The 144,179-nt window shown below is 45.2% G+C and overlaps 1 protein-coding gene and 1 long non-coding RNA gene across 6 annotated transcripts; both read left to right on the top strand.

The window, feature by feature from the left end:
- The first annotated feature begins 34,295 nt into the window (after positions 1-34,295).
- Positions 34,296-118,821, top strand: LOC144141111 (uncharacterized). Of its 5 annotated transcripts, none has more exons than XR_013316433.1 (6): positions 34,296-34,956; positions 37,373-37,510; positions 40,870-40,999; positions 101,932-114,702; positions 118,071-118,235; positions 118,440-118,821. It is a non-coding gene; the product is annotated as an uncharacterized LOC144141111 (long non-coding RNA). The 5 variants fall into 5 exon arrangements; XR_013316436.1 differs by lacking the exon at positions 34,296-34,956 and having other exon boundaries at positions 36,923-37,510; positions 101,932-112,965; positions 114,589-114,702; XR_013316432.1 differs by lacking the exon at positions 34,296-34,956 and having other exon boundaries at positions 36,970-37,510.
- A 16,161-nt stretch (positions 118,822-134,982) lies between these two features.
- On the top strand, positions 134,983-135,546 carry LOC144143182 (uncharacterized). The gene has a single exon (XM_077674981.1). The coding sequence runs from the start codon at positions 134,983-134,985 to the stop codon at positions 135,544-135,546; it is 564 nt and encodes a 187-aa protein (XP_077531107.1).
- Positions 135,547-144,179: the final 8,633 nt, after the last annotated feature.

The following is a 144,179-nucleotide window of genomic DNA, read 5'->3' on the forward strand; positions in this document are numbered from 1 at the left end:
ACTGATAAAGAGTGAAGACGCAGAAATGCCGACAGCAAGCGTTTCGTGTGTGAAAGAAAGAACCTAAGGAGGCAAAAAGCATCACGGGTGCCCCATGAAATACAGTGTTTAAAAAACGGAAATTCGATATTCTAATGCAGTTAGAGAGGGATAGTACAGGTAAATTCCCAATGTCGGATACGAATTGGACATACAGGTGCGTGGGATTTGACATGGGTGGTGACGAAAGCGCTCACCTATTGAAAAAGAAGCATGAGCATACAATCAAAAATTACTGACCGTTAGAGGGAACCAAAGCCTGAGTTGGACGATATACACGTCCACTGTAGCGGCCCTATGACGTACAATACTACCGTCCACAATGTGCCTGCGCGAATCATCACAAAATTCAGCGAGAGCCCTCTCTCGACATGTTCTGTAGGGAAGCCTTTCTCACAGACGGATGCCAAAGTTCGGGCAACGTCTACAACAGAGTGCAGTTTCTGTCCGCCTTCAAAACAGCGACCGCAAGTCATTTCGAAAGATTACGGGAATCATTGCTCCACCATTCAGGGGAAACAAAAAAAAAACACATTTTCCCGAAAAAAAATAGGCGAACAATACCAAATAAATGTTGCATCTGTTAGCGCTCTGTATATCTTTTCCTATGTCAGGCTCAGATAGTTCCTCCAGACATTACGGTAATTGGTTAAGAGTGCTTGTAATCGCAAGTACGTTGCGCTTTTGTGATAGTATTGTTTTCATTTTGGTGTTGTGACTACGATGCTCAGTTGTCATAACTCTTCAATGGTGTTTCTCGACCGTAAACTGAAAAGGGTAGCATGTGACGGCAGACTACACATCATTACAAGGAAATGCTTCGCATCGTTCAGAAAACTCCGAAGGAGTCTGCGTGACTCGTTGCACTGTAATTCCAAATAATGATAAAACAAGTACGTTAAGCTCGTATCATTTTGAGAAAGCTAAACACGATTTTTCGCCACTGCTTCCCTTCAACCCCACACCCATCCAAACACAGAAGCCACGTTCATTATCCCCTGTAATTGAAGAATAAAAAACCTGTGTTGCGTCTATATAACCAAACAAAGTCATCCTGCCCCACCAAACCACTCTTGCCCATAACTAAATGCACTTGTCCTGATATTCTCACAAGCTGAAAAGAACGACAGGCTTCCCCATCCAATGCATCAACCCTCTCTTAATCTGGGTAAACCCAGGAAGCGCTTCGGTGGTCACCGGACAGGATAGGAAGACGTGCACGAGAGTATTGTTCTGCACAGGTCAACCAATCCATGGAAGGAATTCCCGTCTTCCCTTGATTACCTATGAAATGGCAGATCCCCACCCGAAATAATCAAAAACTCGCTTCGACTACGCAGTATATCAATAAAATCGCGAAAACCCACGCAAAAGCATTTTAGTCAGTGAAATGGCAGACTCTTCCACTCGTAACTGCTAACAATTTTTCGAATGAATCTTTGATTGATTGATGGTACTACACAAAGAGTAATAACATTAGGTCATCTAGAAACTGAAGACTTAAACAGAAGAAGAGGGTTTCGACACCACCTTGTAAGAATCTGAGGCTGCCCTTGTAACCCAGCTCTACAAACTGTCCTCAACTCTAGCCCACAATGTGGCATTAAAACTGCACAGTTTATCAGCAAACGAATTCGATTTATCGAGTTCACCTAGCTGCAAGAACTTGAGTATTTCGCTGAAAATAAGTAGAAAACTTTATTCTTACTATCGGTGAGTACGATATGAAAATCTTGGAAATTTTCAACAATGCCGCCAATTTTCATTGAAAGAGCGATTACACCTGGTTCACGAAATCTGCTCCGCCGTAGGCCGCAAGTTCATATAAATCATTCGGGAACGTGGAATACAGTCAAACGCTTGTATAACGAAGCGTGCGGGACCGTGGTAATTCTTCGTTATACGCGTAACTTCGCTATATGCGTCGCGCACTAAATTGACACCCCATAAAGCAGATAAGCATATATAAGAAGCAGAAGTTTATTCAAACTTAGAAGAAGATGAAGGTTACAAAACAAAATTATACAGACGAGGGTGCCCTTCATCGTAAGTAGCGCTAGAGACGGGACACAGAAGATGAGACACACACGACGGCGCTATAGTCCGGCGCTATATAGGGTGCCATAGTCCAGACTGCACCAGGACCCTCGGTTAAATATTACATAGAAGAATAAAACACAGCGAAAGCCGCTAGAATCATATTATAGAGTGGCATATTATAGAGCTATATGCATTGCAGAGTAGTAATATAAATTATAAAAAATATTGACAATATAGCAATACAAAATAAGTAGTATATTTAGGGCGGACTCAAAGGGGGAGAAAAAAAATCGCGCCAATCCACCCCGTGAATGTGGTTGGAAAGCAAAGCTGTAAACGGCACCCATAATGATTACCCATGCGACGTTACTTAAATTCACTCACATCGCTCTACAAATAGCAAAACCAGAGAGAAGTGAAATGCACTTAACCACACCATTTATTACTTGAAAGAGATATTCTTGTTAAGTTTAAATCAATGCATGAAACATGAACGGTGTTTGGTTGAGTTGTATTGGTGTATCACAAGCGTGGAAACTTTTTTTATTAAATTAAAGTAAGCTCCAACCCGGTGTTAGACGATCTGTCTTCTCTGTGTCTGCGCGGCGGACGGAGGCGACGAGATTTGCGGCAGAGAAGGAGGAGAAGGAAGAAATACTTCTGTTCAGATTTCTGAACAGCCCAGAGTGGAGCCCTGGGGAGTGATTCCTTCTTCTGTGGGGCCCATATGCAGTACGCGCGGCCTGTGTTCTGTCCACCCGCTGAAGCTTGGTAGGTAGAGAGGGCCTGGACATCAGCATTTCCCATTGCTCTTGTTGGGTAGTTGACGGAAAGAGAGGAGGGTGCTCAGGGCTAAAGTCGCACACCCCGATTACGGGGTGGAGTGTTCCTACTTCTGAGCAAAATTTACATTCAGCGTCATAGCGATTCGGTAACATTAAGTGAAGACGCGTAGGCTGCGGGAAGGAGCCCGGATTGTAAGAGGCGTAGGGTAGTTTGTTGTTCTCTGGAAAGGTCAGGGTAAGGCGAAGGTACGGTCTGTCTCAGAAGGCGCTAATGCTGGGTTATCTCCCTGAACGTTACAAGCGGGTGACTGTCTTCGTGCAGCTCCATAGCACGGGAGGTAAATCGCAGGCTTGTTGGGTGGGCGTATTTGTTGCCCTCCATTGAAGCATGAGGGGGTGTCGAGTCGAGCTGAATGGAACCGTTTGGGGGTGGTTTTTAGCACGCGCAGTGCAGGTCAGGACACGCAACCCTACTGGTAATTCCAGTAGGCTTGCTGGGAATCTATGACTACTTTCCGAACCCCTGGTTGAGTGAGAGCCAAGGTGATGGCTGCCTCTTCTGCTCTCGTCATTTCTTGGGTCCTAAGCGAGGTACACGTAAGGAGGTTGGTTCTGGAGGTAGCCACGATGATAGCGTATTGCTGCCTTTGATGTTTGGAGGCGTCTGTGTAGATAACTGCGTGACCCCCACCGGGGGTGGTGTTTAGAGCTTGAGCCCGTGCTTTTCGGTGACCCTCGTCATGTGATGGGTTCATATTTCTAAGCAAAGGGAACATCGTTAGTTTTAGTCGCCAAGAGTCCGGGTGTACGTCAAGCGTAGTGACATTCTGGGCTGTCCAGCCAATTTGGTGAAGCAAGCGGTTACCCATCACAGTTCTGAGTCGGACCTTCTGGTTAGAAAGATGGCCTTCTATCAGCTCTTCCACCGTGTTGTGGAGCCCCGTGGTAAGCAGCCTCTGTGTGGACGCACGCATGAGAAGACCGATGGCCTGCTCAACCGCCTTTCTAATTATTATGTAAAGCATCTTTATGTCTTCCTTGTCGAGAAGAAGGCAGGGGGTTGACGTAAGTAACTCTCGAGAGGACAAAAGCTTCAATTATTCGAAAGGTACCGAATTTCTTTAGGCCTCGCTTCTTGGTGGCAACTCGCCTGATCATGTGTATGATTTGAATAATGCTGTTTTTGAGGCGTCACTCGTCGTTAGCCTCGAGTTATAGGCCCAGAATCTTGATGCTGGGGCTTGGAGTGACGGCCTGGGCATCAAGGAGTAGTTGAATGTATTCCTTGGTTTGGCATGAGGGTGGACCACAAGGAGCTGTGATTGTTTACGTGAACACTGGAGGCCACAGGCTTTAGCACATTCGCGTACTAGAAGTGAGATGTCATGCATTGGTGTGAGCTAACTCTTAGCACATGAACAAGGTGTGCACAGGGCCGCTAGACGGGCGAGAGTGGTCGCGTGACGCTTTCACGTGGCATTCAGCAAAAACGCAGGGGGTAAACCCGTAGATGTGCTTGGTGAGTACACCACCTGTCTTCCCAGTCTTCGCGTGGGCTCGTAGCTAAATCGGTAAGACAACGGGCTTTTGCTTTGTTAGTCTAATAGTTCCGGGTTCGATTCCCGGCGGTGCCAGTAAATTCTTTTATTTGTTCGCTGGAGTTTTCTGGTGACACCAACGGTCGCGAAAGAACCCTTGGGGGGTAGAGGTAAAAAGCTTTGCTTTAAAAGTCAACAATTTTCTTCTGCACAGTAGTATGACGTACTGAATGCGCAACCACCACCGACCTGATGCTATCGAGGTTCACGGCATGCTGCGGCGCGAGGTCAGGGAGTGACGAGATATATATCTGTAGCGCGTCAAATGGCGCTATCGCTTCGCGGGTAGTCATAACGCTTGGCTCCTCTGCAAGCTCTTCATCGCTACTCGCCGGGTCATTAGTTCCGTCCCATTTCTCTATGATGGCCTCCACGATGTCGTCAGTTGTAAGGTCAGAGCAAATTAGGACCTGGTCGTAAACCGAGACGTAATCGTCGGCCGTCACAACCAATGCGGCGTCGCAACACGCACTGTACGTCTTTATGGACTCCTGCAGCTCCGTGGCCGAAATGGGTGACTCACGATCGTCGGCACATGTATCGGCTGTGTCGTCAGCTTCAGTGAAGGCAGCACTGCGTCAACAATTGCGCACAACGTCGGCGGGCACCTTCCACCATGCGCCGGTAACCATTTCAATGGCCTGGCGGACGTTTATCCTAGTTGGCACTTCAATGTTGTGTTGAAGGTTGAGCAGAATTCGCTGCAGCATCATCGTGCGGTAGCGGGCTTTAACGGGCCGTATGATCACTTGGTCCAATGGCTGCAGCACCGACGCGCAATTCGGCGGCAGAAAAATCACTTCCACGTGATTTAGCACCAGGATCTTGTTGTGTGCGGCGCAGTTGTCGATGAGAAGAGCAATCTTGCGATTCTCAAGGCGCATTGTTTTCTCAAGTTGCAAAAGCCAGGTTTGGAAAAAGTCCGCGGCAATTCAGACCTTTTTGTTCGCAACATGAAGGCTACGCACGCCCTTAAAGCATCGTGGCTTTGCCCACCTCCAAATAACTAGCGGCTTCAGCTTTTCAGCGCATTGCAACTGAGCAGCAAAGTCAGACGTTGCTTGGACTTTTTTCCCCCTTTGCAGCGATCTGTTTTCTCGCACAGGGTCTTCTGAGGTAGCAACTCATAAAAGAGAGCAGTTTCGTCGGCATTAAATGTGTCTTCCGTCCTGTACTCGTGCAGCACTCTCAGCAGTTCGGACTCACGCCGATTGTCGGCGTGATCGTGCGGTGCGTCGGCCTCTTCGCCAGCCACAGTCTTGAAAACAATGTCATGTCGTTGTTTAAAGCTTCTCAGCCAGCCGCTCGTCGCTTTGAAGTCCGCTTCATCCACGCCGAGGGCGAAGGCAAACTGTTTGGCCTTCTGACACAGCAACGGCCTGCTGACAGGAATCTTCCTTGCACGTACATCGGCAAACCACGTGTAGACGGCGGCGTCAACATCCTGAAATGTGGCTGCACGGACCCGCTTCCTTGACGGGTCCGTTTTATGTTGTGCCACTTGCTCCTGTATCTTTTCTTTGTCCTTAAGGAACGTCTACAAGGTCGCTGCGCTGATACCGTACTCCTCGGCTACGTCCTTTTTTTTTCCGGCCGCTCTGCACGGCACTGATGATCTTCATCTTCTCATCGAGGCTGAATTGTCGTCGCTTTTTACTCCCTGCACCTTCACCTGCACTCATCGCGATTTCAAGACGCTGCAACATGAACACGGCGCAATCAAACAACCACGCTACAGACCAGATCAGGAAGACTCGCTTCTCTGCGCAATCAGGCAGTGCGCGCATGCGCACACTTAGATTATTCTTCTTACGCCGTTTTTCTGCTGCCGCCACCCCAAGACTAGCCCGAAAACTCTTCTCCAAATCGTGTTTGCCCTTTGTCTCTTCCTTCTCGCAACGGCCCTGTCATTCTAAAAAAATCTCAAATACACGTTTCATCCCAAATTTGCACACCGATCGCCCTTTTCCTTCTTTCTTCTCGCTAAAAACTGCAAGTGCTCCGGGAACAGCAGAACAACCAGTCAGGACTTGGGACCACGCCGACGTACCGTGCCTGTTTTTCTCATTTTATTTATTACACTGCAGACCCTGCTGCGATGACGAAACTCGGTCCAGACTGCTTTTCCGCCGTCAGGAAAACAGTGAAGGGAGCGGAAGAAAAGGAAGGCCACCCAACCTGGTAGTTAAGACGCGACATGGAAATTGTCGATGTCTTCCGCGCTCCTATTTTGTCTATTCGGCGTCTGTCGACAGAAGAAAGGCCGAAGGTACTGCTGGTTCACCTCCAGGCCAACGCCTTAAAAAGAGCGAGTAACCGCAGTCGGGCCACGCCGCCATACTGTGCAGGCGTTTCCGCCCCCGCAGTGACTGTGTTCTTCGCCCCGAGGGCCAAAGGCGCAATTAGGCGAACCGTCCCCTCTCTGGCTGCGTAAAAGGAAACATGCGGGCTTCCCGGGGAGGAGTTTTGTGGGAGGAAACACTAACCCTCGCTTACGCGCGCTGCCTGGAAAATATTTCGGAAGGAGGGGGAAAGGGGGGGGTCGAACTCCCTCCTCCCGCTGGCTACATCCCTGAGCAGCAGTGCAGGGGAATTATCGCCCTTTTTATTTTTGTAGTTCTTTAAAAGATAGCCCGGGGCGACCTTGGTCGGGCCGTTTGCATCAACGTTTATGTTGGTTTGCATTAGCGAGTGCCATCGGCGGCAGCAGCGGGCAGCGGCGACGCAGCCCCTAACCCGATTGCTCGGATTCGGTTCGCTGCTGGGCGTTACCACGGGTGCGGCTAGCCGTATTCGTTATCAAACAACAATTCAGCGATTGGGAACGCATGATTTTCTTCGTTAAACAGGCAAATTCGCTGTAGTGGTATTCGCTGTAGTGGCGTTCACAATACATAGGAAACACCAGAATCTGGCCAGGCCATATGGCATGCTCCGTTGTACAGGCCATTTCGTAGTAGAAGCGTTCGTTGTATTGGCGTTTGACTGTAGCCTATCTAGCTGCTTACTACACGTTTACTACACGCCTTCACAATCAATATACCCCCTGAGAACTAGTCAAAGCTGCAGTCCATCATGCGCCCACCATCCCTTAGTTTCGGAGATGCCGTCGCCCTTCGCAGCGCACGCTGCTTTCGCAAAGAATGCACCAGGGGCGCCCATTTCTTCGCTGTACCTCATAATAATGCCATTGCGCCATACGCTTTTGAGTGATATAGCAACTTGAACGAGGCCTGGCAACAGCAGCTGCGTATATACCAACTCCGACGTCACTTTTTCACACAACGTCGCTCACATCGACTGAGAATGCCTCAAAGTGAGCAACAGAATTTCCCACGTTATTACGAGTATCCCCTCCCTTAGAAGAAGGAAAAAACATGCATTAGGAAAACCACCATTGCTGATCACACCGCTGCCGGCGAGGACCTCATCACAGACCTACGACCACTAAAGTCCTGGAAATCTGGACCCAGCAGATCCTGAAGTCTAACAACATTCCAAAATCATTCACGTTTCAATAGATAGCTCACTCATTCACTCGTTCGCACTCAATCTATAAAACTGCCGTAGAGGTGTCCTGCGCTGGTGGCAGTGTCAAAGACACAACCGTACACTAAAAACCTTTTCTGCACTATCCAAGAAACCTCTCAGCAGTCCCTTGCCTTCCATATTAAAGATTTGACCAACTTCTGCAGACATCTACGTAAACGACGGACCTGACAGTTTTTGCTTCGTATTAGGCGTCGGACCAAAGGAGACAACAACTACCCATAAGATGCGACAGCACAGCTAGAAATTTTGCCGATTCATCAGAACAGCTGATAGAACATTCCGCGGCAACGAAATTTACTCTTCAGCAACCAGCATCCTCAGCCTACCACACGCATTGCCCACAATGTTGTTTACCACCTTAATGTGTAACCAAGTTTTTCCCAAAGAATTTCAGCAATTCTTGCAAATATCACTGGAAACGTAACACCACGACGTGTTCGTATAACTATGAAAAAGCTACGGAACTCAACATGTTTACCATTGCAGTCATCCTCAGCCCCTCTCACCACTACCGGACCCATAGAACGCTGCCCTCAGAAGAAGGGCACCATGATCTCACTTGTTCTCAAAGCACACAAGCCAGTCATTTTAACGATATGCGCTCAATATGTCTGCCCTCCAAAGAATGAAGAACGCCGTGTCTGTTTGCGTTCTCTGGCGTAGGTATTTTTTGTCCCCCTCTTTGTTGCTATAAATTGTACGAACTCACCAACCCTCACCGAGCAACACGCTCAAAATCCGCACGCCCACTACGTACATGCATCGGAATACCAACGAGAAGGCTTTGCGGTAGTGGTCGTTGCGGCGGCTGCCGGCACCAAGACAACGGCAGCGAGCGTGCGGCGCAGAGATGCCACAGACGCCGAGGAGGTGGCCATCGCTCTGGCGATCTCCGAGGCCGAGTGTCGCACCGTGCTCAGCGACTCGAGGAACGCCGTCCACAACGTTGCCAGGGGGCGAGTGTGCGCACCGGCGGCCACCATCATCGGCAAGCTCAAGCTCCAAGACCGTGGCAGCACCATCCGTATGAAGTGGTTCCCGGCTCACGCGAGTGAGTGTGCATTCTCACTGAACCACGAGGCGGCCCATTCGGCGGCGCGGGCGTTTACCCTCCGCTCCCCCGAGAGTAACCGTTCTGTGTGGTGGTTTGAAACCAAAGACCGAATGAGCAGCAATAGCGAAGTTACCATGTGCTATCACCTAGCTAGACGGACAATGCCGCCTCTCCCCCCGGCACTCAGTCTGGAGGAGGCCGCCATCTTAAGGCAGATACAGACCAGGTCACACCCCGTCCCGGCAGTGCTACACGTACTTCACCCAGAATTCTATCCGAGTGGTATATACAGAGTTTGTGCAGTGGGTTTGGCTTATCAATGGTGCATCATGTGGGACTGTGCCAGGTTCCCGACCGAGGCTACCTCCAGGACATACCCGCCCGAACTTCAAAGTGCAGTGCCGTCTAAAGACGAGGACACTCAACTATGTGCCGTCCAGCAGGCCCAGGGTGCGCTCGAAAAGCACAAGCCTCACGACCCGCCACAAACGGGCCGAACTGGTGTATTGCAGAGTATCGCATAACCCCGGGTCGACGCCTGGCCAACGTCACAACGCGTCAAACCGCCGGTTGACGGCATCAATAAAGTTATTCCTACCTACCTACCTACTTACCTACCAAACCATAGCTTCATTCAACTTCTTTTCGTTGAACGATTCATGAACAGCTAGAAAATATTCGCCTAAGTAATTGCTTAAAATACTTGAGCATCTTACACCAGTGTACTTTTGAATTTTGGTGTAGCGTATCGCTGAAGATGCATGTATACAGGATACACAACACATTATCGACCAGGTGAACAAAACTTCTTCCCGCATCACTTTCACTCTGAAGGTTTAGAAAATATTCCGCCATGTAACTCAGGTAGTCGTTCTTCAAGGACTCCAAGGCACCAAATATAGCTCATAAACATACAACTACAGTAGAAGTTTCCTGAACAACCGCTGTGGAAGCCTTCAGCAGGAACACCGTCAAATTTTTCGCGTCTCACGCCTGCTTCTTGAACTACTTGGTCATCTTGCCTCTCCTCAGAACCGGTTTTCTAGGCCTCCTTGCTCAACCTGCTACTAACCCTGACAACCTGAGGAGCACCCGGCGTTTTATTTTCTATCACATTACCAAGGAAACAAACAAGATGCGCTTCAAAACGCCGTCGACATGACCACAACCTAAATACACTCTAGAGACCTCCAGCCGACTAGAGACATCAACCCTTTTTATTCCACGAGCCAAGAATTAAGGAGTTACACTCCATTTTGACATCCGACAATGCCGAACCAATCATGGCCTTATACCCATAGTAACCTGCTTTGGTGTTCTGTGCCTGCACCTGCATGAATCTAACGGCGGAGCCTACCAAACTGCAATGTAAGGGAACACAACTGACCCGGTTCGTACTCAGGATGACCAACCAATACCTAAGCCTAAAAAATAGACGTCCAAGACATTGTACAAGTATATTTTCAGCGGCATCACTTTCGGCACCACAAAGTCATATTTCAAGCACAATAAGGAAACGAGATTGAACTGATAATTTGACCAGTCACTAAGGAAGCCTTTGTACTTCCGACATAAACAACCTCGCAAATCCTCCTTCAATTATAGGTGGAAAATTCCTAATACATTTTAAAGGACAGGGATTGCGGCAGGTTGGGGTTGCATTACCTTCCGTTGCATCACCTTCCGTGATTGCACACATTTGCAGGTGGCAAAAATAAGAGCTCACAACACATCATCGAGTCCATTGACATAACCAAGAAAGCAATCGGCTCTGCCAGGCCAGCACAAATACTGGTGACAAAAGGAGGCGACGTCATTCGTAGACGGCTTCGACAATCGGAGAGGAAATAATCTCACATGCCGCCATGTTTAAAATCCGTAAGCATAAATTAAAATGCAAACGTGCCAGGATGGGCGGGAGAGCATGCCGGAGATGTGACCGGTGGGGGTTTCTGGTATTTTGTTAGAAAAATTACTACCAGCAGAACGAAAAAAATTACACGATTTATTTTTATTTTTGTAAGAACAGAGCAGGAATTGCACGGTTTCGTCCAGACTACTAGGAACCTGCACCGATAGTCAGTTGGAAAATCTGACGTGGCTGACATCAAGCTTTTAAGGAAGACCTGCGACTACTCTCGAGCATAACAACGTTCGCTGCTGCGACACTTCGCCAAAAGAATGCGACTGATGGTTGTATCGAACATGGATGACCGGAACTGGGTGCAGGTTTTTACTATGATGAACTCCTTCTCGCATTAAGCGTTTCTGTGGTACCGACCAGTCCAACGTTCTCCCAAAGCGGACTATGACTTTGAACTGTTCAGTGATAAGGATGTCAAGTGTACTAGGATTGAATTGGTTTGTTCGGTAGCTCCGGCGCAATGGGGCCAGACTGAGGAAAAGGATTGACCAAGCACGGCTGCGTATTCGGGAGATCTTATATGTCTTTCTGACAATTACAAAAACCCGGCAGGTATGCAAATATATCACTAATATCAACATATGCTTTGGGCGTATATCTTTTACCTTTCGATATGTGAAAACTTAGCGCCATCCTTTTATACGTAATGTATAATAATGCGAATGTACTAGTCCATTCTATTCTTCTGAACCTTGACCGCGGAAGATCCTCCTGGCCGATCTGGCCGATGAACTGGCCGACGAAGAGTGCACGAAATGGCAGACTCCTCAAAAGATGTAAAACATGTAAGCTAATGTCTGCATTGGCCCCACACCCCTAAAGCAATATCTAGAAACAATTGATATAACTGAGTAGAAAGAAAACTTCTTAATGTGTGCCAAGGATCGTCTGGGATGACAGAAAAGCACTGATCCCATAGACCTTGAACCCAACTGCTATTATTTACTAAAGGCAAATCCAACGAAAGGGCTGTATCTTGAATTTATAAACGTGCTCAGACACTTGTCTTCAGTATTACTGTAGAAACGTGAGCACAGTAATTACATAAGAACCAATTTGGTGAGTAAAAAGCATGTTCTCGCTAATAAAGTACATGTATTGGCAGCAACGGGGGTAGTTCATGCACTGACATGGCGAAAAAGGTAGGTAATCAGTCAAAAAGCAAATGATGGTTATAATGAAACGGCAAATCCGCACTTATTGATACCTACCCTTTAGTCCTTAGATTATTACGGTGCACAGGTGGAGTGCGCTGCGTTTAACGCCGCCAATTGTTATACCAACCTTTTTGTGCGGCGCATTCAGCCAGACGCCCTGAACCGTCTAGAATAACCTTACCTTCCAAACATAACAGCGCATACAATACCATGATATCCGTTCTACAATTCCACTCCCATGCCTACGCACTCCGTACATCTACGGAGGGCTCATATTTCCTATTTGTCTTATTCATTTACCCTAATTGCCCTTAAGGGCCTTACATAGGGGTCGCAGTGAAAAAGAAAAAAAAATATGGCAACATCAAACACAGCAACAACCATATAAATGCGAATACAGACACATTCATGTCCAAATGCATAGTAAAAAAAAGGTAGACAAAAAGGCGCACAACAGTTATCCAATTCCTAAAAAGAGAGGGTTAAAAAATAACCCAGTTTCAAAATTACACAAACATCGAACATTGAACCAATCTAAGGGGTTCAAAAATCACAAAAACACTGAAAAACGATTTATACATTGGGAAATAACTGCAACTCTTTGCTAAATGAGTCGTGGTTAATGAGTGTGACGATGTTACCTGGGTGCTGATTCCAGTGACGAATAGCAAGTAAGAGTGGCGAGAAGAAAAATAGGTTGGTACGCGTGAATATTGGTTGAACTTTGAATGCATGATTTAAACGGGAAAAAACGCGGCCAGCGGGTATGTGCGAGGCAGCGGAAGAAGACTGACTGTGGTATAGCCAATGAAAAACCGATAAAAGACTATGAAGCCCGCGTTGTTTTAGAGATGGTAAGTTCAGGGATTGTTTCATTTCTGTTATATTTGATGTTCGTGAGTAGTTCCTGAGAATGAATTCGGCAGCTTTATTTTGGAGTGCCTCAAGTGTATTTACGAGATACGACTGATGGGGGTTCCAGATTAGCGCTGCATATTCAAGCTTTGATCGAACTAGTGATTGGTAGGCCAGAAGCTTTGTGGATGTGTTCGCAGAAGCTTAGAAAGGGAGTCCTCTCCCTGAAACGTCAGTAAACTTATTTTTATTTTCTACGTCTTTCTCGTTTGTCTCTGTCTCTACTAACCTTATTTCTTTGGTGCTCTGTGTGAGGTTTTATCTTTTGAGACTATATATATATATATATATATATATATATATATATATATATATATATATATAAATATATATATATATATATATATATATATATATATATATATATATATATATATATATATATATATATATATATATATATATATATATATATATATATATATATATATATATATTTTTATATTTATATATATATATATTTATATATATATATATATATATATATAAAAATGAGATAGGACCCAAGACTGAGCCCTGTGGAACACTGGAAGTTACTTGAGCTAAAGAGGAGGAATGGTCATTATTGTTTACTGATGGAAGCGATGGGTTAGGAAGTTTCTAATCCACCGGTTAACCTTACTGTTGATATTAGAGCAGTAAGTTGTTCCATTAGGCGGATCTGAGTGACCTTGTCGAAGGCCTTGGCGAAATCTATGAATATAGCATCTATTTGTGCGGACGAATATACTGCATTATGGAGATCAGTCAATATTTCGGATAACTGAATTTTACAAGAACGGCCTCTCAAAAAACCATGTTATTAGAAAAAAAGAAGCTGTGTTATGTTAGGTAGCTCATTACGGCAGATGATATTATGTGTTCTAGAAGTTTGCAAACTACGCTGGTTACGGAAATCGGTCTGTAATTGAGAGGCACAGATGGGTCATGTACACAAAATATACATAAAATATCAAATATACATAAAAAGTGTTTACATAAAATGAATAGTGGCAAGTTGGTGCTTTGCCCCTGTATTTGTCCTTTTTAGTCGTAGCAATTAGCGAATTAAGAATGACATAAAATACACTCCTCGATCAAGAAATCTAAATAGACCCATGAAAGCTAGCTACCACCACCTGGCACGATTCAAACACAGTGAGCTGTCCTATCTATCCACCAGCTGAAATCCTGCAATGAATCAAGCTGCTAAGTGCAACTTATAATTTGCAGGATAGCTCAAAACACGAAACCAACAAAAAACAAAGACCGACACACAGCAGAAGTCGATGCCTTCCATGCTAAATTCCACTGAAGACACTGATCACGTTCTCCCAAATAAGGCTGCCTTCTTTACCACAAAGCCTATGCGCTCTCTGTCGTTGACCTACGGAGCAACAACCCGACCATTCCTTGTCTCTACGCACATAGGTTCTCACAAACAGCCGCGGGGCCTGATGTATGCAGGCAGTAGCAACCGGCACAAAATACCTTAGAGTTATCACCGACTCCTGAAGAACGCGCTGTCATATTTTTTGAAGCCGCATACCGCAACTGGCATTCTACAGCGCCAAGACGATTAACCACTTTCAGTGATGTACTCCTGAAGTGCACCAGGGAAACAGTTTTTGAAGAGCAACTATGTCGCTCACTGTGCTGTCGGCGCACTCATATCATGACCATTCTTTCAAGAGGACATGAACCAGGACTGGGGCTTCAATGAACCCCAGGTAACCGCGACACGTTGCAGTAGCATTTTTCACCAAGAATTAGAATAAAGTTCCAATTACACATACTGTTATTTAACATATACACCCGCCTGTACCTAAGCGAGGGTATCTGCATAGGACCGTTCATTGTGCCTCTTCTCTAGTGATGTGGTGCTTTACATATTTAGCAGGCACTCGCAGGGGGACTTTTGCAACGCCACTGGTTGCAAGGTCTTTTAGGAGTTTCCCGTTTTTTACATGTTATTTTGGTTAGATAATAAAGGAGTAATAAAACCTGCTGAAGCAGTCATTACTGCTATCTGTCAGTTCTCGATGCATGCTACTCGACTGGAGAATCGACCTTGTCTTATTCGAGACGAATACATGTGGTTGGAGTCTAGACTATGTAAGAAAAAAACATCTCATCCATCAGTTTCGATCCCACTGAGCAATGAAGAGGGGAGTGCCTACGGGTAGCTTTCACATATGAAGTAGCTTTCACGGGTATGTTTCATCTATACATAGAGAGCACCGTGTAGCCTGGGAAATATAGAACATAGTATGGCCTAGTGAACGTGTGTCAACAAGCTAGACTTTCTACGTTACTGATGAGTAATATAGAGAGGCGTAATTCACAGAGCGGTATAACTGCGCCTGTAGCGTAGAAACATAAAATAGAAGGCAATAATACGTTTTGATTTTACCCTCTGTAGGAGCGAAACAACGGAGTAGCCTGCACGCGATTCACGCGCCATTTCACTTTCTAGCTTAGATAACAAGAAATGACTAGTCGATTTACGGCTACCCCCTATTTTAAAGCATTTACCGAAAAATTCGCAGTTTTAACTTTCGCCGTTAAACAGCGTGACTAAGACTTTCCATGTTGGTAGTTCAAAGTTCAATTCAGAGATAGAAGCCGGACCTTTTTATATTGTGCTGTCTTAAAATCTGGAACAATATCTACCTGCATATGATCTTACACTCCGCAATTATGACAATAATGCACACTTTAAAAAGGGGCTGTTGCACAGGAAGATTTTTATAAACATCGTGGTTGATGCGTTCTTTCACGCACAAACAGCGGCGTGTTTTGCCACATTCATATGTTAAGGGCAATGAAAGTGCGCAGGAACTTTATTCAAAGAAATGTTACATTGTACAGCGTAAAAAGGACCATCGATATGTACAAATTGGCAATAAAACACTATTATCGAGGCCGTGGAAATGCATCCTTGTTCAGTAAGTGCAAAATGGAGACAGAATGGCAAGGTTCACGATATTCGTCCTAGTACGTCTGTCTTGAGCATGAACTTGTTTCAATGATACATTATAAATATAAACGCAGTCATACCAAAAGAAAAAGAACACCGAATTTCAATATGCTTGACTGTCTTGCGGAAAAAATATTTTTTGGTCTCAAGGAAACATTCTGTGGGGTTTTTTCTATCCGTTTACCCAAATGGCCATAGTCAAGTAAACAAGAAGACATCTGCGTCACTCATTGTTGTTCCCCCATTGCTGGTTTGAGTTTATACTCCAACCACCGGAGTGCGTCCTTTCAGCAAATACAGTGTAATAAATTGATGCGACATTGCACCCGTAAAGGAGCAATCTTTTCTTTATGATAATTTGTATTCAGGAAGTTTTCTAATCTTTAATACCCCACAGAAAAAAATAAGCATACAGATTTCGGTGTCAAACGTTCCCAACAAAATGTGAACAGCTGGTGAATTACCGGCATAATTTTTTATTATTCTTAATTACTGGGTTAAATATTTTGAGATTGTTCCCTTTTCCCGGTAGGCACATTCGTAGTAACATTGTTCAGAAATTTTCATGATCTTTGGTTGTGGAAAGTATTCCTCGATAAACCACATTTATGCTAGACTCGTTGTATAACATAAACTAATGTCTTTTCTACCAGTTGTAATTTTTATATTAGCTTCGTTAACATCGTTACTAAGATGCTCCTTTTCATACAGATTATTTCAGTTGGGAAGGATTCGTACAAGGTTTTTGTCATAAATGTTTCGTCGTCTTGAATCTCGCAAAAGAGTCATTGTTTTATTTTTACTTTCCTGCCATATATTCGGCTTACGTTAAAACACGTTACTTTTTATACAGGAGGAAATGTTCAGTTATCGAGAATTAGCGTGAATGCATTGAGCTAATGCAATGGAGATTATTTTTGCTTTTCTTCCGAGGCCTATTCTTGAAGGAGTTAGATTCCTTTAGCAAGTCGTCTTGAAGAGCCTTTTCTGCAACTAATTACCGCGAACCACAGACCAGACAATCAAGTCATTGGCGATGAAATTTATGATGTATATCTGTCTAGATAGTGTGTTTTCAAGAACAACGTTACTGAGCTCTCGCATTGTTTTGCGTAGACAAGGTTATATTAGCGGCATTGCGCACTTTTACGTTTCAGTAGTAAAAACATTATATAAGGTGTTTGTTGTTTACACCGTGTTTTTTAGGCGTAAATTATTCAGACAAATAAAACTCGGCAGTTACAAAAGTTGCCTGCATGGCGAAGCTTCAGCAAGAAACCGGCAGACAGGCATTTCTTGACGTACAGTGAGATTTCATGAATTTGATTGAATGACTTGGAATGTTCTTCTAGCAGTTGGAAATGTCATTTACAAACAAGTGTTGTTGTGTTGAGTTTATTCTCCTCCTTAGAAAGGACAGTTTATCGGTTAGAACTAAGGCATGAGCTTCGCCGATATAATACTTTAGCTGCTGCAGGATATAGGAGCCTCGTAAATGGAGGATCCTCGGTTGGCGTTTCATAGGGCACAAAAAGAGGGACGGAGAAGTATGTCGAGGATACTGGGTAATTGGCGACGAAATTTCGTTTAATGCAGGGAGAATATAATTGTGTATTTGCCGAGTGCATTGCAATTCACATGGCATAGTAGGTAAAAATGAAAAGATACCCACAATATTAACAACTAGCGGTAGTACCAGGCGATGCTCTATAGGGCCACAACAGTAATAACACCAATTGGCATCACACCTGTTCAGTTCATTCTTCGCATAATTAGGTACTTCACCTTGAAGTTGCATACAAGTAAGAACTCCCGCGCACTGTCAAGAGAAGGGGTCTTACACGAAGTGTGTGGTACTGGACAAAGCTGGAAGTCGTGTTTACTTGGGACTCTCGCAACACAAAGTGTATCTAGATAGTGCGCTCAAACGACTTCTTACCCACGGGTAGTATTATCTCAGTAAAGAGGAAGTCGGAGTTTTACGATAAATTATGGTTCTGGTACAGGATGACGCATGGTCACACAAACTCGCAACAGATGGCGTGGGCTATGCTAACACGGGAATATATAACTTCTTTCCACGTACAAAGAGTTAAAGGTTTCGCTCGCGTCCCTAAACACGTGTAAAGACAAAATCCTGAAATAGGCTCTGGACAACTATCTGGGCAGCATTTGCAAGAAAAAACAAATTGGGTATGCTAACGAGCTGTTTAGTGATTGTGTAATTTGTTAATACACATAATTTTCTCATCAACATGACTGCCACTATTATGTAAAAATATTCTAAACCATTGCTTAGATACCCGTGTAAGTTACCTGTATCGACCAAAATCTCCTAAACACCTGGAATGTCCCGGTGGTAAAATTAACACATGGAAAACATTTTTAAGGCTCATCGCTGGCTCCCGCGTGTAATGTTTAAAATTTTGCCCGATATTTAGCTACTACGCTATAACTACAATTTTCTTGTGAAAATGGAAGTGTTTTGAATGAAAAGTTTGGATAGGCGTTGATATCATCACACCTTTTGAGGTCGTCATGCCTGCAGGGCAGAATTCCTAATATTGGTTTTGTGTATTTGTATTTCTACCGGTTATTAGGGAAAGCCAGTTGGAGAAATCAATCAGTCAAACGTTCATTGGAGGATCTTTAAGAACAGCCATTTTGTCCTGATTATGCCGAATCAACCAAACAGTGTTCGTTAGGGAAAACCGTAAAACAAATGTTTAGATATTTGTAAGGGCTGCACATATCAGTAAAACGAACTTGTATATTTTGAAGCGTAAGAAAAATAGACGAGTTCACAAAAACACACTGTCCTCGTTTTCTTTGCCAATATACGAGTACAGTTTCAGGACATTCCAGCTTAGCCGTTACGCCATGACACGAATGTACTTCCGAATTTTTTAGTCCCCAGGTGCAGCAGATGGGCAGGGCGTTGACGAATCAGTGAAACAGTCAGTGACGCAAGCGATTCTTTTTATAAATATAGATAGAGACACGCGTGTATCCTCAAGGAGGGCATCCGCATTGGACCGCTTGTTGTGCCTTTTGCAAGCGATGTGGTGCTTTCTCTCAAAATCACGCCGACTTTTGCAGTGCTACGGTTTGCAATGTCTTCCAGATTTTACGAATTACCAGTTGCGGTTTAAATGAGCGATGAAGGCAAAATGCACATTTCGTTCATTTAAAAGACTGCCTCGTTAGAATCATGCTGACACCAGTTTGAATGTAAACTTTGCTCAAATAAGCTGTAAAATTAGGAAAAAACCACGCCATCTCCACGAAGTGAATGATGATGAGCGGGGCAATGCTGCAACATTCGCCGCCCACACATCATATAAATACTCGACACGTTCTTATAGGGGTGATTGTATGTACACTTATACACACGATGTTTATTATTTACATATCTATGCAATTATATACACTTATATACACACGAGATGTAATCAGTTACATATCGATGCCGCGGTGTTGGACCGGAGCATGTGCTGTACATGGCCATGAAAGTAATGCGGCACAGCGTTTCCGAGACGACTATGACGTTCCCACCAACGTGACCACGAATGCATTCACGTGGCAGGATTTCGAAACGGGAGGACGAGCGTTCTGGGACAGCGTGCTGTGTCAAGACATGGCCTTCATGAGGGGCATACCCAACATGGTTGCGTACTGGCAAGCCCGACCTTACAGCTGTGGCCGAACGAGCGATCGAAGAAGTCGCGCTTGAAGAGCACGTCGGCACCACCAACCTCAGGTCACGACCACTTTCGGTGCTTGACCGCTGCTTCCCGCGCCCGCTCCGATTCTGTAGCGGAGCAGCGGAAACGGAGGAGTACAGGTGTGTGCCATGCCGCCTTTAGCGGCGGCGCGCCATCTAGCGGGTGACCTATGAACTATTGCACAGCTGCGCCTCTAGCGGTCGCCTGGAGAACTTGCGGACACGGCGACGGCGCAACAAAGGACTTGCCCCGAGCAAGAGGAGCTTCGCCCCCAAAAACCGAATGGGCATGCGATCCGCTAGCTCATTTCCCGCAACAGAATCTCATGATGCCACACCAGCCAGCTGTGCGATTGGGGGAGGCCGGAAGAAGCAAATGAAAATTACGCAGAACTTATAAGCTTGCCGAACGAGCTATTCACGCTTAAATTATGGCACATTCATTTTATATCAATGAGAATGGTAGGACAAACAGTGGAGGTTGCGAAAGCACACTTATACATTGATTTACCTATGCGTACTGCTGTTGGTACTGCACGGACTATGCTTCGTTTAGATGCACAGCACTGCGGGGCTTTGGGGTTTTCTCCGACGACACTCGCCGATGGATGCAAGCCACGATGTCTTACGTGATAATATTTGTCTATCGTGCCCCCATTTGACGAAACGAATATTTTCTCCACGAACAAAAACCAGCCAGGTTTAAATACGGCCGAAAACAAACCAAAGGCAGAAAACGGCTTCCGGGGTGTTGCGGCACCACCTAGCTTAAAATAACAGTAAGCAAGTCTCTGCTCCACACCAAGTATAGTGGAAGGACCTGCTCTTATGATGTCATTGCAAACGTAGTTCCAACAGACGTTTTAGCGTGAGAATGAATATAATAACTTAAATTGAATAATTTCCAAGTGAATTAAGCATCGTTTCTGCCGGAAAAGTGCTGGGGGTACTAAAAAAAACAGAATCTTTCGAATAAAACAAATGTGATTTGTCTTCATGACTCCTTTAAAGCTGCACAATATAGAGTACGAAAAACGCGCGGAAGCAATAATTGCTGTGTTTTCACTTCTCGGTGGATTCTAATTGAATGGGAAATCGGTATTGTCTTATATGTGGCCTGCGACAAGTGTTTGGAGCGTGGGCAATGTAAGGAAGTGGCATTTCATTCTTCAGTTCGGATCACACAAAATAATAGGTAGGAGAGATCCTACGGGTAGCATTTACATATAACGTGGCTTTAATAGATACATATAGAGACCAGTATTGGCTGTTGAATAATATTGTGAGGCTGGTTCACGGATCAGGACCGCAATATAAAAAAAACAAGAAAATAGGTTGTTTTGAGTTTACCCTCGATACGAGTGAAATCATGGCGTCGCCCGCGTGCCATTTACGTGCCCTTTCACTTTCGAGCTTAGATACGAACAAATGACTATTGGAGTCATGGCTACACCCTATTTTAGAGCATTTAAAGAAAAATGCGCAGTTTCAACACCGGTCGGGAAACAATGTGACTAAGGCATTCCGTGTTGGTAGTGCGAAGTTCACTTCAGAGATAGAAGTGTGACCTTTAAATTTTGTTTTGGGAATAAAACGTGGAGCAATATTTATCTCTATATGACCTTACACTCTGCGCCTATGAGAATGATGTGTACTTCAAAAAGGGCTGTTGCGCAGCAAGATATGATATAAACATGGTTGTTGATGCGCCTTTTTACGCACAAACAACGACGTGTTTTGCCGCATCCCTAAGTTCAGGACAATGAAAGTGCACACAAACTTTATTCAGAGAAAATGTTACAAAGTACAGAGTAAAAAGGGTCTCTGAAATTAATATCGAGGCGGTGGCCCTTCAACCTTGTATAGTAAGTGAAAAATGTAGACCGGAGGGAGAGGGGAGAATTACCCTTATATTACGTGTGCCGTGGGCATGAACTTGTAGTTTCAATTATAAATTTCCAAATACATTCAGTCATACACCAAAGAACAAGACCACTGCCTTCCTATATACACTTACGTTTTTGCGGAAATTGTTATATTTTGTTCTCCAGGGTATATTCCCCCGTGTGTTTTCTAACACTTTACTCAATATGCCAGAGATAAGTAAACAAGGAGGCATGTGTATCACTCACTGCTGTTCACTGAATGCTGATTTGGAATTACACTGCAATCTACTGGAGTGCGTCAGTCTGGGAAATTCAGTACAACCTATTGATCCGAAGTGGCATCCGCAATTAAGCAATGTTTTCTCTACGATACGCTGTGTTGCAGAGATTTTGTAATTTTTTTACACTCACCGAAAAAAATTCTGTATAGAAGTTTTAGGCGGCAAAAGTTCTCCAAACAATGTGTGCAGCTGTCAAAATACCGGCACAATTTTTGAATCGTACTTCACTGATGAGTTGAATGTTTTTAGATCGTCCTTTCAGGCCGTTGTCACATTTGTAAATACGTTGTTGATGGCGGGTTGGAAATGAAGGTCACAGCAATTTTAATTTTTTTTGTGGAAAAAAGCATTCCTGAGTAAGCCATATTTATTGTTGAGTCGCCGAATTACGTAAAAAAACTGCTTTCTACGAGTTTCGTTTTGTATATTAGCGTATTAACGAAAACATATGTGCTTCGAAAACCTGATTCAAAAGACGGTTCTGTGCGTACAAGCACTTTGAGTAGGAAATTTCTTTGTTATAATTTTTGGTCATAGAAGTTTAGTCGTATTGAAACGTCGCAAAAACGTCGTTTTGTTTTCACTTTGCTGCTTTAATTTCAGTTACTGTTAAATTTCGTCAATCTTTACTCTAAGACCATGTTCAGTTCTCACATCCGGCGGTGTCAATGCATTGAGCTAACACAATGCACAGTGGTATTGCTTTCTATTGAAGGTTTATTTTTAAAGGAGTGATATCCCCTATCAAGTAGTCTTGAAGAGGATTTGGTCTCATTATTTACCTCAGATCACTCACCTCACAATCTGGGCATTAGTGCTGAAATTCATGCTGTATATTTTTTAGGTATTGTGTTTTTAGGAAAGACATTCATTAGTTTCTTTTATTACATGGCTCTCGCATTGTTTCGCGGTGACTAGCTTATTTCGGCGCGATAAGGCACTTTAAGGTTTTAAGAGCAAAACCTAGAGAGAAGATGTGATAAGTTAGAGAAAATCGGCGTTGCGTGCGACGGAAAAGCTTTTGACGAAGAGGAAATGTGTTATAACTATGCCCCGACAGACATGGAAAATCGCATTTTTTTATATGTGCCACAAGTGGACCGGCTGTAGAGTCGGCAGAATAGCCTGAAGATCAGAAGTGACGGGACAAGGGGAAGAAGTGGGATCGTGACTGGCTTACGTAGCATAGTCGATCCGAAGGAGCACGGTTCTGAGCGCTGCCCGCAAGATGCGGTAGCCGTGGTCTGCCGAGGCCACCGTTGAGGACACCTGGAAACCGAACAAGGTTGAAGTGCCAACGATATCTATCTGCGGCACGACCGCCGCGCATTGAACCCTTGGCTTCGTCTGATGACCCGGTGTACCTGGTGCAGAGCTGCCATACGTCGCCGACAACCAGGACTGTATCAGCGTCGACTCCATCAAGTGCGACACAGCACGTGAGACGTTTCGTTGATTATCGGTTCCATTTGAACTAAATTAGGACGTGTCATATTTTTCATTTTCACAACCGTTTTGTGTTTAGGATGAATTTGGTTATGGTATTTTTGTTTCTCTGTAACGCCATAATCAGCACCTAGCACCTTCTCGATAAATGTCCGTCTACTTCTTGTACGCCCGTCTCAAGCGTCTGTCTTGTTTCTGCACCACGAGTATCGAAGTATAGCGATGACTCATGCCATCACATTCAGTATTTCGTGTTTTCACCTTGTTTCTTGGCGCCTAAGTTGTTGAGGCAGACGAAGCCTGTTTGCAAAGGGAAGCTTCAGCAAGCAAACGAACAGCTTGTCAGTATGAACCAAGACACAAGCTCCTCCGATAGAATACATCGGATGATGCAGGAAATGGAAATATCCTAACTGCAGGATCCTCGGTTGGATTTTAACAGGACACAAAAAATACACAGACAGGTATGTCGAGGATAAGGGGTAATTGCGGAAAAAATTTCATTTTCTACAGGCAGAATATATATTTCTCTTTGTTGAGTAAATTGCAACTTACATAGCATGATAGATACAAATGAAAATATATTATCAACTAGCGGCACTACCAGGCGATGCCCGGATCAGCAACTACACTAATGACACTCAGTTGCGTAACTCTTGTTTAGGTATTTTTTCTCGTAATTAGGTAATTTATCATGAAGTTGAACACGATTAGGAACTCCCGTGCATTGTCAAGACGGGTTCCTACTGCGGGCGTGTGATAATAAAAATGCTGAAATTTGTTTTATTGGAACTGTCCCGAAACAAATTATAACAAGATCCTGCGCTCAGACTGCTTACCCAATAGGAAGTGTTCGCTCAGTTGGTGTGAAGTGTACGCTTCAGTCACACTTTCATAATAAATTACGGGCTGGTACGAAGAGCCGCGTGGTTGCAGAAACTCCCTGCACATAGCGGGGGCTATGCGAAGGAGGGAAAATTGACTGATTTCCACGCCCAGAAAGGTGTAAGTTAAAAGCTCCCGCTCGCATCTTTAAACCTGTGTTAAGACAAAATCCTAATATTGGTTTCTGGACACCTGTGTGGACACGATGTTGAAGCAAAAACTAATTGGATATAGGAACGGACTGTTTAGTATTGTAAAACACATAATTTCCTCAAAAGTTTGTTTATTCCTATTAGGTGAGCGTTATAAAAAACCTTCTAAACAACTGTTCAGCTACCTGTATACGTTATCTATATGAACGAGAACCACCTAAATATTTGGACTGGCCTGCGATAAAAAATAAAGATATGAACCACAATTCCAGGGCACCTCACCCACTCCAGTGTGTTATGTTAAAATGTTGACCAATATTGAGCGCCTACGCAATAATAAGAATGCGCTCTTAAAATTTGAAGCCGTTTGAATGAAGAGTTTGTCTAGGCGTTGAATCGCCTGAAAAACTTTTAGAGCTCTTCAGGCGGGCAGGTTAAAATCCTTAAAATTTGTTTTGTGTATTCGCAATAGTACAATTCATTAGAATAAATCAATAACAAAAGCCAATCAGTTGAACATTTATTGCACAATCTTTGAGAACACCGATTTTGTTCCTAAAGGCAGAATCGGCACAACAGTATTGGTTAAGGCGAAACCAGAAAAGTACTTTTCAGATGTCCGTAGGGCCTACAAATAACAGTAAAAAAAAAAGCACTTGCGTATGTGAACGGCGGGGCAACATAATGACGAATTTACGAAAACACAATCTCCCCTTTTTCCTTGTTTAGGAGTACAATATCTAAATATACCGCCATTGTGAGTCCCTACGCCATGACACGAAATTAGTGCCGAAATTTGAAGTCGCTAGGTGTACCAGTTTTGGCTGGCCATGAATGAATCGTCATCAGTTAAGCGGTTCTTTTTAAATGTAGCGATAAAACCAGCATGCGGCGCTATATGTGTTTAAGTCAGTACGATAACCAGTTTTTCTTTAGTAAGGCAGCTTTTCTTTTTTCGAGCTGTCGGGACAAGAATGTTGCTCTGACGCAATGAAAACTCTTTTTGTACCTCAGAAACCACTGGTATGTCAGGCTGGGCATAAAAATATTTATTTTTACTGGTGATACGTCGTTGATACTGAGATTAGGCTTGCTGACGTTTTCTGCATAAATGTTGGAAACGATGCTCGCGTTTATTCGCACATCTGCTAAACCAGGCCTCATACTTGCTTGCTGACTTGCTGACCGACTCCAACAAGGACTGCGAATGCACACGGTCCTGCCGAAATCACGGTGGTGAACTCTGCTCACAACCGGGCCGGGCAGTATATCTACCGCACTGAGTCTGAAAAGGCCGTACTACCGAGCCAACCAAACTAAAGCAGCTTCAAAAAACGACGCTCAAAGTGAGGAGCCTCAACCTCATTATAACGAGGAGAGCGCACAACTACTCCTCTCTGCAAACAATGACTGCACTACAGAAAGATACCTCATCCTGGAAGGAATTCTGTCTGGGTGAACCATGTGCCAATACACGAGGCAGTTGTCTCTCCAGGTAGCTACCGCGCAAGCTTACTGACCCGAGTGTGAACTCATGCATGTATGCGCTATAGCGATGTGCTACAAACGTATCCGCTATATATGCACGTATGCACTTAAACGTACGCGCTGTAATAGCTACTCAAGGTATGCATACGGAGAACTTTTGCGTCACCTGGTAAGTACTAGGTAAAGCAAAACTTCTCCGTTTGAAGACCTTCAGTACTTATTATAGCGCATACGTGTCATCACTCTTCAATCATCATTTTTTACCGGAAACCATTATTATGGTGGCAAATAAAATTTGGTAATTCGAAGAATTTTTTTTGTCAAATGTGGCGTATCTGACCAACCATCTGTGAAGCCAACGACGAAACAGTAGAAGAAAAGAATCTGGATGAATGTGATAGCTAATCCTCTTAGCTGCCATGGAAAGCGCGCAATCAATCAAGAAATTGGTAGCTCAGTTTGACAAAAGTGCCTGAAGATTGAATTTCTGCTTAGGAGGCCATCTGACAAAGATATATACCTAATTGTTTAAATGACCTTACACAGCGTAAATCTAGCCAAAAATTGACATCGTGTGATTCAGAAACTATCTTAAGATTGAATTTTAGTTGACGAGGTTATGTACAATATGACGCCCTCAATTTGACACTGCGAGAACCATTTCTGTCTTGATTCCAAGTCTGCATGTTCAGATGCGCACAATAACAGCTTTGTTCGGTCGCGTGTGCAGCTTCTTGCAATTAAACAAATATTAAAAATACCTTCGGAAACATGCACAATATACGTCTGATGTCGGGGTTACGGAATATCTAAAACATTACCAGAAAGACATTTTTGCAGGGGAACTCTATTCTTTGATTGTTTCTTGCACATAATGTATCTGCGTACACAAGTATGCTAAGCGGAGATATAAAATATGTCTTCTTTGAGAAAGATGCCACAACGTTCTAGCACGATCACTGCAGTGGAAGCGTATAGAATCAATTAGAGACCAAAAAACCTTCAACCCAGAAAAAAGTCCAAAAGGAATTACAAACATTCTCTGTGAATACCAATTCCGCGAAAACCTGTATGGTCTGAGAGACCATTGAGATGAAAATCGGAATATTATCAACTCATGAGTGTATGAGATACCGAGCTGAGCGGTGTAGCGCCCATAAACAAGGAAGTAGACGGCAAGAGAAAGCACAGGCGGATGCGGTTGTACAAGGGGTAGCCGATGAGTCTCGAGTGAGTGTCTCTTGTAGCGGAGTACAGTGAAGCCTAGTTAATTGGAACATTAATAATTCGAATTTATAAATATTTCGAACCCCAAGATTTGGGTAGGCCAGGTTTCCTTAGATGCCTATGTCATGAAAAGCCCGTTAATTCGAACTACGCGCCACCGTGCCGGCAGCTCTGGGTGGGGCGCGCGGCCAGAGAAACGGCACCGCAGCCTACAAAGGACACTTCGTCACCTCAAGAAAGGATAAAAAAACAGAGATGAAGTAAATCAGGTAAAAACAGTCTAGAAATCCCTTAGCGGACGTTTTGGAAGGAGTTTCTTTGCGGACCATGTTGATGCAATAACGATTTCAGAGTGTTGGGCGCGCTGACAGATGGGATCATTTCTGGAGCGGCCGTGTGGAGTAATGACTGGATGGAATACTATCCGTCTCTTCTTCAGGTTTCGAGTACCCGAGAAGGTGTCCTTCCGCTACATGGGGTCGTTAGAGAAAAAAGTTAAGGCTTTATCTTCAAGCAAAAATGCAGGTTCAATCATAGCCTATTTTAAGCACTAACCTACGCACATGCTCTACTGCTCCCCAGTGGCTTTGTGCAGCTTCGTGTGTCTCACTTTTGCTAGTTTGAATTTGTATTATTTCGAATAGATGTGGCGTACCATTCGATTTCATATAAACAAAATTTTACAGCAGTAAGCGCACGGCACTACAGAATGCCGAAGTTGCTTTCTCGGTGAGATTTCCACAAAGAATGGGAATACAAGCGTTCCTGGGCACTTCCTTTGAGTTGACATGAAAGAATTTAAATAACCACGACATTTTCTGTATTTATTAGAAGGATATTTAGGGGTCCGACTCAGAAGATTTCGCCGCTTTTATTGTTGTGGAGTCGCTATTTTGTAGTGGCGTTTGTCAGAAAAAAAAAGGTCGAGCTTTTGTGTGAAAACAACTACACAGGTTGTTTTTTTAAGTTTACCAAAAACATTTTTTTTGAAAATGGCAAAAACAAAAACGCCGGTATGTTTAAGTGAGCTGAGGAAGTTTTGGGCATGTTCCTGAAAGATGATGGTTGGATTGCTTTGATCAAATTTTTTACGTGTAATCACAGGAGGTCTGACTGAGATCGAGGGGGGAACTGAAGGCCGCGAAAAAGGGTTTGTCTTTTTCATTTAAATAAGAGTATAAACGATAATAAAATACTTTTGCTGACGCAAGAAATTTGAGATTTGAATCCTCCACACTGTAATAACAACGTCTGCACCAGGTAATTGAAACCGTTCAAAGTAATGCGTTCTGCGAGTTTGTACTCGGGGCTGCCACATGATGACCCTTTGCCTCTCAGCTATTACTGCGCGAGTTGGGTGGTACTGGTGAGGTTAACGTTGTACAAAACTATTCTTAATTTTACGCAAAAATGGTGTCCTTACACGAGTTTATATTTCAATGCAGCATCATTTGTTCCTACCCTTCCATATTACTGCTACTTCCGATGTTTTATACCTTTTCAAATCAAAGGGAAGCAGGAGGTGGAAAAAAATTTTAGGAAGAGTGTCAAAAGACTTTAAACAACCATAAGGTAATGGAGCGATAAAACAGTTCAAAAATAATATCCCAGAATATCTTAGCTAACTTTTGAAGGTGTCGTTCGAAGACAAAATCTAGTCTAAAGACTGCCATCTTAAGAATGTCAAAAATACCTGAAGATTGAATTTATTTCTTAGCAGGGTAGAGAGGATTTGAAAATTTTGAATACGTTATTTTTACAGAAAAGCATAAACGTCTTTTGCTTGCCTCAATCTCCGCTGTTTCAGATTCACTCTTAATGTTTCGCTTACAGTTATGTGTCTTTCGTGGTGATTCATTTCTGGCTTTAGGGTTTTCGGAAACGTCCCATTACACGTTGTGTTTTCACGTCATACAACGTCTTAGAAAACACCTAGCACAACTTTCTGGAGCAGAATGCTCTTTCCATATTTAAGTTTGGACATGAGGTGTCTATGCACACAACAGGAGGGTAAAATGACACAGCCAATATATTGTCGTTGATCAAGTGGGACAACATTTAATGCAATCGTGCCAAGTTAGCAATACCAAAGCAATTGCAAATATGTTGGCGTGTTCAAATTTTGAAGAAACTTGCACGGTTTGAAGTACACTTCAAGCTGAACTCAGCGCCCAAGTAGAAAAGACCTTATCAATAGTAGAGAATTCAGAATATGGAAGAACGCTAGGCAGTAGCAACGGAAAGACAAGCTTAGTAACGGTGTATTGAAGTCAAAGTTTTAAAGTATTACATGCCTATTTTTTGGGAGGTTTGTATTAGAGCATTCGTTACGTATGAAAGCTCTGGAAAGACTCGGCTTGCCATAAGTTCTTGCTGTCGTCATTGTTAAAGCTAATGTTCCTCCCAAAAACATAAAGTAAACAGGCCGCGTCATTTCACCACTAGGTGTAAGTGCAATTTTTGGTGCGAGTTAACGGAGTAAAAATTCGGGAAAACAAGTATTTGTGGTTTTCTGAGCACCAATGTGGCATTCAGGGAACGGTTTATAAAATAGTGTACTAAATTAAAGATTACTTCCGACCAAATGTCTGTTCACAGTAGGAAAGAAACAAAGTTGTAACATCATGCTGGTTTTAAGGCGGCTTCAGAAGATTTGTGACAGTGACCAGGTAAACAACATGAAGAGTCCTTTTTTAGAGAAACGAGGTTATCGGCTCCAGATCTGAAAGACAGATAGCCGAATCGTAGTCACAATGATGGTTCACCTTTTTGAATTTTTGATATCTATTGAGATCTTAGAAATGAGTACTTTCAGTACCTTTCATAACGCATAAAACAATTACCTCGGCCGTGGTACCACTTCAAGAAAGGAGTGTTACATAGGTCTTAGCTGCATAATAGACAGCCTTTGACAGGATTTGGGATCACCTTTAAATAAAGAAAGTTATATACTGGTGTAGCCAATAGAGCGGCCAATGAAATGGGGTTGGGGTGGTTAGAGCAGTTTCTGTGGAATCTTTTGTAGCAAAAAAAACGTAAATATTCAAATTGAATTCCTGTGGGGGAGCAGTAGGATGGACATGAAGCTTGGAGAAAAGTCGGAAAACGCTTAGCTTCCACATTGTCCGCAAACATTTCCACAGCTACATTTCCGGACTGATCATTTTAATACACTTGCAAAAACCGAGAAAGGCGCTGACATTGGGCAAGTTTGGTTTGATGCATTTTTAGGCGGGTGACTCAGAAAAGTTCACATTGTTTAAAGTTTCGAAGACAATTACCTTTATATTCAATGTCTAACATTCAAACGTTCCTATTTGACATTAGGAGACAACTACGCAGTTTTTTCACATTTAAAAAAATGCTTTGAAAATGACACACTAAATAAATGCCGATGTTCAAGATTTCTGCTGGTACACAAGAAAGGTAGGGATAGTTCGTCAAGGATTGTAGTTTTGTTGAGTAGGTTGGTTCATGTATTCTGTCGGCTTCCCCAATGTTCCTGGGAAGTATGACATCAGGTTCGTAGCAATCAGGGTTTGGGCATGTAATTGTCTCGGGTGAAAGCCAGAGGATGGGGGAATATAGAAACCACGCTAATACTTTGTTGCACGGTTGATCGTTGTTGATGCCAGCCAAATGCAACATTTGTCTGCTGTGCCTCCGCTACAGGCCTTCCCGGCTTCATGTGATATATTGTCAACCTCTGCTGCTCGAAACGTGGGCTGGTGGTTGGTTAAGGCTGAGCCATTACGGGGCATGTTCGCCCTCTGCTTCTGCAAACACGTCCGGGTAACACCGACATAATCATCTAACAGCTGTGGTGCTTCGATGGATGCCCTTGTCTTCGCCACCTGAAGTTTGACAAATTTACCGGTCAAATTCCTATGCCACCTTCTTGCTTTTTGCGCATGCGCTCGCACAAGTGTTTAGCATTTTTGCTTGCATAGGAACAGACGGTGAATGGCCGCAGCGCTCGGTGCAATTCAAGGCATGTCTCAAGGATAATAAATACACATAGCCTGTCTGTGCACGGCCGTGAATAACGAATCAAGACGTCAAATTGAAAGTTTAGAGTTCACGTCTGAATTGTCAGTTTAGTGTTTGCGTAGAAATGTTGCACTTTTAAATCTCCAACGGAACGTCTTTCCGAGTGTGCCGTAAAGGTTAACACACGTGGTATGATAAATTGGTTTACAAAGGTCACCGTGACGCATCCGAGTATAGGTAAACAATAAGCTTTGTTCGCCCTACTACGCATAAAAGGAGGACACTTTTTTGCGTAGATACAAGTTTCGGGGTCAAGCACGGCGTAGAAACTCAGTTTGGTGAACATATAGGATAAAGGCGTTCAAGCGCTTGTGGATATGAAGATAAACATCAAGAGAAAAGCAAAGTGGTGGATGCCCACAAAAAATGCGGAAGCATTGTTTTGTATCTAGAAAACAACGACAAAACCACTAACAAAAGTGCAGCGTAAAAACTAAAGCGTTTAAATGCACTTGAATATTTCGGAAATTGTTTCGACCAGAAGTGCAGCGCACAAAATGTGCATTTTTATTTTACTCCAGAAAAATAATAATAGGAAACCTAAACACGCTAGCCCTTCAGCAGTGTTCTCCATAACCCTTTGAGTGAATGCTCGAGAATGTTGTTTATGAATGCGGCTGTAGTATTAAGGCCGTTACACCTGCGGAGTAGGCAGTGTTAGAAAAAAAGCCACGGCAAAATTAACTTTGAGTTATTGGATGTCACAGGTGTAGACAGATCATGGTAGAAGATAGCCGAGGCGTGAAAATTGCATCCACCAGCTAAGGTTTTCGCGTGCCCTAGAAGTAATAGGCTTATATAACTATCACTATTGCGTTTCCAGGATATTCGTTCGGTTGTTTATTCTATATGACGGTTCTTTGTGTAGCGTACCCAAGCGCTCTTGGATGGGCTAACACACTTCCATGTTTTAATAGTAACTACGCCGTATAAAGTATTTGTTGTTTAGACATGGCTACTGGCCAGAATGATATAACCTAGTTCGGCGGCTACAACACCTCAGTGCATAGGTAATGCACTTCTCTGGGTTAGTTGGTGTATCACTCTTTGGTTGGTACAGCGCAGATTCAGGCGCATGCCGTGAATGCGTGGACACTATGGCCAAGTAGTTAGGCACACCCGTAATTGCCTTTTTCAAAGATCTAGCCAGGCCCTTGTAACCGGACAGGCGTGAAGGAATCGGGACACTAAGACACTACGCAGTCCACGTCTGTAATTCACGGTGTATGTGCTTTGAAATGTTGTTTTTTTATTTTTGCGTCACAACTCGCTCCCCCACCACTTAAGTGGTTTTCTTTTGCGTGGAGCCACAGAACGCACTCCTGAGAATAAACTGTGGACGCTTTGCGCCTTCCGGTTCACGCAATGTTTTATCGTCTCCGTCCATGTTTTAGATCTTTAACTAAGAAAATAATCGTACTAGGAAACAGTAAACAGCCACAAATGTAGACAGCGGTAAACAAAGATAAACAAATATAAACAGCGACAAAAACTTTTCGTTCTGTCTGCGAGGAAGACCGGTACAGGATGCGCGTCTGCAGAAAATCTGCATTAGTTCGCCATTGTTGGCACTGACCACAAAGGAAATCGGTTTTTCGGAGAGGCAGAGCAGGTTGTGTCCGGGGGAGCGGTGATAGCCACGCTGTGTGGTATTGGGGGGCACTGTGATGTGGATTTGTGATATGAGCAAGTGTGACAAGTGCGATACTATTTTACGTTTTTTTGTTTGTGTTCGCTGCTGTTTCCCCCTTTCCATGTTTTGTGTACATAGAGCCTTTTGTCTTGTTTCTGTTTGAAAAACTGAGCTGAAGTTTTAGCGTGTGTTTCGTCGCCTCTTCTACATTTGTCTCTGTGTACTGTTCGCTATAGTACGATAATTTTCTTAGTAACCAACTCGCCCAACTTACCGTCTTAGTAGTTTATACCTTTAGAAGTGGAAGTGTTCGAGCCTAAGATTATTTGGGTAAGGGCCCAGCCACATGCCGCGTTCTCACGCGTTTTCATGCGTCAACGTCACCGCACGTCGACAGGCGTGTTCGCGCGTCGACAAAAATGAATGGCGATGCGAGCTGACGCACGAGCAGCGCCAATGTCTACGTTCGCCAGATGTCGGCATCGATGAAGCGCGAGAAAGCGTCGAAAAGCGTGCGGCAGCTGCCTGGTTTCCTGTTCTAGTGGTTTGAGGTCAATCCTTTCAGCTGAAAAAAATCAATTTCCTTTTAACTTGCGATAATGGGTTGCATTGAGAGAAATTTTAAGCTACATCGATTCGAAAGCGCTCATTCATTTGTGGCTTGTTCGGCTTTCATCGCAGAGATCGGTAATTTGCGATAGCGTTTTGTGAGTTAAATAGGGGAGCTCTGGCTCCATCACCTGTAGTATTAGCATGAAGGGTGCTTTTCTGAAAGAACGGGGCGTTATGAGGATGCATTAGCAACTCCAGAATGCTACAGGTGGATTCCATTCTATTAGTGGCTACTGTTGCCTAAGTAGGGGTGACCCGGGATGTGCGATAGCTTTTCTTGACTCAAATAAGGCAGCTGTGGCCAATCCCTAGTAGTACTAGTTTAATTGTTCTCGGCTCCAAGACCGGAGCGCACGAAACAAGCGGTACCGCTGCTCAAATCTTTCAAATACGAACAAAACAAAACACACCCGTCAATATTCGTTTGCAGCCTCGGTTAGCGTACAGAATACTTGGCCCCCACTTCGCCTTTTGGCGTGGCTGAGCGGTAGGGCGCTTGAGTGATGTGCTTTTGTTTTGAAATTTCATGGTTAAAATCTTGCAAACCCTCGCTGATTGTTTGGTGGCGATGGTTTGATTAGCTTCGCTTTACATGGTAAGCAAAGGGCGCCAGGGTATGCCTAATGACATGGCATGGTTAACAGAATGGCATGGTTAATACAATCGTGTCCAGAAACGCACGCCGACGCTGGGGCTGGTGCCTGACTTCACCGATTTCATGCGGTCAGTCGCCCTCTCCTGCGTGACCGCGCTTTGCCGCCGAAGCACGCCGATACTCGCGCGACGCGTGATTTCGCGTCAATGTGGTTAGGGCTTAAGCTTGTTGGAGCAAGCGTAGGACGGGCGCTTTTTATAGTCATTGGGATGAAAACCATGAATTTCAATAAGGGTTGTTATTGTCCTGATAATGTTATTCACAGATAAAAGTCGGTGTGTTGAGTGTGTTGTCTTTCTCAAAAAAAGGTGCGTTTCGAGTTAAAAGAAGGTGACAAATTTTGTAGGTAAAATACTTCCGCTGATGCGGAAAATTTGAAGCCCGGAAAGGAAGACATTTTGGTTGCATGTTCATCGGGAACAAAAACAGACAAGTACAAGCAAAACAAGATCAGCTCTAATAACGCACTACATTTTATTTATTGCAGTGTGAACACGTACGAAGGAAGAGACACACTTGAAAATATGCGAAGAATATAAGGCAAACAGATCAGCACTTTTTCCTGTTTGTATTTCACTCAGTACCACAAGCAGTTCTTTTAAAACGCCGCTTCCGTTACTTTGAAGGCTATAGCTTCAAGGAACTAGAGATGAAGCATCCCGAATCTGCTCTTGTGCCTCAGCCGAATCCACAGTGTCGCCGCGACAAAAGGTTTACTACTTTTTGCGTGATAAAGTATTGGTGTCATAGCTGGGGCAGGGAAGACTTTGAAGAGTTAAACGTCTAAACCACATGCACTTTTGTACTTAAGGGAAGAGAGCATTGACATGCCTTTGCTTTCCAGCCCCCGAACAGCTCCAAGAAGGACAACGAATGCACGTGGTCCCTTTGACTGTAAGCGTCAACGCTGTACTGAATTATAAGCTTGATAGGCCATTGACCGCGCTTTCTATAAACAGACTACCGTCGAAGAACTCCAACACTTTTCAACGTAACAAAGAGCAAAGTCTTTTTTGGGACAGTGCGAGAAAAGACGCAGACAAGGCACAAACAAGACTTCGCTTTACCTCATTAGCGTCCTCTTTAGCGCTGCAAAATAATAAATCACCAACACACACAGGCGTACACCTTCCAAAACAACAGTGCTCACGAAAGCAGCCGCACCGCGTTTACATTGTCTGCAGCAGATATAGAAAACCGCCTTCACGGATGGAGTCTGTGAGGTTAAACGGTCAGCCACCACACGTGTAAGTGGTATCTTCGCGTTACTGCTGATACGAGTGAGTGTAAACTTAAGCAAAAGGTGATTCAATATCATGGAAAAATCGTTATATTGCACACCTGTTGTGTTTGTATCGCAGCGTAATTTGTTGTTACTCTTCAATCTTGTTATCTATTTGCAAGGCCTAAACGCATAATCCCTCAAAAAAAAACAAAGGGCAAAATAAATGCCTTTTCGACGGGTTTCGGTGCTTCTGAGCGATTACGTGGATTGATAGGGATGAAACACTGCGAAAAATCATCTCGGAAAGATTTGAAGCTACACATTTTAAATAAACGTAGGAACGCACACCTAAACACTGAGCTCCTCAGGTTTACATACATATATCAAAATTGAACTTTGTGGTTAAAATGTTTTGGGTGATTGAAGACCTTATACGTGAGATAATATTAGAAAAAAACGCAGTGACCATTTGCATCAATCGCAACAGTTCTTACCGACTAAGCTTGTCTGTTTCTTCACACGTACATGTCGCTTGTGATTATTACGTTGTGGCTGAAAATATTTACGGCTACAACTACACCCACACCATATGGTGTATGTAAATGTTTCAGAATGTCTTATAAAAAAATCAACTCACAATTCTGCTGAAGAACGCTCTGGTTTAAATATTTTTTCGCTCAACATGCGCTGCCTATGGACACATAAGGACGCTGAACAGGTACTGGAAAGGTGCTCTTTTGGATAAAGATAGCCAAATATTTCTGAGAAACTAATACGTGCAAAGAAAAACGTATGAATCTTCAAAGGATCGAAAAATAAAAATTGAGAACAATGCCTAAATCAATTACAAACATTTGAAATTTTAAATCAGTCGAAGTACGACAAAGCGCTAAACGGTAGAAAAGTAACGATAATACGAGAAAATGTGCTTACAATTCCGACTTTTAGAGGGTTAAGATGACCATTTATTTTTGAGAGTGCTCAGAACACCTGGCTGATGTCTTCAAACATCCGTAGGAAGAAAGCTCCGAATAAATCGTTTCCCCTGGTTCAAAATAACGCCAATTTAAAAACATAATTAACTAGCCTGCATCAACCCAAACAAAGAAGTGAGTTTTAATATTGTTTTGGGAAGGAGAAATTAAGAAAATTCACTACTAGCATTTTTTATAGCGCCAAACCCACACTCCAAGAATAACTCGTACACTAGTCAAACCAATTTGGAACCTGTATTACATCAACGCTCTGTTCAAACCATGGTAATTAAGAGCTGGTAATATCCCACTAGCTAATAAAGCAACATCAGGGAACCATGTTCAAGGGCATGTCGACAACCTGCAATTTATTTTTCGTAGGACAACAAGACTGGTAACCCCGTCGTAGTAATACCTGGAAGTGTTGCTTTTTAGAGTTTTCATGCGAATCATTTCGAAACAAAGAAATAATTTTCTTCAGCTAAAATTTATTAGGTGTAAAAGGTAATCACAGTTGCCCAGATAGCTACTGTGTCAAACAAGTGATAAAAGGTTTTGCGCTGCATGATGCGGTTAAGTACAGTGGTTTTTCATACTAACCTACTGGCCTTTTAGGTACTGCGTAGCCTAGGTAGTGCGCATTTAAAAAGAGGTTACTGCAACAAACAGGAGTTGCGGCAGCCGTTATGGAATGGAAAGCGGTGGTGTAAAGATTGAGTGCCCATTGTGAGCCGTACGACGGACGGGAACGTTGGATGTAGCTCTTACAATGCTTAGTCCTATGATATCTACAAAATATTAACAATGCTAACGCTTCCGGACAACTTCTTTCACTTTACTTGAATGCCCCCAGAAGGGCTGAAGAGACATTTTACTTGTTTAGTTATATGTATGTCCAGGAGGGTGACTCAGAAATGCTCATTTTGTTTACAGTCGGGAAGGCGATATCTTGTGCTATTATGTGTACCACATTTAAAGGATATATGTGAGCGTAAATACAACTGCGCAGTTTATTCTATTAGCAATTAGGTCCTGCAAGTGACACATCGTACACCCGTGTTTCAAATGGCCTATGTAAAGTTTAAACTTATGACCTTTTATGTCACAACAGATGAAGCAGATTATGGGATAGTCGTCAGCATTCATCAAGTACTACTCATGGCTTTCGAACGAAAATGATGTCTCTTCGTCGCATCTCCAACAAAAGAATTTATGGATGACGCCTCTGGCATTATGGGCAGCAATCCAGGTAAGCTTGAGTGAAAACTGCTTAATGGCTTTATTGCCTATGTTGCAGCCCAGAAGCTTTTGTCAGCACTATATGAACTTTAGTTTCATAAGCGATCCTATTCAGTTAAAGTGGCGCGTCATGAAACATAGATCTAATACTGTATTGAGTATCGGAAAAAAAAACATGATGTTGGTTTGTGTAGCTTCTTCACAAATCCTTCCTTTTTTGCAGCACTTAAGCAATAAACTGCTTTGTTGCTCAATCCTACTGGCTAACCCAAATTGTAGAGCTAATACAGCGTATCGGCCACGGGGTAATTAAATATAAAAATTTGTCTTTCACTTCGCAGATGTATCATTGTGAACGCCACTTTCCAAAAAGAAGTCAGTGCTTTCACACTAATTATATTTGTTTATTTTATTATTTATTTATATATATTTGTTTATTCGCAATGCTCTCCAACAGTGATGTGCCTTCCCGGGTGTTGCTCTGGGTACGTCAATATAGGGCATACGAACAGACAATGTATAAGAAAGTGTCATAAACCAAAAATGGGTAAAAACTCACTGCGTAGATTTATTAAAAAGGGGAGTGTGTTCATACAAGCACGAACATTTTCTGCACAGGAATAGGTCGGAGGTCGTGGGTAGACTAGAGTAGGCACTATTGATTATGATTGATTATTGAGTTTAAAGCTCCGACGCAATGCAGGCGATGAGGCGCGCTGTAGTGGAGCGCTGCATGTCATTTTTAACCACCTGGGGATCTTTAACGTGTACCGAAATCTCGTACACACGGGCGTGTTTGCTTTTCGCCTCCATCAGAAAAGCGGCCGCCATGGCCGGGAATCGAACCCGCGAACGTATGCACTATTGAACACACACAAGCATAAGCAAGGTGGTGTTTTTAGTGTAGGAACAAAAACATTGCGAAAAGTGCAGGCGCGACCTCTCCACAACAAGCACATTAAAAATGTAAAATTTTTCAAGAACCGCCTAAATAAAACCATGTCAGTGTAAAAAACGTCAACAGATGAAAAGAACACTAATGAAGTCATGTAGGCAGCGGCTAGCTGTTGGCAGGCTCAGTGCTGTGTCAACATGGAAGCAGCCATAGAGTCGCAGCGCTGTGTTCGGCACTCGATGATAAACAGAGCTCAGAAAGCAATAGCAGACCATCCTGAAAGGAATAGAGTTAAAAAAAAACCCAGATCACACCTAGAGTGCCTAACAGATAGCTCACCCAGACTGAGAAGCTTGGGAAGCCTGGAGTCCCTACATTCCCAGACTGGTGAGTACCGATGAAATACCTCTACTAAAACGTTTCTACAATCTTCCTAGTGGAAGGCACGAGAAAGGTCTTAAACAGTTTCAACTTGCAGTGCCAAAGTCGAGCTTAGGTAAACTTAGTGCGTGGTAGATGGAGAATAAGGATGATCGTTCGGTGAATTCACTGGTTACCCTGGGGAACCACGGCCACAGTACACAGACAGGAGTTCGTTTGGTAGTTGGCATGCGAAATAAAAAGTAGTTTTAAATTCATCAATATACCCAATTCACGCCGTACAGTAGCGCGTTGTGTGGGTTCATCGAGCAGAGAGTGCGCAAAAATTAGCGGTGAAGTCCTATATGATATCACCATGGTATTTGAGAGATTAAGCTTTAATTAGTGTCTTTCGCACCCTGCCGAAACTGCATTTATGTCGTTTTGTAGTAGGACGCAGCCGCCCGGTGAAGCAAACGCGCGGTAGGGATGCATATCAGCGGCATCGACCACATGTAATAAAAAAAAAAAACCAATCTGGGGTGAAGCCCCATAGGAGCTCGGGCTTTTGGCGTTGCCTGTTGTCGTCATCGTCGTAACCGTCTTCTCATGTAGTCACTGTACTATAACACCGGGACACTCGTTTACGCCTCGAACTAAAACACTGCGTGTTTCAAGGATAGAATAATTTATACTTTTACCCACCAACGGCTTTATCACCGTTGACAAAACTCCAAAGCGACCAGTATACTTGTGCACTGCATGCTTCACCCCCTCCCCAGCTTTTACGTTAACGGAGATGGTCCTGGATATTTTTACTGCTTTTCTTGTTATACTCACAACATTCCGGTTGGCAAGAAAAGGTTCACAATAATCGGTTATGGTGGAATTTAGCGAATACAACAAGCTCCTAGTGTGGCCTCAGGAATAATAAAATACTTTGAGTTTTGGGCTACCAGGCTCCAGCCAAATCGGTTCTGGAGGGAAACAAAAGCATATGCGTGTCGCGGAGGGGTTATGCAAGGACGCGTCAGGAGTGCCTGAAGCTACCTCTTTTGTCAAGGAAGGCTCAGCTCCACCTGGTCTTGGCACAATTCACAAATCACAACTCTGAAAAAAAATCCAACAAACAAGCAAAAGAACCACCGTACAAACAAGAAAAAAAAACAAAAATAACTTGCTGGAGTGGTTGAATGCGCAAGACTGAATACGACTGAGACACTTTGCCAGAACCTTCGACTCATCTGCAGAGTCTAATTCCTACATAAATTCGAATTCACTCTGCGTTTTCTTCTGGTAACTTGTTACTGACACACTACCGTGATTAGAGTTTGAGAGGTCTTGTGAGTAAGAGTAAATAATTTTCTTTCCATAATTTGTATCGCCGATGTCGATTGAATGACGCGCCACGGCGCTAGCATGTACAGTTGGACTGCGCCGACGATACCGCTGCTCATCCCAAACAATGCAAATAATAACCTTAATTTTTGTTTTATGAAGGTTGTTCGAGGTTAATAAAGAATGAATAGTATTTGATTCAAGGCGTGGGGTGAAAAAGTAGTGCCACATTTTGTGAAAATTTTATCTATTTCAGGCGCCGCGAAACGCACTTTCGTTTCTTGACTTGAGAAATATAAACGTCTTTGTAATTATTGATCATCTTCAGCCACCCGCAGCCGCTATCTTCAAAACACCTGGGAAGTCTGTTGGCTGTACGGCAGTCACGATCGACAAATGTGCAGAATTGATCCCGCGTTTTAGAAGCTAAAGCTTTCTGCTTCAGGATTTTTGCGAATGGTTCGACACAAGAACTTTTGGGGAAGCAAACGCCATATTTTTGTTTGTGTTCACACAAAGAGGAGACTGTTTTTTGCATACCCTTCTGCGGACTGCAACGTGTCCTACCAAATTGAAGAAATCTCTACGAAATATTCGTTAGCCATGTCATTCTTGGGTATATACAAAAAACGTTTTAAATGAAGGTGGGTATAATTGCACTGTTTGGAAAAAGTGTAACAACGCCTTGTTTGGGTTTTCTGAGGTCGTGCATCTGGTACATTTACCCTTGTTGCCGTCAATATTACCTGCACATACCTTGCACTAATTTCTTACAGATAATGCAGAAAAAACAGACAATGCCATGACGATACCTGACGGTAAACAAGTTTTTATATTTTTCTGACGAAAACAGCCTTGGCTGGTAAACTATCGTCCTAATGTGTGCGGCGGCGGTATGCGCCAAAGGTAAGCGTCTCCTGCATTTTCCGTAAGTGAAAATAAATAACTAATAAACAACGGCACTCAAGTTTGGCGAATATCAACAGATGATACTAGACCAACAAAATTTGTCTGCTCAAACACGCCGCGTAGGTAAGCTTCTTTGAACGCATAGGTGATGCCCTATAGGTGTTCTGTAGATTAGTCTCAGGGTTAAAAAAATTAGAATACGTCTGTAGCTGTATTTTGTAACCTGCTATGCGGGTAAATGTTATAGCTGCACCTGCACAGCAATGGTGATTCAGTGCAAGAAAAAATGAACCAATAAGCAGTACACAAGCTAGGCATGCGCTCGTTATGGTCAGTTTATTAGAAACAACGGCGCAATGAGGAGATATGTACAGGCGCAAAAAATACACCACAACGTATTCTTTGTGCAAAGAATACGTCACGTACAAATAAACTTTTACCGATAAACTCAGAACGTTTTGTACAGCGAAACGTTCGTAACTGCAAAGGTTGTGTGGATTCTTTATCTGAGAAAACCTCCCGAGGCTTCGTGCCTTAAAATCCCGACACGTTTATGAGTGCGTTAGTCTCTTTCAAAAGCGAAGCGTTCCATGGTGCGTGAACCTAAGGTCTGTGCGTGCTTTTTTTACTTGACATTCTCGCCTTTTTGCTTTTATTTGACACACCACTTCTTGCCCAGATGACAGGATTCAGGCGTCACTAACTGTTCCGACGTCTTCTCCGTTCGAACAACAAACGAAACTATTACCGGCGTACATATTCCCTGGGACATGCAAGAGTCAGATAAAGATGCTTTTGCGAACGCGTTCAACTGTATTTAAGATTGGAACATCAAATCCATCAGTGCCTTTGGTAATCATTGACGTTAACAGAACGGAGGAGAAGCGAATTCAACAATTTGTGTTGGATTGTTTAAGGGTCAGTTGCCACACTAACGGCCGAAGCATTGCTATTTACCACAGCTCGTGGTAGATATGGCTACGGCAGAAAGTGTATCTCAGGCTCTACCCGAGGAGATCAGTCTGACCAGGCCCACAAGAAATCCGTCGTCAGCGCCATCACGACCGTAAAATAATGTCCGACTATTCAAGGAAAATTATGACCACCGATCAAACCAGGATATGCGTGTTGTAACTTTTGCGACGATGAAAACATATCAAGACAATAAAGAAGTTTCTGCGTTTATTACGCTGTGTCGCTTCAGTTTCGGCGCTATTACACCTTCATAGAGTGGAATGATTCAAAGTATTTTTACAGCAAAGCTTTTTGGCAAATCTTAAAATTTTGTGTTCTTATTTAAAATACCAAGACATTTGTGAGCGCGCATACGTGAGTGCGTGCCTCGCGGCGACCGTTAGCAGTTAACAAAACCTAAAAATTCCTAGCACTCGTGTGTGCGTGCCTCGCGATGGCCGCCCAGCGTCCTTGAGCGGCCGCCGTTGCTCTGCTCTGGAGCAACCGTTCGGCGATGGTCGGTCTCAGCTGCAGGAGAGTAAAAGCCGGGCCGCTCAGCTGCGACTACCGCCGACGTTTTGAATCCAGCCTCCTCGTTGTGCGGTGGCGCCTCCCTCGAATTTTATTTTCCATTGGATGGACCGCTTGAGCTAGAACCCGGTGCCCCGCCATTTTTTCCCCGGTGCTCTGCCTGCGGTAACGAATTGTTTGTGCATCGTCCAAGCAAGTAGGAGTATAGTTTAGATACTTCAACAACGGGTCTCAAATCGTCATCCAGTTTTCCCTGCTCAAAAAATTACGCCCATCTTCCGGCGAGGGAACCCTGGTGTCATGCGACGCATCGGGGGTTCAACGAAGTAGTCAAAGCAAGGTCACGTCAGTGCGAGAGCGAGCGCTTGACTGAACCGCCGCGGCGCGATACCCGCTTTATGTTCACAGCGATTGAAGGAGACGAGGCAACGGAGGAGAGTCGCGCCTGCGCGCACTTGCCCGCACCGGAGCAGTTGTTAACGCAGCGAAGCGCGCGCCAAACAAGCACGCCAGCTGTGGTATGCTAATGAGCCGGAGTGAGAGTGTTGCACACAGTTGTGGGAGAGAAGAACGGAGGAGGGATGCGGACAGACGCCGCGACGACGACGCAGGAGGGACAAAGCCGAGAGCAAGAGATGCGTCGCATCTAAAAGGGGCCGCCAACCGAATTCTAGCGACGGCGCGCGGCACAAAACTCGTGTCCACCGAACAGCCACCAAACGATACCTCCGTGGAAGTTCAGCTTAAAAATTGCCAATTGGTAGTGCGGCCACGAAGCTCTCTTGATAAAGCCGCAAACGGGCTGCGGTGGCTCGAGCCCCTCATGGCTGGCTGGCTTGCAGACCATGTTGGCAGGCTAAAAAGTAGAGGAAAGTAGCAGTTGGTCGTTTGCTGATGAAATCCCCCATTCCAGAACAAGACGGTCTCGGAATGGCAGGGCTCACAAAGAGTGCTCGAATGATTGCGCCGCTGGCTTAGGTTCCATGTCCCCCTGGGTCAGGGCTGCATGGCTACTTAAGCCGATGGTCCTACCAAACATCTAAGAGGGTTGCTCGCCGGTCGTTAAGGGGGCGGAGGAGGAAGCAGCAACTGGCCGCATCTCAACACGTTGCCATTGGTGCTGCATTCCCTGCCCGATCGCCCGGCCATTCAGCTAGCCCTTCTGTGTAGAGTGGACTGGCACCTGGAGTGTCTCCTTGTGCCACCCTTTGAAAAAAAGTAGCGCTCTCACCATATGATGCGAGCGATTCCGTTTCTTGAGTGAGTAAGAAGCGAATTTATGCCAACTCTTGGGGTTGGTTGGAAAACGTACTTGAAAGCAGTTCTTCCGACTTAGTGCAGGTTGTTGGGTTCAAAATACCCATTCGAGTTTTTTTTGGTAGGGCGCGTGCTTTGACGATGCTACATCAGCATGAAGCAGGAAGTCTTCCTGGAACTCAGGGGCAGCAATAACAGCTACATTAGCCCGAGTACCAGCCGCAATACCAGTGAATTGCGGGCCGCACGCTCTCACACACACAAAAAACCAGCACACAAACGCCTCACGCACAACACAACACGCACCCACAGACACTCAAACCCCATTTATCGCAGTAATGCAAGTTGTAGCGGGGCCACCGCGCACCACAGTATAAGCCGCTTACAGACGCGATTCCCTGGTGACGGTCGCGTGGAAGCCGACCTCTAAAAAAACTGGGAATCACCTTGCGACAAAACGAGCCCCTTTAGAGCCACACATACCTTTTACTGCCTGAAGCAATCTCGTACGGAACCTCCATTGCCCTACGGAGAATGGCATGCATAAAACCAACAAAAGGAGAAAACGATTTATTCATCTCTCCAAACACCCTCGCGAAAAAGGAAATCTGTCCTTCTGCCTTCCTTTCCCTTTTTGTAAAACGTTGCTTTCGCCACTGCGAAACCTCCAACTTGGAGCTCTGGAGTGAAGTTTTTATAGTGCGCGTTTGTGCACTAAGAAGGGCTGCATCATAGCAGGTATAGACAACCGCGTCGTATGGTACGTGTGGGTCATTTCACCTGTGTGCCCATTGCATCTACTCGCGTACAGCGCAGCAAGGGATACCACTCACCGCAATTTTTAAGAGCGGGCTACGTCCTTCCTCCCACACAAGCGTCGTGATTGGCGAATCTCATCTGGTCTCTTCAATGGATTGCATAGCCTACCCTTTTGTCTGAATCCTCCTCAAACGCGTTTGCAAGGAACGCCCTATGTTAGGACCGCCCAATTTTGGGAGAATAGTGCTTGGATACGGCGGTCGTGTCTACGTACTCGGCGGTCGTATCCACGAGTCGAGGTGGTAGGCGAGCAAATCATAAAGACAATCGACGGAAACATCGCAGGGGGTTTATTCTTAAACCCAAGCTATCCCAGCCGCCTTCTACGTCTTCTACGGCTCCGGCGATGCCTGAGCGGCTGGAGTTCTTTGACGCCAGCGTTACAGTTAGACAATAATTCTTTCTGGCTGTAGCAAAAGCGCCGGAACACTCCGTTTGCACACCGGTTGGCGTTCAGCATACAGTGCCTTCGTCTAGTGCCAGCTCAAGTCTTGAGCTCTTCTCTTCCCCGCTTTGAATCTGTGCTACTACCTCCCGGGGTCTAGCCGAACAGTCGCATGGTGGTCTGCCTAATGACTCGTACTGTGAGCGCGTCATCAAAGACATAGGAGGGAAGAAAGAAACAATGACATTGGCCCGTGTTGTGATAGTGCTCATCACCTAATTAGAATGGCGGGTTTCCACAAGTCACACAAACTGCTATTCACTATAAAACTACCTACTGGTTATTTTTACTTGTATTGGGCCACCAACCTTCCGTCATACCTGACACAATTCCCTTTAGCGTTTCGCCTGCTTCAAATTTCTTGGCGGAACAGTTCGACTCCGCCGTGAACCACTGCCATCGACAAGCCTGCCTAGGCACTCAAGCTCGCCAGGAAGACGTCAAGACACTCTAATGCTTCGCCCCTGTTACGCATGCGTTTCTTTGTGGACGAGGTTCTGCTTTAAAATACCCTGTAGGTTTTAGTGCTGCGTAAAAAATTCTTTTATTGTTTTGTGGGCCTGTACACTGTACACAAAAATACTTGCTTTGCAAACTACCGTAACGCCTCAAATTGTGACCCTAAGGAGCACCGCTTGTATGGATTACTCCTGCTATTAATCGTTTTTGTTTGTTTAGAACATTCGTGGCCCCGACAACCTCGCGTCTTTCCCCTGTTGGACTTCGAGCCGGTGGTTAGTGAAGCCGGTAGAACCGATAAGCAACCAGAATGGCGTTTGGAAAGTGTAAGACTTTCTTCAGTCTTGGCTCGCTGCGTCGTGCACCATTTACTGATTAAACGATCTCTTGGTTCAGCAAAAACGCCCCTGTCGGTTTTTTACATTTTTGTAAAACATACGTTCTGGCAACCATTAGACTTCGACTGAACAGAACCAATCTGGCCGCCCGTGTGCCTGGGACCCAACAGAGGTCCCGAAGACGATTCGCCGCCTGCGGGGCATTGACTCCAAGTTTCAATCGCTTTCAAAACCGGTCAGATCAGTTACACAACGACTGCAAGCCAAACGAGATAAAAGGCAAGCTAAGGCTGACCATCCGTCCGGAATACACAACAAACACAGTAACTTTTTTGCAGTAAGAGATTTGTGGTTGCCCAGAACTGACTCAAGAGCTTGGACGAAGTGGCCGCATTGAATAAGTTGGGCGAGTAACAGTGGCTGTAAAATACTCACTTAGCTCTCGTGGACGCTGCCAAGACGTGGATGAACATCAGTGAGTGCGAAATAGAGACATTTACGCAATTTTGGGAACACCTGTAAACCACAAGCTAAAGTGACGAATGAAGATAACATTCAGAGTCCGCTTTGCAGACAGAGGGGCAGGGTCCCCAAAGAAGACGATGACCATGTTCATCCAGGACACGTGCCGTCTTAGGTGCGCCGAACGAAATATGCCGGAAGAAAACGTAGGTCATTTTAAAGGTGGGGTGTTCGCTATACTCCAGCCAGTGCAGCTGCCTTGAAAGCAGCAGAATTGCTGAATGAAGTATGCCCGCCAAGAGTACTTTTTGGCGTCAAACTGTCAGCTGTTATCGTCGAAAACTGAGATACACCTCTCCCCACGATCTTTTGAGAGGCATTGTGCGGGAGGAACTTTAGCTGCATTCAGCCCAAGGTGTTTGTCACCAGCAAAGGGCAGCATTTTTCTCCGGCGTAGATCGCGAATAAATACTCTAGTATTTGGAAGCTGCACCGATACCGCAGAACGTCTCCACTGCAAATTATAATATGGCGCCCGCCAGTTCATGGCCACATAAGACGTGCTGCGCAGCCGCATTATTTGGCCACAACATTACCAGCCTCCTGCGGTGGGCAGGGAACAACCTTGCACAAGCGGCATTTTGTGGCGTGATCAAGAAGAACCTCCGGATAGGAGAGCCATCACATAGCAAATGCCTGAAATCATTCTCTCGGGTATTACTTCGGGACAGGTGGTAACGCTCTTCGGAACTACTTCTTCCGCAGCAGGGAACACTTTAGTTTTCCCGAAACGCTCTTGTATACACTAGGCTGAACAACCTCCACCGCTCAGAAATACAAGGTGTCCCACCTTCCACGTGCTAACTTTTCAGTGCACGAGTCACCAGTCCAGATGTTTTCTACCTACACTTCACGGCTGTTGACGCCCAGCCTCCTCTACGAAGAACGGTAAGGCTGGCGCGATGTTTTAGTTGCCACCCAGAGGAAACGTAGGGATGCGTCGTACAGGAGTAGCGCTGCGGGAGCCCCAAAATCCCACCTTCCACCGGCGTGCCGTAATGAATGAGAGCCCGACGACGTTGAGCGACCAGTCTGCCAGTCCGACCGTCACACCAGCATGCATTGAATGACTCGAACTGACGATTGGAAGTCAACCCTAGCAACCCACCATGAGAATGCGGGTGTAACATGGGTCCAAATTTTGATCTGGGCCGACACTTTGAAAACAGGGCGAGTTAGCAAAACCTAATTCCAGCCCTCGAGAACACACGGGCAGTGGTCTTTCGAATAAAGAAACAGTTTCCTAGCGAATATGAAAAAGTGATAGGACTTTTGCTTGTGCCTCAAATTCGCTTCACTCGAACCATATCCTCACATTGGTCGACTCATGGAGTGCTGGAATCAGGATGAGAGACGTATATTGACTGGCTTGCTTCCCTGCCTTTTGAGAGCATTCCCGAACCAGCTTCTCGGAATGGCCATTCTCTACCAGTATGGGGCCATTATTTACATCAGGGAGCTACTGGTTGCCTTCTCGGCCAAATGAGCTGGAACGTCAGAAGCTCAGCCAAGCGGCATGGCAATATGCCGTTGCGACTACTGCGTGGCATGCGAGCGAGTATCTTATCTTTGTTTTCCTCAAGTGCGGCAGTGACGTCTAACGAATAATAGCCGAAGATAGGTAACACTGCTGTTGAAACTCGAAACCGGCTTCAATGATAGATTGATTAAAAGCGGGATAAATTGAATTACATTCTTCACAACTTCAAGCTTGCACTACGACGCCTACCCGAAGACACTTCAGCATAATAATTTCTTCAAACACATAGGATCCACCACATGAAAAACTACGGTAGAACGTGCATTAGCAGTAATGTATTCACGAATGCAGCAAGAAGTTGTGGTCGTTTCCACTGCCACTTTCACTGGCGAGACAAAAGTATAAGGACACGTCAGCCCCTTTAAAACTTCTGCTTAAAAGCAGTGTGTATTTCAGACTATGATCAATTCTTCCACTGACCGCTTTGCTTCGCTGTCAAGTTAAAGCCCACTGCACAAACAAAGACCGCATAACTGATGAGAAGGAGAACGAGCACGAGGAGAAGGAGTACGTGAGCACGCACCGCTTTAACTACGGCTAGTGTCTTTTGCCTAGAAGCAGTCATCGTGCTTAGCTTTACCTTTGGAGCGCACCATCGAAAAACTGGTCGCCGAGGATTTGCCATCTGCTGGCCTCCCCACCACAGCTGCTGCGGCTCATTTCTCTCGTTACTTCTGACAGCCGAACGGAGAACTACAGTCCCTTCATACCGATACAACTACTCTACCACTGACGGATGCCAGATCTGTGGCATGGACGTTCGCCCTTGTTTTCGTGATTCACTCCACTACACAATTTTTACCGACCACACCTACAACAGCGGTAGAGTATGAGAGCCGTGAGCGCACACACCACCTACTTTTGCGAAACATCACTTAGTGACAAAGCGAACATAAAAAATATCAGAGGACAAGCGGGAGGCATCTAAAAATGGTAAGCGTACAGGAAAAACTCAGCTGAAGCGCCCGGAGACAACGTGGTAAAAAAGAAAGGAGTTGGGGATAAGATTTGCCATCACACTTGCGAAACACGTGTGTATTTATATAATAATTGCTATCTCGATCAGCCGCTCTATGTACAGCGCTTGTTCAATGTATATATACATGTATATATATGTGTGTATATATATATATATATATATATATATATATATATATATATATATATATATATATATATATATATATTGTCACGGCCCTCTTGACATTTCACATGGCAATGCACTGGATCACCTGGTGGTCAATCCATCGTACATTTCATCTATGGGTACGTGCCGCATCAGTGGGTCGCGCAAGGCAAGCCGAAGCGAAGACGAAGAGGTCGCGCAGAGACAGACTTGTGTGTGTATGTATGTGTGTGCGTGTGTGTGTTAGGTATGTCGGGGTTGAATACAGGGTTAGCTATATATATAAAGAGAGAGAGAAGAAAGGGAGAGAGAAAGATGTGTGTGCACTTTAGAACCATCAGTTATAGCAATAGCGGAGGTGTTTATTTCGCCGTTTATACCGACATGTGTTATTCGGGATGAGAGTACAGGTAGAGCGCATATATATAAGGTAGGGTATGGCTCCTTAATAGCGAACGAAAGGACACACGAAAGCATACAAAAACACAGCAACCAAAAGTGTGTATCCTAGGGAAAGCTAGAATAATAAACAAAAAGACGCATCAGAACCGTTGGTGAGTAATTGTAGTAAAGGAACAGCATTGAGCAATATTTAGAGCGGTTGAGATACTAAGAAAACAGCGGAAATGTGAAGGGCCCTAGAATGTCAAGGCCTAGGTGATTTTAGAGAAAAAAGCATGAAGAAAACAAATGTTGCCATTAACCGTCACTGCCCTAGCGCCGGTCACGCTAAGTGATCTCATTTCGTCTTGTGTCCTTTGATTACGAGGACCCACTCCGGTAACATGTTCAGCGAATGGTATGCATAGAACTTTACGTCCTGGTTTTACGAATTTTTCGTGAGGCGGTCCAACTTCAAGATCTTTGTTGGTCGTGCGGAAGGCAAGAAGACGGCCGAAATGAGATGTCCGTGCCCATTTTATAATGTCCATGCCGCACCCTCTTTCCCCAGAATGGGGCATAAGGCCGGGTCTTGAGGGTTTTCTTCAAGGTTGCCACCTATCAGCTTAGCGCCTACACGTAGGTCTTCTGTACATCTAAAATCTTGATATAGGCTCGGCTCACCATACTAACCAAGAAACAGGCTGTCAAATCTTCTCTGAGTTCTTTGACCTGACCATGTGGGCGAAGTTGGTCAATGCAAAAAAGCGACACAATATAAAAGCCCACCCGTTTGCGTGACCTTGCTCTAGTGTAGTGGCGACAATTTGTGGCATGCGCTTTTTTGTATTGTTCTAAAATAAACTGCCATAAGACACTCCAGGGCTTTTCGCATTTCTGCTGCTTCCCCAGTATCTCTACCACTCACTCTTGAGCTCAACGCTCGTCCATCTCCCTGTATATATATATATATATATATATATATACTTACATACATACATACATTTTATTTCATCTTCATGACAAACAGATACAAGTGCCAGCCCGCGTAAGCAACCTCTGCTTTTATGCGGGGCAGGGCAGTCGGTTCGAGAAAAAAGAAGATAATAAAGGCACAATACATTGTGCTATCAAATCGAAAAAACGTTCAAAACTTTATATACATATATATACATACATATATATATATATACACATATATATACACATATATATCTATACATACACACACATATATATATTCAGAGGGCGACAGGTACCATGCAATAACAACACACGTCTATTGCAAAAACAGCAACCGTAGGGTAGAATTCCACATCTTGCACTATATGCGTAGCTGAGCCCACAGAAGCCTCAAAGTGATAATAGCGCATGTTGGACCTCTGGGTCCTCCAGCTGCGGCGCGATTCTCAGGAAGGGGAGCGACATGTCGTGATCCGATGACGCTTTAATGGAATCAAGAAGAAGTGGGCGCGAGCCGGCGCAGCCACATGAGCATGCGGCAGCTCGTGAAGCGTAATGAAATGATGATGGTTAGCGTCGACTGCTGAAAGGGGTGACGAAGAGGAAGTCACAACAGAGCACATGAAATAAACCTTCTAATATAGATATATATATATACATGCATATATGGATTTATATATACACACACACATATATGTATATACAGGGTGTCCCAGCTATCATGCACCAAGATTTAAAAAAAGAGAAATTGCGTAACTCGAAGAAAACCGAGTGCATAATGTTTGCAGTACTGTGAAGAAGCGGAGAGTAATTTTTTCGTGAATGAGACTTAATTAATTAATTGTAATTAATTATCTAACTCGATAAATACTGCCCTAATCACTAAAGTGTCAATGAGGCACTTGTAGGTAACCACGAGGGGCATCTAATTGCGCTATTTTCAACGACGAACTAATTGCATACTCATTTATTTTGACTGATAAAGGAAACCCGCGAAATATGAAAAATACCACGTGACGACGCTTACGCGCGCATTGTAAAGCAGCGTCCCCAAACAAAGCTGATTGAAAGCAACTGCTTGGCGTGTTATCCGCCCGAAAAGACAGCGCATCACCTTGATAATAGCATGCATGGAAGGAGCAGGAACAGCAAGATTCGCGGGACGCGTGTGCAGATAAGGAACAAACTCGGTCGCGATTTCTTCTTTCTTTCTTTTGTTTTTTTCATTCTGGCTAACTCAGAGGCAGCCTGTTTGAGGGCGTTGCTTTACGGTGCGCGCGGAGGCGCCGTCACGTGGTATTTTTCATATTTCGCGGGTTTCCTTTATTAGTCATAATAAATGTGTACGCAATTAGTTCATCGCTGAAAATACCGCAGTTAGATGCCCCTCGTGGTTACCTTCAAGTGCCTCATTGACACTTTAGTGATTAGGAGAGTATTTCTCGAGTTAGATAATTAATTACAATTAGTTAATTAAGTCTCATTAAAGAAAAAAATACTGTCCGCTTCTTCACAGTACTGCAAACATTAGGCACCTGGTTTCTTTCGAGTTACGCCTTTACTCTTTTTTTAAATCTTGGTGCATGATAGCTGGGACACCCTGTATATATATATATATATATATATATATATATATATATATATATATATATATATAAACACAGATTGGATATTTACTTCTGCAGTCGCGTTTATTTAGGCAATATTCTCCTAAATCAAGGCATGGATTAACGTTCGAGCGTCTTTCATAGAGACTACTTGAGCGTCATTCGGATATTTATTAAAGTAAAATGGCAAATATAATGCTCTAGTCCTTTTGCCATAGTTGGTGTACACTTTTGGAATTTTATACGATTCAGTTTTGGGAAGGTTTCGGATTTTCACATTCTTTATTTTAAAGTCATTCGAGAAAAAGTTTTTTCTAAGTGTTACAGACAAAAATAGCTGCTGCACGCTGAAAACTGAGTGTGCTGCCATAAGCTTCGTTGCAGAGGATGCCTTCCTCCTCTGCATTACTTCCTCGTTTGGTATTATCCGGGATATCGCGCCTACTGACAGTTCTCTGACAGTTCCCTCGTTTACTATAATTGCTTTATTGTTATTTGTGATGACATTGCCTTGCTTGATTTTAGTATGATTCATACACCTGATATTTCCCATGCCGAGTCCTCTTTTCACTGCTTTCAGGCTGCCTCCGTTCTTTTCAGCATACTCGACGACCCTATCCAAATTATACTGGCGTATGTCAGCTGTCTTGCGCTCATTGGTTAACCTGGAAAGCTCTGCTAGTTTCATTCTGTCAGTTGGGGTGGAGACTTTCGCGCTTTAAATAAATCTTTCGGCTCATGAGAAACGTTTACCAGTATCCTGTCTAGCCATTGTACCATCGACTTCTGGTGCACACTCTGTGACAATGCGTGTGGAGTTGTCCCTGGCTTAATGTGCCGTAACTGTGGTTCCTCGGTAAAAGCTGAATATTGGTTCTGCAGCGCGATTCTAAATTCTTCAACTTCTCGTTTTACTGTCAACTCATTGATTGCCTGCTTTAGTACTAGCTTGTTATGGTTCCTCTTCAAATCTAGCCTAATTCGAGATGTTACCACACGGTGGTCACTACACCTCACTCTTCCGAGCCCCTCCACATCCTGCATGACGCCAGGGTTATCGCACGGTATATAAAAAAAACGCTCAGAAAACGAAAAGGAAATAAAAATCCTTCAGAATTACGGCGCTTTATTTTCATGCTTCCCATTTGTGCTAGCACAGCACACACACACACACACACACACACATATATATATATATATATATATATATATATATATATATATATATATATATATATATATATATATATTTATATATATATATATATATATATATATGGTTCGGAAATTAGGGGCCCGTTATGAAATACAGAAAGAAATGCCGGCATTCTACAACGCCAAAGAAGGCATAGGGGAATGGTTAGACTATTTTTTACCGTTCCTGCAGTTAAATTTTTTAAATTAATTACGTGAGAAAAAAAGAAAGAAAAACACGCGCCCAGAGTGGGGACCCAAAGGCGTGGGTTCGGTCCCCACTCTAGGCGCGTGTTTCTCTTTTTTTCTTTCTCACGTCATTAATAATTTAAAAAAATGTAACTTCACTAACGGTAAAAAATAGTTTAACCATTCCACTATGCCTTCTTTGGCGTTGTAGACTGCCGGCATTTCTTTCTGTAGATATATATATATATACATATATATGTATATATATATAAATGATAACCAGTATATAAATGATAACCAGTGAGAAAAAAAAAATATATATATATCCATATATATATATATATTTTTTTCTCACTGGTTATCATTTCTTTCTGCCGGGGTTTCCTTGGGTCCTCGTCTCTCGGAATACACCGTTTTTCGCGAGTGCTCGGTTCTGTCAAGTGGTACAAGGGAGCTCTTGATCCTGAAGTCTAGTTTTTCCGGTCACACCGCTGCAGTTTTGATCAGGGTGGCACTTGACGCTAGGGAATATTTTCGTGCAGCATGCGGGAGTCTGTAGTGCTACAACGGAGCAAAACTGTCCACCTCGCCGTTACTATAAATAGCTGCAAGCAAGATGCTGCGTTTTTTGCTTGCCTTCGTGATGACTATGCTCATGACTGGCTGTAACCACCGCTGAGGTTACAGGTTCACATTGCTTAACATTGCCTTCAACTGATCGGAATTGGGGAAGTCCTGGTGTCGCATTCATGAGGACACCCGGCCTGATTGGAGCAGCTTTACCCAGAGGCGGCCGCAGATATCAAGAGAAGCGCGCTTTATGGGCTCGCCTTGCCATGTTAATCTGCTAACGTTCGATTCAACTGCCGGAAACAGGCGGCAAGGCGAGATAACGGGCCCAAGTAGAGCCTTCTGTACCGGCGTCAGGTAGTCACACTGAGGCTTCGAGAATCACGGTGTTTAAATAGTCATAACCGTTTGAACCTCGTGAACCGCTAGCGCTTGTCATACTTCTCCCCGTTGTTTTGCGCAATGAAAACTGGAGGTACATTGCACGCAAGCCTTGTATATAACCGGCAGCCCCAGCGTTCATTTAGTTAGCAATGCTCATTGCATTGGTTTTTAGGCAAAAAACAGGCTGCTCAAGAAAAAAATGGCGCGATCGAAATGACAGCTCCAACATAGTAAATTAAAGCAATCGCAAAAAGAACAGAACTCCGGCTGGCGCAGTTTCAGGCAGGGGGCGCGCTGATACTGCAAAGTCGAGAAATTTGAAATGCAGCAGTGAGCACAGAACGGTGCTGCAGCCCATTATGGTGAATCACTGCACTGCTCACATTCAGTGGAATTACTTTAGTTTTGGCAGTTTCTCTTGTCGCGCGGTTCTAGTCAAAATGAACTTGACGCCAAGATGCAGCACCCGGAGGCAATGTACGCTTCGTACATAGACGTTTTCCTTGCACAGTGTCCCCCCGTCGACAACGACGTCAGGCACTGATAAGGTACGACACATCATGAAGAAAATCGCGTGTTCCGCTTTGAATGCTCTTGCTATTCGAAATGACACCACCACTGCGGAAGTACGAGTGATAGCCAGCCTATGAATAATCTCCGATCTTTTTTGCCTACAGCAGGACTCACATCCTACAAGCCCTTCTGGGTGTGTGGAGCTCCGTGCTGTAATACCTGCCATCATACGTGAGAAGGGTCCACTGCTTGACACACACTGCTTTCAGAATGCCGATATCTACCAACATGAATTACAGGGCGTGATCAAGGGAGCACTGGCGGGATTGCGAAACATTCTACAGCCTTTCCAGTGTGCTCCAGCTCCCATCCAGTCGTAGGCAGAAGCTGCTTCAGGATTACCTCTGCCTGTAGAGCAAATCGTACACGCGATGGCTTCAGGCAACTTGACAGACCTGTCTGCGCCTTCTACACCGTCACCTTTCTTCTCAGCGTGGCATCAAATGCGACATTCAGGCTGCCGGCCAGTTAGCTTCTAATGCTGCATCCGAGGACATACGGTACGTTCCGTTTTGCCCCAGACGCCAGCTAGAGGTGCGATGAGGCAATGCCCCCTTCGAAAAGTAGAACCGCCTAAACTACGCTCTCCCATACAGTGTGCATTCGTGACCTCCAACCCGCTCTTCGCCCCCACCCAATCCCGCTGACCTGCATCGTAGTCGTCATTCTTTAGACCCCCTTTGACTTCGCCTTTGCTACCGTGTTTGTGTTTACTCCGACCGGCTTGAAAATGTTTCGACCAACACCTGTAAAACTGAAAGCAGCAGTTTTCTGGGTTAGTGCTTCACACAAAAATGTCCAGAAGTCACCATCGGACGGTTTTCATTGAAAGCGTTCGGGCTGAAGCTTTATTTGACACACGTGCTAGTATTTCTGTCATTCATGCATATATATATGCTCGCCGATGCGCTTGATGACAACGCCATGTGGCGGTCCTGCTCTGCATGGTGCCAATGATGTAAGGAATAAACCCTCTGGCCTTCGCACAGCGCGTGTTTTTATTGATGGCATCCATCAACGCATACATTTGCCGTGTGTTCCGCGTGGGCCCTTCGAGTCGTTTTGGGCTGCCATTTTCTCTGATTAGCATCAACAATATTCACCTGTCGTCATATGACGGGCACGTTCGTAGCCAGTGCATGAGATTGAAGCAACATTTTGTGCGGACGACCGACTGTATTTGCCATAAGGAGAAGGAACCATTCTATTTGTTTTGTCCAACGGAATTGCCCGTAGCGACGTGTTGATCGCACCAGCCTTCAAGTTAATTTGCAGATGAGTAGTTGTACCTCCGTTTCTTGCCAATTTTTTGTCGGTATAGGCCATCCTTGCTGCGGTGAATACTTCGACCGAAGCAGTCTTGCTTGCTCAAGGTTATGCCATCGCTTCTGTTTCTAGCGATGAGGCAGTGTCCACTCTGCAATTACCGATATTTTTGACAGATAAAGACGTCGGCAAGTCACCGGCTTTTGATTCTGTTCTTCCTGCCTTCTAAGTACTGATTTTACACCAAAGAAGACAGAAGCGTTAATTTTCCGTCTGCCCAAACGCCAAGGTTCTGCCGATGGCTACTCTTCTGTACTAAGGAAGATATCTGCAGCGGCACGCCGCATCGACATTGACGGGTCGTGTATTGTTTGCTGACATCCACATAATCTTTCTCCACCAGAGCGGACGAAGGGCGAAAGGCTAAAAAAGAACATACAAAATAATACAATAAAAACAAACAAAACATTCAAGAAGATACAAAAGAACGTTGATGGCAGGCTCATGAGAACTATTTCTCGTTTTTCTTCTTGCCCATGGCCATAAATTGCTGTTTTAGTGCAAAAAAGAACGGTTCCATACGCGTTTGCATTGATTATCGGGCGTCGAATAAAGTAACAAAGGACGATGTCTACCCAAATTGATGATTTGCAGCACACCTTCCAAGGTGGGGAGTGCTCTTGAAGCCTCGACTTCCACTCCGGATATTAGCGGGTTCTCGTACGCGGAACTGGGAAATAAAAAACAGCTCTATTTACGCCAGACGGTCTTTACGAATTACACGTGATGCCATTTTGTGTGTGCAACACTCCAGCCACATTTTAATGAATGACCGACGCTGCCATTTGTGGTCCTAAATAGACAGCCAACCTGTATTAGCACGAGGATATTTTTGTTGTTCACTCTACTTTCTGCGACCACCTAAAGGGACAGATAAATTCGTACCTGCCGGAGTTCATATAAATAGACAAAACCTGTTTACCAGCAAACTCTCAATGTGATCGTATATGTGGTAAAGAAATGCAAAATTAGCCGTGACCACTGCAATTAATGCTCTAAACTATTTTACCCGGTCAGCTATTCAAAGTACCTTCGTAGCTTTCGTGATTTATTGTACTTTATCAAGCGTTTTATTTACAACTGTGCTGTGCTTGCTTCGCCCATCAACGAGTTCCTTCCATTTGGTGCCACATTTATATTGTCTGAATAAGGTTGCGAAGAAGAGTTCCGAAAGCTGCAGAATGCTCGCACATCTGATAGAGTGCTCAACTTAAGCGAAACGGCGGCTACTATCCTACACCTGAAGACAGTGGGTATGGCTTTTGGGTTTTGGGCCGTGCTGTTGCAGAGTAATGACTCTTTTGTAAAAAACATGGTTGTTTACGCAATTAATTCATGGAACCCTGCCAAGAGAAATCATGGACTAACCGAACAAGAGGGTCTTGGAGTGGTGTGGGAAGTACAAAAGATTAGTCCATATTTGCACGGACGGCATTTTCTATGGTCAGTGACCATCATAATCTCTGCTGGATCTCCTGGCTTGCAAAACCTAAATAAAATGCTTCGTTGCTGGATTTTGCACCAGCAGGAGTTTAATTTTACTATGATGAAAAAGTCCTGAAAGAAGCATATGAATGCGGATGCCCTATGACTCGGCCCTGTGTTGTGGGGAAGTGATTCGCCATCTCGCCATCTTTTGGCGCATGAGTCACATTACTAACGGCATCTTTAGATGACCTGAAGCTCGACTTCCTCGAACACATGAAGGCAAGCATATCGTTACTGTAGAAATGTAGCAGATCATCCTAACGGCTCGTTAAAGCCAACTAACCTTTTACATATAGCGGACAGCAGTGACATAGCGTCATACAGAGTGATTCGTGGTGTTCCACAGGGTGGTGTGCTCAGTCCGACGCGCTTGAACATCACGGCGATCATCATGGTAAAATGTATTGCGCAGTTCACGAAAATATTCGTGTACGCGGATGATATCTCAATAATGAGCGCTCGACACAACAGGCGTGTACTGGGCCGGAGACTGCAACGGGAAATCTATTTTATTGCGGCGCTTCTATTACCCGGAGGCCTAGAAATATCAGCTGGCAAGTGCACTGCCACTGCTTGCATGCAGCGAGATATATAAATTATGAATGCACCACTGGAAGCTGCATGATCCTCTGTCTTTCGCACCACAAGTTTTTTGGGTTTGATGTTTGACAGGTCTCAGACTTGGTCAAAAAATGTGTACAATATAGCAAAAAAAGAGTGGGCTTTCTTCGCCAACATCTTCCGCATGATATCTAGCGACGCCGGTGAATGCACAGTCCCGTCTATTCGTTGGCTGTATGATGTCATGCGCATTGAAATGTTACGCTACAGTCGTCTTGTACTTGTCTCCACTCAAAAAGAACTGTGAGAATTCTGAAAATTATGGAAGTGCCAGTCCTGAGTGTGTGCAATGGCGTTCCGAAAAGCACCTCCACGGTGGGAACGTTGGTATAGTGCGGACGACTGGCACCACTTGCTCTTGGCGCGCGGGAACTCCTTGACGACCATTGGAGCAGGGTCACCCCGTAGCACTCACCTTAGCCACTGAAGTGCTACACCTCCTGCCGCTATACTACCAGCACCTTGCTCCGGCTCTACAACTGAATTAGACGTTCCCGCCTTTGCAAATTACCTCTGGAGTGCCCGGCATTTCCTGCAAACAGGATATCGCCACGCTGCCTTTAGGTTCTTCGCCTTTGAACTGATTACCAAAAATACAAGGCACACAGCCTTCTATACATTGAAGTATCCGTTACAGCTACCTCATCTCCTATAGAAATCTCGTTTCCGCCCTCTCGTACCACATTCGACGCAACGCTTATCCACAGGACAAGATCCACGGCTACAGAACTTGCCGCTTTGCGTGCTGCTCTCGCATCGAGCAACCGTCATCTAAGTTGCCAGTCTTCACATATTCTTGGGCGGCGCTTCACTGCGTAACATTGTACCCGAAAGATAAGCTTGTTATCGATATTACTGCATGGCGCTTTCAAGCTCCAAAGGCACATCGTCATGCAGAGCTTGGGTGGATTGCTTCCCACTATGGAATAACTAAACTGGAAAAGCCAATGCGGACTTTGCGGCATCAATGGTGCATGATTTGCACGATCTAGTGTCACCTATACCGATCTCCAGACGAGGTGCTTCCGCTCTTCTGTACAAGGCTTCCTGGAATCTTCAGCTATCTACGTGAGCTGTTGCGCCGCAATAGCACGCGCCGCTTCATTCCATAGACCTGCACGGCATTTTAGTATGTCTCACGGACTGCTCAAGCATGACGTAGGAGTTCTTCGCCACGTGCGGCCAAATGTCGCTTACATAAGTCATTTGCGCTTCAAGATGAAACAGGTCGCGTCCAGCATCTTCACTCTTTCGAACGTGCGGGAGGATGTGAACCATGTAATATGTGAATGTGCGCAGTATAGATCAGTTAGGATGTATTTGTTAGCGTGCTTGGGCCATGCTATTTCTAGAGCACTAACTCTAAGTCACGTGGTAGACGATTGGTCTAACTCTAAACGAGCATCTCGAGCGACAAAAGCTCTAAGATTCCTGCGAATCACCCTACTTGGTCATAATCTTTTAACAGGACTTCATTATTGAGCGCATCATCGTGATCATAGTCGTCATCGTCACTTGGATAATTCCATTTGTTTTCCTACATGTGGTGTAACAAGCTAGGTGCCTTTGCCACGCTAATCTCCCCAGTATCATTTATGACAAATCCTTCTCTCCCTCTCACCACATTCAAGAATGCTGCAACCGCTGCCCGGTCTGTCGGTACTGTTCAAAGAAGGTGGCATCGATTCGTGGGATCTATTGCCTGTTACCGCACCAGGTCATCAGGAGGTGGAAACCGTAGTTGGACATTTTAACCGCTAACGCGCAAACCCACACTTTCAAAACTGGCTGCTCTGTGGAGGTCGCCGAGGTTTTTCTACACTCTACATTCTTGCGCCGCAGATCACAACGCGCTCATCTGAGCTACCGTGCGAAAGCAGTTTTGTCGACAACCCTCGCAGAAATTCTCCGTTCCGCCGAAATTGTTCATAAAACAACCTCTAATTATGAACCCAGAAAGAATGGATTGACTGAACTGTTTGATCGAAAACTTTCAGACATGAGTTCCACCTACATACAACCGGATCACGTGAACTGGAACACCATTCGCCTTTCTGTCTCTTACGCGCACACTTTCGCAGTTCGACGTACTATTGATTTCACACCCTATTTTTTGGTATTTAAACGTGGGGCTACTTCCGTTCTTGATATACGTTTCTTAATGGCTCCGGGTGACTAGACGGTGAATGCTCCTGAACAGTTCTTCTCGGGTGTTGCTTACTGCTACCAAACTAAAGCCACTCAGCATGTCCGGGGGTCCCGCTGCGATGCGACTCGCGGTGTCGTCTCTTTTCGTCCAGGCTTCGTCTTGTTATTGTCGATGGTCTTGCTGTGGAAATCTGTACGTGAAGCTGGTGCATCTTAAAAGTAGTTTTCGTGTTTCATGGGCCTTAAAGCATGCTTGCGCAACATCGCCTGTGAATTATTGCGTGATTTTGAAGAGGCACATTCCCTATCGCTGCTGCCACGACACTGAAGTTGTTCCCGTGTGTGGACTCCAACATACATTGACTGTTCAAACACAGCCTGGTCATCGGCCAGGTCACCGATACTTCGCGGGGGGAGTTTGAGCGCTCGGAAAGTCGAGAAGGTTTAGCGCCTGGATAATCTCCTCCGTGTGGCTATGCACTCCGTCAACATAACAGAATCATTGCTTGCTCAAGGGGCCTTCCTCGGCCCTCCGCTCTTGAAATCAACGGCTTCTTCGCAAGTGTTCTACTCTAGCAATATATATGTACAATGCCAAGGAGAAAATTCGAGGAAGAAATGAAGCAGAAAGAAGTCACCACATGGACGTTTCAGGTTTAGTTATCATCATTCTTTTGTAGAAGAAAATATGTTAACGTCGCACCATTCCCACGGCCTCTGCGATTTCTACGTCTCAATGTTGCTGTGACCATGATTCGGGGAAGACTACACCATCGAGGCTACCAGCTCCCTCAGCGTGAAAGGGCTGGAAGATAAGGGATCCGTGCGCTCCGCGCACGCTTTGCCGCCGCACATTGTTCCTCCTTCACCATCGGCGTCGTTTCCTGCCAGGAGTGTCGCCATCGTGGACTCCACCTCCAGCGTGGCAGCCCTCCTCCCCCCTTTTCTCACCTAATGCAAGGACTCCGGTGACTTCTCCCTGACCATTCCATCCTTCCCAAAAGCATCACATACAGAAGTAGGGACTTTATGGCAAGGGTGGCCTGTCAGGCAAGGCCCGTCCTCTGCGATATCGCCTACTGAACGCTGTGAAAGTCCTGTGTCTCTAACGCTGATGACATCATCCCATGCCAGTTTCTGTGATCCTGACACTCGGATCAAGGACCATGTCATGGGTACATTTGCAGTCCCTGCGTTCATGTGGGTCCTCAGCACTCTTAGGTCCATCGTGGACACCCCAGCCTCGGCTGAATTGACTGCACTATGTTGTCATGCAAAGTTGACAGACTGCCCAGCTCCACTGTAGTCACAGCATGACTCATGCGAGACGCACATGGTTGCACCCCACACCGAATCCGATGAGCTCATGTCTCCCGTCCTGCTGTAGTCAACAGTGCCCCCGGATTCTCTAGGATGTGAAAATACCAGACGTGGCAACAACATCCCGTCCCTCCTGTTACCAGCGCTATCCCCAGAAATCTACGCACAAGAGCAGGTCGACACCACACTAAAAACGATGGCGCTGGCCCCAACACCACGAGAGCACGCTATCGCTCGCGACATGGATGACCAGACGCAGCACGGCACACCCGCGGAACACTTCCAACGTCATCAATCGCGGATGTCACCGCTAAAGGAGCGCACTGCTGCACCTCGACGCCGACATCACCATCGACATCAAAAGCACCCTCCACGAAAGCGACTTTCGTCACTGTCACTCCTGAGGCGCACGCCCGCGAGTCATCAGCACCGCTTTGTCCTATGTCTCTCGCGCGCACGCAGTAGACGGCGACTCGGGATTCATGCAACTGCTCATAGGCGTTCTGGGACTTGGACGTCACGCTGTAGCCGAGGTCAGTACAAGCGTCTTACCTCAGACTCACGTCGAACCCGCGCCACGAGGCTGCACCTGAACCCCTGCTCAACACGTCATCGTCAAGAATACCAACCTTTTCGCACATGCAGCTGAATATCAGCGCACCTGATTAGCAAGTGGCTGCTCATCGAGCGCCAATTCAGCAAACGTCGCCTGGGGCCCAATTCTCTACAACGACGTGGCGTCGCTTTGAAACGACGGGGTAGCGCCATGCAAATGCATGTGTTCTGTGGTTGGGGCCGTCGCTTTGACAAAGCTGTGCAAGGAGTGTGAGCCGCAGAAAAGCGCTGTGGGAAGGGCGCGAAGCGACACCCACTTCCCCCGACGTTTCACTTGTCGCTTCGCGCCCTTGCCACAGTGCTTTTCTGCGGCTCACACTCCTTGCACAGCTTTGTCAAAGCGACGGCCCCAACCACAGAACACATGCATTTGCATGGCGCTACCACGTCGTTTCAAAGCGACGCCCGTTTTTTAGAGAATTTGGCCCCTGGTCTACGCTTTGGCCATGATTCGCGTCACTTTTCCTTCGGGGCTGCTACACCCTACGCCAACACGTTCCATCTTCCACTCTCGGCCAGCGCCAACGGAGGCCCACCCAATCATCGGACGCTCTTTGGGTCTGACCACGGCAGTTTAAGGACCTCGACCGCGGACAAATCTTACTGATCACCGTTGTTGTATATACCTGTACATAGTTTTTTATGTTCCACCCAAAATCTGTCCTTTGTTTCTCATAACGCGCTACGCACTAAGGTGGGAGTCCTGTAGCGACACCATCGCCAAGATCATCATGAATGCCAGGTTCATCATCATCGGTGCCTGCCCAGGTCAAGGGTGTCACGCGCCACAGAAACTTGGAAAACGACTGCGTTTCAGGGCTGGTCGCATTTCCACGCCGCTGTCTAAGTTCCGTTCGGGCCTTACGCACCTGAATAAATGTAGGAGAGCCACAGCGCATAACCGAGTCCACGACTCCTTTCCTACATGTGTAATCTTGTTCAGGCGATGGTAATCTAAGCAGAAGCGGATCAACCTGACTTTGCTGCCAGTACCATGGGGGAGGCCCACGGGCTGTTAGAGGGCCGAAATACGTTGCGGGAAAGGATATCTGCTACTTGCCCGTCAATCACGCGGCGCTCCGCAGGTGACACGCGATGTCATCTCTGCCGTAGTGGGGCGTGGCAGCCGGTGTCAATTTCATGGGTGACTGTCGACGTACGTCCCAAGGTGGGCGTCTGGTAATCGAACGAGTAGCGAAAAAGTTGTAGAAGGTTGATGATCTGGTCGCGTTCGGCCTAGCTGAGATCTGTACTGATAGACTGTAGGAACACATCTCGACTTGCGGTACACTTTATTCTAAGTGTACTCATAGGGAAGAACGACGGTTCATCAGGCACGGCCAATACATGCGAGGGATCGACAGCTTCCACCAATTCCAGACATTTCCCGTGGAAACATGTTGTCCGGCAAGAGGATGGTTTGCAGATCGCCACTAAGCTTGAACCAGAGCGAACATCAAGGACAGCAGAAAGTAAGGGGAACAACTTGCGGGAAAGGAAGAAACTCGACGCTGTGAAGCTCGGAGTAATATCGGTATCTTCGGAAGCTCTCAACTTGATCGACCGTTCGTTCTGCGGTGGCCCCAACAACGGCAGAAGTTTAACATGCTCAAGAGCGCAATTGATTATGGCGGAATGATGGGATAGGGAGTCCAGGCCGGAAAGATATCTTGAGAACATAACGGCAGCACAACAAACTTGATAACGTAGGTGATCCCTTGGGTGAGGACACGAGCGGTTCTCAGGGCTAGTGGTTTATCGTCTTGCGCACTTGCAGTCCGAAGGGTAAGTCCACTGAGAGGCGTTTTGAATGTACGCAAAGAGCGGCAGATACGCTCACTTCACACTAACATGTGCAGCCCCCGCTTCCACCAGCGCGAGTGCGGCGAAACCTTCCACAGTCGCATCTATAACGTTAGCAGGTGAGAAAGGGGGACTTCGGCATTTTGATGTTTTGGGAGTTCTTGCCTCTTGAACGGCAGCCGTCAGTTTCCTTCGGGGGTACGATTTTGTCGGGGGCGCATGGGCGCCACGGAGCGGCGACGCGGGGACGAAGGGTGGCGGTTCGCAAAGGGTGGTCGCTCAGTAGTGCAGGAGCTCGTTCTCGGTCCTGAATCTCCCGGCTGCGGAATATGGCTGTGATGTGGAGGTCAATGTTTTGGTTTACATCACTAGCCAGTGATGAACACCAACGGCATTCCGCTGGGGGTCCCGAGGAAGAAGTGAAGCTCAGAGAAGTCACCACATGGACGTTGCAGTTTTAGTAATAAACATGCTTTTCTAGAATAAAATATGGGTTCGTCGCACCGTTCCCGAGGCCTCTGCGATTTCTCCGTCTCAATGATGCCGTGACCAGGATTCGGGAAGACTACGTCATCGACACTACCAGCCCCCTCAGCGTGAACGGGCTGGCCAGAATTTAACTTTGATTAGACAAGCTTCGCTGGAAGAAGAAAGGCCATGGATTAGCATCGAAGGTGTACGAAAACAGGCGAGGTCTCAGTGCGGTATTCTGTACAAACATGAACAGAAACATACTCGAGAAGAAGCGGTAAGCGCTGCGAGGGCAGGCTACCACCCTGGTAAAGAGGTTGACCAGAAGCGTGTGACACAGGTAGACCGAAGCGCGTTTGTAACGCTACTCAATTAAGTGACAAGAATCTCGGGGGCTGTAAAGGAAGTGGATAGCCAAATAGAGCAAGTTTTGACAGCAGGACATGCAGAAGCCGAGTTTGAAAGCGTGCTGGAATATAAAATGAAGATTGTGGAGTGCTTATCCAAGATTGACTTGAAACTTGAGGAATACGAGATGAGGTCTCACACATCCCATCGTGCTCAAGATAATAATGCCACATTGAATGACAAGGTACTAACCGCACGGAACCAAGCGACATAGGGAAGCCACCAAGGCTCGAAATGATCAAGTATGACGGAACCACGAAGCTATTGCCCCGGGTTTGGAATCAATTTGAAACGACAATACACAGAGAGTGAGCATGCCGAAGACGCCAAAATTTAATTACTTGCTGGCATCATTAACAGGGAAAGCTGCGTCATTAGTTCAAGGGTTGCAGTTCTCAGAAGAGAACTATGACCATGCCGGAGAACAGCTGCGGGAAGCTTTCGGCAAAGAGCAGAGTCTGCGGCAGGTCAATATGAAGGAGCTTACAAGTCTGGAAGCTGTCAAAAGCTACAAACACCTAAAGGGAGTCAAGTGGCTTTATAACAAGGTATAGCTCAACAAACCAGAACTCGAATCATTGGGAGTGGAACTGGAAAGCTACGTGCCAATGCTTCTGACATTGATCAAGAAAGCTTTGCCTGCCGATATGATTGTGGACTTCAACATGAAGGAAGCCACCACAGAAACAAAAAACGTGACCGGATCATCGCTATCTGTTTCAACACGCCAGTGTTGAAACAATCCAGGGCCTGTAAAATTTTCTGCGAATTCAGATCAGCAGCAGAGAAACAGAATTTGATGACGAAGCAACAAGAAAGCGGAAGACTATCGCACACCCAGGACGAACGTCAGACCAACGTACAGGAAGCAAAGTTTCCAGAGCATCGCAAGCAAAAAGTGCGTATTCTGTGAGTAACAAAGACAATATGCAGAAGACTGCCGATACACCATTACGCTGAACGAAAAGAAGGTTGTGCTTGAGCGGGAAAACCAATGCTTCCGATGCACCAGACCAAACCATAGGTCAAGAATTTGCCGAGCCAACGTTCGCTCCAAGACGTGCAAAAGAAGACACGCCACGTCGATGTGCTGTCCCAGAAAACGGTACAACCATAGGAGCGACGGAGAAACGATGCCTAAGGGCCAGAAAGAGTCAAGCCAAGCTGCATCCAGTAGTTAGTGCAATATTCACACAGAACAAACGTCTGTTAGTTCATCTTGCAACAAACTACTATCTCTTGGACGGAAGGGCAGAAATCTGGTAGCTATGCAAGAATAACGCTTGACACCGGGAGCCAACGATCCTTAATCTTTAAAAGCTTGTCGCGAAAAATAGGATACAAGATGAAAAGGATGGAGAGGCTAACCGTTGGTCATTCGTGGGCGGGGAGAAAGAAATGGAAATTATGGTTGCGGAGGTGAAAGTTAAGAGGCATTTGTTACAAAAAGAGATTATAATTTAACCACTAGAAATAGACATGATATCTAAAGACACGTTGCCATCACCACCAAAGAGAGTAGTGCGGGAAGTGAAAGCTCTACTACTTACATTAGCAGATGACCTGACGCAGCACCAGAAGACAAGGGCCCCATTAAGAACATCGTTGCTCGTCGTAGCGGAATATTATCGTGTGTTCGTTACGGGATGAACAAAACGGCTTTTAGACAAAGTAATGGCCACGGAAATGATTTTAGGGTGGGCGTTACATGGGCCAACATAATTTCGAGCCCAACCAATGAATTCTTGAACAGTGATGGTGCTGAAGGTAACCACTGCGGATGAAGATATAAACAAAGAAGTAAAATTGTTTTGGGACCTGGAGTCAATAGACATCAGCTGATAAGTGGATCAAACCAAGAAAACAGACAACAATTGAGTACATACGTACATCAAAGACACAAGGGCTCTCCAGGACGGGCGTTGCGGAGTCAGGCTTCCTTGGAAGGAACACGTCACGTTGGACAAAAACACGTTGATTGCCGAAAAAAGACTTTTACAGGTAACCAAAAAAGTACCTAATGACCCCAAAAATATTCAAGCAAACAATAAGGCACTACGAGAGTACATATAATATACTCTCGTATATTATATAGTAGAGTGTATATTATATAGTGTAGTATTTAGTACATAGTAGTATAGTATACTATAGTATATAGTAGTATAGGATAGTATAGTATATAGTATATAGAGTAATATAGAGTATATAGGTGAGAAACGCAGTTCTGGAGAAGACAGAAAAGGAAGATCATCGCTTACTACATGCCACATCACGCTGTGATAAAAGAGGACAGAGCGACAACCAAGATTTGAATTGTGTTTGATGCAACCGCGAGCCGCAAGGCAGAACGGTCGTTAAATGACAACATAGAGACTGGACCAAACCTAATCCCTGACATCGATGAACTTCAGGCAATAAGAAATACTGATGGCCGCCGAAGTGGAAAAAGCTTTCCTTCAAATAACCATGCACGAGGAAGATCGGGCCGCACTGCGCTTGTTGTGGTAGAAGGAGCTACCAAAAAAAGACTCAGAGCTCCCGATAGTTGACACCTTGAGGATGAAAAGGGTTACATTCGGCACGAAGCCCAGTAGTTTTGTGTTTGTTTCAACGATTCACTAACATCTAGATGCAGTAAGGGAAAAGTTTTTAACCACAGTCAGTTACCTAAAGAAAGGAATTTACGTTGATGATGTGTTGCTATGTGATGAAGAGATGTGAACAGCAGGAATCATGTAGAACGAGGTATGAAATATATTTTCGGCCGCAGGAATTAATTTAAGGAAGTGGACATCTAGTAATTAAACCCTGCGAATTGTCTCTGACAAGGAAGGGGAAGGCTTAGACTGGCTACTGAGGCAAGAAGGAAGAAATAAAGTGCTGGTAATGAAGCGGAAGGTCAGAGAGGACCAAACTACCTTTCCTAGCATGGCCTGGCGTCCAGAGATAGATGTGACAAAGACAACAAAGCGTCAGCTTTCATAAGCCACTGGCAGATTATGTCATCCCCTAGGAATATTGACACCGTTTTCTGTATGAGCCAAGCTCTAATTACAGAATGTTTGGAAAGATTTATTCACCTGGGATGATCCTGTACCCTATGGGTATAGAACAGCTTGCACGAACTGGATTTCGGAGCTGGAGGAGCTGGAGGGGTTTTCGTTACCAAGAAGCTAGACCAGCTGAAGAGTTATCGACTCTGCACGTATTTTCTGAAGCACGCCCAAGAGCATACGGAGAAGCGGCATATCTTGTGACAACATACAAGAAAAGCAAAGAGAAAAATGTGGTAGGGAAATGTGGTAGGCCCTGCCAAATTTTTCTCTTTCCTTTTCTTGGCATTCGTGACTGCCTACCTTTATATATATATAGATATATATATCTATATATATATAAATATATATATATATATATTTATATATATATATATATATATATATATATATATATATATATATATATATATATATATATATATATATATATATATATATATATATATATATATATATATATATTTGTATATGTATATATATGTATACATAAAAATTGTTACGCGGCGCACTACACGAACCATGAGATGCGGACAATGTATATTACACTATTTACACGGCGCCTATCGCAGAGCTCGCACCGGCTGCGCGTCAGCCACTTCCTGATCGTTGTCAATGGTGGGACATAGGGAACTGTCCACTTGTTTCGTAACATCACCTCCCGGCCAAAGACGACCGTCCCGGCCGCGCTCGGTCACCGTGAATAGATGGGTGCGGGGAGGATGAGATGCGATGCGTATGAAAACTGAAGTCCTTTGCACGGAGAATGATGATGGCGGTCTCTGATCTCGACTGGTCCCCGAACAGCATCGCCCACAAGGACACGACGAACCCATGAGGGCGCTGGGAACCGCGCCGGGTGAAAATACTGGGGACACAGCTTGGCGACACGTCTCGGGTGGTCACATCTCGTCAGATCTTGGTTCTTGATCGGCTTCTTACGGCTGGAGACACGGGGCGGGGATGTCGTCATGTCCAGATCGCGGCGGGGCTGGTGCTGTCGGACACGGGCCGCGTATCCCTCGATGTTTGCGCTGGTGCCCAGACGTAGCGATGTTGGGGCCACGACGGGGAGAAACGTGCACGCTCAATCAAATATGTTAGATGGAGCTTAACATAAACAATGAGATTTTACAGTATTTACATGGCGGCTATCGCAGCGCTCACACCGGCTGCACGTCAGCTGCCACTTCCTTGTCGTTATCGATGGTGGGACATCGGGAACTGTCCACTTGTTCCGTAATAATATATACACAAATATAAACATATATAAATATATATATATATATATATATATAGTTATAACTTGGGCATCGGCATTAGGTCGGTACCAATATTGGGAAGTCTTCTGCCTTCGCTGGGCAACTTTCGGCATCCTTTGGAGTCTTTATAATGTTATGCGGGCAGTGAGAAAAATGTAAGCGAGAGATAAAGAGTTCGCGATCGAAAAGCAAACGGTGAGAGCAGGAACTGGCTGAAAAGATTGGTTGGTTTTCTCGTCGCAAATAGATCCTGTTCTGGAATGTGCTTCAATCCCCCTCTTGGTGACTTTTATTCTGATGGGAGCTTTTGTTTATATACAGGAGAAAACATGACCTTCGGTGCACTTCCGATTGCCAGTCGTCTTGTCTTAATGTTGTCTCTTAAGTGATCCCTTTAACCTTCTCCGAAGTTTCCGTACTGCCACTTGTCTCTCTCTTTCTCTCGGTATATATATATATATATATATATATATATATATATATATATATATATATATATATATATACATATATATATATATATATATATATATATATATATATATATATATTTAAATACTGTTGAAGGAGACGCAGAGAGGGCAACAAACGCGAAGCTCTACTTACTTTTCGTCTTAGGGTGAGCCTTCGCGAGGATACCTGTCTAAGGTTTAACCCACTACGCAACCTAAATCAAATTTCTAGTTCGTTACCCGTTACTCTTCCTAGTCTACAATACATTTCTGCCGGGCATATTGTACCTCCCTACCCATATAGATGTTCCCTTTTATATACTTCCCATAGATATAAATTTCCCCTTTGCTCTCCTGCGCAGTTTCAGTGCACCTGTGGTCCCAAACCTACGTTTTCGGGCCTCACTTCCACTATCAGCCCTGACTCCATGTTGAAAAGAATAAAGAACTCTTGTTCCTACTTAATAAGCACAAAGCTTTATTCTACTCAATCTTCTCAGATTGGACGCACATCAGCTGCTAGCCGTCGCATAGACGCTCACGGTTCATGTAGTATCCACCGCTGCCCATATCTGGTTTCATCCTTGGAGCGCAAAATATCAGAAAAAACGGTCACAGCATGCTTCGGCGTGACATTGTTCGTCCTTCAGGAAGCTTTTGGTCATCTTAGGTTGTTGTGATGCGCGAGATAGGCAGTTCAGTGCTCTTTTGTGTTGAATATAGGGCACTCAACAAAATACCTCGAAAAGATGTTTACCCCAAGCCCCGAATTGATGACGCCCTCAACACGTTACCTGGCGCAAGGTTTTTCGAGTCTTGATCTTCAGTCGGGATATTGAGAGATAACCATGAGCGAAGCCGATAAATAAAAAAAAACGATTTTGCCACTCCAGACGGCCTCTACGAGTTTAACGCGATGCTGGTCGTATTGTGCAACGCTCCAACCACCTTCGACAGCATGATTGATACCGTCCTTGATGACTTGAAATGGAAGACCAGTATTGGTTATCTTGATGAAGTTGTTATTTTCCTATTTACTTTCATAGAACATCTTCAACGCTTGGACGAAGTACTGAGCTGTCTATCCCAAACCAGTCTCCAGCTCATAAGAAAAAAAATGCCATTTCGCCAGTACTTCAAATAAAATCTTAGGCCATGATGTTAAAAATGAAGGAATACGCCCTTATCTTGACAATATCAATGCAGTTCTTTATTATTCCCGGCCTCTTAGTCGAAAAGAACTCCACAGTTTTCTTGGATTCACTTGCTACTTTCAAGGATTCATTCGTAATTTTGCAACAATAGCTTCTCAAAATAACGAACTGCTCACATCCGTAGCCCAATTTCTCTGGACTGAAAACTGCGAAACATCTTTCAAAGCCCCAAAGAAAGCACTCACCTCTGGATTTGTACTATGCCATTTTGAGGAGTCCACCGTCATGATTCTAAATACCGACGACAGTGGGCATGGCCTTGGTGCTGTCCTTCTCCAACGTGCCGATGCCTCCTCGGAACGTGTTGTCGCCTACGCGACCCGCACCTTGTCCGCTGCCGAATAGAACTCTACCATAAGCGATTAATTGTGCCTTGCCGTTGTCTGGGCTGTGTAAAAATGTCGACCTTGTTTGTACAGACGCCTTTCTCGGTAGTAATAGACCGTCATGCCCTTTGCTGGTTATCGTTGCTCAAAAATGTAACGGGCATCGTGGCCGCTGCATTCTGCGTTTCAGGAGTGGGACGTATCTGTGATCTACAAGTCGGGCAGAACCAACAAGGATGCTGACGCTCTGTCTGGTTTTGCACAGTCATCACCAACAGATACTTTGACCTCTTCCGAATTGTCCAATGCACCTCTGCACATCACCGAACAAGCTCTCCCTTCTAACCTTGTATGTTTACAACGTGACGACACGTTCTGCCGACAACTAATAGACCAACTGGAAGGTTCAGGATCACCACCCAACAAACGTTCCCGCTTGCAACTAAGCAAATTTTGCCTTGTGAATGGTGACGCTCTTTACCACCTCATGTATCGTATAACCGGCAACAGATTGGTTCCACTCATCCCTCGCAGCATTCGGAAGCAGATCTTAGAAGTTTTCTATGACGATCTGACCGCGGACATCTTGCTTTCAACAAGACCTGTCACCGAATCAAAAGCCCGTTCTTTTGGTCGCGCCTTTCAGCCAGCGCCGCTAAATAAGTTGCGTCATGCCCTTCGAGTCAGTTTTGTAGGCCCCCAACCTCGGCATCTGCAGTGATGTTACAACCTTTTCCCTGTCCTACTGCTTCATTTGAGGTTGTTGGCATTGACCTTAACGCCGACTGGTCATCGATGGATCGTGACCACTGTAGACCATTTGACCAGGTATATGAAAACTTCCACTCTCCGTACGGGTTGCGCTTAGGACGTTGCAAATTTCTTTGAACAAGCTATTTTTTATGCCATGGACCTCATCGCACTCTTCTACGTGATCGTGGCAGTACATTCTTTTCGGCACTCTTGCGGAAGTCCTTCAATCGGCTGGTACTGCCCACAAAACAACTTCAAGCCATCACCCTCAGACGAATGGATTGACAGAACGATTCCATCGTACGGTCTCCGATATAATTTCCTGCTACATCAATCCCGACGAAAAGAATCGGGATTGTTGGACCTCTGGGTCCTGCTGCTCCGGCGTGATGCTCAGGAAGGTGGGGTTACGTCTTGATGGGATGGAGCTTTAATGGAATCTACTGGAAAAAGCGTGTGCGAGCCTACGCAGCCACGAGAGCATGCGGCAGCTCGTGACGAGCGTAATGAATAATGATGATTGGCGTCGTCTGCTGCCAGTGAGTTCCTACAGTTCCAACAGTCTCCCCCACTAACAGATGACGCTAGGTAGCTTACAAAGTGTACAGTATCTGTACAGGATGCTTATCGGTAGTGCCTCAGGGCAAACGTAGATAGCAAGACCTGACAATGCCGTCTCGTCCGTCGATAAACTTTTTGATTCCCGCCAAGGTCCACAGTTGTCTTCGACACTGTCGTTCAGCTATTAAAACCATAGTGTCGTTCTTCAATAAATTTGTCCTTTTTGGTTTTTTGGACACAAAATTCCGAAGTTCATAAGGTACTCTTTGAACCACGCGAACGGAAGACTTGCAAATCATCTTCTCATTTGCGCCAAAGAATATTTAGTTCATTGGTGGTCGAGTCGGTGTTGATTGTTTGTTCATAAGGTGGTAACGTTGTCAGTCGCCTTCTGACGAGAAGTCTGCTGGAGACAGATGATATGGTTCCTCCACGTCATTGAAAACGTACGTTAGAGGCCGCGAATTCCCTACGGCCTCTACTTCTGTTGAAATCGCGGCCAACTCGGTCTCGTTTACAAGCCGCCGTCCACATTTTTGTAAAGAGGTTTATACAGACCGTTTGAGCTTCTCGTAAAACCCACCCAACCAGGGGGCGCTCGGGCATATGAATTCGAGTTCAATTGCCGAGGATGAGAAGGCGAACACGTGGGGGTTTCTAATCGTTCTCCAAAGCTTCTCAAGTTCCTTGCACGTCTTGACAAATTTTCGTGTATTATCACTATACACTGTTTGACAGAGACCACGTTTGGATATAAACCTCCGAAAAGTGCGCAGGAGACTTTCCGTCGTCATTTGTGCCAAAATTTCCAAGTCAAGAACATTTGTTACTGGGCACGTAAGAAGAGCGACATAGGAGCGCTGCTGGCAATGCGATTTCACGTACAGCGGTCCTACAAAGTCGACTCCTGTCACCAGAAACAAAGAGACTTGCTTAAAGTGGTCTTTCGGCAGTGAAGGTGACACCTGCTCAACAGGTTTAGCTTGGAGGCGTTGACGGATGACACACCGTGGTATTGCCTCCTTCACCGATTGCCTTACATTCAGAATCCACAATCGGTCCGGGACTTGTATCAGAGTATCTCGGATTCCTCCATGGAAGAATTTTGCATGAGGGAGATGAATTATTTATTTTCCGAGGTGAGGGTCCTTCATCAGTAGAACAGGAGGTCGAGAGCAGTAAGAGTGGTCAGCATTGTCTGCTGTTCCTTGATTTTTAAGTAGCCCGTCATCGTAGAAAAAGTCTCAACTGCCCGATAAGACTTTGTGCGGGAAACGGTTTCAAAGTAGAGAAGCAATCTGCTTCGATAGTGAAGTCAGTTCGTTGGTCAACGCGAACAAGTAGCGCTCCGATTGCTGAAATTCTTCCGCAGACAGTTCCCCACTTCTGTCACTTTCCTTAGTTTCGTGAGATATCGTAGGATCCCCGCCGTCACACGTAGAAAATTTCTTTGACCTCTGAACAATTCACAATCAATCAGCGATAGCACCGACGGTCTCGTAATAACGACGTAAACTCTAACCTGTGGTCGCGTGTCTATTTCATTCAAGCTTCCGTCTTCGACGTCAATCATCTCAGCAAACTCTGGCCATAAAGCTTAAGTACTGGCAAGCCATCTAGGTCCATGCCCCCATAACGGTGACCGGCTCAGTCTGTGTGCTCACAAACCTTGTGTGAGCAAGTCCACCGGGATTTCTTAACCAGGGCAAAATCCCCACCGCGTTTTATCTCTTAACATTGGGATTTCCTGCTGTGGTTTCACACAACCGCCTTCCAAGAAGTGGGGTCTTTGCTTATCCAGGAAAGTGTTATCTGGGAATCCGACCAAAATGTTGTGCCGATAATGCTGAGGTCCCAGTTCTTGACGATGAAGTCGTACATGCGGACGCACGCAAAGCCGAAATTAATGCCAACCCTAAAAGCGTAATTTCTGTATTCGCGAACAGTAAGATTGAGGTGACGGCACCGCTGGCGTCGACTTTGCATAGGTAGGCAATAGCCCCGTAAGCTGTCTTACTTGCGTCTGAAAAAATGTGAAGGTGTGAAGCTCGTAAGGGCCTTCCCCACCGTATGCTAGGAATCTAGGAATCCGAATGTCCTGAAGCATGGTGACCTCCTTGCTCCAGTTCAGCCCGATAGAAAACAACTTGGTGAGTAAGGGGTCATCCCAGTCGAGGTTTTCGCTGGAGAGATCTTATAACATTTTTGCCTGCACTAAAGGAGCAACAAAAACTCCAGGGGATCGTACATCCCTGCCACCGTCTGAAGCACGAACTGTTGGGTGCATTGATGCTCTTTGATGAAGGGAAGGATGCCCTCCGGCTTGAAAGAAAAGGTGTCCGAATGCTTGTTCCAATGAAGTGCCAACACTTTCAGAGTTCCAGAGGGCGAGCAAAGGGTTTTTCCGCCGAAGTCACTCCTTGTTCGAACTCTGCAGCTACAACAGGATCGTTGCTGGCCCATTTTCTAATGTTTCTGGTAGTTTCATGTAAAATATGCAATATTTTTCTAGGCATCTGGATCGCGCTTTTCGTGGTAGCGGCTCAAATCAAGAGATCATCTATGTACGTCGAGTCTTGCAGTAGTGGAGCTGTCACTGGGAACCGGGTCTCTAAAGAGCGAAGTTGTGCTACAGTACAGTTGCCAGTAGGAAAGGACTCGAAGTGGCTCCAAAGGGCACCCGAGTCATTCTCCAGACGCCTAGTTCTGGTAGTGATTGATCTGATTGGGCTGATGTCCTGAACGGAAGAAGCGAAGCGCATCTATGTGAGATTGCCGGAGGCCATTCTGGAGGAACGATTTTTTAATGTCGGCAATCATCGCAACTTTGTACCGTCGAACACAGAGAAATAGCTTTGCTACATCGGGATATAGACTCGGGCCAGGTTCTAGCTTCTTGTTCAATGACTTCGCACCAGATTTGTGAAACGACGCGTAGAAAACGATGCGTACTTTTGTTGTAGCTTGGTCCTGACGCATTACAGCTCGATGCGGCGTGTAATATAGTCTTTCTGAGGAGTGCCCTTTTGTTGGTGGTACTCTTTCCACAGATTCCTCTAGAGGTATTCTCGAATAGTCGAGTCGTATCTTTCTAGGAGCTCAGCGTCTCTGTTGAGCTTCTTCATCCAACTCTACAGACGCTTGTTTGCAACAGCACAATTATCCCACAGATAGACCCCCTCCTTCCATGGAAACGCGACTTCGTATCGCTGGTATGTTTTGGAGATGTCTTCGAAATTCGTCAGCACGGAATCGTTGCTTATCGCGCGTTCTTCTTCGGCATTGATTCCGATGCTCTCTCAAGGTAGGTCACAGAAACGAGTCAAAAGTATTGATACCTCCTCATCTTCAACGGATGTTCGAAGGAGAACAACGTTGTCACACTGGAAGATATCGGCTGCAGCAGGCACTGGACCTTGAATTGTGCATCGTAGTTTTATCTCTAGGGCCTTCAGCTTTCCATTATCTGATCAATAATAATCTGACCAAATGAGGACCGCCATGTGTTTATCCTCCACTCATGTGCTCATGTGCTTCTCATGTGGTTCTTCATGGTTCTTCATGTGCTTCTTCATGTGTTCATATGCCTCTCATGTGCTTCTTGATGGTTCGTCTCATGGGCTCGGCCGCAAGGTTACAATATTCATATTTACATGTATGGCGTATCCGAAAGGGACATGAGGGGTTCGTTAAATTTAGAAAGACGAAAAAAAAGTGGAGACAAAATTCCCAGCCCTCTTGTGTGCATTTTTATTCACTTTCTTTCAGTCTTTATATATCTATATATACATATATATACGTATATAAATATAATATATATTGCGCTGCTGAGCACAAGGTCGCGGGTTCGATTCCCGGCCGCGGCGGCCGCTTTTCTGATGGAGGCGAAAAGCAAAAACGCCCGTGTGTACGAGATTTCGGCGCACGATAAAGATCCCCAGGTGGTCAAAATTAATCCGGAGCCCTCCACTACGGCGCGCCTCATCGCCTGCGTTGCGTCGGCGCGTTAAACCCCACAATCAATAAGATATATATATATATATTTATATATATATATATATATATATTTAATATATTTAATATATTTTTATACATATATTTTTTTTGTAGCGCTGATTATAAACCTGATATAAGTAGTCGGCACAGTAGTTCATGCAAGGACAATTCCCCGTTGGGTATATTCGGCTCGGTTTACGCCGTACGACGAGAAGGCAGAAGCAGCGCTTGGCACACAGGCCGAACGAGTATCGCTTCAGACATAGCTTGCTTAGCACAACGAACCTCGGCTTCTCTGCAGCTCTAACTGCTTGTTAGTGGTCCAGTAAATAACGCTTCAGTTTGTTGGAGGTGCGGAGTGGGGGCTCTGCCGCCACGTTACATTTGGTGGAGAGTGCGGGTATCATCCCCATCGTTGCTCCAGCTTCGCACCTCATCGGGATTGGTGGAATCATCGACCGTGCGTGAACCGCGTCGGGCAGCCCCGGCATGGCCGCTACAAAACTCGCCGACGTCACACCGCCCCGTGTCTCCAGCCTGTGAACAGCCGATCCGACGACGACGTTTGACCACATGACGACGACGACATGTCCCACCAGCCCTGTGGTCTGACGTGGTAGCAAGCCCTCACCGGTTCGTCATTCCTTTGTGGACGTCGCTGCTGCGGCCCGGAGCTCAGCAAACCCATCACATAAATCCGTGGTGGCAAGAGCTTCACTGTATACTCTCATTATGTCGTTTTCCTTCACCAAGCTCATCATTCTACTGCGGCCTCGACCGGGACTGTCGCCTTCGAGGAAAAGGGTATGTTACTCCATTAAAACGATGAGGACAGCAACCGCATGTAGCGTTAGGCACAAGCATCTGCGACGACGACGAAGCTAGGTGGGACACGCTTCCTGGCATGTGTTTTCCACATTGCTCATCTGCGTCACCATCCTCACCATCCTCATCCTCACCCAGCTTCCACCGGGACGGTCACCCTCGACCGGGGGGTAACGTCACGGGACACCTAGGCTTCCATTGCCCCATATTGCCATGTCTCATCACAGAAGACGACGAGGACGACGAAGTTGCGGGGTCCTAGTGCGTGCTGGTATTGCGGAATTGTAAATTCTGCAAAGAGATTGTTCCTCGCATTTCAACCATCGTTTGAGTATTTGGCTCTTCATATATATATATATATATATATATATATATATATATATATATATATATATATATATATATATATATATATATATATATATATATATATATATATATATATATATATATATATATTTATTTATATATTTATATATATATATTGTGAGAATCAATCTGTCCGAAGCGCTAGTGCCCACTTCAAGGAGACATGGATAACGGCCCTTGTACTGTCGTGGCCAATTCATCGTATACTTCATCTGCTTCCTAGGACAATTAGCATCATCATGCCGTACCTCATCTATTCTTCATATTCATCCTCATCATCATTCCAGTTGCTGAATTTCTGGGTTGCCGCTCAGAATAAACGCGCTGTTTCCAGTGCCTCCGTGGCGTGTCTTCTGGGTGACGGCTGCCCTTGACGTGTTCCTCAAGTGGTGTAGGTGCACCACGGTCCCGTCTTCTGTCTTTCCCAGTCGCACACCTGGAGCTTCGTTCCGGTAGGCGCTTGCCTCTGATGATGCAGCACGAGAGCGGAAACAGCCCCCCCGGAGCGTCAGCCGCTGTGCCTGCTGCGTTTACAATCACCAGCCGCCAACGCCATCCGCCAGGTTTTTCTTTCCGTCGAGGTGAGGATGTTGACGGCTGGCTGTATAGATATAATCGGGTCAGCAGCTTTAATCGGTGGGAGGACGCACTCAAGCTTCGAACCGTCTCCTTTTCCCTGCCCGAGGCAGCCAAGACGTGGTTCCGTAACAACGAACACACGATCGCCGACTGGACGAACTTTACTCACGAGCTACGTAAAAATTTCGGCACGCCGTGTATTCGCGCCGACGTAGCCAGACAACCGCTTGCCGCTCGCATTCAGCGCCCTGAGGAGAAATTCGCCTCTTACATTGAGGACGTCGTCGCTCTTTGTCGCCGTGTGGATGAAGCCAGGCCAGAGGCTGACAAGGTGCGTCATGTATTGAAGGGTATCGCTCCGTTTGCCTTTAACGCTCTGGCTGTGGAAAATCCTGCAAGCGTCAGTGATGTCCGCAAGACTTGTCAACGGCTGGACCAACTGCAGTCTAGTCGCCTTCGCCAGGAGGCTTGCGCCTCTCAGCAATACGGGGACTCGGATCTGCCTAGCCTCATTCGCGTGATCATCCGCGAAGAACTGCAGCAACAGGACTGGCCTTGCTCGTCGCGTGACCATTGCCACACTAACGCGCCGGAGCTTCGCGATATTGTCAGGGAGGAACTAACATTCATGAAGGAATATTCACCGGCACGTACTTTTCTTGCCACCGTCTGCACTCAGTCCTACTCGCCCATGACCCCTCCCTTGGCCACCATCTACGCGCCGTCCTACTCTGCGACTGCGGCCAAACCACCCTTGCAGGTTCAGCCACCGTCGCCGCAAGCCCATGTGACAGCGATTGCGGCAGCCCCTGCTTTCCCGCATTATTTCACCACCATGCGAGCAGGCCGTCAACGGTTTCCTGGAGATGGCCCAGTGTGCTACTATTGTGGGATCAGGGGCCACATTTCTCGTTTCTGCCGTCGGCGTGAGCAAGACGAGCGAAGAGGCTACGCCCCGTTCGAACGTGACTATTCCCGGTTTCCCTACGGCTATCGGCGTACCGAACGCGTTTCCCCTCCGCGCCACCCTTCGTCGCCTCCAGGGCCACTCGAGCCTTCCAGTCATCGTTCTGCACGCTGGCACTCGCCTTCACCATACCGTCGTTCTTTGTCCCCCCTCCGTCCTGCCACCTACCCACCAGGACCACTAGCTCGTGCAGTATTTCGAGGGAAAACTGCACTAGTGGGAAAATCGACAATTTCTCCAGACAAACCCTCGAACACCGTAAGAGCCGATGTAGAAGGTGTTATTGTTGATGCGCTAGTGGACGCAGGAGCCGGTATTTCAGCGGTTCATGAAAAGTTATGTTTCGAACTGCGAAAAGTGAAAACTCCGTACACTGGGCCCTCTTTATGTAACGTGAACCAAGGTGTCATCGAACCTACTGGATATTGTACAGTGCGTGTTTTCATCGATGGAATTCGGCACCACATACAGTGCGCGGTACTGCCGCATTGCGCCCATCAGCTCATTTTAGGGTGGGACGTCCTCTCGTCGGCATCCGCTATTATATCCTGTGACCGCCAAGACATAGAACTGACGGAAACGGATGATTCAGCTATTGATGACGCGCCGCAGCAGCGCCTAGTAGCCAGCGCGCATTACGTCCTTGATCCTGGCAGTAAGAAAATCATCTCGGTTAGTTCCAATCAGTTTTGCTATGCTGACGTTCTCATCACTCGCTCTCCTCGCTTCCATCCCAAAGGGCTAGTGATCACTTCGAGTCTCGTGCGCTTTTCAAAGGGAACTGCTGCTCTTATCGTAGTTAACACCAATCGAGAGCCAATGATCCTACCTCGCCGCACCACAATTGCTACTGTTGCTGCCTCTACTCCCGCCGGAATTTTTCCTCTCTGTGCGGTCTCATCTACTACTAATCTAATTTCCGACTCTCCTGATCCCGCGCTAACCATGAAATGAGCTCTGACCTTTCCCCGGCTGAAACAGAGTCGTTATTGCAGCTTCTGACCAAACATAAATCTATATTCGACTCTAATTGTACCGCACTGGGTAAGACATGGGTGGCAGCGCATCGTATCGAAACCGAAGGGTCTCGCATTAGTTACCGCCGTCCTTACCGTGTGTCTTCATCAGAAAGGAAAGTTATCAGTGATAATGTCACCGAAATGCTTGAGCGGAACATTATTCGGCCTTGAACTAGTTCGTGGTCTCCTCCGGTAGTGCTAGTGCAGAAAAAGGACGGATCGGTGCGATTTTGCGTCGATTATCGCGCATTGTACAAAATTACCCGAAAGGGCGTTTACCCGATGCCACGGATTGATGACGCCCCAGATTGCTTACAAGGCGTGGAATAATTCTCAAGCATTGATATATGTATGTATGTATATATATATATAAATATATATTTAGAAATGGGAAATGAGGGGCTCGGTGAAATAAGACAGAAAATAAGGGTTGGCAGTCAAGAAAACCACGGAAAGCAGCGAGGAGGTTGTGGTGCGTGATACAAATAGATGAAAAATTTTTTGAGTCAGAAAGAAAGTGGTGAAAAAATGCCCGCCAGTTGGGATCCAAACCCACGACCTCCAGAATACCGCTATTGTGCAATAACCACTACGCTACCAGCGGGGCTGTATCCCCACCACTTTCTCGAGTATTTATGTTAAGGTATTTTTTTGTTTCCTGCACTTGGGGTGGTAGCCAGGGCCACTCGGACTACTCGGGGTGAAGGGGACCTTCTTTTTAACCCCCGGGCCGTGACTCGAGTGTCTACGACATGTCGAGAGTTGTGGACCAGCGTTAAACCCTTTTAAGCTACCTTTGGCACCTAGACTGCCATAACAGAGCCCCTCGCTAAGCATGTAGCGAATCAGAAATAAAAAATGAGGGGCTCGGTGAAATAAGGCAGAAAATACGGGTTGGCAGTCAAGAAAATGCCAGAAAGCAAAGGGGAGTTTGTGGCGGGTCATAGAAATAGACGAAGAATTTTTTGAGTCCAAAAAAAAGTGGGGAAAAAATTCCCGCCCGGTGGGAACCCCCCGGGCCGTGACTCGAGTGTATACGACGTCGAGAGTGGTCGACCAGCGTGGGTGGTTGGTTCGGATCCCACCTGCCAGATCCAACAGATTTTTTCACCACTTTTTCGCTGACTAAAAAAATTCTTCATCTATATGACCCACCCCAACCCCCCTTTGCTTTCCGTAGTTTTCTGGACTTACACCCAGTATTTATATATATATATATATACATATAAGAGAAGAAAAACTTCGAACAAGGTAAAAGCACGATTGTGGCCTACGTTTCAGCAAAGAGAACTTGCTTTCCACATATATATACATATATATATATATATTTTTATTGCTGGAAATATTAAATAGACCACGAAAAAATGCTTTTTTTGTATTTTGGTTTTAAACAGACACTGTGAATACATTCGACAGTTTTAATATCTGGGATGCAACTTTATCGCCGACTTTTAGGTTTGTCGCGAATTCCCGGCAACAGGCACTTAAGGCAATATTTGGAATGCAACTTTGTCGCCTACTTGTAGGTTTGTCCCGAATTAGAGACAAAAAGCACTTAGGCCAATATGAGTAAGTTTCGCCGGAAGAATAAAGGGATGTCTGCAGGTCTGAAATCAACAACCTTAAAAGTGAAATCCTTGGCACAGGAATTGGTGCGAGCGTGTCATTTACGGCTGGTGAAGGTCGTGGAAGCATTTCGCATTCTTGTTGAGGCACTGGTGAACGTTAATCTTCACGCATTTGAAAGCAGTTTGTCCTTTGCACCCAGGGCACTTGCACCGCTGGCGTGTATTTTCCACAGCTCACCTGTACTGTCCATACGGATGCCAGCGACTGGCACGGGTCTGGTTGGCCCTCTTTTTTATACATGCAAGCTTGTCTTCCACTGATGAAGATGATGCTATTCCCCTCTGGGTCACTGTAATACCTTTGCCCTGCTTCAACAGACATGGGGCGATGTAAAATTTGAACTTGAGGAGGTCCATCCGCTGCTTGACAGGAACACCCAGTGAAGCACAGTCACGTCTATAAAGAAGCCAGCTGACAACGATGACCATGTCCACAAAGTGAAAGGAAATCTTGTGGATACTGTAAAATGCAATGAGAGCATAGAGTTGGTTGACGCCGCCCATCGACACGTAAATGCTAACAGAAATTGGACAGTTATCTGCACGTACTTCTTTTGCGTGTGCTCCCATTTGTCTACGGACGTCACTGGCTGTGCACCTGCAAACGTGCTCAATGTTGTCACCGCTTGGTTGTCTTACCACTTCAGTGCAAATATTTTTGTGGCATTAGCCACCGTCTCGAACTCTTCAATTGATCTTCGGCCCTTCTTTTTTAAACTGGCATCGGTAGGCAGAGGGCAACCCTGTAGGAGGTCAGCGCGTGTTGTTCCAAGACAGTGTTCATCCTTCTTTGACAAAGCAGTAAAAAGCTTCAGTGATGAAAACTAATTGAAACTAAACTAAACTAAATGAAACCTGGCTGGACAACTTGGCACAGCTTGAAGACTATATTTCCACTGGCACTAATGTCAGGCTCTCCCGGAACAGCCTCTATCTTCCGGGTATATTTCAAATGAATGTACCAATCCCTGTGATTTGCACAGAAGAAATATTTTGTAACCCCACTTATAAGGTTTGCTGGGAATATACTGCTTCAGGTTACTGCGACCCTTGAATGGAACCATTTGCTTGTGAACACAAAGGCCTTGTGTTTTTGGAATAGACTGAAATTTTGAAAGTAGAGTCAATAATTGGTCTCACCTTGAAACTCTGATCCTTCTGTGGATCGTCGGGTGAGGGTATGCCTTCATTGTTATTGAAATGCAGGCTCGCCTTGATTGCTCGCCTTGATCGCCGTGATCGTTCCAAGAAACTGTTCCAGCTCCTCACGAGTCAGGGCTATCCCTTTGTTTGGGTTTCTTTGTATTGCGAAAACATTGGTCTGCTAGACGATTGGATTCAGTAAGCTGTAATCAAAAAACGCTTTGAAATATTCAGTAGGTTTAGCAACAGTTTCATTTTCAAAAAGAGTGGTATTCCATGACGCTATATGCTGCGGTTCTTGACAGCAGTTTTTTTCACTTTATTGTCTGTTTTGCAGAGGCAGTTCGCAAAGCCACCACGTCACTGTTTTTATCTTCACTGCTCGACGAAGACTCTCCCAAATGCGCAGCTCATGCTCGTGCATCAGGATTGTGGCCAACGTCATCGTCATCACTGTCACTAAGACAGCTAACAGCTAACGCCACTGTTATCGTCCGGTGGCCGGCGTGTGCGAAGCCATTTTCTTCCATAGAGCAATCCGACGACCACCCTCTGCCAAAAAATTAAAAAAAAACGTCATACCTGCAGTTACTGCAAAGTGCCTAAATGGCAGAGTTTCGCTAAATTCACGACATACAAAGAAAGCAAGAAGCATGCACCAAAAACGTCTTTTTAGACGATGTAACACCTCATGATGTAACAGACGATGTAACACCTCAAGGTTACTGCGACCCTTGAATGGAACCATTTGCTTGTGAACACGAAGGCCTTGTGTTTTTGGAATAGACTGAAATTTTGAAAGGAGGGTCAATAATTGGTCTCACCTTGAAACTCTGATCCTTCTGTGGATCGTCGGGTGAGGGTATGCCTTCATTGTTATTGAAATGCAGGCTCGCCTTGATTGCCTCCCAACAATCACGTGACATCGTATCAGCCACCATGGGGACCCTGCGCTCTACCGTCCAGTATAGCCGACTTCTTGGGTGCCTACAGAGCGACATCAACGTGATCGTTCTGAGAAACTGTTCCAGCTCCTCACGAGTCAGGGCTATCCCTTTGTTTGGGTTTCTTTGTATTGCAAAAAGATTGGTCTGCTACACGATTGGATTCAGTAAGCTGTCATCAAAAAACGCTTTGAAATATTCAGTAGGTTTAGCAACAGTTTCATTTTCAAAAAGAGTGGTATTCCATGATGCTATATCCTGCGGTTCTTGACAGCAGTTTTTTTTCACTTCACTGTCTGTTTTGCAGAGGCAGTTCGCAGAGCCACCACGTCACTGTTTTTATCTTCACTGCTCGACGAAGACTCTCCCAAAGGCGCAGCTCATGCTCGTGCATCAGGATTGTGGCCAACGTCATCGTCATCACTGTCACTAAGACAGCTAACAGCTAACGCCTCTGTTATCATCCGGTGGCCGGCGTGTGCGAAGCCATTTTCTTCCATAGAGCAATCCGACGACCACCCTCTGCCAAAAAATTAAAAAAACGTCATACCTGCAGTTACTGCAAAGTGCCTAAATGGCAGAGTTTTGCTAAATTCGCGACATACAAAGAAAGCAAGAAGCATGCACCAAAAACCTATTTTTAGACGATGTAACACCTCATGGGCAGATCCTTGAATGCGTGCAAATAGAAAAAATTTGTGGGAGCTTGTACACACTTTGTTTAGGCTGAAAACGACAAAGTCAGAGCTGTCACACGTGGCTCGCGCTGACCGCAAACCGATAGACATCCTACGTTCTAATTTCCAACACCTTATATGAGATGGCGCTACATGTTTGGAGCGCAACCACCACCTATTCCGCAAACACTTGACAACCGCCGCTGAAGGCAGCAAAGGCTTCGCGAATTGCTTGCACAGCTTCATTGAGTATGTCGCCAATTCTCGACAACCGGCACTATATATATATATATATATATATATATATATATATATATAGGCAGTAGAACAAACTTCTCGAGGAGCCAGAAGAAATAGTTGAGAAAATGATTGACGCTTCATCTGAGATTGACTTGTCCTCCAGTCGAAACGTCAGTAAACCAGTTTTTGTTTTTCATTGTGAGTCAACCATTTTCTCACCTTTATATATATATATGCATATATACAGATAAATACATAGACTTAAGTAGAAAGTGGAGCAATGGGGGCATAGATTATTTAATACAAATTCGTGCAGCCATTGGGTCATTCTATATATATATATATATATATATATATATATATATATATATATATATATATATATACATATATACATACATACATACAGGGGGAGCAACAAAATTCGGAATGGTACAGAACACAAGAAAAAAAACTCCGAACAAGGTACAAACCACGATGGGTGCCAACGTTTCAGCAGAGACTTGCCTTCTGCATTGCGAAATCACGTCTCTTTTCTGCAACGTTGGGAACAATAGTGGTTTCTACCTTGTCGGAAGTTTTGTTTGTTGTCTTATATATATATATTGCAACAAGATGTGTTCTCGTGGCAGAACAATGAATAGTAGATGACGAAGCGCCGTCCGCTCAGTCGGGTGTGCTGCACGTGAAGACGAAAGACCAACGCGGACGTTCATGTCCACGAGCTCATTGCGGCTAGACGCTGCGCTCCACCGTGTTACCTTACGCTTTCGCTATCGAATAAACCTGTACGATCAACTACCGTCATGACTGCTATTTCTCTTTGCGATATATAGGTACTCCGAAGAAAGGAAGTCCCCTCCTAAAACTTCAGTACTTTTATTTTTTGTTTGTCTCGTGTGTCTCTCTTTACTTTAGTTATTCTCTCCCGGTCTTCGGTGTTTGTTCGCCTCAAAAAAAAAAAAAATACATATATAGAAATAAGGGTTGGCAGTCGAGAAAACCTCAGAAAGCAAAGGGGAGGATGTGGTAGATCATTGAAACAGATTAGGAATTTGGAAAGAAAGAAAGAAAGTGAAGAAAAAATGCCCGCCAGGTGGGATCCGAACCCAGGTCATGGGTTCGGATCCCACCTGGCGGGCATTTTTTCTTCACTTTCTTTCTTTCTTTCCAAATTCTTAATCTGTTTCAATGATCTACCACATCCTCCCCTTTGCTTTCTGAGGTTTTCTCGACTGCCAACCCTTATTTCTGTGTTATTTTCAACGAGCCCCTCATTTCCTATTCTGATTCGCTACAAATATATATATATATATATATATATATATATATATATATATATCAATTTGCCGTTTATATAGCCGAGGTAATATATATATTGCCGAGGCAACTTCGCAGTGTATGAGCGTGGTGTTAGTACAACACCATTGCATAAGTGTTTTTGCCAAATTTTTTGGGTTGGTTTAATAAAGCACCTAGTTCAGTGTCTCGGCCCGTACCATTATTTATTCTGTTGCTGGGTCGTACACATAATTTTACCAATTCAAAGAAACAACAAGATTGAACGGCGCGGCTTCAGTGGAGAGTACATGTACAGCATCCTGTCATTGTTAGGCTGCACGAAGTTCATATAGTGCATTAACGCACAGAATACTGAATATGATCACAGAAAGAAGGCTGCCTCCATGCCTCTCAACATCTTAGTAAGAATTCTCAGACAAGAGCTGGCCGCGTCGAAGATATAAAAACATACGATTTCGGAAGCACCAAATAAAAACTGGTCCTTCTCAGCGTGTTCACATGTACCTATGACAATCGTATTAAACTCGCGTTCTCCGCGAAAAAAAACTAGTTTCCCTAGTTTCTAAAAATCCCGCAGCGAACCTCACCGAACATATAGCAGACGACACAAAAAAACCAGGCTATGTTTTTCTAACATCCGGCAGGCAACTTGCCACCACATAATTTTGTCGAAGCAACACTGCACCTTCCGTCTTTTTCCGATGTGAACTTAAGTCGCTGCAGAGCCTGAACCACCAACTTACAGAGAGCCTTTCAGAGTGTAGTGCATCCATATTCCGGTATTACGATACCCATCGTCCATCATGTATTTCAACCCCATGCATCATCAAGCGGATGCAGGCACAGCTTCCACAGAGACACAAAGAAAATTTTCGAACTGAATGCGGTGCTGCCACCTCCTGGGTCTTCTCCGCATTGTAAATGACAAGTTATGTCTTGATGCTTGGAAACCACGAATAAGCTACGTCGCGTTGTAGTCCCTGTCATCTTGGAAGGCGGAGCAAATTGACCATGAAGTCGCTCAAAGTCTTCCGGCCAAGTTCAGAAGGATGTAGCCTCACCGAAAGGTTCTGCAGAGGAAGCTGCCAATTGGGTATGTTGGACAATTAACAGAATATTTGCTTGCTTTTCTGCTCCAGTTGTGCATTGCGATCTGCTTCTCGCTCTGTTTTGAGTATTGGCGCTTTATATATTTAAATTTTAATGACAGACTTCCACATTTATTTCGTTGCTGACCATTGCTTTAATACTGCTGCTGCTACACAATTACTTCAGTATATTTTGTACCAGAAAAAAAGCGTCAACACAAAGCGATAGTTCGTGGGTAGTTTCGGGGGATCAAAGAATATGTCATACTAGGTTAGATTAGATGTGCGAGATACTCATTTGTTGGGTGCATAGACAGTGGCGTACATGATTTTTTGTAGTGGTAATATTGTAAGTACATCACGTTTTCTATGAATTGCCTTGTTGGAAAACAAGAATTGTACGTTTCGCCCACCATGGAGCTGGAGGATGGGTATCACTTTGGCAGTAGAATTTCGTCCCAGGACAGGCCAAGAACCTTCATCACGATGCTTTTTTACCCGCGTCAGCGCGACCTCGCAGGATTTTGGTGCATCAGATGCACCTAATTTCGACGACTATGTCATCACGTACAAGGTTGTTAGAGCTAGTCACAATTGGGATGCTACCCTTTTCCGCGTCAATGTGATATTCCATGTGGAATGAAACTCGAAGGTATGGTGTGGGGCGTATGAGAACGTGCTCTCACAATGTAATGGTGTCAACGAAGTGGTACGATGAACCTTCGAGAAAACCTCCAATTAAAGACGTGTTGAAGAAAAGTAGCTAGCGTTGTCCGTGCACCCTTATTTATAACATTGAATAACGTGCATTAAGGAAATGCTAGCTTTAGGCAGACGGTGAACTCAGGCGTAGGCGAAGAGAACTATCACTCGCATTCGGAATCCTTCTTCCACTTAATCCTACAGTCGAGCAGACCCTTCAAATCACCGGCGCCATTCGTAATCATCGCAGAATTCTCCCCTCAGCCGAGAAGTGGGACCAAATATAGTCGCGGAGTGTCTTCGTCTCACATGCTGAAACTCGAAGCACACCCATATATATGGCGGTTCGCCGACTCTGCTGCAGTGGAAAAAAATATTCCGAAATTGGGCCACTTTGAGCAAAGACACGTTTATAAAATGTTAAACATTTTCACGTGTTTACAGATGTCTCAAACGTCGTCATTCTAAGACAAACCTGGCCCATCTATTCAAGCTGCTGCAGATAATGATCCCGGGATTGTACTTGCAAGATAAGAGATTATCTGGGCACAAGCAGTGTGTAGCAGTTCAGCAATATTAGCGAAATGGTCGTCTGTGACGACGTAGTAATCCTTGGCAATGTATTGGTTTGTGCAGCCTGCAATCAGTTCTCGTGACCAGGGAAAAAGTGCGCAACCGAACCTAAAATACAATGAGTGTCAAAAAACCAGTGACAAGTATATATGCTTTAAAAATCGCCTGATATAAACTTCCGCTTTTTAGAACAGGTTTTCATTTTAGCAATGCCACGTTGAACGACTATTGCTCCAACAATAGTTCACGTGCCTCCAGAGACCGCATTTCTCGGTTCGCAAACCGGCTTGAACGACAGGGCAATACTGTGACTCTGGCGGATACATCCGCTAGCTTGCTCTACAAACAACCCCTGTTCGTCGTAGGAACGTCGATTTCGGTCCGACAAGCTACATCAGTCCTCCTCCAGGAAACAAGGCATGCCGCTCCTGTTGCCTAAAATTGTATATGAGGTTTCTTCTCTCCCTGTTGAAACACCAGACAGACACTGACACTGATCCCACGATCATCTCATCAGCACCTGCCATTTTTAAGATTTTAGTAGTGGACCCCTCCATGCGGCATGCTAAATTGTACAGCCATGTCCTCACACGCTACTGAGACAGTTTCTATCTGCTCGCTTTTTAGCTCAAGCGTCGGCTGTAAAGAATCATATTGATAGAAATGCTGCAAGTCTTATACACACGTCATGTCTGCTACTTTTATAGGGAGGTCTTACGGGACGATACTTAAGAAACGGTTCGAAAGAAAATCTTTGGCCTTCATCTAGCACACAGGCGTCGGGCTGCGTTTTAAAGAAGGACGAAACGTGTATATATTTTGTTGATCACGGAGGAATGACATTCCAAAGGAAGCGTGTATGCTCTTCATAAAACTGTGACACCCTTTTGTGGTTTTCACCATGCTTATTATAGTTTTGTTCTGATTTTCTAGCCATCTCCAGGCAAGCCGTAATTAACAACTTCAACCGAGAAATGGCAGACTTTTTTAACCCTAAGTGGGTTATACCAGTTTTCAGCATTTTATCGGTTTCGACAACCCAGGTGCTCAATTTCGAAGAAATGTTGACTTATTGCTCCAGGTTGTCAAGTGAGAGACATGCCCTTGTCCGCTTGACGAGAACACTGCGTTTTAGGGAATGTTTGACATCTACCTCAGAAGAATACGGGATTCTTGGGGCTTCTTCTCCCGCAAAATTTAAACTCAATTGCCCAAATGACACTTAGGGTGCTGGTAAATAACCATGATCGCTACGTTGTTGATAAAAATAGGATACAAGCTGATTCCGGCATGATTCGCGCCATCCATGGCTTTCCTCAAACAGGCACCCACAAAGACACTCCAGCTTCGATAACTCTGCTCGTGCTTTCGCTACTTCTAATCGGTCGTCTCATCATGGCTCTGTCAGAAAGAAAGCCCCAATCCTTCCGCGTCTTCCTTAAGGGAGTACTTCGTTCTGAGAGATTTCATTCGTGACCAGTTCGAGAATTTATGCGATTTTTATTCCTTCGTGTCGACCAACCTGCGCACCGATGACAGTGCTAATAGAACACATGCAGTCCTTGCCACCACTACTATTGGTTCACTATAAGGACTCACTACACGAGCCACCCCCTGAATCAACCTTAGCATAGCCATTTGATTACAGAGCAGGAGAGTCTTGGGTTCTTGTGTTGGATGTGCAAAGTGCAGCAACACTCTTCATTGAGGTCTTTTAGGGTCATCACAGATCATCAATTTCTGTGCTTGATTTCTCAATCAGCGATATCACCGTCATGCTTGTCCGCCGAGTTTGCATGTACGTGGTCACAGCCAGCAAGTCCAGAAGGTCACACGGGCGCGCGGAATGCTTATCTCCATCGACCGACATGCAAGATACGTCCGAAAGCGGTACTTGCGATTGGATGCGTTCTATTTCAGGTCCCTAAACAATGGGTGAAACGAAGTATGTCCAGGCTTCGTGGGGCGCCAACAATGAGGTGGCTGAATACAGTATCAATCGCGTTAAATTCCGCGATTGTTTGCGACACTATGGTGTCTCGTATGGCCGCTTCCAAGGACCCTACCTTCGTTCGCTAAGTAGCGCTATCATCATGAAGCACTTCTCAGCCTGCTTCATGACGACCATTCAGCTGGCCTTTTACGCCTGACTTGCCGATGCGACGGCACCCGGCTTATGGTTTCTGACCTGTACGAGCGAAAATGTCCCAACTCTGCAGCACCACTTATGATCTGCCGATACAGCTACGATTACAGCTACTTGTTTTTCGTTCAAGCTGAGATATGGTGGTTCAATTTCAGTTATCTCATTTCGGGAACAAAGAGATTGCCAGTGCCACCAAGTACATGATAGGGTACGCTATCACGTGTGCCCTCTCAATAGTTGCTGCACCGAGTTAAACGGAACCAACTCTGTTTAAAAGGGACCAATACACAGGAAACAGTACGGGTACCACAGGAGACGTGCAGTCGCTTGTTTCGTGCCACTGCAAATTTACTCGCTCTCTGTTTACACAATCAGTTCAATACCAAGCTCCGAGGAAGTTGGTGATTTTTATATAGCAACGCTGTTTAAGCTGGTCGTTTGGCCAGCGAGCGTGCGCGGGACACCATGCCGAGGGATGATGCATTCGCGCACGCCAGCATACTTTTGGCGCAGTTCTGCCTCGCCGTGCTGCCTCGCCATCTGTCGATACGACTGGTGCAAGCCGGCTTTATAAATGCGCGGCGGGAAGGCGTGATACAACTTGGACGAGCCAGGCTTTGGAAACACGTCGCAGAGTGGCTCGCTCCATCGCTTGCTGCAACAAGTGGTGCAGGTTTTATGGTGCACGTAGAAGTATCACTACGGAAATATTAAAAAAAAAACCAAAAGTCCAGAACCGACGACGTCAATCGAGTTCTTAATTAGCGTCCCACACGCCAGACAACAGTGGCGGAATGGTGACCATCGAACGAGTTCAAGCATTTTGAGCGAACGCTCGTCCCTCTACACACTCCGCTACTCTAAGAAGTGCAGCGCACAGCCCGTGGGCAGGCGTAAACTGTGCGTACTTTAATGAATGATTTTGTATCGTATGTGTGGGGTAACAATGACCTTAGCAGAAAACCTGACCGAATCACGAAGCATTACCACACAAAATACTTGCATAACCGTGCATAAACTTAGCCGAACCAAGAATACACTTCTTAGAGGGAAGGACACCTAAGGGCATTTCTGAAACTAATGCATTTGCAGAAAAAACGTATACGAGACTACGGATTCTGTAAAACCACACATCAAATATGCCCTCCCTATACAGTGCTCTTAGGCTATTAGGTGCTTTCTTGCGCCGCAAGAGGCAAGACGGTTATTTTAACATTGCAAAAGTTGTAAAAGGGAGTTGTAAAAGTTTGCTGTCGAGTTCCACGGAGGCTCAACCCAGTGTTCGGGAATTGCTCAGCCAATGATGGCGAGGTTGCGCTCAGTATCCTTCCGTTGACTGTACTGCCCTGCCCGTTACTGTACTACTTGAAAGAAGGCCCTGCGTGTTCTGTCGATTGCGCAACTGCGGACCCACTATCCGTCCACTCAGCAGTTCGTGGGCAACTGATACGAACTCAGGAAGCCACAAATTTTTTTCTATGCTTGCCAGCATCTTTTAATGCACGCCCATCAGGCAATTATGATGGCAATATTGTCCAATATTGTTCATCATGCTACAATGCAGGTGGAGACGGTGGCGGCCTCAAATCCTTCGCAGAAGCTGATGGTGATGACGCCCCCTTCTCATAACACGAACCACCGCGCACCAACCCTAAACCGACATACACAACGTTCTAACGGCAAGATTAGGAATTGATCGTAATTGATTGCACAATTGACCAGTCTGATTTTGATTTTGAACTACTTTTCTGGCATTTTCCTGCAATTTCCCCGGCCCCAAACGGTAGACGTTTGCCATTTCTTTTTATATAATGTCTTTGGCTCAACCTCTGCAATGGCCATTTGACAGCTGGGTATTTCCACTTTAACCAAGGGATACACAAGCGATATCATTGCTACAATAAAATTACCAGGCCATGTTGCTCGCATGTCCTCGTGGGTAACTTAGACATCTCGCTATGACATGGAGCCCCGTGTAATGTTATATTCGTCTGGTTTATTCATATTTCCGGGTTTAGTGTTTAACGGGCTTGGTTGCGTAGTAATATTCCATAATGGAGCCGGGTAGTTGACGTTTCTCGGCGACAATACCCATATGGTGTTTTTCCTGGTGCCTTCACTTGTACTGACATTTTGTTGTCTTTTGACTGAACTTCATGCTTTAAACGCATTCGGCAAGGCGTGGTCAGAGTGTTGTGTGGCCGGGAAATCTGGCAGAAAGTAGGATTCATAAATCTATTTTTCCCAAAGTACCGGGTTCATTTGTTGACTGAGTAAGTTCCATATAGTTGCGCCATAATTATGCATGACATAGGGCGTGTTGTCATTATCGCATTATCTAGGGTTATTCCAAACTTGCCTGAGCTATTTTGTTGTTCTTGTTCCTAGCCCTGTGTCTTAGTACTTTTTCTTGTTTACGCATGATTAAATCATTTATGCGCCTTGTATTTTCCCACTCCGCTAACCACCCGTAAGGGCTCATAGTATCTGAAAATAAATAAAATATTTATTATCCGGCTATAGCCAATGGCGACATCTGCCAAGCTCTCCGCAGATTATTGCGCTCTATAGTTCTTTTCTCACATTCCGTTTTATGCATGTAGTTGAAACATCGAAGTCCACTATCCTTCCACCCCAGCCGCTCTATTCCGCCCACTTTACTAATGGTTTTTGTTACCTAGTTCAGCAGTCTTGTTCACATTGCTTGAAACAGTTTTACCTACATATTTTTTACAGTTTCTTCTACCTGTTGACATCAGTTAAAAACAATGATTGATAGTAAATCTTGCTAGTCAGTAAGCAGACGAGGTAGTCAGTAAGCAGACGAGGTCTGGCCGTTTTGGTATAAATAAAGACAGACTGATCCCATCCATTACGGCAATCCTCGCTGTGGTAGTTCCGCATCTACTAGTCACCAGTCTGTCTTGATTTTAGCCAACTGGCCAAACTACTGCCGCTCACTGATAAGGCAGAGACCCTTTCAATTATTCAGAATGACTCTGGCTGGTCAGCTAGTCAGCTCGTCGAAATGGTGTTACATCACGGCGGCCGCGTGATAAGTCGTAGTTAATTTCACTCAACCGGTCCAACCGCTTCCACTCACTGACCCCCAAGAGTAACTGTTAATTATTTATGGACTCCGGCTAATGAGTGAGCGAAAGCGCTTTGGCTGGTTCGGTGAAATCAAGGCAGACTGTTCACTTGCTAATGCGGCACCAGACCAGCGAGGAATGCAGTTCTGGATGGGATCAGTGCGCCTTGATAGTTACCCCACTGGGCCAAACCACCCCCGCTCACTGACTAGCCAGAGCCACTATAAATATTTACGGTGACTCTGGCGCCTCAATTAGCCCAAGAGGTTTCGCCCGTTGGGAAAAATTAACCATGGCTGCTCCTTTGGCCCCAAATAAACCATGACTGCTCCCATGGCCACCAACATGCAACACTATTGATACTGTTGCAGCATTTCCAAGTGTTTATAGTGTGTTGTTATTTCGTTCCATTTTGAAATGAATGACTATTCTATGCCTCATGCTTGAAAAACAATGAACATTATCGATTTATCGTCTTCTTGGATATAAAGTATGAGGTATGAATTAGATTCTGTAATGCATCCTTCTTCCAACATCAAGCTTTTCGATCATTGTACGAGTAAGCATCAGCATTGCTGTTCGTGCATGCAGTGTGATTGCGCCATTTTCGTTCATATAAACGTCGCGCTGTCCCTGCTTATCGGTTTTCTTTTCTCATATCCGAGAAGCGGGCTGCTTAAGAACAGGTTTACAGTTTATACCAAGTACATGCATGGTCAAGGCACCTGTTTTGTTAGGTGGGAGTGATTTTCTTTGGTTTTGTATGACCCAAACAGTTGGAAGATTGAGGTTTATTCTTTTCTTGGTTGCGCTTCTTTCTCCTAAGAACCTCTGTTTTTATCTATTGTTTTTGTTCACGCTAGCCAGCTGTTTTGCCTAACGCTAGAACGGTATCTTAAGTATTTGGCCGCCATTTGGTTGTTTGCCTTTGTGCTTTTATCCTTTAGGTGCTTCCATGTTTTTGTATTCTCTACATTGCTCAGATATGCGTCAGTATTTGTGTCCTCTAATCCAGCGGCACCTCCTCTTCTTTGGCAATGGATGCTTACAGGCAACGCGTCATACTGTTGCCCGTTATAACAATGGATAATTTTGGTATTGGCAACCGTTAAGTCGCTTTTGTACAAAAACAAATAAACCGTGTGCAGTTGACCTGCCGCGATACGCTGGGGCTAGTTATTTATCCCATAGGTCGCATATCCCCCTATTTTAAGTCTCCCCTGGTAGCTAAGGTTAGGTTCGTCGCATTAAGGTAGTTTTAGAATTTTTGTACGACTTGTTTCCTGTTAGCAAGTTTTTTTTTATCTCAACCCTGCGTTGAGGTATCAGTTTTGCCTACTTGTAATCGCGTCTCTTGGTGCCACTGCGCTTGTCATAACAACGGTGGTACGGTCTTCAGATGTGTTGTGGGGACGAAAAAACCACTTCCCTGTGCTCTTTTTTCCTTTGGTAATTCCTTGCAGCTCGTTTTTACGTCACCCTCCACCCTCGCGGTTCACCTGTTGACAATCTCCGCTTTGTTTGTCGGGTTTATTATTTCTCCAAATTCTGGATAGGAATTCTACTCAAGCTGGTTTTCTAATTCAGCACATTTACTCTTAATTTATAAGCGTATCTTTCAATCACCAGTTTGTCCTTCGCAGTTTGTCTTTAATGGTTTTTTGCAGGTAGCTGTGTTTCTGAGCCTGGAGCCATTACCTTGAGAAAGCATTGATTGTACGATCTTTTTGTTGACAGAGTTAGTGTTGATTAGTTTTGGGTGTTTCCTCTATAGTCTCCAGTGGATAGTATTTTATTCCTGATTTACCAAACGCGGTTGTACAACACGCAAGACTTGCGCAATAAAATCAATATCACCACTATCTTGCGTTATTGATTTCCAAAACAAGAGATGAAGCTTTCCGTATGTTTGTTCAGCCCTGATATCGTTTTACCTATGGTTAGTGCGAGGACGCTGTTATGATGATAATGACAATTACGGCAAGAATTTGTGAATAATCTTTCTGAAACGTTTTTTTTGTGATCCCTAATTATCCAAGACAACCCGATATCATCTGCAAATTGGAAGAGACTCAGTTTTTTTTAAAAGTTACTTGATCTTTGCCTTCGCCCAATCTGGGCTTATAAACACATCTGTGGGCATGGTGTAAGAATTCGGTGTGACAGAGTGTCGCCCTGTTTGGCACTGGTCCAAAACCCAAATTTTCAGTGGTGCTCTCGCGCCCGAAAATGTCTTCTAGATGCGCTCGAAGAGCACCACATACGTCTTCTGCATTTTCGTATCTGTTATTCTTTCAGTATGTATTTCTGTGATGGGGTTCCTGAAATACGGTTTGTACAAGCAGTCATAGCCAGCTTCTTTCTTGTTTTGTTTAAAGCCCCGGTTTCGGTTTTAGGGTGGTGTTATGCATAAACCTTGCAGACGAGTGCGCTACTGTACTTGGTTCTTATATCCAATTTTACACCCCCGCGAATTCGTTTCCGACTTTTATAGTGGCAGTGATTTTTCTTCGTTTTAGCTCATTCTCTGGCTACTCAAAGGTACTTTTTCAGGTTGCTGCAATGATTCTCTTTTTCTTGTGTCTGCTGCTGAATGCACGATTATCTGAGGTTGTCATTCCACATGTCTCTGCTTTATCATTTGCTCTTACAACCACGAGCTCTTTCTAAAGTGGTGTTTCAAACACATAAATTAGTTTCATGTCGTGTCTTCGGAGTTCTTCACAAACTCTGCATTTCAGAAGCCTGTGATCACGGCGTTTGGCCTTGCCTATCAGCACAGCACCTGCACAATGCTTACAGATGGGCTTAAAATGACGTTGATTTATTTTATTTGCACGCTTTCGTCTTTTCAAGTTCATATCTAGTCCATTATTTTGCAGAAAAATTGGTAATTTGTGAATGCATTTCCTGCCTGGATTTTCTGCGGTTATTGCTCCCTGCATTTTCTCTGAAGACATCCTCTCCACTACTTTTAAAACATGCAAATGTTTTCTGCAGCACGTTCCCTTACCTGCTTCTCTTACCTCTTAACAGCCATGAACAAATAGAAACTTGAAATAGCGCACTAAACAACAGTCACATAATGCCAAATAGATTAGAAATGAGTGCTCGTAGTTCCGCCATATCTTCTATTTCAAAGAGTGTGGTTGCTGATAATTTTGGCGTGGTCCACGGCAGGTAACTCTTGCTTCCGTGCTGCATTTCTCAAATTGGTTCTACGCCGATCGTTCGAGTACTTCTAATGATTGGCGTTCGTCTTTCTTTCCCACTTTTGTCTACTAGCTTTTACATGTAGGCTGTACAGTTTGAGGTAGATCACCATAACGTTTGTATTGAGGATTGGAGCAGGGTTCATCAAGTACTGTCCAATTGTGATTAGACAATAACACCGGGATTATTGCGCATTTTGTTCACCAGTGGTGACCGCATTTTGTTCTGCCTTTGGCAATGTGTCAACCCAGAGTGCCTTTGGCGTTGCTATGGCATGACTGCGCCACCGCTATTTTGTTGTTCATGTGGTGTTCGCTCTCATAGGGACTCCTTTTCTGAGCTGCCTGTGTCAGTGAAGCATCGTTTTGCTTTTCATTGATATCTTCGTCGTCGTGTCTCTTGAACGCTCTGCACTTTGGCATTTTATATTGGGGTGTTGTACAGAGAGGGCATGAGTGGTAATTCTCAGCTTTACTAATTGTGGTGTCCACAATTGAGCAGCATTTAGGTTTGGCTATTGATTATCGAATTAGGAAGCCACAAATGCAGAATACACTGTTGTTTTAGTATAAGAACACTCCTTATTTCCTTCTCAAGGCACCATGATTTGCCCTGACGTTTGGCGGTATATTCTCGATTGGCCATTTTAATATCTTGTAGTGTGGGTTGCCTTTCGTGGTGTGTGCCAATTTCTCCGTAGTTAATTGTCTTATGCTAGTTTGCTGTTTTGGTTTTATGAATTTACTTTTACAGTGGAAGTTGGGTATCTTTCACTTGCTCATGTATTCTCCAGATCATGATTCCACCTTTTCTGTTACTGAAATAAAATCTCACCCAATTATTTGCAGAGTGAAGTTCTTATTACATGTCACACTGTAGGCGTCACAAGAGAGCGTTTTCTATCCCTAAGGCATTACACCGTTCTGGTAAAACAATCACTGTTCTATACCAAGCTTTTTGTGAATTGATTTTGCATTCCAGCTGCCTTATTGTTCCCACTCGTAAAGAAAGGTTTATAGGACCTTCTCAGTAAACATGAACGTACCGCAGTTCCAAATATTTATTTCTATGTCACCCCATCAATGTAGTTGGATATGTTAGAGTCTGTTATGACGTTCACACATAGTTTTCTGGTCGTTAGGAAAGCTAAGCCTAAATGAAATCTTCGGCAATCTATGGCTTCGACTCTCGGCATACAGCGCTTAAGTATTGCATCTGCTAGAGGAATCTGCAAAGCTGCGCTCCGCACTGTTTCCGTGATGATACCTCTGACGGCAACAAACTATTATCGTTCAACGTATTGTGAGAGAGACCCCGTTCGCTTTAAAAGCATTGCCTTCATGGTTTTTTTGGCGTTAGCCGCCCAATCGTGTGCAAGCTTTTTGTTTGTTATATTGTTTGTTCATTCGGCTATATTTGTGTTTTATAATACTTCACTCTATGATTTATGTTATCCGCAAAAGTTCTTTGTAAGCCGCCGTAAAGCAGTTCCCTACTGCGCAGGTCGATGCAAATTGTAGTTGCAGTTCTTAGGCCACAAGGAATCCCACAAATTTCTCGGTAAATGCTCTATCGTCGTTTCAATCGACGATGGTAATATTTTGCTAATACAAATAACGTACACTACACATGTAAACCAAAGTCTTGCCTCTACATCAAAAAAATTTCGAAGGTGCGTGATATGACGTAAAGTTCTAATAAAGCGCCGCGTGACATTTTCGTTATTCACTTTCGTGGTGCTTTAGTTAAGGGCTTATACAATGGTTTATTTAGCGCAGAAATGACAGGGCTTGCTAGGTGACAAGATGGCGATAATATCAAGCGGAATCCTAGATACAGCGCTAAAAATATTACATTATTGGATTTGTGCGTTTTGATTTACATGGTGTACTAGATGTTTATTAAAGGCTGGTGTCTATGAGGACAGAGAAGCCTGTACATGTACTTTTAAAGGTGTGTGCTTGGTTTAGAAAATCATCGAGATTACGTTATTCGGAACATTATTGAGTTTATTCACGTGTGTTTAAATTAAACTATTTGTGGGGCGTTTCTTCTTCACTAGAACGGTATCGTTCTTTTTACACACTATACAAATTCACGTATTAGATACCGCGCGCTGTGAGAAAGCCAAAAATGTTTATGTTTGCTTGTGCCAGGTGATAAAACTTTCTGTGCTAATTTTTTGCCCTTCACACTTGTGGTTTCTTGTTGCGTGAAACGACGCGTTAGTTTTTTCAGTCGAATGATCTGGACCAGTGCGTTTGTAGGCGATGAGCTCACAACGTTGACAATTTTGTTCAATGAGCCAATAAGCCTTCTCAAAAACGTAGGGGTGCTTTAAAACGTTTTAAAATTATGTTAATTTCACAATGTTTTTTTATGGGATATGTCCCAACCTCAGCTAATCGTCACAATGGAACTATATATTGTAATTCGGACGCTAAAACTTTTGGGCTGTCTTGACATTTCAGCTCAAGTAGAGAGAAAGCTTCGCGGGAGTTTAATGATATTTTTTCTTTTGGCGATCACTGCTTTACGACAGCCTGGAATTGTTTCCGGCTCCGTGCACGTAATTGATCCCCGCCAAATTAAAGGTGTTTTATTCCGCTCGACTGTCTCTTGTATTCGGGTATTTGGAACTCCTTTCATAACTCCTTATACCCGTGCAGCGTGTGGTTACTGCAGAGTGTTCAACCCTTAGAATGTATGAATTGGGTAATCATTTTGCTTCACATTCAAACCCACGAAATGTGAAATCAAGGGTTGGAAGAAAGCCCGTCTGTTCGTGAAAACGCATGACATCGATAACAACTGGCACCAACCAAGAATGTTTATAAAAATAAAAAAGACGTTTCGGTTTCCAAACGGGTGCCTTGATCATTGTGAACAAGGCACCCGTACATAATTTAAAACGTCTTTTTTTGGCTTTTATAAATATTCTTGGTGGGTGCCAGTTTTTATTTTTATGCGAAAAATGTGACACGCACGGCGTTCTGCGTAAAAAAAATTACTCAAATGATTGTTGAGAATATTGTAATCTTGAAGTGTTGGACCGCGGTAGGAGCTGCTTTATATGTACTATTTACAGCATATGCATGCTGCGTTGGTTAATTTTTACTTGGTGTGTGTTCTACTCGCTTGAACCGTGTTGTGTTTTCTTCAGTATTCGCGGGAACATTCTTCTCCCTTATCAGCAGGGTACTTTCCACTCGTTTCTTGTGTATGGCGGATTTCTATCCTAGTGCGTTTTGACTCGACTGTACATTTTGTTCTTACTACAACCAGTGCCTTTTATGACATTTTCACTCGAGTAGGCAGCTACAAAAGCAAGACATGAGCTATTCATTCGGTCATGTGGCGAAGACGACGAAAAGGATGTATGGCTTCCCTCGAACGTATCAATATAAAATCGCGCCCTAGTGGTTAGCGGATGCTTCTCAAGCGCTTGTCGGTCAAAATAACTCTTCACCGCCTCCCCTGGTAGTCAGTACTGTAGAGCGTAAGGCTATCTCTAAAAAAGCATTTGCAATTGGGTCATTGGCGGAGTGCCTGGGTACGAGCACTCGATGCCTAGGACCTTTCCTTGGAGACCCTTGCCGCACATGTCTTATCGTAACATCGGCGCGAAAGAGGCGCCGCCGCAACGGTGGGTGTTTTGTGGGAACGGGCTATTTTCTCCTGATGCACCAACATTCAAAGTTCTCTCTCGAGTACTGCTGCTGCAAGCGCTTGATTCTGAGGTGACATTTCACGATTCAAGCAGTCCGGCCTCTTTCCGTGGTTTGGTCATGTCGGATTTTGAGGACTTGATGGACCAGTTTTAGCACGTCGCGTCGTGTTATCGGTGACCCTCTCAAGCTGCAGAATGGCTTATTATCATTGGACTACATAGCCAGGACCTGGGGTGTGAAGGGCGAGAAGAGATTGTCAGCGCGGGAAGGATTTCGCCAGCTGCTACACCGAATGCTCAAGAGCGAAAATCGGTGAGACTTCAAACAACCGTTACGGAAATTCCGAGTTCAAGGGCCAAAGTGTCAGTTGACAGTGTTTGCGGAGATTAAGGCGCACTTCCTCGGAAAAGTAGACCACAAGATATTCGAAAAAAAAGAAAAATATGTCAGCTATTGCAACATACAAAGAACAGCTGTTGTTGGCCTCTCACGTATACTACCCGGTAGAGTGAAGTATTCCACCACGAACGTGACAGCCCTGGAGCTAAACCATCAGGAATGGCACTGGACCGGCCGGTATACAAACGCAACTAAAGCGACTGCGTGGAATAAAATATCCTGGAGTGACTTCTTTTGATCCACCATCATGAACGAACGGAAGCAGCACGAGGTAGACTAATCGGACCATTCACCTGTTACTGTCGCTAAAGTTGTAGGTCAAGAGACTTTTCAACCGTTGGCAGTTCCACCGCACCAGTCACCACAGCTCCAACCAAGTTGTGTCGGCGGTGCGTCATCAGCCGGCTGCAGCGACCACTCCACTGTTGTTCCTGGTGCCTCGTGTGTGCTGCGGGCGTCAAATCAGACTGCACTTTGAATCAGAGAGATCGCTTGGAAAGATGTGGAGAGTACTCACGTCGCGTGCACGAATTCGGCGAAGCAGGCAACATCACAGGTCATTGCTTGTACCGCAAAAAAGGGTGGCGCGGATTTTATCCTGTGGTCGATGGCGTTGCTTCGGAAATATCTTGCTACCTGGTGAAAGTTTTCGCTGATTTGTCAAACGTGTTCTGCATCCCCAGCAAACGAAGTTACACTAACCATTGGAATTACGGACACATACCGCAGGAAAAATTCCTAAGCCCGTGGTTAGGCAAAAGAATCTGATGCTGGAAAAGGTTGCACTCATTTACTGCGATTGTGAGAGCTTTACTACGGTCGATGCCGCCGACAGAAAAAGGGACGAATAAAAATGCTTCTGCCGAACCTGGAATGCTCAGCTTGTCGTTTGCTTATATTAACAATACATTGTTTCTTTTGTCTAATTCGGATGTTGATTATTCCTTAACTCTCCTGACAGTCGTCGATGGCCCAAACGAAGAAAGGTGCCGTGATCCCGGCTTTAGGCTCGATGTGCTGGACGCGAGATAATGACGCCTCCGTTAAAGTTCACCTCCCGGGTGATCTATGGTGTCCCTGATCCCAGCACGGTCATAGATGAGTGCAAGGAACTAATAAACGTCTCAATGTACCACGCCCAACGAAATACAGAGCAGGTTACTCCTTGTAGTGGTATCGGCGATTACATTGAAATACTACCGCGGTCTTTCTTGGCCATTTCTCGTTATGTCGACATGTGGCCAAGGCTGACCGCATCATACAGCGATAAGATCGACATATATGTAGTACGGCACCGCACTTGCGCGATTCGTGCTGCAGCTCTCCGACGACCATGGAGAGTCTGCTTACAAACATTACCAATTGAGAACAGCACCGGTTCAATAGTGTGACAATTGTCTATTTTGAAAATCCCGATGGTGACGAAGACGGCTACCTATTACAACGTGCTGCATCGGGATTCATCTATCTCTATCATATAGCAGTTTTTCCAACAAATGTTAAGGATGGTTTGTTGTAGACAAATGGTGTTCGCTATGCATGCCTGTATCGTGTTTCCGTCAAGTCAGAAAAGTCGCCGCCAATTGAGCAGATGTTTCCCGATGTCGTCATCAAGCATCGGCTAGGCCAACAGATGTTACCCGTCAATCATTCTCAGTAAGAATAAACAATACCTATGTCATGAATGTTGGGCGCGCGTGCACAGCAATGAGCCGGACTACTGTGTACACAAACACACGCGTTATATTCAACAGGCAAACAAAAAGGGTAGGTATTGAAAGGGGGCAGACAATATTCAGAAGACTCGCAGAGGACTGGCGAGGTACTTATCCACTACCGTCCGCTGGGGCTGGCACGACGGATGGAGCGGGGACGGGCCGGTGACCTCGCTGAATCGACGCGATGTGGCAGTTTGTCCGCAGAGCTTACGAGATGTGTGCGCGGAGATGCCTCAGTCCGGCGTTATGTTCAGCGTTCAACCCGTCGAATAACGTGGCGGTGCCGATGATTAGTGGCGCGAGGAGTTAGCGTGGGCTCGAAACGAGGCCTCGCTAACCACTAGGCCTAACCACTAATCCAATTAGCAAAGTCAAACAGCACACTCGAGTTTCTAGAAAAGAAAACAGTTTACACACCAAAGTTCAAGCACGTCACCATAAACAGTTCACATGGGCACGAAATAGTTCAAGCAGATCTTCGAGCTACCAGGAACACAAACTTCTACGGCGTAGTCTTCATAAGTGCACTATAAGAACAAAAGAAAGCGTCCGAATTTGTATACAGCCGGAACACGTTGTCCAGAGTCACACTTCCGTGCATGTTCCGCGTGCGTGTTTGCCTGAAGAGCCTACGGTTGCCTAGAAACTCGGCGCCTCTTCCACTTCGGGGAGCATGAACCTTTGCTGTGAAAGACACCCCGGTTGCCTTTACTGCGCTTCTTACTAGGGTGTCTGTGTCCTGATAATCCGGTAGGAAAAAAGCAGGATTGAAATGCGCTGAACAAGTCACGTTTCGTTCGGGTTTGTGGCTTTCGCTTCCATTGGCGCTTACTTTTAAGGGGTTTGCGCGAACGGTAAGATGGAGTGTCTTTACGTTGCATACCACTTCGCTTCGCTGGGTGATTCTGAAAGTAGTAGTTGGTCCTGCATAGAAGATGTCCAACGTTACGCTATCATGGAGTAGTGAGCCTGTTTGAAAATATTTTAGTTTGATGGCTTACGTGGTGTTTGCTTTTTCTGCTGAACTTCCGAAAACACCGGGTCTCGACATAGTTGGAAATCCAATTGAATTGCCGCTGCTTGGATCTGCAGCAGTTCGGGGCGCAGTCCGATGTTTTCGAGGCCGAATGCGTCGCAGTCTCCTTCTGGCTATTTCGTTTCCGCGGTCTGTTTTGGGAGCGCGAAAACGTCTCACTGGTACATGCAAGTCCTTTGGGAATATTGAATTCCGGGCCGATGTTTGAGTACGCTTCGGGAATAATCGAACCCGGTGCCTTGTCTTCCTCAGGACCTTCCGCGTTGTTATCATTAGTCTCCGGTACTTGCAAATCAAGCTCTCGTTGAATAGGCACGGAGCAATTAGCAGGGTGGATAGAGGAGGCGCCTGGCACCTGTACGGGGGCACGGGATATGTCGGACGCACGAGCGAGGCGTACGCGCAATTCAGGCCCGGCAATTTTCTTGTTCAGGGCGCCAATGTTTCGTTCATCCGCGTCCTTCCTTTCTTCATACTCTCTGAGTGTCTCCCTTTCCCCTTCCTGTTTTCTTTGCTGCCATTATTTCAGGGTCACATCTTTGTGCTCACCATCGTCTCTCAAGAGTGCAACATCAACACCGAATCGCCTCGCCTCCCTACTCAACAATAGCTCCCTTTTCAGCTTCTCCTTCTCCGTGTCCAAGAAGTTGCGGAGAGCTGCACCTGTTATTCCCAAGTCTTGCCCCGCCTTCATAATTCTTTCCAAGCCCGATATATACATGTTCGAATATTTGCGTGGTTGTAGGGATAACAGCAACCGGACCCCTGTCTAGTGGTAACACGCGAATCTTGGCTGGCTCCCCACTTTTGTAATGCATGTTGGGCCGGAGCGCGTGCAGAGCAATGAGCCGGACTACTGTGTACACAAACACACGCATTATATCCAACAGGCAATCCAAACGGGTAGGTATTGAAAGGGAGCAGACAATATTCACAAGACTCGCAGTGGACTGGCGAGGAACTTGTCCACCACAGTCCGCTGGGGCTGGCACGAAGAATGGAGTGGGGACGGGCCGGTGACCGCGCTGGGTAGGTCCGTAGAGCCGACGAGATTTGTGCGTGGAGATGCCTCAACCCGGCGTTATGTTCAACGTTCAACCCGGCAAAGAACGTGGCGGTGCCGACGATTAGCAGCGGGAGGAGTTAGCTTGGGCTCGAAACGAGGCCTCGCTGCCCGCGCTCCGCTTCAAAAAAACGTTCCTGAGGTTTTGCAGCCGCCCTTTCCCATAGGGGCGATTTCCCGTGAAGCCGGATGAACTTCCCAAGCGTTGTAGTCCCACACAAGGGCCGAGCGCCAGGCCGGGGAGTCACTTGTACCTATGTTACCGGTAGGTGCCCGGCGCCACCAAGGAACACGAATTCATATAGTGCCTTCCACAGCCACGATGGACGCTCAACTCACAACCGCCTGTGGCAGGACATGCCGCCAGACTCTTTCACCCCGGAAATGGCGCAACGCGGCATAAGGGCCGGGGGCCCCGCCAGATGGACAAGGGTCAGGGCCCCTCGATAGGGTAAAGGCAGCTTTCCAGGCGTGGATTCCCCTTTCAAGGGTCCGCACTCGACCAGGGACGCCTGTACCCATAAATTAACCGGTGGGTGCCCGGCGGTACCAGGATTCGAACCCACTACATCCCACATACGAGGCGAGTGCTGTACCTCTGATCCATCGCTGCGGTCTGGCACACCGCTCACTCTTCGCCGGACCCTGGCTTCTCCCGGCGGCGTCCAGGGCTGTCGTCGGGCCTACACCGCGACGGACGGAAACTTTGAAGGGAGCGCCGGTGATGGACCTCTGGCCTACACCGCGAGGGCGCCGTCCTGCTGTCGTCTTGCCCGACAGCTACCCAGCTCCTTCTTCTTCTTCCTTGCTGGCCCGTTGCCTTACGGCCAGCGCTACACCCCTGGTTCGGAGGACTGGCCACCACGCTGCACTGCCCCTTCACTACAACCTACTCCTGAAGAACTGCTTTCCTCTCGACAGGCTTTGTGCGGTTCCTTGTTTTTTTACGATAAATTTATAGAGCGGGTATTGAGAGGTAAAGGTTTGTTTGGCATGACCCCGACAAGAAAATCCTTGTACGACTACACCGGCCTAACTAGTTTAGGGTTTACAATTTAACTTTTGGTTTGTGTTGTGGTCCGGTGACACTACAACAAATGACAGAGTTCTGCACGACATTAAGTGGCAGACATTCCTCGTATACGTGAGCGCATTGCTGTCTTTTTCTGAAGCTTTGCACAGCACCGTCACTGAGTGGCTTTTTTCGGCAATAGCGTCGATGTCACTCGAAATAGGACAAGTTTCATGTCGATTATCCAGAACTGTTCTTGGATGACGTTGTCAGCCTTGGTAGTATGAAACCTAATTGTGAGAAGAAATTGAATGTGTCTAACTGTCAGGGATTTGCAGGCTTGGTTTTATTACTACCACTTTATACATCAGTGTTTTTCTCAATGACAGCCGAATATTAGGCTTTACCGTCAATGATGGCGCTATAATTTTTACCAAGCAGCAGCCGAGCGCTTTTACAACCTGAGGGATGGTTTACAAGCGCCGCTTGTACTGGCCCATTACAATGACGATGAGGCCAGCACAATGCATGTTGATTCCAGCACTGTTGGTTTGCGACCCACAAGGGTACACTGCAAGATTAGCCAAAAGGGGTTTTTGTTAAGCAGGTCTGAAGCTGTACCTGGTGAAGATAGGCCCAAAGTGCCGTAAACGCTGTCAGCACCTTTACTTCCCTCCATTTTAAGTAGTAAACGCCCTCATTTGTTTACCTCGCTGATTGGCTTGAAGAAGACCACTGGGAATCCGGCCCGCGACCGTGTGGGACTTCATTAATTTAAAATGACGGTTTGGGTATGTCGAGCAAACATTTTGATGGTGACTGCCTGGCTCGAAATAAAACCTAGCGGCCCGGCATAAAAGGTAAAGGTGAGAGGACGTTTTTTGGAGCTCCTGACACACCAAATGTGTTGAAAAACACAGGGAAGACATCAAGTAGCATTCGCTTCTGGAAAATCTCGAGCATTTCTCCCTGGCTGAAGTTAAAATTGGAGAGGAAGCTTTGCATCCAGAGTTCTTAAACAGCGCAGTGGACCACACGAAAAAAGCCGACGGGGACAGGGGGAGGTTTTGTCTGCAAAGAATGGGTTTCTATGAACCAATCTTCACGCGAAGTGAAAATGACTGGCCTCTGTTTTTCGCTACGAATCTATGACACAAAAGGCCATCTTTCTGCCAGGATGAGTCGATCGTAGACTTCCTAACGAGTGCACAGATGACGTCCCGATTTTAACAAAACAACTACTGGCCAAAGCTCTTCTCGATAACGCTGGACCACAAAGTATTAGATGCGCAGCGGCCGTGACTGACGCCGACGGAAAATACCGCTGGGCCTCTCAGCCGGTTTCTCCGAGGCCTCCACGACAAACACCTTCGAACACCAAAAACATTCTTGCAAAAATTAAGGCTGCCCTTTCTTGGTATCGTACTAGGGTATCATAAGTTACTGGATGTAGCCACTGCTTTTCATGACGAATAGCCTATGCAAAAGCGGTCGAATGTTGCTTGAGCTTTGACTAGGCTCAAGGGTTCAACTAAAACATTCGTTCCTGCCACACCATAGCTCCAGGTGTGAGTAATACTGGAAAATTATTTTTAACAGCATTGGTCGCCGTCATGTGCCTCACTGAGATGGCCAAATGAAAATGGGCAGCTTGCCATCGGCAGAAAAACAGCTTTGCTGAAAGTTAGAACGAAGAAATTGCAGGCACGCTTTGGCCGGGGTGACGCTTTTCGAAGGCAATGATGTAATAATGCCCCCTGTAGAGAACCCCAATCTGGAAACCCCGCTAAAATAGGTTGGTAACAATAAACACTGAGTTGTGACAATTATTTGCAATTGTTTAGAAGTGACACAGCCGCAAAACATATCATTCGGGGACTACCAACCTGGTTATGCAAAGGTTGCATCCTTCTTTTAGTTTTCAAGATTTTCCAAACAGCAAGCGGGTGAAAGAGAAAACGTTTTGTGTGCTTCAAACAGCAAAGAATAACCGGGCATGGTCATACAGACGTTGCCCAATTGGTGGTTGAATTCAGTATGGTTTAAAGTTCCTCCTTCGTAGCCTAACGCCGATGCCGCGTCGTCGTATTGGGTGAAAACCGGCGTCTGATCTTTTGGTTAGAATTTAGTCTTCGCATTGAATATTGTAGGCTCTAGAGTCCGCACGCTCGTGATATTTTGTTGTACCCGCTCAAACAATCGGCCAGCCTTGTTTGCCATGTAAGAACCTCTTGACGCCGATTTTGACGTCGCCGTACGCTACATGCGGTCTCGTCGTTTCGAGCATTTCGGCCGGCAGTCATATATTAGCAAGCTAAAGGAGTCACTCCGTATTTCTTGGACTGCTGAATTGTACTGAAATGCAATTCAAGAAAAATTCCACCCCACGTCTTCACTTCATGTCGAAGTATTCAGGAAACGCATCTGCAACCTTTGAGGTTGTGCGACGTGGTGATTTTGTGATTCTTGTATCTCTGAATTAAAACTCTTTGGCAATCCTGTGTTTTTGAGGCCGTTCTGGGGTCAATAATTAGGATTCCAGCGATTCATGTCGTAGGCAAAGGGGGTGGGGGAAGAATATTGCTACACGTTGTAGAAGTTCTTTTCTAAAAGCGGATGCCCTAGTAACGCTAAAATGAGACCGTGATGGTAACTCTTCACATGTCCTCGGCTCGGGACCTACACGGTACACTCAAATCTGTTTAAGATAATCGACCGCATGCCAGTGGGCCGCCTAAAAACGGCGAGTAATATCGGCGCGCTGTTTTCAATGGCTGGTGTTGGCAGCAGCTCCAGAAGCAGTAGGAGACAGGAGACTTAATGAGGCAAAATGTAGCGTGTCGTTTTTTTTATAGGTACGTTCCGCACCGAATAGAGCGGCACGTTTGACGTCGTGGAATGCTTCTTAGATGTTGGCCCAGGGATATGCGGCGAGAATGAAAGGGAAGATTGTAGTCGCGCCAAAGACGGAGTTTTTTATAACGAGCAAAGTGTTTTATGCAGAATGCACGAAAGTTTTGATTGAAAGCCTTGGTGTACACCGAATAGCACTCCCATTTGATCAGAGAACTACGCCATAAATTCCGCAAGTTCGGGTGGGAAGCAGTCTGTATTCGAAAGTTTTAGCGTTTTAGTTCCCGACGGTGACGTTGAAATGTTGCTTGCTTAAAGGAGCCATGAAGACAAAATACAAGTTGGGTTTATTAGAAAGAGTGCTTAGTCCCGATAACAATGATACCAATATCATCGCAATCTTCGAACAAATAACGGAGATATTAAAGAAAACGTGTGAAGCAGTCGCGACCCCCTAGCCAATTTCCCGCAACTTTTCTATGACGTCAAGGAACCTTGTTTGTGCGATTGGCGGCCGCCTAACTGACCTGTCACGACGACACATGACTGGACGTCTGTAATGGGGCCTCTAGTTCTATTTGACCGCATCACTTGAATGCTAACGTGCAGGTAACGCACTGAAAATTATGTTTTATTGTTGGCCCGTACGACGTCATTCTTGCTCATAACACGTCACTGTGGCGCAAAATTTGAAAGTTTTTAAATACTTCTAGCTTTTTTTTCGTTAAAAACATCGTTTGGGGCTGTGATGGAGCTGAGTGAGATACTGAATCCTAGTTCTTTCAAATTACCTGAAGTTGTATTTTCTCTTCATGGCTCCTTTAAGCTGTATGTGTCTAGTGGTCAAGTATGTTCTTTAAGTTGGCGAGTTAACGCCGTTGAGGCCGGTCTGTTACTACCGTAAATAGCCACAACTTTAGAAGTGGACTTGCATTATCCCAGACACTTTTTCATGTATGATAAATATTTCTTTCTGGTGACATGAGGGTTGGCTTACGAGATGTTTGTCGGTGCCGATTTAAGGGCTGAAGACTTTAGGGGCTCTCTTTGTCGTCGTAGCTGGCTTGCTGGACATAAGAAGAGCCACACGGCGCTCTGTGGTAGCGGCGTGCGACAGAGGCTCAGAAAGCCAAATGGTTTATATAGCCATAAGTGTTCGAAACTCGTGAACCGCTGGCGCTTGTCATACATCTTCCCGTTAGTTTGTAAAGGAAAGCTGCGGGTACATTTGAGGCAAAATATATGTAATTAACCGCCAGCACCCGCATTCATTTAATTATAAACGATGGTTGGTTTGGTGTTAACGATAGTAAGCGAAAAAACGTGGCAACGCAATGCCGGTACGTGCGGCTGGAAAAGAAAGCACAAAACGTACAAAACCGCCTCTGGCACAGTTTCAGGCAGGGGGCACGCGAGCACTGCGAAGGCAGGAAATTTAAAGTGCGTTGGACAAACCTGCGTTGAATTCATAAGGAGAGAAGTGAGACAGGGCACCAAGGAGCGTGATGGTTGGAAAAGTGAGCGAATAACGGCGCACAGCCCAATGGTGCGAATCACTCCTCGACACTTCTGACAGCTTTCACATTGAGTGGAACGTGTTTAACTTTCTTTTGGACGGGGATGGCACTTCTCTGTACCGCTTTTGTGTGTATTGATTTTTGTTACGGTACCTTCGTAAATGTCCGATCATGGGCGATTTTGCAGGAATCGAACGGCTACATGTAAGCGCCGTTCCGAAAGAGGGGTGTGCTCTTTTGTTCACTGCTCAAGGGGTCATTGTGCAACGTTTTTCACAAAGCTGCAGTTGTACATACAAAGTGCGATGTCTCGCTGCGGCATTCTTGTCCCTCAGAAACTTGGCTATAGCTGAAATGTCCTCGGGTGAGGCAGGGATTTGTCAGCGTTGAGGAAGTGGCTTATAAAAATCATTTTGCAGAACGTGGGGACGCTGTTTCCAGGGTTAAACTTTGACCCAAATGTATGGTGGCATCGAGTACAGACTTCATGCTCGCAAGGTGGTTACGCAACTTTGGGCCACTACGCGAACAAGATCAAGGCAGACGACGTTAGTGGGGAGGTTCAGTTGGGTTGATGGAGTGGCCATATTTTTCGGAAACGTTGGTGAGGCTGTGCACAGCCGAAAGGGCATCGCGTTGGAGTTGCATGGTGCGCGGCCGCGAATAAGAGAGCCATTTAGATTGTAGCTCTTGAGCGCCCGCTTATGTGGTTTTGCGTCATCCCTCGGCGTCGGCTTCGCTGTAACCGAGCGAAGGAAGAGGACATCGAAGATAGATGTGATATAGCGAGAGGCAAGCGGATGAGCAAAGTGTAGTGAAAGTGTGAGGGGGCGATTATTATGTCCCATTTTACAGTGTCCGGGTTCGACATGCTCGTCGGGGGCGACACGCTGCGAGATCACTCAGAGTTTCGCGAGCCGTCATGAGGTGGCAGATGAGGCGGCCGCTTCCTGAAATTGAGCAGCTATGTGCCGTCACCAAGAAGACGACTGTTAACACAGCGCTGAAATGTTTCTTCGGGAAGTATGCTATAGGTACGGCAGTGTTTTTCAGTATGTCTCGTCCAGCTCGGATAACAGCACCTTGTTTCAAGCTAATCGAAGAGCAGTACGTTACGTGGCAGAACCAGTCTAAGGAGTCGGCGTTTTTACGGAACGTCGGGGGTTTATTGGCTGCTTTTGTTATAGTGCGTGGTCTGAGCAGAACTACTTGTGCTCCCTCCTTTTTCTTCAAGAACTCAATTGGGGCAACCACCTGGAATTTCCATACTTGTATGATGTCGTGGAAACGCGTATCTTTAACCTATGTACGGATAGCGTGACCATTGTGGGAAGTCGGAAAGGCAACAGCCGGCCGCGTAGATAGGGCTCTTCTGAAGGATAGTGCAGGGTAACATTGAAGTAATGAAAAAAACACTTGCGTTCTTCGGGAGACAAAACGACCGTGTTTTCGGTCATTCGTAATAGGGCCAATGTTTATGCCAATGAAATGAACAGGCGGGTAGTTGCCGTCGCCTGCGCGTTTGAAGTTGGCGACAGCGATGAGGACGTCACTACCTATCTGAATACGCTGAAGAAACGCAATGCGACCTTCTTTAGGTTTTGATACTCATCATCTAATTAAGGATTATCGTGTGGTTTACTTTCCTTCATGTGCAGAATGCCTCTAGCGATGAAAACATTATGGTCAACATCCAGAAACCGCCCTCTACGATAGTGTTGCTCTTACAAAAGGTATCTTAGAGCAGATACCGATCATCAGGCTTGAAGATGGAGCTGGAGTTATGTGGTCATCAGCGATAGTGAGAGCCGTACATGCCTGAAGTTGTGTTGCCGCTATCACCACCAGTCATTTGGGTCACTATATTTATGGTGCGGGCATCTCATCTCTATGATTGGCGATTCGAATCCTGGACCACGAGCCAGGCCACGCAGTAGATTATAAATGTGATGCATGAACACCCCCGTGCACATGGGCATCTGTGTGTCGTCACGGCACCCAGCTTTACCAGTCTGACGCACACTCAATAAATGTAGAAAGCCATATTAACAGAATCCATGTTTCTTTAATACGACTGGACACCCGCAAGTCTGCGACCCATCTAGCAGCACTACCGACCTGGGACAAATTAATTACAAATTTTGAGCTATGCTGCCTCAAATGATATTTTTAATTGTCCATAGTATCTCCTACTCAAATCGCGACAACATACTGAATCTTACGCGCTTTGCGCGAAGAGAAGCTCTTCGAGTTGAGCTCCACTGACTTTATAAGATACCACCTTGAAGGAACATCTTCTAAGGCTTCCTGCACGCTACCGTTCTCCCGCACTACAATTTTCAAGACGACGACCCTTCGCCTGCAGGTAGAGAGGTACCTACCCCAGCTCTGGAGCCTGCAACACAGCACATACGGAACACCGCGCCATCCAGCAAGGCACCGACTCCTACCCTCGGCCTCCGAGCGTCACGTTCAGCGCGGCAAAAACCATAGTGTTCCTAAATGACCCACAGGAGGGGTAAGAGCCCGGTCGTTATTGCATTTGTGAAGACAAGCGCTATTCTCACAAACAAAAAACATTGGGAACAGAACGGCATAGAATACGGATGTGAAAAAGCTTGGAACTTAAGGTAACATTTGTGTTTGCTAGCACCATTGAACACATCTGAGGGTACTAAACTAAATTACTTCTGACTAACGTATTCTCCAGACATTAGGTCCCATTTTTTTGCTCAAGCCCGTAAGCCTTTGCTCAATTTTTGGAGGAACATATCTGTAGAGGGCGTTTTTTGTTTCTTTACCTAAACACTGCTTTTTATCTTTCACATTTGTAGAGTGTAAAGGTAAGGAATAAGGATGTACTTGCATATAATTTCTGGGGAAATATGTTTCATGAAAGATCTCAAGGTTCTATGCGTTTACCTATTTTGAGTACGGATGGAGAACTGTTTCGGTTGATCGGCACAAAGTTGTCGATGGTAAATCTAAGATTGATTTCAATTTCCATAAAAATATGAATGCCATTTTTATTACAGCCCAAAGGTAAGCGCATTTTGCTTTGTAGTTACAATGCAGAAAAAAGCTTTTGCGAAATCGCTCAGTGGTAGTTTTTTCATTAAGATTTCTCGGAAATCGAGCACGAACTATCCCATTGTGCAGAAAGTATAAAGGCATGTTTTATGCATCCATCCATAAGTATATAAAAAGGTTGTTGCTGCAGGTGAGCCCAAGTAGCATGGTCCTTCTAAATATTTAGAGGGAATAATTTCAGCAGGTTCATTGAATACATGAAATTCTTGTAAAAGTATCTGCGTGACTGATTCCTCGCTCTTCATGTAATTGAAAAGACGTGTTATATAGAGGCAATAATCAGTTCAATGACATTATGAATTGATATCAACAATGTTTCTTTTTACTTATAGCAAAAGAAGGTAAGACCAATACGAAATAATTTTACCCTGTAAACCAGATTTTTGGCAATTGAGAATGCATATAAGGGCTTATATATAAGTGAGATTTCTTGGAACCTCTTAAGGACTAATTCGTAGTACACAAACTGCGTAGGGCGGTTTTGTTTCGGTGTCCACCCGCCGATATTGAATGTTACCGTTGACATTGCTCACCCTACGGGATAGCTGGGTAGATTGTGTTTCTGTCCTTACTACAGCGTTCGCCTCAAAGGTTTCAGTGTGACAAGAAATAGTACGTTATTTTGAAGCACGCAACCTAACAATTAAGCCAAAAAATTGAGTGAGCGCTTCTTCAAAACGAACTGCGTGATCGGCACAATATTGTGTTATTGCTGATCGTATCGTAGGGTACATATAAATTGAAATGTTTAGTGGAACGTATATTTCTTTTATAAACCTTTCTAATGAAGAATTTGTGATTAGGTAAATACGGCGGCGAACTGCATGAAGCAAATGAGTAAATACTAGATTGACATGGTAAAATGCCCTAAATACGTATATTTATGGTCTTGTTCGTGGATTCCTTACAGTTTATGGTATTTTGGCATTTGTAAGAACACGTTAAGAAGATTTCTGCAATTCAACTAGGAAAATAAAGCGATGAACAGTGCCTGGGGATGAAAAATCAACGCAACAACGCATATACTCCTATTATATCCTCATTTCTCCAGGTAACGCTGTCCGGGTGGGGGTGGCGTCGAAGGGCGTATTGATGCTGTGTGCAACTGCACCCGTAGTCCTGTCAACTAACACTGGAACTTTGTGTGCCCCGGTGAATTTTTTAGGTAAGCCTTGTACCCTTTAATATTTGTGAGAACTGTTATGTACGTTGGTTTGGATTTAGTTCCATATCTTCTCTTAACAAAACCTTTTTTTCGGTTCATTATTTTGTCGTTGTTTCCAGTCAAGGAATCTCACGGAAATTTCGACACAGGTGAGGCAGATGACCGAGTTAGGTAAATAACTTAAAATTCCCATTTAGTGAAGGCAGATATCTATAATAACGATGGACAGAAACTCTTCGTCTCTGCTAAAACACAAGAAAAATTTGAGATGACAATTTTTATGTCCTTATCACGTTTTAACGAAGAATGTATGCTTGGATACCTCTCCTCATCTCTGGTTAGATTGCCCGGTGATGCGGTACTGGCGCACCTATTGGAATGCTATTTTTATTGGGAACTTTTAAACCTCTCTTATAATGGTGTGGCCAAAGCGCTCGACCAAAGAGAAGTAGAGATGAAGAGACATTTATAGCTTTCACATGAAGTTTTGTCGACACAGGGAAATCAATGTAGCGAAAACGTTGTTCTCACGATTACAATCGCATATTACGAGACGTAATTCACTATTCTTCCGCTGAGCAAATCGAAAATCAGAAAAAAAGTGGGGCTGACCACAACTACCCTCTTCCCATGAGTGGTAAATCGCTTTGGTTATTTAAAGAGAAGTATTCGTTGCAATTGTTCAGAATGCTGTGTTTTTCGCTGTTATCAACAATCTTTGTGTTTCAGAATTTTGAGTACCTGCCCATTTTTTTCGAAATCTCTGTTTAACCCGTCTTCGTAATAATTGCTCTCAATTGTTTGTTACAAATGAACCATGACAATACATTGCTTGCCGTTGAGACCTTACATGAGCGGGACTACTCACCCTGCATAAAAGTACGCCGATCTGATTCACAGGCAGTAAGGCGAGCTGGTTTGGAGCCATTAACAACTGGCCTGTGCAACAGGTGCAGATCTTATTTGAACAGGACGCTGTTGAGGCGTACATTTTAATCAGTCGCCTTCAGCCTCCGTGTGATATAGTCTTTATTTCTCCAAAACACCCCACAGCCAAATCTACTTTTTCATAGGATGATGCTGATATGGAGAAAATTTCTAAAATGTTATTAGACATTTCGTTGTCAGAATTTAGGCTGGGACCCTCGTATCATTTACACAAGGTCGACTTTGACGCTGTCGAAACAGTTTGCCTTTGGAAAGGCGTGCATGGACGTGGAAAACTAGACACCCACTCAGTGACATCCAAGGTATCCCTCACGAGAATGCTTTGCGACCAAGCATTAACGTTGTTTCACGGGTGGGGGGGGGGGGGGGGGGCATGATTTTCACTGCTCATGCGAAAGGATGTTGTCATCTCTATAATGAAGTTTGCGTGCCCGGCTAACTCTATTGCCTGCGGGTAAATCTCTTACACAAGCTGTACGTCCCGTACGTCAAACAGGTAATTAGGAATTGTCAGTGCTGCAAAATGAAGCTTGTTTTCGCTCTCTATGCGATGGAAGCAACTGTCTTGTTTATCTATGCCATGAGGTTTAACTTGTGCGCGTAGTTTTCTTCAATTTATTGGTTGTGTACGATGCTTGTCGTTAGAACAGACTCCCGTTTGACTTATTGGTCTAGTATTAGTACATAAAGTGCATAAAGAAGTTCAAATCACGAGTTGGCATCCTATGTGTCATGAAATGTACCGATTATTGCGCATCTTTTGAGACACTTCGCTAGAACACTAATGTCCTACGCAGTAAAGACTTCTAAAGACGTCTCTACACTTATTGCCATGTTTAGGTCACAATCCTTATTAGGCGATTAATGGTGGAGGAGGAGTCACTGAAGTTCACACTAATGCTAGATGAAACGAAATAGGTTCTGTTTAGGCAAAACAGCGAGGAGCACCCACGTCACCTCTTACGGCAACTGTCTTTTGTCACCAACCAAAGGCAATCTTTCAAAATGATATACACGTGTCATCCTGTTATTTGTGCTGCTTTCAAATTCTGCCATAGCTTTACGAGTACTTCCGTGTTGCAAACGACAACCATGCATTGTGCTGGATTTTGTGTTTGAAAGATTATACGGGTAGGCTTTGTAGGTGAGCTTTCGAAAGCGCACATTTTCTGCAGTTTAGAAAATCTGGCTGCCTACAGCCTACTGCCTGCCAATACCCCGACCGGACACAGACTGCTGACAGTACTGCGGGTAAATAAACGCTGTGAAAAAACAACAGTTAGATATAATAACGGTTACGAAAGGCTGCAACATCAATTACCTACTCCGCTAAATACTGCGGAGTCGACTTCTAGCAATATATCGGTTTTTTATTCACTTACCGAAAGAGTATTTTTTTGTTGTTATGTGCATTTAAGGTATCAGCATTTTCTTTACATGCTTGTTCTGTCGCTTAAATTTTTGTTCTTGGAAAGTGGAGCCTAATCGAATCAGTTGCTAGGTTTTACTTGGCTGTTAACCAATACTAATTTATTGCCACGTCGAAGAATTTGTGTTCAATATCTCTTCCGCGGCATTTCTGTGGACTAAATATGCGCCAACTGCTTGCCTTCTCTTTGTTTTTGTTCTCATCATTGTTAAGATTGTTGTCGACACTGCAGCGCCAGTTGTAGAGCAGTGCTAGGCTTGTACGGGGCGCAAACATTCGTCGAGCCAATAACTGAAAATTTCTCAGCGCCCATCCCAGTGTCGTTTTCTGTGCCTAAACAAACTATCTCTACGGTTGAAGCTTGAGGTATTGAAGATAGCGGGAAGCTTTATTAAAATGTGTGAGCATTCGAGATTAATAAAGTGAATCTGTGTCAGCAAAGTAATCCGGTTGGAGAAATCCGGTTGGAGAAGTTAGACACCCACTTATTGCGCCGCAATGACGCTGAAAAGGATGAAAGGGAGGCAACGGTTCAATGTCGCCTACAACACAACGGTCTCTGTAGTGCAAAATAGAGTAACGCTCAAAGATAACGTAGCCCAGTTGTTTCTACTTGCCTAAATATTTAATCATGCCAAAGGTGTAAAAATGCAAAGCATACCCTAAATCACCCCCAAAATGGCGACGTCAAATAATATAAAAATAGTAACCAAGTGGCCTGCCTCTCTCATGTACAAATTTTTTTATAAGAAATGGTACCCAGTTGAATCAGTGGCATACTGGAGAGCACAGTCACTAGTGTAACCTCCTCGCTTTCTCCACAATGAAGCATGTTTTCTGAACCGTGAATAATATTGTAAATGTATACCTGTAAAAGCGTAAATGATATTTCGCCTAATTTTTCTTGCTTGTAACTTACCCTATACAGGCGCTTAGCGCGCATTGAGGATGTTTCAAAGTTATCACGATTTTACCTTAACATTTTTTGCAGGTGGAAGAGCAGCATATCACTCATTAGTCCCAAACCAACTTTTGCGGTGGCTGAATAACTTTATGTACGTTTGTGAATTAAATTCATAAAAAAGTTACCCGCCTCGAGGAGAGAGTGAAGCACCTGCTGTGGACCTGGCTTGTCAACATTCGACAATTGAAACTGGTGAGTTGAACAAAGAGTGTTTATTTCAAATATTTGTATTGTACATAATACTCAGGGCAAAATAAAACCTAAGGATACTTGTTTTTGTGTTTCACAATCGTGATTGTTGAGTATGTCGCACCATAAGCATTTCGCCAGAAATTGTGTAATTGGTAGCATTCGTTGATTTTGAATGTTTCAAACTCCGTCTCTGTTTTGTTTCAGATATTGCGTCATCGGAACGTTTCTTCAACAGACGAGTCACAGACAACATTCAATGCGATAAAACTGACCACGCATGTCGGCGTGACAGCATCGAGGACAAATTTGACCGCGCCACTAGCCATGCCCGACACTTCCATGGTAGCATCGATATTTTAATCATGGCGAACGTGACCTTTTCCTCAGTAAAGTGCAGCGACCATGACACGAAAATGCATCCTGCAAAGTAGCTACAGAAAAATTGTGAAAAGTTCGGGAGATTTTGCCAACCCTCGGTGCTTTCTCAAGTAGTAAATCACTGTTTTTGACACCAGAAATGTTTTCTGGTTTGTGGAGTCTCACACTTGAAGTTAGAAATAAAACAGCATTGCTCTCGACCGTCCCACTTCACAATCTACTATTCTTAAACGCAGTTTGGTTCCAATTGACTGCACACCAATCCTTTTCTGAATAGTTGTTTTCCGCATGTCGCTTGAAGTGCCTGAAATGTACATCCTAAATAAAACCCAAACACATAAAACACGTATCAGTTACTTTGCTTTCATCAGGAAGGGAGCAATATTTATTGCCAAGTCAGATATCGCGGTGTCTTGAAACACTTCCAGGAGACCGGAAAGGGGCATCAGGAATTCGCGCATATGCTTGAGTTTGCTCCTAGAAGAAACGCGTCTGGAGTGTAATCATTCTTACAGATACTGTTAAACTACAAATATTTGCTTTCTGACTATGCCTATTTAATGCTTTTCTTGTTTACGAAACAATATACATCATCAAATGCTATGCATTGGCGGTTTTGTTAGTAGTTTAGGCTTCTATCTAGACGTATGTATTTCAAGATTATTCTCACTGTGTCACTGATGACTGGGTGCAACTGGCTATTTCAAAACAACAGAAATCCACACTGACACTCTTGCCTAACCGAAAGCTTTATACTGTACGTCAGTAAAAATGTTTACAACACGCAACTGGTCCATCAAAATGCGTCTTAACTGCGCCAGTTGCATGATAAACGGCGCCACCTGTATACCTCTCCATTGTGCCACGTCATTGTACAAGCCGTATGCCTCTGACTGAGGTGCCAGGTAAAAACACAGAAATGTGCTGCTTTCAATGAAGCCAGAAATACTCCGTATTTAGAGCAACATGTGCTAGAAACGTCGGTGCAGTTAAACGTTTTCCACTGATGATTTTATAGGGAGGTGGCATCTATAGCAGGTGACATTGATTACCGCCACCTTACAAGAAATATTTGTAAGTGTGAATCACTCACGCAAAATATATTTTGCAAACTTATGGCGAAGAGTTACGTTTCCCATTTCAGGGCACCTTGTCATAACAGCAAGTGCCGTAACTGCTCGTGAAAACTGTTTGGGACCGAATTGCGCTATGACTGGAGCGCGTGACGAAGAACAGCACCACCTCGCAACAGTTTAGCGGCAGACGTCACTGCAAATCAATTTGTAGGAAAAAATGCCATATCGTAATATCAAAGCTCGGCAATGGCAGGATAGGCTTGTTTGGGTTTTTGCAAAATGCTTTTTATGCAACACAAAATGTTGATGAACTATTTTTTCTTTGAAGGTAAGATGCCAAGGAATTCAATCATGCAAAAAGATAAATAATCTGTGGCCTCATTTATTATCCCCGTCTTTTCAGTGAAGAGCTGATTTTTTTCTAACATCACAGCATGGGAACGTAGCTAAAGATTGCAAATATGTCAATACTTTAACATTCAAAATCTGAACTACATTTGTTTTTATTTAAATGGTTTTTACGCACTTGGTTTTGAATTTCAGAATCAATAATATAGTATATGTCTCCGGTGCTGTCGAACTGGTCCGACAACTCCACGGTACTCTTCGCGCAAGGTACAGAATAATATTTCAGTACCACGTGCCAGGAATGCGAGGTAAAATCACGCACAACTAATGGACTCTTAGAATGTAGTGTAACATGCTGTCTAACATGCTGTAGGTTTCCCGCACATGAGTTGAATAAACAAAACCGTTCTGGTGCCTTTCTTGACAGTCTGGAGAACTTGCGGAAATCTCTACGGCAAAAAGTCAGGCGAAAAAGGCACTCCGTTTAGTTTCAGGCTGCGGTTTCCTGGATATTGTGACGAGGGACAAAGTCATTTGCATACTTACTCTTGAGACGTCTGCTAACACCAATTTCTCTACTGGCACTGCATAGCAAGCAAGTAATGTCGTTTTGAAGTAAATATGGTATGCGGTGACTCGTAAAAAGACGTCGCCAAGTCGATTTTGTTACTAAACCTCCACGTTCTGGAACATTAGGATTTCCTAGTGCCACAGAGACAGACACCGCCGCCTCACCTGGCGTTTTTTCGGTGTTGTGTGTGGGGTTTATCACTTATGCCGAAACTAACCTCGACCAATCCGTGTTTTTCTATGTGCAGACATTGTGTGAGAAATAAACGACCAAAAAATATTTATCCATACAAAAACACAGTGCGAATGCGATACAAACATAACACAGAAGTAAGAAACACCACAGCGCTGACAACAAATGAACTTTATTTTCTTTTAACTTGATCACACAATTCAATAGAGCTTGCTGATTCCTTCAGTTATTATTTTTATACCGATGACATCCCCACCAATGATTGCCATCTATTCTTATCTCGTCTGCCCTAGTCTTGTCTTCGTTATTCCCAACCACATCTGAGGAACTTCGTGATGTCATTATAAACCTGAAAACAAGAGATGGTATTCACCACACCCACATACGGTATTTCTGGTATTCCGACAACCATTATCAACCTACATATCCAAACTGCATCTTTGCTGGTGAAATGAAAAGGGACAAAGTCCTTTCTCTCTTTCAAATATGAGACAGTGCGATAATACCCCACTATTGCCTCATTAGCATGCCACCCTTTTTTAGGAATCACTTGAAAGAAATGGACACCATCGCGCACTGCGAACGTGGATGTCCCGCACATCAGTTGTAAATCACTACACATCCTGATGGGGGAGGGTAAGAAATCTTCCTCCTTGTCTCGGTGGTCTTGTTCATTGCACTCGGCGTCTCTTGCGGCAAATTCGGGGTCCTGATGCATGCTCTCGGCGTATTGGTCGAAAACTGCTTCGTCCTGCCTAGCCTGACTCATGCATTAGCCCTCGAATGACGCCCACTCCTCTCCCCTTTCAATAGCCGCTGCAAACCTAATCAGAACCACAACACAAGGGTGTATTCCAGTGTTCTTTGACACCTTATCATCCATCATGGAGTTAAATTGATTGTTTTGCGTTTTTTTTTTCTTTAAGCCAATACTGAGCTGTATACTGCGCGCTTCATTGGATGACGAATGCACTCAGAATCATAGGTGGAAACTGCGACGTCCTCCCTTGTTTTTTTCTTTGCGGCATAAAAATTTCAAAGCAACCGCAGGCTTGCAGCTGATAGTGACGATCCTCGAATGTTAATGGCGCAAGGCCAACTGGGGCGGAGAGCGCCAAAACAGTGGTTATGTATGAGGGATGAAGCTAAAAACTCTAAAATCGCTCAACAAGGACTTAGGTAAAATCAGTAAAAGGTAATGAGGATGACTGGTGTGCAAGGCCAGGCTGTGATTATGCGTGGTGTGAAATTAGGTAGAAAAATTTTACTTTTCTTCTGTATTAAAAATACGCTTGACAGAGGACACCGGGTCGCCGGACAGAAAAAAACGCTGGGTGTAGCAGGAGGTGCACTCTTAATAGTTGTTGCAAGTGTGCTGCCGGGTTGCCTGAAACGCCTTGCATTCCTTATAAGTAAGCGCACTGCGTATAGGATCTCTCCGCAGCTGCCATGCAGAGGCATTGGACACTCCGCGAGTAGGTACGATAGTGTTGCATCTGTGTGCACTATCCGTAGCTCAGCGAAGAAAAGTTCTGTGTATCGGTTGTATGTGTCAGTGGTGCATTGTCTTAAGTGCAGTTTTATTACGTGTAATTTGTTGTCTGTCTGATCACTATAACAGGTTTGCCAGGTTTTAAGAGGTTGTTTTCTGAAGTGTGTCTTCATGTTGGTGTAGTGTACTGTTGTTATCTCGACTGTAGTTGTAATAATTGCAGCAGAATCGGCCATTTGATCTGCGGTCTCGTTTCCTAGAATCAGAGAGTTACCTGGCGCCCAGCGAAAGGTCACCTGGAAGTTGAATGCATATAAAGACGTAAGGGTAATAATGAGAAGGTTTACCAGATAGTTTTTAGAATATGCTTTAGATAATAATGTCCTTGCAACACTTAAAGAATCAGGATGAATTATGGAGTGTGGTATTTTAGTTTGAGCTTATGGTTCACGACAAGAAGTATGCCGTAAGCCCCTGTCGTGAAGATACTGGTATATACATTCATAGTTTTACAAGCATATAAGCTATGTCTGGGGGCAGCGCAGGACCCAGTGGTTGCATTCTGTCGGGCATCTGCATAAAATAATGCATGCTGGTATTGTTGCTACAGAGTTAGGAAGTGGTGCAGGATTGCACTTCGGGGCACTCGGTTTTTGTTGATATGTGTAAAAGGTAGGTCACATGATATAGTATAGAGATTCTATAGGGCAATAGAATTAGTAGCAGACGTTTTTATGGTATATTTTTTTTCACAAGTTTGCCCTGCGGGGTAATAACTGTAGGTGCTTACAGAAACACGAACAAGTTAGTTTCATGTATAAAGTTCAGGCCTTCACGGAGACGCGGTCCATACACCCAGCGTTGCAGGTCAGGAGGGCAGCCAGGGTGGATACCGGTTGCACGAAGGTGCCGAAGGCGAACTTGATGCAATCCCGGGCAAGCGCAGAGTAGGTGCTGCACATATACATCCCCAGTGGCAGTAGCGCAGAATGGACAGGTGGATCCGTATGGGCCGCGGTATTGCGATGGCCAGGAGGCAGTCACAGACGGCGTAAGGGCCACCCCAACACGTGGTCTCAGCAGTGCAACCTTCTCTCGGCGAGTTAAGTCTCCAGGGAGGTTTGAACCACACGGTCAGCGCTCGTGTGATTCAATGACTGCTCGTGTGGTGCGCCGTAGATTTTCCTTTTGTCGTTCCACGTGCCCACGAGCGCCTTCGGTGAAAGGTAGTAGTGGTCCCATGACGGTACTCGGGCGGCTAGCTGAGTCTGCCTCCGTATTGCAAGGCACAGATGAACGGGGCACCCAGTCGATGCGTATCCGCAGCACACTGCTTCTTGCCAAGCGATGAATGGCATCGGAGTAGGAGGTTGATTGGGCCACGTGACGAATACCATGTATGGCTTGCGTTGAGTCAGTCCGGATGATTAGTCAGGAGTACGGCCCCGCCCTGACAAAAGGTAGTAATGAGACCAGTCCATCATGTATTGCAGCTAATTCAGTAAGATTTATAGTTAAAAACTTGCGGTCACCTACCAAAGGCTTATTAAAAAGCCTAAAAAAGAGACATTTCGGCTTCCGCACGGAAGACTTCTTCCCTGAGCCAATAAGCCCGAAGCACGAAGGTCTTTAAGTGGGCCGAATTCAGTAAGATACACGGGTGGCAGTGGATTGGCGGCATATGAACAGGTTTGGTCAACCTCCGGTAGCTGGGGACACACCAGTGCGGTGTGTACCACGCCATTTTTAGCGCTGGCATCTACATACGCAATGATTGCGTTGGTGTCTGTACAATGAAGACCAGAGACCTGTGCCGTGACCTTGCGAGGGACTGGACGACGGAGATGACCGATGGGTTTATTTTCTGTCAGGTGTACTCGCTGCCATGAAGGGAGGTCCGACTCTTTCAAGGTTGTATCTTCTACAAACGCCCATGTAACAGGCTAGAAAGCAGCTGCACCGATGTTAGAGAGCTTACAGGTGCGGGCAGAACGGCGTCGATGTACCAGCTCATCGATAGTGTTGAGCTGGGCCTCGGCCTGCAGAGTTGGTGCCAGGATCATTCGGGGCAGACCAGTAACAGCCCGCATGCAATCTCGGGTGATGGCTTCGTGGCGATCCCAATCTCTCATCTAAAAAGGAGACTGAGTGTTTTGACGCTTCCCCTTTAACTCTGTATGAGAACGGAGAAGAAAGAGACGAGCAATTTAAAACAAGCTTGGAAATGCATGCATCATAAAAGACTGACTTAAAAATGGTCAGTTATTTATGAGATTTCAAAACCATAAAGAATGTACAATGTAAATTCGCTGACGTTCTAGGCTCCCCGTGTTACATTCTACATAAAGGCTTTGAACTGGGCTAGGAAAGAAGGCCTCCCAAGCACAGTCAAGCCCGAGGTGCAGCACTGAGACCAGCGTTTTCAGGGCTGTTTTAGTCGCTGACCCATAGACAACACCGCCAAAGTCCGGCCGGGTCCTGTAAAATCAATATAAAGACGTTGAAGGAGTTTTTTATCTTCACCGTAGGATTAGTGTGAGAATACTCCATGACAGATGCTTATTGTTTTTAGCCATTTCACTTTGAGCCCTTTGAAGTGAGGGATAAATGTGGTTGCTATCAAGGGTTAAGCCTAAATATTCTGTTCTCCTTTTTCAGGAATTGCTACATCATTATAACAGATATCAGGGTCCGCGTTAACCCCGCGCTTCCGAGAGAACACAATAATTAATTTTTCGGGTTTCACTTTAAAACCGTTGCTGTCGGAGAGCAAGCAATTTTGTTCACCCCAAGATGGACATGGAGTTCACAAAGTGTCATGTTACGGGACTTGAACGATATTTGAACGTCATCTACATATAAACAACAGCAAACGGTTGGCGGCAACGCCTTCTCTAGCGAGTTCATCTTAAAAGTAACCAGAGTGCAGCTCTGGCTCCGGTTATGTTATTTGTAATTTGTCTCTGGTTATGCCATTGAATGTCATTTGTTTGACCTAATGTCATTTTCTGGAAGCATTACTACACGGCCAGAATTATTCATGTGCAAATGATGCAGTTGCGTTGGTAAAGCCGTGCGCTCAGAAAATATTTTAGTAAGCGCCTCAACGTTGCAAAACTGAGCGAAAACATCTTGAACATAGTTACTGCACGTTAAAATGGACTTTCGGAATGGTTGCAGCAACCTATTGAACACGATTAAACACTGGCGTCACACCAGCATGGAGGATATAAACAAACACGGCCGCTTGCGCCCACCGCTCGGGCTAAGGCTGGTCTAAAAGCGTGACTAGCAGTTTTATTTTTTTATAGTGTATTGGGGTTTTTCATAGAAATATTTATGTGGCTAAAAATTAACGCATTTCAACAAATGGTAATGCTACAGATGCTTTAGCAATCTGTTTTCGGTCAGCATTCTCGCCGGGTCTCTGGTGTCGAGATGATGCACTTGCTGGCCGAATGCAGTCGAATGGGTTCCGGAAACACCTTAGGTCACCAGTGCCATTCGTATTGTGACGGGCCCTTAAGGTGCTGGGTCACTGTTTCCCGTTTTGGTGGGAGCATGGTGAGCGGATAGGAAAACAGACGCAGACAGATAACAATTAGCGTAATCAGTAATGTTTTAAGTGCCTGCGGCTCCAGCACCGGTCTCAAAGACGGGGTAGCGTAGGTACACCTCCTGCTCCTTGTCAGGTTTCAGGTGGGTGGCTGGTTCCAGGCGGTGGATGCGAAATGCTAAGCTCTCGCACCGAGGTGCACGGGAGACGCACGCACACCATTAGGCAGGGTCCTGGAGCTCTCGAGGCGGGGGACGCATTCTCCGCTGGGCTGTAGATGTGGTATCGGAGGGCAGCTGCGGGTGCTCTGGTCCGTGGTGATGGAAGATGCAGGGAATGGCGTTCCTTCTCGTCTTGTTCTCAGGGTGGAATGCAGAAGCGCTAATAAATAACTATTACGGCGGCTTCCTTGGAGTCGGTTGGAAAAGGCGACCCAGGGGGCTTCTTTCCACGCGTTCTTAACCCTTCCACCAGTTAAACCGAGAGAAGGAATGGTGCGTTGGGGAAGAAAGGAGGTCCTTCCGGCTATTGTTCGCTTCCAGCGCGTACGTCACGCCTCTACCAGTGTTGCCGGCGCTTGAAGGTCGGCTTGAGCCGGGCCCCTCGATTGACGGCATTGAAAGCACGTGAAATGGCACGAACGGTGGCATGGGTGGCAACGTCGGAACGTCACAACATCGTATGTCATTACATTATCCAGCGTTTTTCCAGCCAACCCTTCTCATAGGGGCGATTTCCCGTGCAAGCCGGGTGAACTTCTGAAGCATTGTAGTCCCACACAAGGGCCGAGCGCCAGGCCAGGGAGTCGCTTGTACCTATTTTACCAGCAGGTGCCCAGCGCCATCAAGGCAAGCGAATGCCCATGGTGCCTTCCCCAGCCACGGTGGACGCTCAACTCGCCACCGCCTGTGGCAGGGCATGCCGCCAGATTCTTTCACCCTCGGCAATGGCACAACGCGGCATGGTGGCCGGGGGCCCCGCCAGATGCACAACGGCCATAGGCCCATCGCAAGAGTAACGGCAGCTTTCCAGAATAAAATCCCCTTTCAAAGGTGCGCACTCGAACGGTGGGTGCCCAGCAGTACCAGGATTCGAACCCGGTGCCTCCCACGTACAAGGCGAGTGCTGTAACTCTGAGCCATCGCGGAGGTTATGAAAGTTCTTGCGTTTTTACAGCCACCCCGTTTTATAGGGGCGTCAAACAAATGTCATCGATGGGAATTACATTAAATTTCCAGCGTGCCAGTGGTATAACACGTTGAAATATCCCAACAGCTGAATAAGTATATCGTCGGTAGCACCGCATGAAGACCAGTCGTGCATGCACTCCCCCCTCCCTCCACCTCTAACCCGGCATGCAAAACCAGCAAGCGGTGATGCGAAGTGCTTTGGCGGGAAATACATCGGGAAATAAAAATGGACCGCATTACCCGGCTAGCAGGCAAGAACACGAGAAACAAACCCACCATCTCCTACGCGGCGTCGCGGGGACGCCGCGGACGGTTTGTTCGACTCACCGGGAGGTGCAAGAATACGCTCGGAGCGAGGCTATGTTAGGGTGCCTCGATGCGCGCCCGCTCCGCTGAGGGTGAGGACAACCGCGTCGTCTGCTAGCGCGACCGCCATTTTCTTGCATCCGCTTGACGCGGGACGCGCGTTTGCTGCGTGACGCGCCTTGATAGTGCTGGTCTCGCTAACAGTGTGGGCTTGATTTGGCTTTACGTTTGGTATTTATTCCATTTCTAGGGTAGATGAACAGATGAGTAGGCTTTTGGTGAAGGATTATTTATTTTGAGATGATTAGCGAAGGTATGGTAAATTGCTTTCTTTTTTTACGATAGGTGACACGGCGGGCAACTTCTCGCCATCGTTGTCAAACCGGCACCGTGAACTTGCTGTCGTTGCGTTTACATGTAAACATAGCAGAAAGTAGGCGAAGTACACTAAGGAAGGGAACTGCTACATATTCAAGAACGAATGTCCAGCACGCTTACGGCCACTGAAACTTGCGGTACTTAGATAGGACTGCCTGGCGGCAAACTGTGCCATGCATGCACTGTGCGATCTAAACATGATTGATTGATTGATAAGGTTTAACGTACCTACGCTACATAGGCGATGAGGCACGCCGTAGTGAAGGGCTCCGGATTAATTTTGACCTAGAAATCTTTAACAAGCGCCGAAATCTCGAACACACGGGTGTTTTGTATTTTCGTCTGCACCAGTAAAGCGGCCGCCACGCCGAGAATCGAACCAGCGTCCTTGGGCTGCAATCTAAACATAAAGGCTTACACGGAAGTAGGAATAATAATTTAATACCTTGAAGCACAAATACACTATGTACAAAAATGATGACGAACATACCCCACTTCTGTTACATAATACATTATCTACAAAATGATACAAACACACTTAACTGCACTTATAAAACAGGTAATGATGGTTACGCTCGAATGTTTTCGAACTTGCTTTTTGAGGTTTTGAATTGCGTTGCCAGCATGTGTGATGTTCTTGAAGCAGGGTTTATGTTCTTTCTAGGTCTGCCAACTCCTTTTTCAACTCAGCGCAATCCCTTTGTGTCTCACTATATTTTTTGTGAGAGTTTCATTTGCCGAATTAGAAATTCCGGCATTCAAAGCTTCGACACCTGTGCTGTGGAGTTGGAGATTTTCCGATGACGTCTTCTGTGACACCGTGTGAGTTGACTCGGGAAGCATTTCCGCTGTCTCTGATGATGCGTGAGTTTCTTCAGCGGGGTTGCCCACCTCTTCATCGTTGGATGTGGGCTCAGGCTGCGTCCTGTCTCTGGGTGGCTTTCGCTGCTTTGAAGCAACTGGAAGCAGAGAGATATGCAATGCAATGATAAAATTAAGCAGTAGGTTCACGGAAATCGCAGTAATCAAGGGAACGGGATAGCAAGACAAAGAACAAAGCGGAAACACTGCATGAAAGCGTCTCAGCATTTACATTTGTAATAATTAACCAGGTCCAGCGATCGTGCTTTTTCCAATGGAAATGGATTAAGTGAATGCGTGAGGTTAAGGTTGTTGCGTGGGCTGGTCGGTATTACAATTGAATAGGTGGAAGGGACTCCAGATAAGAGCAAAAGAAGCAGCATTGATACATATACATACATGCATGCATGAATAACGTGTTAAAGTCAAAAGAAGTAAAGCATGCTAGACCAACGGCTCAAAGTCGCTGGAACGTGTCCCAGCGGTCACCCCTGATTTGTTAAGTAATGTACGCACTTATACGAAAACACGCAGTTAATCAAATGGTAAATGCCTACCTCCGATTGGGAAAGGCGTTGGCACAGCATTTGCTTTCAGCTTCCTCTATACATCTGCCCGGTTTTGTTCAGAACAGTATACTTCAAAGTGAGCCTGCACAATAAATTGTCAATATAGGTGCCTTTTTCTCACGAGAAATAAGGATAAATGATGCGAAATCAAGCAAATCAAACTAACTGGCATCCACGCGTATCGGGTCACATCCGCACATGATTCACAAAATAGAGGTGTAATTCATATTACTTTTCACCTCCATACGCTACTTTTATGACATGATAAGCGCGAATAAATGCCCTAAATATCGTAATTTTTCCGCAGAACAAGATGTAAAACAGACCTTAAGTTGAGACAACGAGGAGAAACACGAGCATACCGCATCGCATGCAGTTTTATGCTTCGGGATATATTATTCACGCTGCCAAAAATTGGCTTTTGCTGAAGTAAGCGTGATGCGCCGGGATGACGCTTCGGGACTAAGAAAGGTCGCACACCTTACAACGAGCGCCTTATTTCGTGATACAAAATGAAATGACTGAAGAATCAAAGCGCCATACGTTTCATATCGGCCTCCCGCTTTAAGAGGCCACGTCCGTTTGCATCAATCAAATATAAAAAGGCCGTAAAAGCAAGATGAAACCTCCAACTTAAACACATAATACCGTACGTCTGGTATCTAGAAACCACTACACGGACAAGCTGACAATAGCACCAAATGGATTTGGCAAGCCGGGTACTTACACCGCATATGCAGGAGTCGTTCGTCGGCTGCCATTTGTCCGGCTTGATCTTTCCCGTCCACAGAAGCCACCTTTTTGGGTCTCTAGGAAACTAAAACATCCTTCATACATTCCTAGCGCTGTTAAAACACTGGGGAACGCAGCACCCAGGCATTCCGCAAAGAGACTTTGTGAAGAGCGCCGCTTTTCGCGCGCCTAGCGTGGGAGTCGGCGGGGGCGGGATGCAAAAAATGGCGGCGGCGCCTCCCGAGAACCGGTCTTGGCGGCGGCGACCCCTTCAAACAGTGGCGCCACCCTCAACGGAGCGGGCCCGCATCGAGGCACCCTAGGCTATGTCGACAAACCGCGCTTTATTGCTGAGTCGTAAACAATGAAACACCAACTGGACAGGCTGTCTTGGGCTTGGGCTTGTACAATGTCCCCACGAGTTAGATAAGCCGTCCATGGCCGCTGCCTCGTCTCGTCGCCTGAGCGGAGACTCGCTTTCTCTCGGGGTCGAGGAACGCCAGCCACTTTGTCCGACCCACTCAGGTTTGAGGCCTCGGCAGAAAAGCCCTAAGCCGAGCAATACTGCTTCCGACGTGACCTCGGTTGTAGGGAAAGGTCTCCAGAGGGGAAAGAGGGTACAGGCGTGGAGGCTGGACGCTAGAGGGCCGGCGCCCGGTGTGCTGTGATCGCGGATGGGGAAGAAGGCCTTGCATGAGGGCGCGCACTCGCCCACGGATTTGTCGCCGAGGCGGCTTCACCGTGTCGGCGGCGCCAAACAATTAGCCCTAAGTACAGTGTGCGGCAGGCATGGAGGCCCGCATGGGCCCCTAATCGATCCCTCCTCAAGACGTCGCTCGTCTTCGTGAAACGGCAAAAAGGTCAAATAAAGCGCACACCCCACACGGCTATAACAAGTCCCCAGTCTAAGAAGGCCGCGGAAAAGTTCCCGCTTGAACGCACACACACGCAATGTCTTGACGGCACACACACACACACACACACACACACACACATCACACACACAGACACATACCAAACACACACAGACTCGCTCAAACATCTACACCTACAGGCACACACACACACTCGCCCAAACACAGAGACACACCCACACCCACACACACGCACACACGCATACACTCACACTCACACTCACCCACACGCACACGCACACGCACTCACAGACGCACACACACACACACGAGCACACACACACACGAACGCCCCCCACACACATACTATGACGACGCAGACCAGTTGCAAAATCAGGCTCGGGGTGCGTCAAGACCCCGGTGACCATTGCCGATAACGCACTCCCTCACCAGAGCAAGATTGGCCACCCTGGTGTAGTAATGACCACAACCTCCCAAGAATACGGCAATAAACTTCAATAAACCAATTAACCTTCAATCAGCCCTGCATAAAAATTCGCTTTGCAACCGAGACACTCTTCTGCTAAATGTCTAATGTGTTTTTTTGCATATGCCGTTCTAATACAGCGTGGCTGCAACTATTTAAGCATTGAAATACCGCAGATTTTTTGACGTGTTTTACGGAAAGTGCCAGAATATAGTGATATAGCCACTTGATAATTTATTGTTCGAAAATATTCTTGGGATAAGTAGCCGCGTCCATTTTGTGGTTCTGCCTATATATTCCAAAATTCTTAAACTAAGTGTTCTTACATAGTATGTCTTAATTTCTTTGACACCTATAAAAGACTTACTATATAAGGAGCCGGGCACACTAAGAAGCTGAGCACACACAAGAACTAAGAGGTTGCGCAAACACCACAACATGCATATCCACTTCCACTATATACCATAATCTCGTGCACGTCATACCCGTTCGGTTGCCTTTGTTCGGACAGAGGCTGCTCAGGCAAATTCAGATCATTGTCTCTACACATTTGAACAGCTTAGACGCGAGTGGTTCCCCTATTTACGCCTTCGCATTTTCACCATGTATAGAGTGTACCACACTTAGTCGTATGATGTAGGCATGCGTGCCGAACACTGGAAACGTTACCATCGCCAAAAAAGTGGGACATCACCGGAATAGTGTGGGATAGACATGTTTACGTCTAACCTCCAATTGAAGTCGAGATAAAACTGGTAAATCGCGCGATGATGGCAACAAGATGCACCGTGTCCTATAATAGTGACTTTAATACTCGGGCGCCACCAGGCTACAATAAAAGCATATTTTATCCCTAGTCCCGATTCACCACGAGAAGCTAAGGGCGTAATAAGCGCGAGTTTTTGCTTAGCCCTTTCGGGGTCGAATGGTGTCCCCAAATGCGACCCCCCAGGGTATATTTTTGTTATCGCGGATTTAAATTCTTCAGTTGAATCTATGTGGAGAAAAAATTAGAGCAATTTTTGTGAGTGACCATAAAGTGACAAAAAAGTTGTTTGTGTTAGTACATACGTGTGGTTTATTCATGAGTAACACAAGAAAAATTATAAATGAAAACGAGAGACCAACAAGTCATCCTCTTTTGAGTGAATCAAAATCAGACAAACGTCACTTTCGCGGACGCAAAAAGCGGGAAGCGCCCGTAGGACGATACCGAGACCAGCCGCTGCGCGTGGGCGCGCGGCCGGTTGTGCGAGCGACAGACGGCGCACCGCTCCTATAAAATACAAAAAAAAGAGCCCAATGAGTTTCGCAATCGCCATTGGTCTGTGGCAGGCGCAAGAAGCGAGAGGTGGCCGGGCGCCCACCCAGCTCGCCCCCTCGTTACCGGATGCGCAAGCGATAGCCGCTGCGCCACTGAAGTAAATCATAAAAAAATAAAAATAACAGCCATCGGCGCAAGAAAATAATTTGACGTGTTTCCGCAGTGTGGAAGCACATTGCAAGCAAGAGGTTATCGAAAAAGACGTGCTGTTTAAACATACAAGCGATGACGTACTATTATGAGCAATATGAAAGGGAACACAGGAACCCGTAAAAAAACCCTCAGACCCAGTTATCAGTGATACGCAGCGGCCGCCGTCGGAAACAAAGTGGAAAGGTGGGCGCTGTTCTAACAGCTGTTCCCCATCCCGCCGTGCGTCTTATCGGCTGTCGGACGATACCATATTATCGGCGAAATGACGTAATCTGCTGCTTTGAAAAAATGCCAGCGTGGTGGAAGTGCCAACAGTTAGTGGAAGAGCGCCCTCCTTTCCACCTTTATTTTTCGCAGCGCCATCCGCGTATCACTCCGAGTCTGTTTCGAGGCTGTTTGCCACGCGTTCCTGTGTTCCCTTTCATATTGCTCATAATAGTACATATAGGTTATTAACCATTCTCAAGGTGTTTTCAGAGGACGTATACGTACGTCTGTGACCCTGAAACAGTTAGGCCACTGTCAGTAACACCTCTCAAGAAGTTTAAACTTGTCCAAGTTCAATTGCCGCTATGGCGAAGTTTATTCGACGAAGGTGTTGTTGAGTCTGCAACCTATTTTATAAGAATAACACGAGGTTTTTATTTAAACGTTGCCGTTGGAAACCGCAAACTTAAAATTTCCGGCGAAAGGTTTCAATGATTTCGCTTAGTATTAGAAGGTAAATATGCTCATGCACTTGTTAAACATGACTCAGAAGCTAGTGCCATCTACGACTATGACCAGACGAGAATACATTTTCGTAACCAATGGAGAGATTCGTAAAGGGAGGGACTGTGTTCTCTGAGCACATAATACTACTTTAAAACCAAGACCACACATCTGTTTATTCTAGACGTCTTCATTTGAAAATTTTATTCAGAAATTTCTCTTCTCAAATAGAGGGCATTCTAATTAGATGATTACGCATTAACCCGACAATTGTTGTTGTAAACCAAGTAGCTCGGAACAAAGATATGCAATCTTTTGGCACTTGTTTTAATCCTATGGCGGATCCTTTTATTCTGAGATCACATACTTTTTCACGAATTGCTGGAATCAGAAAAAGAACACAAACCACAACTTACGAGCCTGTGACAGATATGCGGCGTACATTTCACAATACACAATCATGGTTCAAGCGTTACACCTTATAACTTAACAGCTCGAATGTACCCCCTATTTAAAAAGACCATAAAGTTTGATTACGCGCCTAGCAGAGTTTTCAGTTAATAGATAGACATTTATTTGCAGGTTCAAAATATGTTGTGTTAAGGATTGCCTGCTAACTTCAAGCAGGGCTTCTATTGAGATAAAAAGTGTTTCATCGAAACAGTAATATTGAAACAAAAAGAGTATATTTTAACCACTTTAGTAAACTTTCGTTATACATCGAGGGCATTTTCCATGACGGTATGCGATATTTAAAAAAATAATAATATTTCTTTTGTTAACACCAGTTTCAATTCTCAAGTGGTTCATAAGGCAAGTATGTGGTTAATAAATGAGACTAGGAGTATGAACACAAAATGGTAATGCGAGCCTCAGCACTCTGAGTGTAAAACAGGAGAAATAAAATATCAGGGCGCAAAGCACAAACCTGACAATCTCGTTCCTCGTCCTTCCGAGCACGTTGTGTTGCTTTTATTCGAAAACGCAATTGAAATACATCTGACCTGCATTTTGTGTTTAGATTATGCAGAAAGAAGCTAGGGACTTTCTTTACAGTAAAATATTGCTTTTAACGCAATCATAAATGATACTGTTTTCACTTCCTTTTCCTCACCAACAGCAGAAGGCGTTGGTCATCATCATTATCATTATGCACCTGAGGAGCTTCCGCGTGCTCTCATGGCGGCCGGCGCGGTCTACCGCCCACTTTTTTAACCAAATTTTATTAACGCCTCATCACATCAAGACCTGTCGCTCCGTTTTTGAATTACTGAACATGACGCCACAGCTGGAGGACCCAGAGGTCCAGCCCATGGCGCCGAGAATCCGACAGTTTTACACGACGCCAATATATCGGCGCACGCAGCCCGGAAAGCAAAGAAAAAAACGCGGGGCCTGTGATATTGCCGAGAGTTCCCAGCAGCGTGCGACCAGAGCATGGACGGCGCCGCTGCCTACTGGCGCAAATTGATGACCTTCTTGCGGAAGTAGAAGACCATACAAGGGAAGTCGAGAGGCGAGGACAGGTGCTAAGAGCGACAGGTGCTAAAGAGCGAATCGCCGCATTTTATGGCCAGAGAGAAGTTGGACGAGGCGATCTTCGAGGAGACGATAGATGAGCTAGCGGACAGGGAGACGTTAGACGCTGGACTATACCGAAACAAGGTTGTCAGCACGACCGCGAATCTACTTCGTAAGCTGCAGGAATGCGGGACTTCGGCGCCTCGCCTGACCACCGTCAACCGATCACCAACTTTCAAGTGCAACGTTCCCCAACTAGAGCTCCTCAAATTTGACGGGAACTGCAGATCATGGCAGCCATTCTGGACGCACTTTTCTGCAGCCGTCCACAAAAGCGACAAGCTCAGCATGGCTGACAAGTTCAACTACTTCAGCAACCCCCCTACTGAAACAGCTGCATCAGCAATATCCGGACTTCAGGCTACAGATCACTCCTACAAGGACGCCATGGAGATACTGAAAGAGCACTGCGGAGATGACCACATCAGCGTAAAAGATCATCGGCGAGGCTTCCTGGACTTGAAGCCGGTTACATCGTCATCCATTATGCGAGAACTTAAGCAACTTTATGGTCGGTACGAGGTCCACATCCGAAGCCTAAATGCGCTTTGAGGGAGCATTCCACGACCCACTGCACCAGGCTGCGCGAAATCCTACAAAGGGTCGTACCAACAGACTTGGTCCTGCGATTCTATGAGGGGCTAAAGACGTGGCTTTTCTCATCTGGAGGTTCGCTAAACGCACTCGGCCACTAGATCAGTCAAACGGTCCCGCCTGACCAGGAGCTTTAACTTCTCTTGCCATTATTTCAACATAAGCTTATGTGTCGAGAGGCCGTAGGTGAAATCGCCGCACAGAAGATTCTTCGCACCCCAGAAGATGCACGGAAAGCCAAGCGTCCGCGTGACGTTCCTGCAAAATCTGCGCTGCAAGGTTCAGCGAGCGGCCCCAAGCAGTGCTTGCTTGCAACTCTAAAAAGCCGTCTGCCGAAGCCTGCGATTCAAAGAAACTGAGACTATCACACAAAAAGGGCATGTTCGCAAAGCCTGGAGCTGCTTCGTTGCCTCTTGGAGGGCCGCATGCCTAAACAGTGCAGAAGCCAGCCTAAATGTGGCAAGTGCTCGATGAGGCAAGAAACATCTGTGTGCGTCTCAGGCAGCGCTAAGAACGACGAGGGCAACGTTACCCGCACCACTGCAAACGTGACGTCCCAACAAGCGGCCTCAGTAGTGCTTCTTCAGAATCTCACTGCGAGCGTAGGAGGTGCTAAAACATCCGGGCGCTACCGAGTCCTGTTCGATGGAGGAAGTCAGCAAAGGTTTACTACTGCGTATGCTGCTCAGAGAGTCAGTTGCGAACCCCTTGAAGAAAGACGCTGACCGTTGGTGTCTTTGGAGGTCAACACACGCGGAAAAGGATGAGGAAGGTGCGAATCCTTGTTTTCGCTGGTGACAACAAAGGTCCGATGAGCATAGAAGCCCTAGAAGTAGACACAATTTTCAGCGAAAGCATTTCTGTACCAAAGAAAGTTGTAAGGAGAATGTATAATATGCACAACCATACGAAGGCTCTTTCAGTGCAAGGAGTGGAAGATAAACAGATTGCGGTCCTCATTGGATGATATTGTTTTTAGGAGATAGTGACCGGTGCACTGAAGCCTGCGAATAGAAAGTTGCAAGTGTAGATACCAAATTAGCATGGACGGTTCAAGATCTGTTGCCTGCTGCAGCCGGCAAACTTCTGTGTGCCAAGGTTCTTTTCCTTAATACACCCGTTGAAAATAGAGATCTCAAAACTTTTGACTCATTTCTGGGTCCTTGTAAGCATCGGAATCAATGCCAAAGAAGAACGAGCGATAAGGAGGGATGAGTTGGGGACGAAGTTCGGAGACATCTGTAAGAAAGGCAAACGGTATTTTGTCGCGTTACCATGGAAGGAGAGTGTCGTTCTGTCTGATAATTACACTACAGCAAACACGCGTTTGCACAGTTTGATGAAGAAGCTGAACAGATTCCCTGAGCTGCTAGAAAGATAGGACTTGACTATTTGAGAATACCTCCCGGAGGTATCTGCGGAAAGAGTACCACCAACAGAAGGGAACTCTTAAAAAAAGACTTTATTACATGCCGTATCGAGTGGTAATACGTGAGGATTGAGCAACAACAAATGTTCGAATAGTCTGACGGATCTGGTGCGAAGTCGTTGAACCAAAACCTACAAGCCGCCCCGAGTTTAATTCCCGATGGTACGAAGTGGCGATCATTACCGACATTTAAAAGCGTTCCTCCAGATTGGCCTCTGGGAATCAGACCGAGATGCGCTTCGCTTCTCGGGATTTAAGACATCACCCAAAGCAGATCAACAATTACCAGAACTACCAGCAGCTACACGGAAGCACCATATTCGCTCCGTAGCGAGCCGGTTCGCAGTGACAGCTCGACTCCTGCAACACGCGATGGAATTAGACGATCTCCTTATTGTAGCCCATGCCACTGAAAACGCATTCTAGATGCATAAGAAAAATTTGAAATTTTCCTTAAAGCTTCTATGAACCTTCGTAAATGGGCCGGCAATGACCATGTTGCTGCAGCGTTCAAACAAAGAATGACATAGGCGGGGAAATCCCTTTGCTCGCCCTTTGCAACTCTGATAGTGTTGGGACTCCATTAGAACAAGCACTAGGACATCTCTTTTTTCAAGCTTGCGGGTAAACTTTACCTTATCGGTAATAATAATCAGTCAATCCGATATACATATTTAGGCTTACAAAATTGTAATTCGGTGCACACCTACAGTGCTCAGAACGTCAGCTGTTAGATGCGCGCGACGGGATCCAGGCATCAGCTGCGCGCAGTAAGGAAATGTTCATGTCTCGGCGTAATTCGGAGTTGTACACGTTACACGCACTCCACGCTTCATCTACAGCACGAGCAGAAAGGATTAGGTCGTATCCGGCACTTTGTACGCCTTTTTTCTATTGAGGAACTGGTCGAAGCACATCATATCAATCATCTCCGCCGCCTCTCAACTACTCCCACTGGAGAGAATATACAGCTCCGCCTTGGTATCGGGACCACAGTGTGGTCCAAGGCTGCTATTCCTATCCCCCGGCATATCCACGACTGTCTCCGTGTCCGCCTTCTTACGAGGAACATGCAGCACAGATTCCACACAGGGAGAAGGGAGCAACATGCACGGGAACTTGCCAAAACATTTCCTATCAAACCTGACATTCTGTACGTTGGTGCGGTAGAATAGCGCCATCAAGATGCCATTGCCATTGCCATAATTATAGCCATTATAACCATCCGCACAAACACCCTGCAGCGGGAGAGGATGGGCAATAGCGCTGGCACTAACAACCAGGCGTTCACCTAGAATTATTATCACCGATTCAAAAACGGTCATCTAAAACTCGGCCCGCAGCTACATATTCCTCGTGGCGTCCAAAATAGTCTTTCGAAATCCCTTGTCCTCCCTGGTAGACACCGTGTTGACTCCGGCGCACACTGGTTTTTGCGCGATGAGGCAGCGCACAATGCAGCACAAAGATTGCATATCGTGACGGTGCCAGCCTCTTCCCCGACTACAGCCACAGTTCAGCAAAAGATCAATTAATCACGCAGCACAGTATAAGTACGCATTACCGCCTCTCGCCGTCGATACGCTCCTGGCCTCCCTGAGCTAACCAACCATCAGGAGCGCATGGCGACTCCTGCAGACAAACTCTTTGGCCTGCCGAGCACTACTGCATCAAATTCACCCCCAGCAGTTATCCCTTGCCAAACTGTCCGCTCTGTGGGGACCTAGCCACACTGGTCCACTCTATGTGGGCCTGCCTTCAAACTTCCCTTCCCTACATAGTTAATGACGAGCAGTGGGAGGGAGCGCTGGGCAGCTCGGACTCGGAGGTATATATAATTTTTTGTAACCCGCGATGACTATGTCGCCGCCACCCTCAAAGCGACAGCCACACCGCTCCGGTAAACTTGGTAAAGGCTTAATAAAGTGATATATATATCTCTGTCTCTCTCTTGTGGTTGCCATTTGCGTGCGAAGATTTAAACGAAGATAAGGCACGGCATGCTTGTAAAATGTACAGCTCTTAAACTTCAACACATGGGCATGGCTTTGCGGCGCTCAACTGACGCACTGAGCTCGTTGCGTGGATCTGGAGAGCGGACGTCCCGAGTGCTGTATTTTAGCCCGCAATTAACATTTCGCATATATAACAATTAATGCTGAATGGGCTCCAGTTCCACCTAATTTTTTTTCAGTACACTCAGACACCTAACGAGAATAATTAATAAGGCAGTTACAAATTCTAGATAATTACTTCGCTAAATAGCACTTGGAACTCGTTTTAAAGTGCCCGCTACGGCCCATGATCACTTCGTTCAATCAAAAGATTTTATCTCCAGAACGCTATTTTTAAAATTACTGGAATTTGATACAAGCTGGTCATGCCATAACGAACCCCGCTATAGACCAAGGTTTCCAATTCTTTTCGATTGATTTATTAGGTTTCGATTTATTGGCGGCGATTGCAAACTACGTTAGTAAGTCCTGGTTTAAGGGCACACTCGAAAACTATAAAACAATTCTCAATACCTTCGAAATATCACTTTCAGTCGCAATGCTAGGAAGGGACATTAACCCAGTCTGCGCTATAAATGAACATAAAGTATTATTATTTCACTTACTGGAATTAAGACGCGGGTACGTGAGAAACACAGCACACCCCCACTTGTAGTTTATGTCAGCAATCTGTTCAATTTGGGACGTGCCTGCAAAAAGAATACACGCACATGTTTATAAGTCTGCTGTACTCCGAACATCCGAACAAATAACAACTTGCATCAGTAACGGCTACGAAAAACGTCTTAACTCTCTCTTAGGCCTAGAACTTGTGAAGCGACGTTTTTTTCTGTGCCCTAATTAAGGAGGTAGAAATCCTGCTCCTATTTAGTTCTACGAACATTTACGGTTTTGCTTTGCAAGCAACCTTCCTTACTTATAAATTCCATTTGAAAGAATTTCGTTTGCCTTGTTTACTTCGGTTAGCGTGGGCGAAGATAGAATTTGCGAAAAGTATTTTGGTCAGAAAAACGCAAAAGTTTGATGAGTATGTTATCTGAGCGCGATTTTGTTTTCTATCGAAAACTCGGAAGGTAATTAGGTTGAGCAATGCCGTGAAAGTACGTTTTTTTGCCTATATCCTTTTTGTGTCATTGCCAGATTGCCCGAGAGCCTGACTCACACTGTGTTCATAACGTTCAGATTTTTTTTGTTGTGCGAAAAGGGCCAGAAAAGTGTAATATTCAGTAATAGCCTCGGACGACGAATTCCAACGTTAACATTTTCAACACAAAAAACACATGCCTAAGGCGTTTATACCACTGAGCAACAATTACTGGCATGTTTAGTCATCTATTGTTTCATGGTCATCTCGAAGCAACAAATTAGAAAAGGTCAATTCCAATGCCATTTATATAGTAGAAAGGAGTCATATGAACGATGTCATATGACTGCTCAAGGACACTGTTGCACGATAAGGAGTGCGATGAAACAAATTGGGCAAACAAAGACATAGTGCTTTTCCTTGACGTGTAAGATGGCACAGATCGAACGTTTAGACTATAAAAAAAGTTAGAAAGACGCTAAAACCGCCAAGGAAATTGTATGACTCGAGAAGAAGCTCAAAACAAGGAAAGTCTTCAGTCAATAACATTACCGCAGAATTATCTGGTTTGGGCCGATAAGAGGTTACCTAAAATAATTGTGTACAGAAATGACACAACAGTCTGTGGTAAGTCTAGGATGAAAGAAGGAAAGCGTAAATTAAAGTGTTCTGAATTTAGGCCTAAAATGTTCATGGGAGGTTTGCAGAGGTTTTATATTCGTTTCACAATTTTTGCTAGATTATCACCACTTCAAGTGTGAGTTCCATCGAAGTTAGTTTTAGGTGTAGTTTCATGAATATGGGACAGGCGCATAAATTTGAAAAGAGATGTTAGACTAGGTAGGATTTGGACTACATAGTTTCAGCGTTACCGTAATTCAACCTACAAAGAGATTTTTGAGAAAGAGTAACGTAACAGGGTCTATCGGTGATCTATTCTACTATATTGCTGGAGATTCAATTGCGTTTCTACAGCTCACACTCGTGCACCACAGGTGATTTGCAAAACCTACTGGTATAAGCAATGTCTTAGAGACCGAGATGTACAATGGATGTATAGAGATATCCAGAACAAATGCATAATTTTCATTAACCTTTCAATGAAGCAACTTATTCGAAATGACTGTTTATAACAACGAATAGCGCCATAAATAGTATAACACTGTGTTGAAACAGTAGACTGCATGCATAAAGTCCACACCAGCATTCCAATGGTAGATGAATTTACTGAAAATTTCGAGTTACACATCCATAATAACTTCTTTATATGTCGTCATTTGCATGCGCGAGGACTGCGCTTCATTTTATCTTGCACACGTTGCACCTCCAAAAAGTAATAGAGGCCAGGTTTCTTAGGATTTTTTATATTGCTATTTTGGTGATCCGTCTAACGAGGTACGCACATAGGTGACTACACATATAAAAACGTATTAAAATGAGAATGGCCGAAATGTGAGTTTTTGATGCTTTTTATAAACCTTGACTAACGATTGGAGAATATTTAAGTTGGTATCTCAGTATTGTTTATTTACTACGCCCACAATATAATCATTCTATCGCATCAAAAATGTCTTTTTGAGTAGCACGAAATATATCTGCCGAGCACATTCAAGGCAGACCGTCCAAAATGTATAGGTCTACAATTTAGGAAGGTGCGCAAAACATTTCGATTCTCAATTCCAAAATTGAGCAATCGTCTTACACCAGTCTGTTTTTGGTGCCTTAAAATTCAAGGTATCAGCTACTGATGGTAGTATGTAGAGAACAATCTTACATCTAACGTGGGTAAAGAAGGAGGGCTCTCTATAAAACGACAACTTGTTGACAGGAAACAAAAGCGCTGTAAATAACCTATGGAATAATTCTGTGCTTCAGTCAGTCATTTGTTACCGAAAAATAAAGTACCGTAACATACGTAAATAAAAGCACCACCTTGTGCGAGGCGGTAGTTCTAGCAGTGGGAATCGGTTTGAAAGGCCAACTGATACCTTTAGCCTGTTTTCTGCTATTTCTTCGTAGGACATCGAGAAAAAGAAATTCACAGCCCCGAAGAAATACTGCAGGGCTCCAAGCTATGTGAAAGAAAATCTGATATTTCTGGTGGTCATTAGGAGCACCCGAGTTACGATTTTTAAGGCGAGTCCTGTTCTGGAAAAATTCTTTTGCAGGATCTTTTATGGCTGTCCTCATAAAAGGTTGTTCCCGCGAGCGTCGATAACACTTCGTTCTTTTATGTTTATATTTACAGCATTTGTAAATTTCCTAAAGGCAAAGCTGCATTTCCACTACGTTGAGACGAGAAATGTTTTATTATCCTTGCGAGACCAGCTTTGGCAATGAGTACGGCATAATGCCTACGCCGTAAATGTATTTCATAAAACAACTAAACGAAAGAGTAAAAAGTGAAGTTTGCTTACCGAGGCCCGTAACATTCATTAGTTCGCCTACTCTATAAAGTGGACGGGAAATGGTTCCACGGAGCTCCTTGTGCTGGCTGCATGAATTAGTGTGAAATATAACAGGCAGGAAAAGGGCTTTACTTAAACAAAACTTACATTATACCACTCTCATTGTAACTACGTGCAAAGAGGAAGCTATAACCAGATCTTTCTATCCACTTGTCGGCTGTACAATTTATTCTCCATGGTGGTCGCGTGCTGAGGACAGACCAAATATAGTATTTGGTATTATAAAACTGTAAAAGAAACAGTTTGAGTGTTATTGTGCGGTGAGGGGCACAAAAATACTAGTACACAACGTCAAAACCTTGTATTGAAGCTTTGTCGAAGTGCGTTAATTTCTTAAACGGTGTTTTTTTACGGAAAGCCCACTCATTAGCTGGAAGCATTTTGACCAAAATTTGGCGTTTAACTGATTGACCTTCCGAGAATTTACAGGCTACTGCCTAATTTGCTACCACATGGATCTTTTCCGTTCTTCAACACCTCAAGGATGTACCTGATAACTACCCAGCAACGTGTGGGCGCACGTGCGGCCTGTTGCAGTGTTTGTGTCTTTCTGAAAGTGGGCCATTTATGACTAGCAAACTCGCAAGATTCTTGGAATTCCGGATTTAAATTGTTGATATCGAGACGTTACGAAAAAAAATTAGGTTTATAAATGTCGCAATGTTGCACCGAATACGTAAAACCGTGCAGCGGCGTCGGGAAATGAGAAAATAGCTTTTCTCACTCGTCCAATTGTTAGATAGGTTTCCAAAGGTAATTAAAGGGCTCCGAGTACATTACCATGCCGAAAAATATGTGTCCAGAAGAGCAACGAAAAAATGTTCTTGGGAATGCCACATGCGCCAGTCGCTCCGATTGCACTGAAAAATATCTTTTCTTTTGAACACTGTTAATATTTTCTCTAAAATTTGAATTGTATTATCCAGTGTAATGTGGAAACAAAACAAAATTATGCCTTCAACGCACACAAGTTGTCAATTACTTCACGATAAAATACTGTTCTAAACATCATTTTACGAGAAAAAATATTCTTAAAAATAACTGACAACCCGGATGTCTATTACAGAGTCGTTGATTAAAATACGGACCACCCAGCACTCAGTTGCACTGGTCGTGGGTTCTGAAGGAGCTGCTATCTAAGCTGCAACAGTCAGAATACTCGCCATTGAAGTCGCAAAAGAAACACCCATGGAAATGGCAGCCACTTCCAGCAAAAACCACACATTACAGTCATCAATGACTAAAACAGGCGTTCCGGCATCAGCTACCTGGGCGAATATCTCTAGATTCACTCACACTTCAACAACACGCCGTAACTTCTCCGAACTTTCACATTTTTTGAACGCGTGCCCATGCTTCCCCCCTTGGAATGAAGAGGCTCACGCCGCTACCCGCCACATTTTTACACTGAACATTCAAAACGGAGGGCGGCAACATTCCTCAAGTGCTCTCCACCAGCGTTTAGGTTCAACAATCATACACGGGTATCTTATATTAGTACCTCCGGCAACACCTGATTTACCCTGTTTTTACACATCCCTCAATAGACTAACCTCAACGTGACAATTTTACACCACCTTTCACCACCTGTTTTT

Source organism: Haemaphysalis longicornis, unplaced genomic scaffold (genome assembly GCF_048455015.1).
Source record: "Haemaphysalis longicornis isolate Haplotype H1 unplaced genomic scaffold, Haemaphysalis longicornis Haplotype H1 scaffold_6, whole genome shotgun sequence".
Lineage (NCBI taxonomy): Eukaryota > Metazoa > Arthropoda > Arachnida > Ixodida > Ixodidae > Haemaphysalis > Haemaphysalis longicornis.

Bases quoted from the DNA above. Each gene is read 5' to 3' on its own strand.
- LOC144143182 (XM_077674981.1), top strand. From the start codon at position 134,983: ATGGCCAGAGAGAAGTTGGACGAGGCGATCTTCGAGGAGACGATAGAT.